At 42.8% G+C, this 144,179-nt stretch overlaps 4 protein-coding genes across 8 annotated transcripts; 2 read left to right on the top strand and 2 right to left on the bottom strand.

Moving 5' to 3' along the window:
* Positions 1 to 19,184: 19,184 nt before the first annotated feature.
* Positions 19,185 to 20,093, top strand: mc2r (melanocortin 2 receptor). The gene has a single exon (XM_061255968.1). It carries the CDS (start codon positions 19,185 to 19,187, stop codon positions 20,091 to 20,093), a length of 909 nt encoding a protein of 302 aa, XP_061111952.1.
* Positions 20,094 to 25,454: 5,361 nt separating this feature from the next.
* LOC133127709 (melanocortin receptor 5-like) lies at positions 25,455 to 26,974 on the bottom strand. The gene is given in 3 exon segments (XM_061240828.1): positions 25,455 to 26,334; positions 26,336 to 26,486; positions 26,926 to 26,974. Coding segments are annotated over 3 exon segments (1,080 nt in total).
* Positions 26,975 to 66,935: 39,961 nt separating this feature from the next.
* On the top strand, positions 66,936 to 75,336 carry fam210ab (family with sequence similarity 210 member Ab). The gene is made up of 5 exons (XM_061227308.1): positions 66,936 to 67,054; positions 67,538 to 67,571; positions 68,050 to 68,505; positions 69,709 to 69,820; positions 71,514 to 75,336. Exons 3-5 carry the CDS (start codon positions 68,075 to 68,077, stop codon positions 71,811 to 71,813), a joined length of 843 nt encoding a protein of 280 aa, XP_061083292.1. The 5' UTR covers positions 66,936 to 67,054; positions 67,538 to 67,571; positions 68,050 to 68,074; the 3' UTR covers positions 71,814 to 75,336.
* An 8,464-nt stretch (positions 75,337 to 83,800) lies between these two features.
* On the bottom strand, positions 83,801 to 143,148 carry ldlrad4b (low density lipoprotein receptor class A domain containing 4b). Of its 5 annotated transcripts, XM_061227133.1 has the most exons (5): positions 142,996 to 143,148; positions 133,023 to 133,163; positions 90,369 to 90,523; positions 86,195 to 86,242; positions 83,801 to 84,662 (listed from the first exon to the last, which is right to left on the bottom strand). In XM_061227133.1, exons 1-5 carry the CDS (start codon positions 143,033 to 143,035, stop codon positions 84,123 to 84,125), a joined length of 924 nt encoding a protein of 307 aa, XP_061083117.1. In that variant the 5' UTR covers positions 143,036 to 143,148; the 3' UTR covers positions 83,801 to 84,122. The 5 variants fall into 5 exon arrangements, with proteins under 5 accessions (XP_061083117.1, XP_061083204.1, XP_061083280.1 ...); XM_061227220.1 differs by lacking the exon at positions 86,195 to 86,242; XM_061227296.1 differs by lacking the exons at positions 133,023 to 133,163; positions 142,996 to 143,148 and adding an exon at positions 117,273 to 117,334.
* Between the last annotated feature and the right edge of the window lie 1,031 nt (positions 143,149 to 144,179).

The following is a 144,179-nucleotide window of genomic DNA, read 5'->3' as shown; positions in this document are numbered from 1 at the left end:
AGGAGTGGCCGGCCGACCAAAATTACCCCAAGAGCGCAGCGACGACTCATCCAAGAGGTCACAAAAGACCCCACAACAACATCCAAAGAACTGCAGGCCTCACTTGCCTCAGTTAAGGTCAGTGTTCATGACTCCACCATAAGAAAGAGACTGGGCAAAAATGGCCTGCATGGCAGAGTTCCAAGACGAAAACCACTGCTGAGCAAAAAGAACATTAAGGCTCGTCTCAATTTTGCCAGAAAACATCTTGATGATGCCCAAGACTTTTGGGAAAATACTCTGTAGTCTGACGAGACATAAGTTGAACTTTTTGGAAGGTGTGTGTCCCATTACATCTGGCGTAAAAGTAACACCGCATTTCAGAAAAAGAACATCATACCAGCAGTAAAATATGGTGGTGGTAGTGTGATGGTCTGGGGCTGTTTTGCTGCTTCAGGACCTGGAAGACTTGTTGTGATAAATGGAACCATGAATTCTGCTGTCTACCAAAAAATCCTGAAGGAGAATGTCCGGCCATCTGTTCGTGACCTCAAGCTGAAACGAACTTGGGTTCTGCAGCAGGACAATGATCCACACCAGCAAGTCCACCTCTGAATGGCTGAAGAAAAACAAAATGAAGAATTTGGAGTGGCCTAGTCAAAGTCCTGACCTGAATCCTATTGAGATGCTGTGGCATGACCTTAAAAAGGCGATTCATGCTCCAAAACCCTCCAATGTGGCTGACTTACAACAATTCAGCAACGATGAGTGGGCCAAAATTCCTCCACAGCGCTGTAAGAGACTCATTGCAAGTTATCGCAAACACTTGATTGCAGTTGTTGCTGCTAAGGGTGGCCCAACCAGTTATTAGGTTTAGGGGGCAATCACTTTTTCACACAGGGCCATGTAGGTTTGGATTTCTTTTCTCCCTTAATAATAAAAACCTTCATTTAAAAACTGCATTTTGTGTTTACTTGTGTTGTCTTTGACTAATATTTAAATTTGTTTGATCTGAAACATTTAAGTGTGACAAACATGCAAAAAAAATAAGAAATCAGGAAGGGGGCAAACACTTTTTCACACCACTGTAGCTGTTACCTGCCATGTGTCCCAATAATTTAATTGTTCAGAACGACCTTGTTATGCTGTGCACTTGATAAATAACACATCTATTTGAACATCTAACCTGATGTTCTCCCATTCATCTCATGCTGAACTCATCCCTGTTGACTAGATGTCCCCAGTTCCATGAGCAAACTTTTGTCACTCCCCCCCCCCCCCCCCCCCACCCCCAACCACCATTTAAGAAACCCACTCTTAACCTCTCTGTCATTGAAAACCACATCCTGTCTCATCTTCCATTTCACAATAAAATTGTTGAATGTCATTTTTTTTCAACTAACACAAAAAGGCTTTTTAACCCTTCCCGGGCTGGCCACTCAGCAGTGATGGCTGTCCTTGCAGTCAGCGAGACAGTGAGTCCTCTATACAAACACTGTTTTCTTTCCTCTGTTCTGACCCTCCTTGAGCTCTCTGCAATCTTTGACTCACTTTTGCAGCTCATGCTGCCATGGTCCTTTGTGCCTCAGATCTCTAAGGTACAGTACTCAATCTGAATTGGTTTACTCCCTACCACTACCATACAGTATCCGATTTGAATCTAATTGAAAATACGTTTTATATGCTAGAGAAACCCTTCTACATGGCAAAACAAAAATGTCTGTTAATAAAAGCTGTGAATTGTTTGATTGCAAATCTAAAATTGTGGCGTGGAGTATCCGAAAGTATTTAAACTATTCAGGACAGGTTGTCGAGGACCCGGCCCTAGGCCCCCCTGATGAGAGATTGACGGGGGATAGGTTAGGAAGGAATGCATTGTTAACCCCTCGCACACGCCATTGAGGTGGTAGCAAGAACGCCCGTAAGAGGAAAATTATGTGGTTCAGAGATAATGAGCAGCCCTACTTGTCAGCGGAGGAGTCTGAAGTCGGGGGACTTAGATTTAGAGTACTAAGGAGCAAGGTTAAAGTTCTGACTGAGGCCATGCATAGAATGAGTTCCAGCATAACCTTGGAGGAGATTCAACATGCTGAGCGAGCAGTCAGGGAATACCCCAACCCTACAGGGGAGGAGCACAATGCCTGGCTAAAGAAAAAAGATAAGGAAAACGGAAGGGATGTCAATACCGAAAGAATATTAAGAGGCTTTAAGGGCCTTCCTGATTATAATCTGATCATTTATTGGATAGATTCAAAGGACTGACTGTAGAGGAGTTGGGGGATGATTTACACTCAGCTATTGGCTGGATGTCCTTTGTAGATCCCTTAAGGCGCCGCGGAGAGGGGCACCTGAAGAGTGTGTTGAGATGGTGGAGGGCACTAACTTCTGGCTTGTATGAGATGGTGGAAACTCCCAACCGGAGGGGCACATGAGATAAAGTATTGGGGAAATTTCCTTTGAGGTATGAGAAAAAAGTTGCATAAGAGATAAATGTCTTTCCACTCGGTATATTGGGGACATTTCTTATCAAAAAAGGTACACTTTTATACGAGCTAAGGATATATAAGGAGTGAGCTTTTAGACGTTAAAAAAGCAGGAAAAAAGAAGGAGAAGAAAGAAAAAAAGCATCTTAGAATTTTGCTTCAGAAGATATCAATGGGCTGTTGAAGAGAGAGCAACGCAGGACAGCTGTAGTCAAGCTGGAGTGGCGCGCTCCCTCTGCGTGCCACTCCAGGATCTGGATATGGAGAACAGAGTGATGTACGCGGTGCGGACTTAGCCCAAGAGTTGTGGCAACAGGACTGATGTCGAAAGAGCAATGCAAAACAACTATAATCAAGCTTGAGTGGTAATTATAATCTATATTACTTGTAGAAGTAGGAAAAGTAATACATAGAAGTAATACATTATAAGTTTCCTTTTATTTTTATGTCTTTTATTTTTCATTAAGGTACTATATAAGGTAGAAAAATGGAGAGAAGTTTTTAGAGTTTAGATAAACATAATATTCTAGGAATAGTTTCTTTTAAACGTCCAGAAGGGGGAGCTATAGGATAAGGCTAAGGCCAAAGAGGATGGGTATTTGAGGGGTGTACCTTGAATTTTAACATCATGGTGGAAAGGTAAATTAGAAAGAGCTAAAGGGGTATATGTAACTTGCATATGATCAGCAAACTGAAAGATGATATATATCCTGTAAGCTGTATAACTCTATTCTTTTGATTGATTATAATAAAGTATATCTTACTATAATCATATGTGATAAAGGTTCTTTTAGAGGAATACAGTGAATACAGGACATTGTGTACCAGATTTGCATCACAACGAGACTGGGCTGGAAGTTTAGTAGAACTTACCAGGGCTCCAGGACGTTCGGAGTACTTAAAGAAAAAGAGAGTGTTCGTCCCCGAGACACCTCATGGTGAGGTACTGCTCGTGGGAACGTGAGGTCTGAGCTCGGCAAGGGGTCCGTGGCTCACGACAAGGTCTACCGTCTAAAATAATGCAATTGATTTGCCATTCATCCAGGGATTCAAACCCAGGACCTCCTTGCTGTGAGGCGTCTACAGCATCCCTATTCACGCCGCCCCCCAATTGAATTGCCACTTTACTAATTTACAATGAAAATATTGCAAGAACTTAATTGTACTTGTATGTCCTACCCAATTGGTGCTTTATTAATCCAAATTCTGTTATCTTTATTATTTTTATTATTGAAAAACCAAGTCCAGACTGCTGAATCAAAATCAGCCAAGAGACTGCACCGATCGAAGCTCTGACAATGTCAAAGGGGAAGCCCACTGCACAAAACAATGTTCACTTTATTAGCTGTGTAATCTGGTCATCACTATAAATCGTAGGAAACTCAATTTCAGTTTGCTGTAGAATTGTTTTTCCTTCTCTTAGGCCTTGGATAACACCAACAAAAATGAAGAGAACAGCCTAGCAACCTTGGGTAAACTGACATCCAAGGGTATAATAACAGTGCTGATTGAGACCACTTACCTAAATTTTGCACTCACTTGAAGCTGTGCATTGCCTTTCAGCTTACACAGGCAGTATACAGACAGAGTTTAAAAAGTAGAGGTACTCATTTCCAGTTGTTAAAACAAGGTAACAGGCTTGAGAAAACAAGACAAAGGTAAGACTAACAGCTTTACTGTGGCTTGGTTGGTTTTATAAACAAAAAGGTCAGACTGAGCAAGATTCACTGAATTGGTCACAGTGGCTTTGAGTCAGTTGAACTGGCTCAAACATGCATTTCAAATGGCTTCATGTCAGAATTCAGGGTAACTGAGTGTTGTTTAGAGAAAGCTTGAGTTCATTTCTACTGCATTGTCAGGTTGTTATATTGTGTGACTATTTCGCTTTGAACATTTCCATGCAGCATTATTGCTAGTTTTGCCATTGTAGGCAGAACTCAGTCTTTTTCACTGGGAACGTGTTAATTGAATGGCCACTTAATGTACTGATCAATTTCAGTTCATGCTCCTTAAGACCCTCGATAAAATGCATCTGTGAGCAAATGTCAAATAAATCTACAAGAAACATTTGATGATGCAAACCCTGAACACATTTTCAGTGCTGCTTTAAGATACCAGGTGGCAAGTACCATATTAAGGACGTCACATTCTGTAGTGGGTTGAAAACATGTGCATTCACCCCTGGTGCAATCTCAACTGACTGATGTTCGTGGTAAAGCATTTGCTGTACAATACCAGACATACCATCTACAATGCCAGGTTTGAGTGATCTGACTGACAAGGACTCAGCAAAGACACAAAGGACCTTATTTTCGGGTGGCTGTCTGTCATGTTACAAGCTGGCATGCTGTTGGTTTAGCATTTTTCAGACAATCCAGATGCCAAAGTGGGAGGAGAGCCACTGTTCAGGGTGTGTCAGTCAAGAGTGACCAGCTCATTGCCAATTTGGTGTGGCTTATTGCACTTTTCCCACATTTCACCCTGTTGCCACCCACTTGCTCAACCCAGGTCTAAGGCACAGGTTTTCGTTGGTAGTATGCTGTTGAGTTCGTCTTTGTTATTGCTAAATCCCAAATGGATCGTAAATGCATTGGTGACATCTATTTTTCACTTTTTTCTTCTTTAGAATTTTCATTCCTATATTTGTTTAATTGTTTGTCCCGATTTTGATTGTAGACTGATCGCCCGGGTACGGTATTTCAATCTTTTTCCTTACACCCATCTGTAATGAGATTGATGGGCATAACGCAATTTTTAGGAGTTCATTTGATTGGATATGAATGAATCCAGGTGCGGCACACTCACTGATAGTATACTGAGCATAATTCATCTTATTTTTCACCTGCCCACGCACCACAAATCAACTTCACACGGCACATTGGTGCACTCACCTGGTGACGTACGTCAGTGTGCCACAAACCTGCGCCAATGTTACATTACACTATTGGCATTTGGCAGACACTCTTATCCAGAGCGACGTACAATTGATTAGACTAAGCAGGAGGCAATCCTCCCCTGGAGCAATGCAGGGTTACGGGCCTTGCTCAAGGGCCCAACGGCTGTGCGGATCTTATTGTGGGGACCTTGCGTGTCCCAGTCATTTACCTTAACCACTACACTACAGGCCGTGTCCCAGTCATTTACTTAAACCACTACACTACAGGCTGCCCGTGTGAAGTTGATTCTGGAAAATATGGCCCTAGGTTACCTTGCTCACAAACCGAAGGATCAGAAAAGAGACCAGAATAAATATGTTAAGTGCTAAAGGACCCTGCAGCCATGTTATGAAATTTTGTGAGCATACTGTAACTGAAATTAAAAGCCTCTTATGAGCTTTGACTACTGCCGGAGTGTGAAAAGCTTCTACATCAAGATGGGTTACTTCTAAAAGACTAGATTAGTCATTTCACTTTCCATAATCCTTCATTCACTTCCATTAAGAGCATCAAGTAATTGCAAATATCAGCAAAAAACAGAAATCTTGGTGGTGGCCAGGTCTAAGCACACATACCAGAGACCCTCATAACTCATAATGGTTCACAGTACACCTGCTCTGGGTAATATAAGTAAAGGTCACGTAGTTATGACCCAACGAGAATGACCAACCTGTCAGCAGGACAGAGGACAGACTTAAGCTATGGATAGACAACATCCACGATTTTCCCAATCCATTTCCAAGTGCAAAGAATCCATGAGAAAAACCTTAAATTACAAACATGTAATCAATGGTAGGATAATTACCCCAGCAGCCTAATTAGAAGCATGTTTTACACATTTTATTTATTTCAAAGTAAAATCAGTTACATCAGTCGTGAAAGCAGTCGCTTATGAAACATGAAACAATAAGATTGAGCAGCTAAAAGAAAATAATTGGCATAATTGTTTTGAGACATTGACTCAACCACAAGGGGGCAAAGTGGATAGAGTTAAAGAGACAAAGGAAGGGTGTATTTCCAAGTTCTGAGCTGTAGAACCCTAGGCTGGTCACAGAGAATAATATATACACATACACATCTATTATCCATTGCTGCATTCCAGTAATTTAAATGTTCAGAATGTGCTCACATATTGTTGCACAATAATAATTTCCTCAAACCCAATTCTCAGCATTCACAATGCTGACAGGAACCAGCTTAATGCAGAGACAACTATTTTATTGATATACAGTAGTTGGAGTTAGTGAGTGGAGAATTATGCTCTGCTCAGCACTGTTGAATTGTATGGAAGATTTAAATATCCAGTGGAGGCTGACTTTCCAAAATGTAATCATGGGAACATATAGCAAAGGCAAATTCCACAGAGAGACTGTAGGAGTGAACAAGAGAGAGAAGACTTGTTTATAGTTAGACCACACATATCGATCGAAGCAATGAAAACAGGATAGCCTAAATGTCAGCAACCTTTTTTTCCATGGGCCCTCCACACTCAATCACATGTTTTGTTAGTCGTGAACTTTTTATCTGAGATTTCACAGTTAGTTCCCTCTGAAATTAGTCACACCCTTGACAAAACAAAGTTTGTATAATAAACAAAATATGGAATGAGCGACAGTGTATTGCATGCGCAAAAAAGGGAGAATTACCACATTTTCCACTTTGACAGTTGCTCATTTTAACAATTTTTAACTGTTTTCTAATAAAACAAATAAGCCACAATTATTCACACCGCTATATTCAGTACTTTTGCCGAATCATCTTGTATAGTGCTTTATGATATGTCAAAATAGTGGGTAACACAATTCATGTACAATAAGGTTACATGAAATCACATTGACTAATGTAGTTGTTAACCAAGTTAATTTAGTACAATGTTAATGCATTTGTACATGTAAACAACTACATTAGTTGATGGCAATTCCTAGGTTTTATCCTAGGGTTTGCTAATGTATACATATTAATGTACCTAGTAGATTAATACAGTGTACAAATACAGTGGACAACTAAAGAAACATTAATTTCATGCTTCATTAATGTATTCATATTTCATTCATTCATGATTAACAGCATCAGTTAATGCCAATTCATGAACCTAATTGTAAAGTGTGACCAAATGATTTTGAGGTATATCTGGGATCACGGTTTTGCTAAAAAACAGTTCACCACCATATTTTGCTGTAGGTACAATGTTCTTTTCAACATAACAATGTCATAAAAAAGCTCAACTGACCATACAGTAAATTGAAGTTCAGCATTGATGCTAACCATAAGCAGTAAAATGTTCATTGTTAATTAAAAACTCTGTTTTAACAGAGTAAATCTTGAGTCCAATTGGGATCATGAGCTGTAAGAGGTATCACGGATTTAAACATGGATATTTTGTCATTTAATAGTGATACTGTCACTGACATTTTTTTTTTTTTGGTAGCATACCATTAAGTTTACCAGCTTTTTACTTTCTGGTTGTTCCACATTACTTACACACCGCTTACCTTCAAATAGCAGGGTGGCAGTACAGCACAATGGTTAGGGAACTGGGTTTGGAACTCAAATGTTGTGGGTTTAAATCCCAGATTCTGCAGTTGTCTTGTTGAGCAAGGTATTTCAATTGCAACCCGAGTTTATTCCAATGAAACTATCCAGCTATATAACTGCATATATAAAGATGCAATATTTGTAAATCCCTCCATATACGAGTATCTGTTCAATGCCAGCTTTATAATATTCGAGAATGCACCAAATATTACAAACAGCATAACAGAAAGAAATGTGGCAAATTTAAATTGTGACCCCAGATGATAATAAAAATAGGTGGACATAAAGAAGTGTTTCAATTACTGTGCTTCAAATGTTGCAAAATAAATCTCCTTCAGATACCCCACAAGTATCTAATAGCTAACATATGAAATGAACGGGCATGTGTCAAGTTCTCATGTTTCATATTTTACTCATTAGGGACAATTTAATGAGTTAGACAAGATGCCGACCCTTGGTTGGTATCTGAACTTTGAAGGCACCCAATTACTATAATTCAGCTAAAATTCAGTTTTCAAGGCCGGTCCTCAGCAAGACCACTTATTTTCCCCAGAGTGTTAAAACCCTCACTTCTGCTCTTTCGCAGAAACAAACAGACCTGAAAGTCTCACACCTCAGATGTGATGGTAAGCCTCATTTTCATGCATTCAAAGCCTTTATCATTACATTGCAAAGGAACACATCTGCATAATGAGCATCTCACTTCAGGAGATGAAAGTCCCTTATTTCCATGGACTTGAGAACATAGAGTAGACTCCAGGGAGCTTTATAAAATAATATTCAAGTGCATCACCCATTTTTACTTACATTCAGCAAAAGGAATGCCCCTGCTCTCTGGAGCAGTAGGGCTTACGACCGCATTCCTCTGCTGGAGAGACAGGCTGTGTTTTTATTCAGAAGAGGAAAAGCAATTTCTCCACCGCCCCAAGGGCTTTAGCAGCCTGCACATCATACCAAGCAAGCATTGGTGTTTACCCTTTAGCCAGGTTTGACGCTCAATATCAGTAGTCTCTCAGACTAGAATTTAAAAATAACAAAACTGTCCTCCTATAGGCAGTGGTAGCAGATCGTCAAAGCTGGCTGAAATGCAGCCCAGGTAAAAATATAGGTCATAAAACATACCATTTATTTTACCAATATGGTGTTCCCAGCAGCTTAAGTAGATACTCTATTATACAGTTTGAATCATTTCAGTATCAGCATTATGAGGACTTGTCTTGGGTTGAAGTCAATATCTTTTCACTGAACTGGGTTGCATGTGATTGCAGTTTTGTTTACAAACAGTTTGGCAAGCTCAGCACTCAGCAAATCTTGTCACGTTTCAGGTCTGTCTTGCCTTGTTTTATGTTTTATCATTTTGTCTTAGTCACGTATTGTCTTATCATGTATTATGTTAGTCTAGGTTCGTCATGTTGTTTAGTTTATTTCTTGTTACGATTTATTTTCTTGTCATGTCTAGTTATGTTTTCGTTACGATTATTTTACCTTGTTATGTTGAGCGGTTATCGTCTTAGTTCGTTTAGTGTTATGTTTTGATTTATGTTTATTGTTACGTCAACTGGTTGTTTCGCGTACCCCAGGCGAGGGTCAAGTCCCCGACCAGAGTAGAAGCAAGCAGATGGACTGGAACCCATGGACCTTTCCCGTGCCGGTATGAAGATCTCTACTGAGGAATGGACACGTCGGAGAGCAACCGGTTCCTGCTTCTATTGTGGGACGCTGGGACACACCCAAGTTCGGTGCACCCTCCGGTCCAAGAGATCTGCCTCATCTGTTGAGGTAAGAGTGCTCAACAGATATGAGGGGTCTACCAGGAACGACCATCGCCCCACGCTTACTGTCATGTTGATGCTTCCCGACAGAGCAATCCAGATTAACGCGTTGGTGGATTCCGGAGCGGATGCGAACCTCATAGACGAGGTGATGGTCATGGAACTGAACATTCCCACCCTCCCACTACCCCACCCCGAGAATGCTCGGTCATGACCCACATCACCAAACCCATTCAGCTGATCATTTCTGGGAAACACCATGAGATGATTCAGTTCCGTGTCATCTGGTCCCCTAACGACCAGCTCATTTTGGGATTACCCTGGCTCCAGAGACACAACCCCACCATTGACTGGAGTTCATGCCAGATTCAAGCCTGGAGTCGTGAGTGTCACCAATCCTGCCTGCGATCCGCTCCTGCACCAGCTGAGGGTGTTCCCAACCCACCACAAGTCCCCAAGCCCTCTCTGGAGAAGGTGCCCACCCCTTACCACGACCTAGGCACAGTCTTCTCCAAGACACAAGCACAGACACTTCCTCCTCATCGACCTTACGACTGCGCCATCGAGCTGCTACCCGGATCCACACTCCCCTCAAGCCGTCTCTACAACGTCTCCAGACCTGAAAGGGAAGCCATGGAGAAATACATCCGGGACTGCCTAGCCAATGGACTGATTCGCCCATCCTCTTCACCCGTGGGCGCCGGATTCTTCTTTGTACAGAAGAAGGATGGTTCATTGCGTCCCTGCATCGACTTCAGGGAGCTTAACAACATCACTGTCAAGAACAGATACCCTTTGCCATTGATGGACTCCGCCTTTCATCCTCTACATGATGCCACTATCTTCACCAAGTTAGACCTACGCAATGCCTGCCACTTGGTTCGTATCCGAGAAGGTGATGAGTGGAAAACCGCCTTCAATACCTCCCTTGGACACTTTGAGTACCTGGTCATGCCATTCGGCCTCACTAACGCACCTGCCGTGTTCCAGCCGTTAGTTAACGATGTTCTTCGGGACTTACTGGGCCTCGACGATATCCTGATCTACTCCACCAATGCCAAGGAACATGAGATGCACGTCAGGCAAGTTCTCCAGAGACTATTGGAGAACAAACTGTTCGTCAAGGCAGAGAAATGTGTTTTCCATACTGACACTGTCGAGTTCCTAGGTTTCATTTTGGAAAAGGGACAGATCAGGGCGGATCCCAAGAAGGTTCAGGCGGTCACTAACTGGCCCACGCCTGTCTCTCGAAAACACCTCCAACGCTTCTTGGGATTCGCCAACTTTTACAGAAGATTTATCAGGTCCTACAGTCAGGTTGTCTCTCCCCTCACCAAGCTTACATCCACTGCCATGCCATTCCATTGGGGTCCCGAAGCGGAGGGCGCTTTTACCAAGATCAAGAGACTGTTCTCCTCCGCTCCCATCCTGGTGCACCCCGACCCCACCCGCCAGTTTGTTGTGGAGACGGATGCATCCGACACTGGGGTGGGAGCCGTGCTGTCACAAGTCTCTGCCTCCGACAACCGGTTACACCCATGCGCTTTCTTCTCCAAAAAGCTTTCACCAGCGGAGAGAAACTATGACGTGAGGAACCGAGAACTCCTCACGGTCAAACTGGCACTAGAGGAGTGGAGGCATTGGCTGGAGGGATCTGAAAAACCTTTTGTCATCTGGACTGACCACAAGAACTTGGCATACCTCCAAACAGCTAAAAGACTCAACTCACGCCAAGCTAGATGGGCACTATTCTTCGGAAGGTTCAACTTCGCACTCACCTATCGCCCAGGTTCCAAGAACGTTAAGCCTGATGCCCTGTCCCGACAATTTAACACCAGTCCCGAGCGTGAGGCACCGGAGAACATCCTCCCAAGTTCCTGCACTGTCGCGTCAGTCACTTGGAAGATTGAGGCGGTGATCCAGAGGGCTCTACGGGAGGAGTCCGATCCCAGGTCCAATCCCGGAACACGCCTGTACGTCCCCTCAGCTGCTCGGACACAGGTGCTTCAGTGGGCTCATTCATCTCCCCTATCCTGCCATTCCGGCTTTACCCGCACTTTGGCGGTGCTTAAACGAAAGTTCTGGTGGAGCTCCATGATCCCCGACACCAGACACTTCATCAAGGCATGCACCACCTGTGCCAGAAGCAAAGCCTCCCACCAAGCCCCTGCTGGTCTGCTCCAACCTCTGCCCGTGCCCAGCTGACCCTGGAGCCACATTGGGGTGGACTTTGTTACCGGACTTCCCCCTTCCGAGGGTAACACCACCTGATCCTCACCAAGGTGGATCGATTTAGTAAAGCAGCCCACTTCATCCCCCTACCTGGATTACCCACCTCCCAAGAGACTGCGGACGTTCTGATAAAGGAAGTGTTCCGCATCCACGGAATCCCCTCAGACATTGTATCCGACCGGGGTCCACAATTCATCTCTCAAGTGTGGAAAGCTTTCTGTCTGGCCCTCGGTGCCACGGCCAGCCTCTCATCCGGCTATCACCCCCAGTCCAATGGGCAAACCGAGAGGGCCAACCAGGATTTGGGAGCCGCACTTCGTTGTGTCTCAACCCAGAATCTGGCTTCTTGGAGCAAGATGCTCACCTGGGTTGAGTATGCGCACAACACCCTGCCCTGCGCTGCCACCGGAAAGTCTCCCTTCGAGATCTCTCTTGGCTACCAACCTCCACTGTTTCCTGACCAGGAAGCCGAGATCGCCGTTCCCTCCCTCGCCATCCACATGAAGCGCTGCCCTAAAATCTGGAGGGATGCCAAGGCTGCGCTTTTATGCACGGCAGATCGTAATCGGCGCTTCGCGGATCGACACCGCACACCAGCTCCAGCCTACAAACCAGGTGACTCCGTTTGGCTGTCCACTAAGGACATTCCCCTCCAAGCCACCTCTCACAAACTGCAACCCCGCTTCATTGGTCCCTTTAAGATCCACAGCATTATTAACCCATCCTCTGTTAAACTGTCAGTTCCTGCTTCACTTAAAATTCACCCGACATTCCACGTTTCATGTATTAAGCCTGTATCCTCTCACCCCCTTTGTCCCCCCGATCCCCCACCCCCTCCCCCCCGCATCATTGATAACCACCCTGCATTCACCGTGAAAAAGCTTTTGAACATTCGTAAGAGGGGCCGTGGTGTGCAATATCTGGTTGACTGGGAGGGCTATGGCCCTGAGGAGCGTTCCTGGGTAGCTCCCAGTCTCATCCTAGATAAAACATTGATCAAGGACTTCCATCGTGACCACCCTGATAAATTCCAAGGACCGCCAGGAGTCGGTCGTTAAGGGGGGGGTCCTGACGATTTACTAACGATTACTAATCACCTTGTTTAACTTTCCTTACTACGCTCTAACTAATTGTCTACACCTGTCTACACCCGCATTTATAGCCCAGTCGCGCAACTGTTCTTCGCGAAATTGTCTGCCTCTAGTCTTACTACGCAACTCTTGAGCATTATTTCTGATTGATTCACGTTAAGATCCAAGCCTGTTTTACCGACCATCGTTATTGATTTCTGTTTCGTTGACCATTGTTTGTTTTTTGACCACGTCTTCGCCTACCGTTTTGTACTTTTGCCTCGCTGATTGTTTTATGGTTTCGACTTCCGCATCGCCCTCGACTACGACTCTGCCTGCCGTCCGCCTGTACATCTGCCCCGCTGACAGCTCTCCTGCTACCGGAACTCCCTGCACGTTTACCGACTACGAGTTTGCCTCTTCCCTCGGCACCGTGCTTTTTGTTTGTTTATCGTTTGTTTGGCTGGATCTACGTGTATGGACTTTGCTTGTTGTGACTACGCTCCTGGGATTTGTCCCAAATAAAGCCCTTACGGGACTTTATTCCATTATTATTTCTGAGTCGTGCATTTTGGGTCCAACCCCCACGCACCCGTCTCAAATGTTTTAACATTGTACCTTTAAAATTTGCAGAAAGGTCTGTTTAACTCCATTTAGGTTTACTTTCAATCACATACAGATTCATTGTAACAGACATTTAAACCAGGATTGCCCAAATTTTTGCACCCCACTGTAATTTCAAAATTGTCATGTCATTTTGCCATTATATTTGCTAAAAGTGAGATTAATGGATTTGTTTCTCATGGTCAATTTTGGTTGGGACATATAATGGATACCCTTAAAGCTATCAACAGGCTCTCTTTGTAACTACAGAACATTTAGTTCTGTTTGTGATGGAACATTATCACACCAATGTGACTGCCTTCAGTGAGATGAAAGTGAATTCCTCTAGGTTATATTCCTAATAACAAACAGAGGTTTGTTCACTGATGTGTGCAATGACACCAGAGGGGGAGGGTGAGGAGTCCCTTGTTTTGCCTATAGTCAGGCTCTCTCAAAGTATCAAGACTGTTTATGACACAAGTATGTTATATAAAAACATGATTTTAAATGGAATCTTTAAAAACGTACAGACCTGGAGGCATTCAATCTATCTACATTTATCATTTTTCATGCAGTTTCCCATTTTTAAAAGTATAATGTTGTGAAAAACCTCTATCCAAATATCTGGGAGAACTAAATGAAGCCGCTCTATCCAATTCCAGAAACACATTCCTCACAAAGCTTACTCCATCTTGGATGACCTCTCCCATATTCTGTTCTCAGAGTTGGGAGTGCTTCCCAACATTTGCTGTTACAGGTATCCTAAGCTCAGAGTGGTTAGAGCATAAGGCTCCTTTGTAGCTAAAGCTATTGCTGCACCCAATGCCTATTCATTACAGTGAGTGCAGTGTTGTGTTGGTTGGCACTTCCATTGAAAATATCTCATTTGTAACCTCAATATCTCAACCGTTTCAAAACCAATCTAAATGCCATTTTGCAGGTCTACAACAGGTGCAGCAGGCTCATCAACTCCTGATTTTTGGTATTGCTACATTGCACTATTTCTGTGTTATGGATACCCATAAAAAATGATCATTAAAAAGTCTGACATTTAAATCCAATGGATCCCGACATAAGAGCACTCATTAGGTCTGTAATTAAGAAGCATGCATGTTTTTTTCAAAGTTCATGACTTACAATGCTCATTTTATTAAATTTGAATTAGACCTCATAATTCTAAATTTCTATCAAAAGTTTTTCGCTTTGGTTTGGGATTTAATTTACTTTTGGACAGTTTGATTCTATTGCTAGACTGATGGGCACTGAAATCTGGGGGGTATTTGATGGTTCACTGTTAAGTTTTATATAGTTGAAAAAGTGTCAGGATTTCCACCCGTCTGTGTATTGCAAGCCAAGGCAGCCGCTTTCATTCATTCATTGAATGTGCGCTGTGCTGTAAATACATGGAAACCTTATTGCGTAGCCAAGTAGCTTAAATTTAGTTAATTTTTAATTTTGCCTGATTTACTTTTTATTAAATTTGTAAACAATTGTGTTTAATTGTGTTTAAATGTATACTGCTTCAGCCTTTGGCAAGCTACTCAGAAGGGGGCGGCGAGCCCGATGGTGTAGGACAACGACTTTTCATTGGCAACAGTATTAAACCAACCAACAATATAAAATATTAAGAAGAGCTCTTTTATTTCATTGAGTTAAATCGAAACAATGTCTTCTTGTGCTCATGGACTGATAGCCCTACTGGTAGGCAATATTACCCCGGCTTGTATTTGGGGGCCGGCCTTTATTTGTCCGAATCGAAAACGCCCCCGGCTATTATCCGAGGCCCGGCTTCAAATAGAATCCCGGACACAATTTGAGGATTTACGGTAGTTAAAAACAGCAATAAAGTGAGTTCACTATGCCAGCCAGCCAGCTCTAGCCACACAGAAAAATGGCAGTGACAGTGTTATTATGCCAACTAGTTAACTAGCTAGCCTATAGTTAGGCTCTTAAAGGTATTGAGATAACATGCAATCTCGTTAGATAATAATATGCAAATACCGTGTTGATGGCAAACGACTGGCATCTCCTTAAGATTTGACTGAAGAAATGCTTTTCAGACTAACAAACTATTGTTGAAATTGAAAAATTGAAAACAATGGCGCTAAGTGTATACTTTTAAATCAAGCATCATTATGCATACTAGCTATGAAAACAAAACCTTTCGTTGAGAGAACTCAATTCAATCAAGAATGTATCATCAATGAATGGCAAAATACCAGTTTTACCAGTAGATGGCATCCGTGTATAAAAAATGGGGAGAATGAAATTAGCTTTACTTTAATTAGCTGGAAGGCCAAATTGATTCTCAGCCAAAGGTTTTATTTACAATAACCTATAAAGTATTAATGAACCTCCCAGTGTAAATACTAAGGATATTAATCACAAAAAGATATGTTTTAAGTGAAATGTTTGCATTTGCTGAACGCCTCAAAAGAAAAATTTGATCAGCCCTAACGCTAACATCAACCTGCATCTGCACAGATCTTTGAGAACATGCTACAGCCCTGTTTATATTCAGCTTGTGCAGAACAAGACTCATTTATACCCAATTATTTGCATAGCATTAACATGGCAGTATATTATTATTTTTAGAAATTCAGCAGATACAAAATTAATTGTATATATTATAACATTTATTCCTACAGTGATAATCAAAGTGATTTGTGGGTGACATTGAGTATCATTGAGTGACTGTGAATGCACAATAGTTCGCCATGACTTTGTTAATACTTTTGGACAAATGTTAATAATTATGTGTCAGCCCATATATGTTCATACTGTAGGCTATATATCTGCAGCTACACTTATCCAGAATGACATACAGTAGGCCGATATGAATGAGATCATAGCAATATACACTCTATACTCTGCAATATACACTGTACTGCAGGATCTGTCAATTAATCACACTAGTTTAAAAATGGTATGCTACGCACTGACAGTTACACAAGCTATCTTGAAAGAGTGATACAAGATATGTGGTCCCAAAAAGGACACTTTGGACATGTTGGAAATAAAGAATGCTTTAGAAAAGTGCTAAATAAGTACACTCACTGAGCACTTTATGAACAGAAAATCTGACCAGAGCTATAATGGTCAGGAAAAACAAAACAAGATTTTTTACCGGCAGTCTCGAACTGGCTAAACTTTATGCGCCAAACTCTGCCACTCGCTCCTCAAAACAGAAGCGGAACCCAGAAACAAAAATAGGGAAGGTTCTCAGGAACTAACCAACCCAAAGGGAAACAAACTAGGTCCCTAAACTTTCTAATTTCTAACTGAATGCTTCTCAAGATTAAAAGCAATTCAGTCTTCGAAACTCTCTGTCTACCTCAATACCTCAATACCTCAATACCTCAATACCTCAATACCTCAATACCTCAATACCTGCTCTGTGCATGTGTCAAACTGAAACACCAAAGCTCAGAGCAGTGCCAGGAAGACTTAAATAGCTCCCCAAGCAGCTGACTGCAATTCATGATTACACCTGCATTCCACATGCTGGAGGTAACTTCTCCTGCTGAACTAAGCCGGCAAGCCCTCTAGTGCGGTAAATGCTAGAATTTCCAGAAGTAGACAGTGAAAACCATGACAAGAGCATTCTATTCCTTATTCGATTACATAGTATATCATATGATAACAATATATGATGTAATGTAAGACAATTAGATGGATCAAGAATAAAAACAATATTTAAGGCCATTAAAGTCATGGACTGTGTTCTGCAGAACAAACTGGTGGAGAGCAATCCCTGTCATGGTACACCAACATAATACCAATATTTACAGGCTTGAACATGAAGTGACTGGATAAGTAACACATGCATCAGAGCTGCTGAGAATGTGATTTTGAACAAAGCAAGAACGTGTATTATCATCTTTTAGATATTTATTACAATAAATAATGCTCAGACCTGTAACTAAGCCTGTCAATAATTTGTGGTGATAGATCTATAACAAATTAACTTAATTCATCATTTTAATCATACTAATGAAAATTATGATAATACATTGTTGCTTTGTCCAAAATCACATTCTCACCAGCTCTGATGCATGTTACTTATCCAGTCACTTCATGTTAGTCGGCAGAGAACAAACTCAACAAGGACATAAGAAAAATGAGCTTCATTTAAATTAAATATTTTCAAATAAAGGGGTCAGACACAGGGATGTTGTTTGGCTCCACATAATTTTAATGTTCACAAACAAATGTAACATGCATTTTGTAATATTAATACTCCCTTTAAGACCTAATTTACAATATCAACATTACACATAGAACACTGGAATCCTGGAATTCCTTAATCGCGACGATTAATTAATTAATTAATTAATATAGATTTAGTTGACTAGTTAGTTAGCTGGTAGTACACAAGGGGGTCATATTATATTAAACAAAGTAATTTATTTATTGTTGACATTAACGGTCATTAGCTAACTAGCTAGCTAGTCACTAGTCTTCAATTTAGTCAGCTAACGCTAGCTAACATCAGCTAGCTAGCTAGTTTGATGTTATTTAATAATAATATTTCAACCATAACCTTAACATTCAAACATTAACATTCATATTTCAACCATAACATTCAAAATACTTAACCTGTCACCCTGACAAGAGCAAAATAAAACTTAAATGCTTACAAATTTCACTTAGAAGTAAATTCACTATACAAGCTGTCCTGTCACGATTTTTCCAGCACATTTTCCAGCCTTGCAAACGGGAAAAACGGTGCCTTTCTAAAAACAGATTGACTGGCAAATCAGCTAATGACGTGCCAATGGGGTGGTCAATCAGATTGGCGCTTCTCACAGGCGGGGTTTTGACGCACATTGGGAAACGTTTATACAGTGACAGCAAAACGGAAAAGACTGTCTTATTAAAAGCAGACTGACAACAATGCTGACAAACCGCCCATGCAGACAGGGTGGTTTGAATAACTCTCCTGGGATTTTCCTGCACAACAGTCTCTAGAGTTTGCAGAGAATGGTGTGAAAAAAAAAAACATCCAATGAGCAGCAGTTCTGCAGGCAAAACGGCTTGTTAATGAGAGAGGTCAGTTGAGAAGGGCCAGACTGGTCAAAGCTGACAGGAAGGTGACAATAACGCAAATTACCACACATTACAACAGTTGTATGCAGAAGAGAATCTCTGAACACACAACGTGTCAAACCTTTAAGTGGATAGGCTACAGCCGTAGAAGCCAATAAGTATTAAAAAAAATAAGTCTAATAAATACCTAATAAAGTTTAATATAATATACTTTAATATATAAAATGGAGAGCAGGCTGATGTTCGTGTTTGGGCTGAACAAATACATTTCCTGTTTTTTAGGCTTTCAGAAAATGCAAACATTTCAATTAAAACCTAGTATTAGCCAGTATCATTTATGGAACACCACAAAGCAAAACTAATCACTCATGTTTCCTTTTTCTAGGAATTTCCATCCATAAGTTTTTTTCATCATTCAACTTCACAAAAATAAATTCTCAAAGAGTGACAGATCTCCAAGAACATTGTGAAGGCCAACCAGACAAGCCAAAAAAAGTGCCCATCACACCCCTTTAGCTCCCCACCATGGCCAACACCACTATCCTGGCTGCCAACAAGACGGACTGCGAGGAAGTCCTTATCCCCAATGAGGTCTTTTTCGCCGTGGGCATGGTGAGCCTCTGTGAGAACCTTCTGGTGGTGGTGGCTGTGATCCGAAACAGGAATCTGCACTCCCCTATGTACTGTTTCATCTGCAGCTTGGCCCTCTTCAACACCATCTCCAGCCTCTCCAAGACCTGGGAAAACGTCATGCTGGTCTTCTCTGACGCCGGCCACCTGAACTCCCGGGGCTTCTCAGAACGGCAGGTGGACGACGTGATGGACACCCTGCTCTGCATGTCCTTCATGGGCTCCATCTTCAGCTTCCTGGCCATCGCCGTGGACCGCTACATCACTATATTCCACGCCCTGCGCTACCACAACATCATGACCATGAGGCGGGCGGGAACCACACTCGCCGCCATCTGGGGACTTTGCGGCGGCAGCAGCGCGGTGGCGATCGTCTTCTTCCAGGCAGCCGCCATCAAGACCTGCTTCATCGTGCTCTTCCTCACCTGCCTGATTCTCATCCTCTTCCTCTACGTCCACATGTTCCTTCTGGCCCGGCAACACGCCGGAAAGATCGCCTCGCTGCCCGGCAACTCGCCACGGCAACGGAGCAACATGAGGGGCGCCCTGACGCTCACCATCCTCTTTGGTGTCTTCATCGCCTGCTGGTCTCCATTTTTTCTCCACTTGCTGATTGTCACAGTGTGCCCTCAGAACCCGTATTGTGAGTGTTACCGGTCCCTGTTCCATGTCCATCTCATCTTATTGATGAGCCACGGGGTCATTGATCCGGCCATTTACGCGTTCCGCAGTGCTGAGCTCCGGAGTACCTTTCGGAAGATGTTCTGCTGTTCTGACTCAAGGATGTGCAGCTGCTTTGTTTGAATGCAGGCTTTTTAATCTTTAATTCAATTCAATCTCACTATGACCATCCATAATGACCATGTCTGAAAGAGAAAGTGGGACAGTTTGGCTTTGTGTTTTGTTTTTCTCAGAACTGAAACACCATTGTGCCAGTACTAATTAATAGGCTTTTTTTCGATAAAAGTCCCAGATTTTCAATCACATGTTTGTTCAAGTGGAACAAGTCTCATAAATTTTGCATTCTCACAAAGAGGACTTCAGAACACAAGATTTTCAGTTGTGGTTCATCTGTTGCTACTGTACTGTATGTACTGTATATATTTCAAGAATAACAGGCAATCCTATGGCTACCCAGATATTAATCCACTTTTGAATATCACTCAAAAAAGGCTTATTTTACAGAGATCATAAAGTCCCATTCTTCTTGCGGCCCACATTTAGTACTTGAAAAATGTAAGAATGGTAAAAATAGATATGGATTTTATTAGATGAGTAACTTCAAAGGAAAACACAAGATTTGAGCATATCTGCCAAAAATAATATGACACTTTGTTTCACTAAAATAACTGAAAGCAATACTTGGTCAGTCTTTTCCGAATGGTGGGGTAATGAACTTTAATATTTGCCATGTGGACAGAGGCCTGAAGATCCATAGATCTACTGTCTTGAATGTTCTCCATTGCAATGACCTTTCATACTGTGAAATGATGGACTTCATAGTATTTGGAAATTGATTTATAACCTTTCTCAGACTGATTATCAGCAACAATGACTTCACTGGATTAGGCAAGGATAACACAGGATGCCAAGGACAAAAGCTAACACAAAACTGAATGCTCCAGACCAAACACATTTATCAGATACTATTACAGTGTACACTTATTTTTTCTTCATGTTGGCTTATTTTCAGTTGTGTGTGTGTGTGTGTGTGTGTGAACAAATCACAGAAGTTTAGATCTGTCTACTGTTAGGACTTGGTGAAGACTAATTGAGGTTTAAATTTGAAAGAGGGTGTACTTTCTTTTTCATATCACTGTATATATATTCAATGAATACCGCCTATTACATACAGTATGATTAACCCTCCTATTATGTTTGCTGACTGCTTTTATGTCCGGGGTCTATATCCCACACAACACATTTGTTTGCAAACTTAGCATAGCAGTATGTTTATTGCATGTTTACCATTTAATCCCACCAATTTAGAAAATTAGAAAAATCATACAGTATCAGTGTGAAAACTGATTTTTAATTAATTTCAATCACTAAATGGGGTCAAATTCACCCCAAACATAATAGGAGCGTTAAAGCCCAGAATTGTTATAGCTACTGTGGTACGGTCTTGAAATTGTCATTATTATGATTTGAAAATGTACTGTATGTATGCCATTGTTGACATATGTCTATTTATAATTAATTTTTCAAGATGGAAAACACAATCAAAAATACATCCTGTATAATACAACTTTTATTGTCCAGCCAAGGCTGGAAAATTGTCTTCAGTCTCACCTTAGGCACAATAAAACACACAACCACAGTACAACCATCCAGTACAATACAAACAGATAAGAACATTGTGCTCACTTCAAACAGTTCACTTAGCCTGTTGATAGGAGGTTGGAGGTTGAATCATAGGGACAAAATAAGGTTTCTTTTAGCTATGGGAATTCTAAAAGGACATCCACTTGCTTCTGCTGTTTGCATCCCGCCAGCTGTATAAGAGGTCTCAGCCATTTTAGTTTTGCTTTTTGTGTTACAATCCACACTAATATTGACCTCCAGATGCTCTCAATGAGGCTGACATAAACCCTTTCTGAAACACCTTGCCTTACATCAAACCCATTCAACTTCCTAATTGAAAACAATCTCCATCTCAATCATCTGAAATGTACTACATTATATAGTCATATTATTAAACATTCAGTGCTGTCTGTGAAGCTCAGTTTGTCACCAATGTGTATCCCCAGATGCGGAAGACAATTTCAACAGGTTGGAACCTGATCAATGTATGTGGTCATTCACCACCGGATCTTAACGAAACAAACCAACAAAGGCATGTAAGAGTATATTTAAATACTGTCACATAACTACCCTGCACAAATGCGAAGTCACAGCCAGGTGCAAATGCATAGGGCTCGAAATGAAGATTTATTTTGAGGAGTATCTACTAGCCCACCCTGCATATTCCTTTAATGAATGTTTTCTTATTTTCTTATTATTTCTCCAATATCAGGGCAACTACGTCAGTCTTGCAAATGGGATTCTTAAATGCACTAGTAAACCATAAAATAACCCTCTGATGCAAGCATACTGAATCCAATCTACCCATTCATTTTACTGCCAGCACTACCAACATACGTTTTGATAAGTAGCTAAGCTAGAGCTAACATACAAACAAACCAACTAAAATAGCATGAATCAAATAGCAGGGATCTTAGGCAGGTATTGGGGTGAGCACCTCGTAGAGGTATCAAAACATCCAGAAACATTCCCTTGATACATACTAGGCAATGGTAAAAGGTCCTTAATCCACTATACCAGGCCCCAATCACATTCAATTCCAGCAGCGTGACTTAAGAATTAGAAGGTTATATTTGTGTTCTGACAGTTTTTTAGATATTAAGCTTCAAATATTTTAAAGTGAATGGGCTCCAAGCAGATATGACTTTTTTTCATACTTTTAAACAGTATTTTTGTATAAAACTTCACACATGTATTTAGTGCCCTATAAACAACATATTCTTTCAAAAATGTCAATTAAAACCTTATAATTCTCAGCTCATGCAGTGCAGAAGTATGTGGATTTACATTGTATTAACTTCTGAGCAAAAATAAATATAACAAAATCCTTACATCATATTTGAATTGTAAGTGGCTGGCATCAATGTTAACCGTGGTAAGAGTTGTGTCCTCAGTTCCCCTGTGTGCTTTGTAAACAGTCTGTAAGGTATCCAGTTTGGCTGCTGTTGACGAGGTAAGATGGCCGCTCATAGCTCTCCCCATGCACTTTGCCAGTGTGGAAGTTAGAGCAACAGAGTCATTCAGTGGTTGAGACACTAACGTTTTTTTCTACTAGAGTCAGGACATAAAAGATTGAGTCAAGACACATTTTAGCTGATTGGTGCACCCTTTGGTTCTGAACCCTGCCAAGTTAGCCATTAGGCCAAGGTGCTTTATGATGCTTAATGCATAAGAGGCAGTGACCCACCTCCCACTCAAATCAAACCAACAGAATCAAATCAAAGCACTCCATAAACAGAAATGTGTATTTACTGTATGTATACATGCATTTGGATTAAATTATATTTTAGCATATGTATCTTATTTTACCAACCCAACACAACAAACACTATAATTCATTATAGGTATTTCATAATTCCTTGTAAATTTAAATAATGTTTTCACACAAGGTCATAACACAAATATAAATAGAGATACATTAGACACATTAGATACTAATATTCTAATGGTTTCCTTATCACTTCCTGACAGTCCTCCTACAAAATAGAAAATAATTATCCTGTAATAAACACATATCACAATATCATTTGAACCTTTCCCAAGCCATTAAAAAAACCTTGAAAAAAATAGAGAACAAAAATAAGCAGTATACATGGATGAAAATTGAGACCGCTTTTTTTTTGTTTTAATGTTGACCTTTCAACTAATGCACTGTACATAATTCTGTCACTGCAGAAGACTTTTCTGTCTTCATAGAGGTATAGTATATAGTATATAGTATATAGTAGGTATAGTTTTCTTACAATAAAAAGGGTTTTGTTTCTCATTTCAAGATGAATCTCAGTAGAAGTGAACTAAACTAAAATGAAAAAGTTAATTTGGTAACTCCATGTTTGTTTTGCTGTAACTTGTATATCTTCTGTGGTGTGCAAACAGCGAAAAAGAATTTAATTCCTGTGAATGAAGACAATTTTTTTAACCAAGAAAAGTAGCCTAAGGAATGAATTTGAAAATGAAATGTTTGGTGGACGAAGCTGAAAAAGACAATCTCACATATTGACATGTGACCTACAATGTGCTCCATAATTTTTGGGACAAATACCCATCATTTCTTTATTTGCCTCTGTACTCCATAATTTTAGATTTGTAATAAAAAAATCACATGTGGTTAAAGTGCACATTCTGAGATTGTAATAAAGGGCTTGTTTTTTTTATACATTTTGGTTTCACCATGTAGAAATCTCAGCAGTGTTTATACATTGCCCCCCCCCCCCCCCCAAGGGAACTATAATGTGACTGCTTGAAGTCTGTGATTCATAGACATCACCAGTTGCTGCCAGGCCTGTATTAAAGCCATCTTTAGCTCATGCTTGTTATTGGGGCTAGTGCCCTTACATTTCACTTCAGCATATGAAAGGCATTCTGAATTGGGTTCAGATCGGGTGATTGACTTGGCCACTCAAGAATTGACCGTTTTTAGCTTTGAAACGCTCCTTTGTTGCTTTAGCAGTTTTGGATCATTATCTTGTTGCAGAATGAACCGGCCAATGAGTTTTGTGGCCTTTTCTTGACCTTGAGCAGATTGGATGTCTCTATACATCAGAATTCATTTTGCCATTACCATCAGCAGTTATATGAACAATGAAGATAAGTGAGCCAGTACCTTCAGCAGCCATACTGTACATGCCCAGGCTATAACGCCCCCAAACATTATGGTGACCTGAAATGGGGAGACCCTGAAATGTAGTTTCTACATTGTGTATTTCTATACATTTTCTACAAAATGTATAAAAATATCCTTTAATAAAATCTCAGAATGTGCACTTTAAGCACGTGTTAATTGTGTGATTCCAAATCTAAGAGGCAAATCAAGACATAATGGATCTTTGTCCCAAACATTATGGAGGGCACTGAACATGCTTTATTGTAAAGAATGACGTTTGCATTCGTGTTTCTTTTTCTTAAAAACCATCAATCAAAAAAGGAAATATTTTTTCCAGTGCTGTAATTATTTTGGGCTGTTGAATTTGATTAACTTATCATTAATCCAGGGACATCATTGCAATCAGCTAAATTAATAAAAGGGATATTTTATGGCAACAATAATTAGTTGTTTTTGAATGAATAATCATTGACATTAGAATTGTATCAAGAACACTAGTGTCCATTAACACACCCGTTGCTGACCCTGGGTCAAATTATGTATGTGAAATACTCATGAGATACAAATAAAACTTGATAACACCCAAGCAGATCCAAGAATCTTCAAGGAAACATGTTGCTTTTCGAAAAGAACAACTACAGTACATATATGAAAAAAGTTCTGAATATTATTTTTAAAAGTGAAAAGTAATCCACAGAAATTGTACTGATGTATAAATGGTAAAATACTTCAAATAAATATTTGGCAACGGTCAGGTCCTAATACTTGCTGGAGAGTCCGCAGACGTTACGCAGGCTGTAGCAGAAGATAATCTCCTTGAAGGTCTTCCTCATCTCCTGGCTGCGGAAGGCGTAGATGAGTGGGTCGATGACGGAGTTGCACATGATGAGGATGAGGTACATGTTAAAGTGGGACATGAAGCAGACGCAGTAGAGGTTGCGGGGGCAGGAGATCATGAGGATGAGGTGGAGGAAGAAGGGCGCCCAGCAGACGATGAAGATCCCCAGGAGGATGGTGAGGGTGATGGCGCCCTTCATGCTGGTGCGCTGGTGGATGGAGTTACAGCCGGGCATGGCGGCGATGCGCTTCACGTGGGAACGTGCCATCATAAACATGTGGCTGTAGAGCGAGGCCATGAGCACCAGCATGGCGAAGAACATGGACACCAGGCAGATGACCACCGCCGTGGTGTCCGAGTAGATGATAAAGACGATGCCGCAGCCTGTGCAGAAGGTCCAGATCCCGCCGATGATGAAGGCCGCCCGCCGCACCGTCATGATGTTGTGGTAGCGCAGGGCATAGAAGATAGTGACGTAGCGGTCCACTGCGATGGCCAGCAGGCTGCACATGGAGGCCACCACGGAGATGCAGATCATGGAGTCGAAGACGTTGTCCATCTGCCGGATGAAGTGCTCCTCCACCACCAACTGCTGGTTGTTGAGCAGGTAGATGACGATGGTCTCCCAGGCGTTGGAGACGCTCACCAGCATGTCTGCCACCGCCAAGCTGCAGACGAAGAAGTACATGGGCGAGTGCAGGTTCTTGTTCTTGATGATGGCTGAGATGACCAGGATGTTCTCCAGTAGGCTGATGATGCCCAGGATGAGGAAGACCTCGGTGGCAATATGGAGCTGCTCGCAGGCCTCGGGCTTCGCCTTGCCCGCCACCTCGGTCAGGTTGCGAGGCAGGAAGGTGCTGTTGCCGAACACGGCCTCTGCCGGTGGCGAAGGCCCCTCGGTCATGTTCATATTGGCGGGGGTAGCGGTGGGACTCTTCCACCTTGGGGTCACCTCCAGGTTTTTCATGTGTGGTACATCATCGCACTGTGCAAAATGAAAAATCAGAATTCAGCAATGAGCACTGTACACTGCGGAAGAAACTTTGTGCCAACATTTCCATTTTCAAATGCATGCAACTGAACTAATTTTGTTTAAAGCAACACAAATTATGGCGCAACAGCATTTTAGTCAGGGGACCCGGTTGAGCAATGGTTGAGCAATGTGTTGTACCTAAACAAACTCAGTTAAAGAACTTTCTGAGGATAGAAGTCATTTTCTTTCCTAGAAACATAACAAATAAGCATTGTCCATCAAGACATGACTAACTGAATAAAGACGCCTTTCTTTGATTCTGGAGTTGCATGCTGATTCCCTTCAATTTCTTTGAATCAGTGATGCTTTTGCCTGAGGGATACAGAAAGGATGTTCTTTGCGTTCCTGTAGCTAATACAGAACAACTTGTCTCCAATCTTCCTGAGCATGCTCATGTCACACCGCATCTCACTTCACTAGCCATCTGTTACAGTTCAATGAACCTCGAACCTATCAATGAGACTGCATCTCCCAGTCTCACCCCATAGTACTCTCCTTTTGCATTAATTCAGTTTAAGGTATAGTTTTATGATTGTTGATGATGACAATCAGTTCACCCAGAACCACTTTATATTTGTGCCCAAACTTGATGTCAACTTGTGTACAAAATGTGGTGAAGGTATCGACAGGCATTGAAATTCCACATTAGTTTTCCTAAATGTCTCCAAATATAAAACATCTGCATGTCTTTTTGTTCAGATGCATGAATGATTGGAAAAGTGTATTTGTCTATTAAAACAGACTTTTGATTCAAAATCGAAACATTTCATATGTTTTATTCACATACAGTACCCTCCAAACGTATTGGAACAGCAAGGCTAATTCCTTTGTTTTTGCAATACACTGAATACATTGGCGTTCAGATAAAAGGATAAACACAAGATGAGTTAAGAATTTCAGCTTTTATTTACTTACGTACTTACACATACAGTACTGTGCAAATATTTTAGGCAGGTGTGAAAAAATGCTGTAAAGTAAGAATGCTTTCAAAAATAGAAATGTTAATAGTTTATTATCAATTAACAAAATGTGAGTGAACAGGAGAAAATCAAAATCAAATCAATATTTGGTGTAACCACCCTTCAAACCAGTATCGATTCTTCTAGATACACTTGCACAAAGTCAGGGATTTTGTAGGCATATCGTCAGGTGTGTGATTAACCGATTAACCTCTGCTTCCAAGGTGAGGTTGCTGAAGACAGTTTAATGTCAGCAGTCATACACCATGGCAAGACTGAGCACAGCAGCAAGACACAAGGTAGTTATACTGCATCTGGGCAAAGTTGAGGATGCAGTGGTCGGCCAAGGAAACTTCATGCAGCAGATCAAAGACACATCATGCTTACTTCCCTTCGCAATCAGAAGATGTCCAGCAGTGCCATCAGCTCAGAATTGGCAGAAACCAGTGGGACCCAGGTACACCCATTTACTGTGGGGAGAAGTCTGGTCTGAAGTGGCCTTCATGGAAGAATTGCAGCCAAAAAGCTATACAACAGTGAAGCATAGTAGAGGTTTCTTGCAAGTGGGGCTACATTTCTGCAAATGGAGTTGGGGATTTGGTCAGAATTAATGGTCTCCTTCTCATGCTGAGAAATACAGGCAGATACTTATCCATCATGCAATACCATCAGGGAGGCATCTGATTGGCCCCAAATTTATTCTGCAGCAGGACAACAACCCCAAACATACAGTCATTGTCATTAAGAACTATCTTCAGTGTAAAGAAGAACAAGGAGTCCTGGAAGTGATGGTATGGCCCCCACAGAGCCCTGATCTCAACATCATCGATTACATGAAGAGACAGAAGAGTTCCTTCAAAAACTGTGTGAAAGTATACCTAGAAGAATTTATGCTGTTTTGAAGGCAAAACAAATCACCAAATATTGATTTGATTTAGATTTTTCTTCTGATCATTCACTTCCTCTATTTTTTTTTTGTTAATTCTATTTTTGAAAGCATTAACAGCCTTAAGCCTGCGACCAACCAAACTGTTGCATTCTTCTTTTGTGATGTTTTTCCAGGCTTTTACTGCAGCCTCTTTCAGTTGTTGTTTGTTTCTGGGGTTTTTTTCCTTTAAGTCCTTCCACTTTTTTTCCCGAATTAAGTCCTCCCTGTTGTGTTGGCAGTGTGTTCTCGGTCATTGTCTAGCTGCATGATGAAGTTCCTCACAATGAGTTTGGATACATTTCTCCGTAAGTTGGCAGACAGAATGTTTTTGTAGACTTCTGAATTCATCCTGCTGCTACCATCACAATTACATCGTCAATAAAGATTACTGAGCCCACTCCGGAAGCAGATATGCAAGCCAAAACCATGACACTTCCTCCACCCTGCTAGACAGATGAGCTTGTGTGTTCTTTCTCCACACTTTGGCCTTTCCATTACTTTGGTAGAGGTTGAAGTTGTTTAACAAATCTAGATAAAAATACCAGGAAGTAAAAGCTGAAATTCAGATTTATAATCTCATGTACATTATTGACCTCAAACTTAATTGTCTTCAGTGTATAGCGAAAACAAAGGAATTGACCTTGCTGTTCAAATACTTTGGGAGGGGACTGTAAATGAGAGTATGTTTTTATAAAGCATCCCCAAAGTGTCCAAAAAGCTCTCCAAAAAGGATTACTCACCGTCATGCTTTCTAACCAACCTGCATCACATTCATAATGGAACTTTATTTCAAAATTAGGTTAACCAGAGCCCTGTTAGCCCTTTTAGCCAGGTTAATCTATAGCCAAATCCAGCCAAGTCAAAATCCTGTCATTGTATCATACGATATGGACATGGAGTTGGATTTTAGGTGGCAAAATCCAAAATCGCTTAGATATAGTCCAGCCAAATGTATCGTTTTCTTGAAAATGGCTGAACGGATTACAAAATAATCATCAATGTTAGTCAGAAAACAGTCAAAGCTTTATAACCAGGGAGGATATTTGGTTCCATAAATTTGTCTGTATCAAATAATTTGAAAAACAAACTTTTACTTCTACCAAACCGGAAATATGTTGTCCAGACGTGCAATAAAAGTGAGAAAGAAAAGAAAACTATGTGTTTATTCATGCAACTTCTGAATTGTATATTTTTGTTCTCATATTGGAACATGACATGATTCTTTGACGCGGAGAAATGGTAGCCTACAGGCAGAGTTTATTGGAGTAATGAAATGCTGGACTCAATGTAACTGGCTTCTCTCTCTGGTGATGACTTTAAAAAGTAGTTCAGTTCTTTTTATGCAAGTCCTTTTTTATTTACCCACAATTCTGTATGAAAGCAGACAGGGAACATGTACATATAGAATGAAGAATATTCCAGAAATCATGAATTAAATCTCCAAAGTAACCAGTATAACTGGACAAGAGGGGTTGTACCCTGTCCCAATTCCACAGCTGGCGCCAGAACATCTCACCTACAGTTAATTAGTCCAGTACCTTTGCCTCACCAATATGAAACATATTTGAAATTCAGTCAGTATTGCTGATATCACATATTTCTTCAGAACTATAAATAACTGTATACTAAATTGCCAATTGCAGGTGGAATTAAAGTTAGAAGCTGTCGGTTGTAAAGTGAGAGAGCCCAGTGCAGCCATGTGATTTAGTTACATTTTGCAGCAATCTGTACGGTACATACATTTTTCACTCCAGTGCTTTTTACTCTTCCTTTCCTTATGTAACCGCGTACTATTAAATGCAATAAAACTCCATCTGCTGCTGATAATGAACTGTATTTATTATATGGAAAAAGCTTAGAGAAAGTCCTGCTAATAACTACTAATTTGATACAAGGAACAAGTTCATTTATGATAACTTTTCTGAAAGACAGTACCATTGGTGGTCTTTTTTGTTAGCCAGGCAGATATGAAATGCCACCTCGTCTGTTTCATTGTGAACAATCACAAAACCAATTAAGTGATGTATTTCATTTTATCAAAATGTTAAGCAAAACAACCTCCAGATTACATGCCATTATGAGAAAAAATTATGCAGGTGTCAGTTCCATTTAAATGTGCTTGACACTGCGGTTAGAAAATGGTACAAAATGTCATGAAAATATTTGCTTTCTCATTTGCAGCCGTGTATTGTTCAGGTTACCCTTCCCCATCACAATCTCTCTAATCGATGATGGCCTGTGACGTCATCTCCGCCAGTGAAAATTAGGCACCTGAACAGGAAGTCATAGAACAATGTGTGGAAAAGTGTAGGAAAACAAGTGAGTGTTCATTTAAAACCATAATAGAGAATGAAATCTGGCAGCAAGATTATTTATTTTGATTTAATTGCTTGCCAATTATTTTCAAGATGAAGGCTTGGATCATGAAAACACATGGTAACATTTTCATGCTCTGTCAGCCTCCATAGCCTGCCTGTGTTTGTGGAGGCTAAATCTAGATGTGCAAGTATCTAGATTAGTTCTCGGTGAAAATTGCCTTGGGGTGGTTGTAGTACGGTTCATATACTTGACAATGGGTATGTACTCCAACCAACCATTCACTAGCGTTTGACATTTTTGCATACTTCTTCAAAATTTAACTTGGATTCAAGTAAAATTTTAAATTGCGGGCGGCTATGAGCTGTGACAGTTTCCGAGGATGTATGCAAATCTGCAGCCCACAAAGTCAGCTGTCACTTCTTTCCATTCTGCCATCAACTAGCTGGGCTGTGGCGAATTGTGCCGGTGAACTATGTACCTGCAGGTTGAACAGGTGACTCACAGGAGCACGATGGACCAGAATGGACCCTCTGACTGATGACCTTAAGGAACACCATTCTGACAGAAACAACCCTCCTTGTGCAATGCTCATAGCCTAATATGTGGTTCTCCCCCACACTACTGGCCACTGTTGGCATTGGCATGGCCCAGGTTCTGAGCTGTAGGGGGCACATCACTACACTCCATTCAGCTCAGCAATGCTCGCCTTTTCCTACACTTAAGTGTACCTATGAATGCATCAGCTGAATATGCTACTCAAGAACCCGGCTATTTAACTACAGCTATACCTAAAGTTTTATTTACGGTACAATTCCTGGTACACTAGCAGCGACTGCATGATACATTCTACAGAATTGTCTTTTTCCGGATTTCAGAGCGATTAATAATTCAAGGAGGTAGAATGCCATTATCATGGCGGACAAGTGATGGACACAGATATACGTGAAGGCAAATGCCAAGACATTGTCTAGAAAAATATCATTTGATTACATAAACGATTTTTGATAAAATAGGTTATTCTGCAACTAGATTGTATATAAAAGGAATAAAAGGTTAACTGGTCTGGAGCATGACTCATCAGTCCAACTAAATGTCAAGGAGTACACCGTTTATTAACCCTTAGATCTCGAGTGTCTCCAGATGTGTGAATGTTGAAGCATCACAGCGCTGTTCCTCAAATCTTTCAGCTGTATTCAAGACATAATCGTGATGAATCAATCCTTATACTAAAATCAGAATGGCAGCATGTTATTACACATTTGCGCTGTTTTTACATCTGAAAAGCAGTCATAGTCCTTTAGGGCACTGTGTGTGTATGTGTGATTCATTTCCACCATGAAGACATACTGGTCAATATTCAAGATTCAACATTTTTGTCATGTGTAACTAGTACAATGGAATGCTTGTTGCCCTCTCCTACAGTATAAGCTTAAATAACATAAAGTCTTTACACTTTATTAGGAACACCTGTACACCTACTTATTCATGCAATTATCAGCCAATCATGTGGCAGTAGTGCAATGCCTAAAATTATGCAGATACTGGTCAGGAGCTTCATTACTGGTCATATCAACCATCAGGATGGGGAAAAAATGTGATCTAAGTATCTTTGACCTTGGAATGATTGTTGATGCCAGACAGGGTGGTTTGAGTATCTCAGAAACCGCTCAGAGACCCTGATTTTCACGCACAACAGTCTCTAGAGTTTGCAGGTAATTGTGTGCAAAAACCCCCCCACTGAACAGCAGTTCTGTGGGCAGAAATACGTTGTTAATATGAGCGAAGAATGGCCAGACTGGTCAAAACTGACAGGAAGGTGACAGTAACGCAAATAACCACACAATACTACGGTGGTATGCAGAAGAGCATCTCTGAACACACAATGCGTCAATGGATAGGTAAATATGGGACCCATAAGTGACCTGCTCTATCAAAATCAGTTGTATTGACCCCAAAATGTATTTTGAGTTTTAGAAACCAATAGAAAGAGGAGAATGTAAGCTTTCTAATGATACCATTGGTGTCTCTCTACTGCAGAGGGTTGTGTCCCCTTTCATTTTGAGTGAAAAAAAAAACGACTTCAAAGTTTTGTCACAAGAGTTACGTGAGGCTGGGAGACTGACTGAGGCTATAATTTGTCATCTCATGTATAAACCATCTCATGTTTAAAACTTTACTTTTACTCTGAACATTTACTCTTGACATTACAGTTTTTCTCAAACAATTTGGCCCATTTCCCACAATACTTTTAATGTTCTCTTATTTGCTAAAGCTTTTTATGCAGAGAGAAAAACATTACGGTTCACTTCCAAAAGCAGAAAATTGTGCATCTACTGCAATGCCCCAGGTTCTTAGTATTTTTTTAGATAATTGTGCTATGATTGACAAAGTGTTTTTATTGGAAGAAAATTAATGCTGTTGTTTTGTTGAATAATTGCATGTTTGTTTGTACTGTTTTGGTAGTACATTTTGCGCTTGAAATGTTGCGGCAAGCTGCATGTTGGTGCAGAGCGTTATCTGAGGTTTTGAAAAAGTGAACTCCTGAACTTGTCTGAGAGTAATGAAAAATGCTTGTTAGCAATTGTAAAAAAACTGTAAAGAATTAGAAGCCTGATGGCGCTCAACTTGGTTTTATTTGGTTTTATTTCACTACTCCAGGCCAAACCTGTTGCAGTTGGGCAACAATGTTTCCTCCAGAGGAATTTAATGTCTTGATGCTAAGTGAAATGATCATGTGAAAGCCCCTTTAGGCCATGGTTTACTACATGGCCAATGATAGTGGCTCGGATCTCATTTGAAATATTCACATGCCTTTGCCTTCCCCTCCCTCTTCTTCTGCCTTCCCGTCCTCTGTACGCCTATCCTCCCTGCCATATCATTACACATTGAGACACCTCTCCCCCCTGCCATACCACCTCATATTCACACACCTCTCCTCCCTGCCACATCATTACACATTCAGACACCTCTCCCCCCTGCCATGTCAATATGCATTCGGACACCTCTCCTCCCTGCCATACCATATCACATTAGGACACTTCTCCTCCCTGCCATAACATATCACATTAGGACACCTCTCCTCCCTGCCATACCATCTCACATTAGGACACCTCTCCTCCCTGCGATACCGTCTCACATTACGACACCTCTCCTCCCTGCCATACTGTCTCACATTAGGACACCTCTCCTCCCTGCCATACCATCTCACATTAGGACACTTCTCCTCCCTGCTATACCACCTCACATTCAGACACTTCTCCCCCCTGCCATACCATCTCACATTAGGACACTTCTCCTCCCTGCTATACCACCTCACATTCAGACACTTCTCCCCCCTGCTATACCACCTCACATTCAGACACCTCTCCTCTCTGCCATACCACCTCACATTCTAACACTTCTCCTCCCTGCCATACGGTCTCACATTCAGACACCTCTTGCAAGGCAGTGCTGTTGTCCCTGTCCCTGTCTGACAACACACACCTAATTTACTCCAATCCCAGCAACACCGTTCACTGGAACCAGTACCATTGTGCTTGTGAGTATGTCGTGTCCATTTGCAACTGCAAATGGCCCACTCCAATCACACATTATGCAATGCAATGAGTAAGACCAATCAACAACTGTGTCGTCGCGAATGGGAAATATACTTAGTGAACTGAGAAAAATACATGACTGGTATGTCGTATTTGAATAAGAATTGCATATATAGAATGAAAATTGTGTTTAGTGTTTTGCAAAATGCGCTTTTGCAATTTTCTTTTACAACATAATGAAAACTGAAATAGTGTTGTTGCCAATTGTGTTATTTTTTTTAGGGGTTTTGAGCCACTATTTAGAGAATGAGGTTACACATTTGGTGATTGTGTCTAAACGATGGAGAAAAACTGTAAACATGCATTTCATACGATGAAGAGAAGACAAAACAAACAGCAGAAGATGGCTGCACTACAGGTCTGGCATTGCATCACCAGAGAAGATACTCAGCACTTGCTGATGCCAATGGGTCACAGACTAAGCAGTCATTGCATGCAAAGGATATGCAATAAAGTTCGAAGCATTTCTACTTTCATTTCATAACATTAATGTGCACCACACATTATGCTGCCCTCAAATGGGGGAGGACTGTGCCATAATTTCTATGTGGTGAAACCAAAGTGGATTAAAATACCTTTTAATAAAAATTGTGGACCCCATGAGGATGTGGAGTACAGAACTCAATCAAGAAAAACTATGTCTTTGTCCCCAGACACATGGAGCTCACTGTACTTCCCTTCTCTTCAGATGAAAAGTGATTCTCAAAGGGTTTGTTCACTGAAGTGAAGACAAAATCTGATTACTGAGAGAGAGAGAGGGACTACTGAACAACTGGAGCTTGCCCTTTAGGGTCTACTTCATGCACTCCATTGTAAATTACAGGAACCAGTACATTGTAACATGTACTTTGTAATCCATTAGCTTTTAAATGTTATGTAATGGCATAGGATGTACAAGTGTACTCTCAGTCATAAGTACATACTGAACATATAAAAAATACAGGTGTATCCACAAGAACACCACGTGATTATATCTTCAGTCATAATTCTATGCATTCAATTCACAAAGTGCTCATCTAGCACTCTTACGGAAACAAAGCACACGCACACAATGCTGCAATGTTTCTCTGTACTGGCCTCACAGTAGTCAGGAAGGCAGGATTTCCTAAACAAACTGAAGACCCACCTCTTGGGACTCAGTTTCCCTTCACAACTTCACCCCCCTAGCAGAGCTACTTATTCAGGTTATGGCATAGGGTTTTACATTTTTATTCTCAGGGCTTGCTATAGATGCAATCTGAATGTCTTCAGAATTTGTACTCTGGTTCCTGGTCAGTTAAGCTGTATTCATGCTTCAGCAATGGTGCTGACTGCTGATCTGGGAATGGTACAGTAGTGTGCAAATCTAAATCTAAATGATATACAGTGGCTTCAGAAAGTATCCAGACCCCTTCACTTTTTGCACACTTTATTGTGTTGTTTGATTTAATTTTAAATGGATAAAATTGCCATTTTTGCCCAGCAATCTACACTCAATAACCCATACTGACAAAGTGTAAACATGCTTTTAGAAACTTTTCTAATTTACATGAGTATTCAGACTCTTTGTTGTGGCACTCAAAATTGGGGTCATGTGCATCCTGTTTGCTTTAATAATCCTTGAGATGTGTCAAGAACCTGATTGGACTCCACTGTGGCACATTGAATTGATTGAACATTGCTTAGAAAGGCATACATCTGTGGATAAGGTCCCACTATTCACACTGCATGTCAGGACAAAAACCAAGCCATGAAGTCCAAGGAACTCTCTGTAAAATGGATGTTTGGAACCACCAGAACTCTTCCTAGGAACTGAGTAACCGGGCAAGAGAGGTGACCAAGAACTCAATGGTCATTCTAACAGTGCTTCAGAAGTCCTCTGCAGAGATGGGAGAACCTTCCAGAAGGACGACCATTTCAGGAGCACTCAATCAATCAGGCCTTTAAATACCTAACCATGTCATTAAATAAGCAGTTGTATCTGGTTCGAATCCCTGTCGGCCGGGCCTCTCTGTGCGGAGTATGCATGTTCTCCCCTTGTCTGCGTGGGTTTCCTCCCACAGTCCAAGGACAGGCAGGTTAGGCTGATTGGAGAGTCTAAATTGCCCATAGGTATGAGTGTATGAGTGTGTGAGTGAATGGTGTGTGTGCCCTGTGATGGACTGGTGACCTGTCCAGCGTGTATTCCTGCCTTTCGTCCAATGAATGCTGGGATAGGCTCCAGCCCCCCTGCAACCCTGTTCAGGATAAGCAGGTTAAGATGATGGATGGATGGATCTGACTTCTTGCCATGGAAAGACTTTAATCAAGTCATACTTCCGGCAATTGTTCGAGAACGGACACGCTTCGTTCATATCTAGATGTTCAGGCAAATTTACCACAACTATTATTAGCATGTCTGGATAATATTGTCAGTTCCAATGAATACATCTATCCTAAGCGTCACCCAATTCTGAATTCCGTTTCCTTTCTTTTCAGAACTTTTTGAGTGGACAGCGCCCAAATTTGGGCTGGGCACCAAGAAGGCAATATCTGTATCCGTGTATGGCAAGCAAAACTAGAAGCAAATCAAGCCATTAATTAACTTGTGCCTACCGTCGCCACGATAATCCCACAGTATGACTCTAAATAATAAACTTATTTCTGTTTTGTATTCTTGTTAAACTCTGTGGTGGTGGTGGTAGAAATAAATCTAATACAGTGGGCTGTATTTACTAAAGTATAACATTTTAGATATGCATATATAACGTTAATTTGGCTGAAATATCAATTACTACGAGGGCAGCGGTGGTGGGCTGTGGGAATATAGGTGTCACAAGACAAGAACAACGACATCACTCATAAAATGTGGGCTATTCGTCAAACATTTTAGAAAACCTGAGGGGTTATCACAAATTGACCTTGTTGTGGATGAAACGAATAAATAATTTATAAATTAGCCTATAAATGCAAAATCATTATAGTGCAGCCACTATAACCTATTAATTCTGTTGGCTTCCGTAGGTTCGCTATTTTTAAAATTATATTTGGCTCAACCTATTTAATCGTGGACATTTTATAAAAAATGAACATACCTCTTGGTCCTCTTTTCTTCCAATGCGGACGGTTAGTCTTTGAAATCCTGTTACGAATAGATTTGGCTGCCGTCTATAGGAAATCCTGCGACTCCCAGCGGTTCTCTAAATAATGAAAAGACTGCTTGAGAAGCCGTGATGTCCGGAGCGGGCGGCGCGCTTCACTCTGCAGTTATATAGCCTTTGAGGAGGATAACTCCACCTCTCAACACTCCCGAGTCGACGCGACTTTGCTGTGCTACCGCATGCTGGGTTATTATTTCTCCTCGGCCAATTTGCTCATTTTCTCCATCGACAATTGTCAGTTGATGCTGTAGAACAATTTAAGTGCAGTGCACGAAACAGAAAGGTTGATTTTGATTTACAATACTTTAGATTTGGCCTGTGAAAGCTGCTAATTACGGCCGTTGTTATGAAATATTATTTGATAATGTGTGAAAGTGCTACAGAACATTTTTTAAAGTCGACATCTTTGATATGACACACCAGTTTATTGTGATTTTTTTTTTAAGTCGCTCAACGTTCATTTAAAGCAGTGTAGGCTATTTAGTGTTGTAGATGTAAATAGGCTACAATCTTCTTTGACAGGTGCAGTACATTTTTAGCAACAACAGTTCCTGGTAAAACAAGTGTGGGGGGACCTCATATTCTCTGCATTGGAAGTCCACATACTACAAGAAATAAGGTAGACTAACGTCAGTGTCATTTTCACAATTGTGCAGCATAATTGGACATGCATAATAGTTTCTCATTCTAAAAATGTGCGAAACGTTGATAGAATGTCCACTGATGTATTATAGCAACGCGCTTCTCATGTGTGAGTGGGCGATTTGAAAACCTCATCAAGAGTTATTAACAAATCTGTGTTTTAGCACCATGAAAGTAATGTTTTTTCACCAAAGTATTTTTCGAATAACTGATGATATGTGACCGGCACAGACTCAAAATATGCGTCGTTTAAATCACAGTTTTGTTGGTTGGTTAAGACTGCATAGATTCAACACTTGTAACGAGCAAGCGGAAACTATGAGCCTTGCTGGAGTACAACTAGCGCAGCCGGGGCACGTTGGAATGCTGTATTACAATATGTCCCCACCTCTTATAAATGGATCAGCCACAATAACTTTACATTTTATGTATTATATTACGTTGTATAATTCCATGTAGACCATGCATGTATTCAGTGCGATTTAGCACACGCTAAATAAAATCAATTTCTTCCGAGACACCAATTTCATAAATGGTGTCAAATGCGGTTTGTACAGACACATTACATTACATTACATTACATTATTGGCATTTGGCAGAGGCTCTTATCCAGAGCGACGTACAGTTGATTAGACTAAGCAGGAGACAATCCTCCCCTGGAGCAATGCAGGGTTAAGGGCCTTGCTCAAGGGCCCAACGGCTGTGCGGATCTTATTGTGGCTACACCGGGATTAGAACCACCAATTAGACACCATTCTACCAAGACAATTTTCAGATGAAAAATGTAAACTTTAAGAAATGTTGGATTCACAACACTTTTTCTAGCTGTTTAAACTTGCCACGGAACTGTTTCAACTTGGATCAATTGTAACTGAATTAATTGTAATTGCCAGGCATGTCATATAACTGCACCGATGGTCTATAGTCAGAGCAAAGACTTAAAGTGTTTGGTTGTGTTCCCCGGTCTCCCCTACTTCTACAAAACTAGTACTTGTAGCCTACATAGAAATGCTATTATCTACGTTTAGTATAGGCTCCCTCGAACAAGTACAAGTACAAGTACAACAGTCTCTGGAAGGTATTGGTAATTTAGTTGCAGAGAAAATGAGTTACCTCCATCCATGTGAAAGAGTGAAATTATTAAATGTGTTTGACTTATTGATGGGGGTTGGGTATTTGACAAAAACTTCAATCAATGGAACTCAATGAATATATTAGTATACAAGATGGTATTACTGTGATTATTGCACTTATTTTTTATGATCTTTTCGACCTGTTGCTGACTGAAGATAGTTGCAAGGAGAGGAGAGGGAGTTTGGGAAAGAGAGATAAAAAGTGTTGTATAGTTTAGCAAAATTCAGCATTTTACATAAGACCCATAATATAATTTAGTTTCCATGTGTACTTGGAGTCTCCAAATGTCCTTTTTGAAAACCTGCCTAGACATAGATTAGAAAAAACAATTTCTGGCGATACTGTCTTCAAATTTGAAAGGGGATTTGTCCAATGTTGGGACTTGCCTCCATTGTTTTTCTAAACACATAAGCCACAGCCAAGGCTGGATTATGGACCGGGCCAGTGCCCCGGGGCCTCGGGCGGCCAGGGGGCCCACAAACCTCAAGCCGTGCGTGCGTGGTGCGTGGCCCAAGACTTCTGAAGGAACTTGAATTTGAAGGCCAGGGCCCTCAATGCGCACAGCGCAAGCTGACCACTAGGACCCCCGACACGTCAGTGCTTACAATGTGAGGACCCCAGACCCCTTAGTGTTTAAAGAGTAACCTGATCACTAGAGCCCCAAGGCCCCCGTGGTTTAAAGTGTGAGCTGAGCACTAGGGCCCCCATCCTGCAATGCATACAATATGAGGCCCCTCTGTGCTTACAGTGTGAGTTGACCACTCCAGGCCCCTTGGTGCATACATTGAGTGTAAAACCTGGGCCCCTTGGTACATACAGTGCATGCTTAAAACGAAGAATATCTCTGACAGTACAGTGCTTCTGTACAACTGAGCCACTGGTTGGCATGCTACAATATGCTGTGATTGTCTGATACCGTTATGCTAGCAGACTGTGCTCAAGCACTTCCAACTCATACAAGAACAAACTTCAAAAACACAATTTGGTTTCCTTTTAGTAGATAATTTTATCTATCTCAATTTTATCTATCCTCCCAGTTTGTCAGTCTGTCAGTATGTCAGGCAGATGAAAAAAATATAAAGAGGGGCGATCTGGTTTAGCTGTAAGTGGCATAAAAATGGTGAGACTGAGGGCTCGTCGTTTGTTGAGAGCTTAGTTAGTCGTTGACAAGTCAATTGTTAAAAATACACAGCGGTTTTGTGAAAGCTATATTTTTGTGTACCTACTGCCTAATTTGGCTAAAAGCTAAATAGAATCTAAAGGCCCGGACACACCAAACCGACGGTCAGCACCCTGTCGGCCGAGTCTTTCCGGTGTGTCCCGGTGTCCCGGTGTCCCGGTGTGTTTTGGAGGGCTCCGAAGCCGATTCAACATGTTGAATCGGCGGTGGAGCCCCCGGAGCCGTCAATGAGAGAGAGCTCTCTGATTGGCTGTCCAGCTAGCGAATCAGTGCACGAGAAGAGAAACTGAAGCGACGAAAGCAAGCCATTCCAAAGTTACTATCACTACCAGACATAATTTTCGATTAGTATTACTAAATAGCGAGAGAACAAGGAAATTGCTGCAAACTGTTTGTTGTGAGCGAGACAATGGCTGCTTCTAGGTCCAACACAATGCAAGCGCATTCCCCGGTCTTCCGGTTTCCATTTTTTGAAAGACAAATACAGACTACCGCCACCTGCTGGTGTGGAGAGTTATTACCTCACACGCAGGCGCAGAACGTACGTGCAACTTGGCCGTCGGCGGACCGTCGTTGCGGTGTGTTCGGCACAGCCAACATTAACGGCGCGTATCGACGCGAGGCGATCTTTGTCGGCGCTCCGCGGCCGACCGTTGGTTTGGTGTGTCCGGGCCTTAACACCGTATCAAGCCTGGTCTTGAAAACCCCTAGTGTTTCTGCCTCCACTACATGCACTGGCAAGTTATTCCATTTTACATTTACATTTTAGTCATTTGGCAGACGCTTTTAATCCAAAGCGACTTACAAGTGCATAGGTTCTACCACAAGTCAAAGCATCACATCCAGAACTAGAAAAATACACCTGGACTGCTGTTCTAAACATATAGTCGTCATCATAAGTGCAATTTTTTTTTTTTTTTTTTTTTTTTTTTTTTTGGGGGGGGGGGGGGGGGGGTTAGACAGGGATAGGGGTATCAGAAGGGGGGGGCGGGGTAAATCAGGAGGGGGGACTAAGGTAGAGTTTGAAGAGGTGTGTTTTGAGTCTGCGTCGAAATAGGGGGAGGGATTCTGCTGTCCTGACAGTGGTAGGCAAGTCATTCCACCACTGAGGAACCAGAACGGAAAACAGGCGTGAACGTGCAGCTCGACCGCCAGGTGCCCGTAGAGAGGGAATCGTAAGGCGACCAGAGCTGGCAGACCGGAGTGGTCTAGCTGGGGAGTAGGGAGTGATCAGGGATTGTATGTAATGTGGGGCAGTCCCCTTAGCAGCCTGAAATGCCAACACTAGGGCCTTGAATCGGATGCGTGCGGCAATAGGAAGCCAGTGGAGGCCAATGAGAAGCGGGGTGACATGAGCCGACCTGGGCTGACTGGTGATCAAGCGGGCTGCAGCATTCTGGACCAGCTGGAGGGGCTTGATGGCGCACGCTGGGAGACCGGCTAGGAGGGAGTTGCAGTAGTCCAGGCGGGAAATGACGAGCGCCTGGACTAGGAGCTGGGTGGCTTTCTCCGTCAGGAGATGACGGATGCGGCGTATATTAAACAGAAAGAACCTGCAGGTTCTGGCAGTGGAGGATACTTGTGGAGCCAGGGAGAGGCAGTTATCAAGAGTCACCCCAAGATTCTTTGCCGTACGGGAGGAGGAAACTACAAAGTCCTCCACAGTCAGTGAGAGGTCGATTGACGGAGAGGACTTAGCAGGGATGTAGAGAAGCTCAGTTTTGGCAAGGTTGAGCTTCAGGTGATGGGAAGTCATCCATGCAGAGATATCAGCCAAGCAGGCAGAGATCTGTGTGGTGATTTGGGTGTCAGGGGGGAAGGAAATGAAGAGTTGGGTGTCATCAGCGTAGGAGTGATAAGAGAAGCCGTGGGAAGAGATAACAGAACCAAGAGACATGGTGTATAGCGAGAAGAGGAGAGGGCCAAGAACCGAGCCCTGCGGGACTCCAGTTCGTAGGGGTTGAGGGTCGGAGAGTGCGCCCCTCCAAGTCACCTGGCAGGAGCGACCAGAGAGGTAGGAGGAAAACCAAGCGAGTGCAGAACCTGTGACACCCATCCCAGACAGCGATGAGAGCAGAATCTCATGGTTGACTGTATCGAAGGCGGCCGACAGGTCGAGGAAGATGAGGACAGAGGAGAGGGATTTTGCTTTAGCAGAGTGGAGTGCCTCAGTGACCGCGAGCAGGGCGGTTTCAGTGGAGTGGCCACTCTTGAAGCCAGACTGGTTGGGGTCATGGAGATTGTTGTGGAGAAGATAAGTGGACAGTTGGGAGCAGACCGCCCGTTCCAGGGTTTTAGCAAGAAAGGGAAGAAGAGAGACAGGCCGGTAGTTGTTCAGGGCAGAGGGATCGAGAGTAGGTTTTTTGAGGAGGGGAGTGACTCTGGCCCTCTTCAGGGAAGAGGGCATGGTGCCGGAAGAGAGGGAGGTGTTGATTAGAGAGGAGAGAAAAGGGAGAATGTCCTCAGATATAGATTGTAGGAGGGGAGAGGGGATGGGGTCAAGAGGACAGGTGGACGGGCGGTGGGAAGTAAGGAGTTTCAGCGTGTCGGCGTCAGAGAGGGGAGAAAAGGAGGTTAGGGAGTTGGGGAGGGTAGGAGGGTCAGCAGGGGTGGAGGGTTGGGAGAAGGAATTGCGAATAGCATCGACCTTCTTTTCAAAGAAGGAGACAAAGTCATCAGGTGTGAGTGATGAGGGGGGTGGGGGGGGAGGGGGGGCCAGAAGAGAGGAGAAAGTTGAAAACAGTTTGCGGGGATTAGAGGCGGCCGCGTTAATTTTCGAGTGAAAGAAGGAAGATTTAGCTAGAGAGACAGAGGAATGGAAAGATGATAAGAGGGCATGGAAGGAAGCCATATCACTGGGGAGACAGGACCTTTTCCATTTTCTCTCCGCCGCCCGCAGTTCGGTTCAGACAGCTCATAGAGCATCAGAAAGCCAGGGACTGGGGGGGGAGGCCCGAGCTAGTTTGGTGGTGAGGGGACACAGAGAGTCAAAGGAAGATGTATTCCACACATTGACCACTCGCTGTGTTAAAAAATACTTCCTAAAACCGAACTCAACCTGAAGAATCCCCTATAATTCACTTTGTTAATCCCTTGAATGAATTTAAAAGCCTCAATAAAATCCCTCCTAAACCTCCTTTTTAGATTAATCTTAAAGAGATTAAGCATCCCAAATCTGTCCTTGTAACCCTTATCTTTCATACAAGGAATCAATCCGGTTGCCCTTCTCTGAACCTTTTCCAGTGCCTCTATGTCCTTCTTATAGTGCAGTCCCCAGAACTGCACACAGTACTCCAAGTGTGTACTAACAAGAGTATTGTATAAGGTGAGTATAACTTCCTTAGACTTGGATAATCGATACTCCTAGCTATGTATCCTAGCATCCTATTAGCCTTTTTTACTGCTACCGCACATTGACTAGAACCCGAAAGGCAAAAATCGATTGCCATCATGTAGGCTGACTGACATATTGTGTCAATTTATAACATCTAACGTCATTTATAACATCTAAAAATTCCTCTTCGCCTTTTCTCTGTCCAGTCACCAAATTCCAGTTGATATTTGGGTAATTGAAGTTTCCCATGACAATAGTCTTGCCTCCCTGGCAAGCTTGTTTTATATTTTTAAAGAGCATTGTATTCACAATACTACCTGGCAGTCAGTAACACACTCCAATGTAAGACCTTCATCATAAACAGCCACACCCTCACCTCTCTTACTGGATCTGTCCTTCTTAATAAGTTTATACCCCTCTATATTATATTCATCCCCATCTTCATCCCCAAGCCATGTCTCTGTAATACCTACAATGTCATAGCCCCCACTAATAATAATGGCCTTAAGTTCCAAAAACTTATGTTGTATGCTTCTAAGATTTAAACAAAGACATTTCAGGTTGTTGCTTTGACACATCCTCTCCCTGCAGTCCCAAGCCAACATTACTTGATTTTTGCCCTGTAAAGATTTTTTTATTGTTCTCACCATTATACATAGCCTTTGCTGTTTCCATCTATATAAAGACCAAATCCATACCCCATTTATTTTTTCATAGACCTTCTGTTTTTAGATACACGGAAGTAGATAACACTAACGTTGACATGCAAATTGTCGACAGCTCTTAAGAGCTCTTAAGACATCGATGGAGTGTGACCTATGTGCATAGTCTCCACCAAGTCATTTCACAGACTTTGTCAGTTGTTCAGCCAATGAAAAAAGTTTTATTTTGAATTTCAACCAACTTCTCTCTGTATCAGGCTGGTATATAAGGCATTAATTGGTAGGAACTTGGTAAGCCACAGTAATATATTCAATATTTTTCTAAAACAACAGCCTTTTTAAAATGTAAAGGCTATTTCAACAATCCCTCCTAAGGGCTATTTTATAACAGCCTTAGGGGTTAGGGTTATTTTATTTTTATGTGCTTTTCTATTTTTTTATTTTATCTACTCTGCCGTAGCTACCATTAGTTGTTATATATATATATATATATATGTAATATATATGAATTCAATTATTACTTAATAAGTATTGAGTTATGCAATAAATACATTCATATAAATAGTGTACTAGTTCTGAAATATGGACCACGAATGTCAGAATAGTGGTGCTTCCAACAGGAATGGCAAAAAAGAATTGGAGGCAAGAAAGGCAGTTTTGATGTGTTCAACTCATTGCCAACTTCTTTCAAAAACCCTCTGATAGTAATACTGATGTCAGCAGAAATATTGTTAGCTGTGAGGAAGGAACTAGCTCTAGTTCAGTTGCCAGTAATTTTGTCATTCCCCCAGAGCATCCTGAAGGTGAACCCTCAACAGCTAATTTTATACAGTAACCATCATTTCCACCTCAGGAGCAGGGCAGTCCACAAGAATCAAATCAACAACCAAGCCATTACTGGTGCTATGAGGTCACTGACCCTGCTTTATGGCAAAGCACTTCCAGTGACATTGTTAAGCCAGTGCTTATTGAAAGAGGAGCTGACAATACCACAGTGAAAAATGCCCAGCTTCAGTCTGAGATAAAGCGCTTGCTGGAAAGACTAGAAGTTTCAGCAATGAACTTCTGAACTGTATTTTGCCAAATGGGGAACTGATTTCTAGACTGGCTACTATACGCACCCTCAAAAGGTTGTGTGTAGTGTTTTGCATGCAGCTGTTTTCCAACAAGCTCGTGGGTTTAGTCAGTGGTTCAGAGACTGGAAGCAAGAATAGGGGAATGCAAAAAGAGTGCAGAACACAGATCGTGCATGCTTGCCTTGCACCAGTGGACAAAGGGCAGAGCTACAGATGCAGATCTCATGCAGCAATTTGATGGTGAACGAAAATATATTTTGAAAAGTGTTGTAGCAGTGATCAACTCTCTTTCTCTGTGGGCAAGGCAAGGTGGTTATGATTGACAAGCGGTTTTACAATCTTGCAACCAAAGGTTTCCTACTGCAGCTTTGAAGGTTGAAACTGAGCAGACATTGGCAGAAACAATCTTGAATGAATTGAAATTTTAATAATTGGTATAAAATGTAATAAATAAGGCTTATTTTTTTATCTCTCTCAAACAATGCTGCCTCCCTTGCCTTTTCTGACCAGTTGCAGCTTGAACTTTTACCAAATTACAGAACTCAGTTAACAGAGCCTATGTGCATGTCACCTATTGTATTTTTTGATAACTGACACACCCAATATTAAAAGTGAAAACTGCAATGCCCAGCCATCACATGAACAAACCCACTCACCCCGTCCAGGATAACTGAAACAGTACATCTCTTCCAGCATGCCACACAAGTAAAATTAAATTACAGGCATTTTATAGACGCTCTTATCAAGAGCGACTTACAAGAAAGTACATAACCATAACCAAGGACAAGTGCGGTGAAAGACCCTAGAGGGAAGTACAGTTTGTGCTGGGAAATGGCCACAGAAATAAAAACTTGGGCCATGTAGATTAATCTGATGACAAACAGGGGATTAAAAAATATTTTTGCAAACAACATTGGTAATAATAAAAGAAGTATACACTTCTGCAGGAGCAATAAACCACTTACATGGTCAAACGAAAGTAGCAATAAAACGATGATCCTCGTAATAATGAAACGAGTGTACACAATTGCGAGAACTACAACAGCAGCTAATATTCGATTAGAAATTAGGTGCGGGCCATGTAATTAAGTGCTGCTGGGAGAAATGTCCCAACTTGTTTGGGTAGAATACAAAGAGGGAAGGCAATTTACAGAAGACAACAGGAATTCACACAAAATGCTCTCTCTGGAGAGGATAAGAATAAATAAAATACACTGGCTGAACAATTCAGTCTTTCAGTCATTTTATTGAGTTGTAGCCATCACAAAACCACTTTCTCGGGAAGGAGGTCTATGCTTGGAAATCAATATGTCATTATGACTGCTTCACTGGAAGTCTGCACTGCTTTTCTCATCTGATTAGTGGAAGGTTTCTTCAGTGAAATAAGTATTTTACACTACATCCTTTCTCATTAGCTGTTCCTGAGCAGTAGTGGGCTTCTATACTTAGTTTGGGTATGCATTTATCCCTTGGTTCAGATATTCAGTTGTTACATTTTGCACTTTTTTTTAATGCAAAGGTTTTTCCATATCCAAGGCACTTATTACCATTCTATGAATGTTTTTTCAAACCAACTGTTATGCTTCACTGCTCTCACACAAAAGGAAAAGGCAAATAAAAATATAAAAGCGAAATGTGTGATATCCTTTATTTCATCAATGGGATAAAGTAAAATACAAAAAAAATAAAAATAAAAGACTATAGTCTGTCTAAAAGTGAAAAAGAACGTAAAAGAATGCATGAAACCACTTTATTCAACCATGCCCAGATGAAAATCTTTGAAGACATTTGATTAAACCTTATAAATGGTTCATGTCTCATTCAGTCCAAAAATATTTAATAGAAAACACTAAACTTTTCTTGAGAGACACTCAATATGAAACATAATATCTATACCTACTGTTCCTTCAATAAAATGTCCCTATTGGAATGGTGGCCATATTGAGCCATGTAGGACAGTTTTATAAGAATGAATTGATGCAGAAGGGTGGTGACAACAAATATTGATTTGAGTGAACCGTTTACTGTTTGTTATATTGCAGTACATTTTTGATATTAACAAACTTTTAATTTAATTATTGTTTAAAACATTTGGTTTCCAGAATTCTTTTAAACATGAGAGCACAAAACTGAATGGCTCAATCCAGAAGGCACCAGCAAAATAACGGAAACCCCAATGTTAATATCTAGATTAAACTGCCTTTCTCACACCTTTGATTTGTTTGCAGTCAACAGATTCAGCGTTGTTTGTTTCACCTTGAACCGCCAACCAAGTTATGCACCAAGAGCATGCACTTTTGGCCACAATTGCTCTTAGTTCATAATGTCTTCATCTCAGACTTCCATGCCATCACTTTAGCCAATGTTCCTCATGAAACTTCAGCAAGTTCAGCAGTGTGACCTGTAATTGCAGCTTCTGTCAGACATGTTCTAACAGCCACCCATCTAACGGGCAAATGGCTGCCCTCATTTTATACATGACTGTGAGCATGCTTGGATGTTAATTATTTAATTTATGGAATGGATGGAAGAATTTGCTTTCAATATAATTAATATCCCTTATTTAGCAAAGTGTTTCCTTAGTTTTTGGAGTTACTTGGAGTTACATGATCAACCTGAATTTCATAAATGTATCTGAATGCATCTTATAGCTTTTTCATAATTAAATATACATGAAGAAACTTAAAAGTAGAGTACCCAGAGGTTAAAATAAAAGCATTTTTATGACAAACAATATTCTAGGTTGCAATTCAAATGTAATTTATCAGTTTCAGTCAAAGCTGAACAGTGGGTTCACTGTGATGTGTGATGTGTGATGTTATATTAATCATGCATAGACTATCGTTTGATTCACTCGATTTTTTGATCCCATTTATTCCTGTCTTGGGCAGATATAGAATATCCAAAAGCATTTGAAGAAAGGAAATTTCCACAAACTTTGATGTCTTATTTTCATAATATGATATGCCTGTGTGACTATACAGAGAGGTAACTGTTTATGACTTGAATGAGCTCCTACATTCTGTGTGTATCTCTGACCTGCAACCATTCCAGTCTATATTTTAAATAATCTTGCCCCTAATATCTAAAATCTGCCAAAGTAGATCCGGTTTCATAATTTCTTATTCCTTCACTGGTTCTCAATATGACCATCACATTTCACCAAACACTCTGCTTAGTAGAGGGCCAGTGAAGTTTTATTTGTATTTAAAGGTACAATAGGTAATTTCAGACTTCTAATAGTCAAGAGAGGAATTGCAACAACACACAACCTCAGACTACAACACTGTTTAAGCTTTCCACAGTCTATGAATATAACGTGCAATATAAAGCGAACAGGTGACTTTAGCAATTTTTAAGCAATGAGCTTGAATTATTGTACAGCTATATGATGTACAGAGTGCAGGAAGGGATTTAGAATGGTTGTACCTTTGTACCTTTAAGTAAGAATGATCTGAATGCCAGGAGAAAACCCCTGCCCAGCACACCCTGCGGCTTTCTAGGACCAGGGTTGCGGATAATTCCAGTAGTTTCCAATAGTTGATTTAGATTTTTTAAAATCTAAATCTCCCAAAAAAAAACCTTATCTTATGTGTGAAGCTGTATGATTCTCAGGCTTGACAGAATATAATGTGTGCAGGTCTTGGACTAAAAACCCACAACATATGACAGATTGTTGCTAAATGAGTATCAGACTAGTCATCTAGAATTCTTCAAATATATGGGAAGCCTAGTTGCAGTATTACCAATGTGTGGTAAGGGAGACAGGGGCACAAACTAACACAGAGCATGTTGAAACTTGAGGATTCTGCATCTTGCATTTCAGCAAGAATGTGTTTTTTCACTCATGTATTTTTCCATTAAATGATGTGAACGCCACACAGTCCAAATTTAAGTTATTTAAACCACTGTCCTGTGAGTTATAAGACACTGGTTTGTCAAGTTTTGACATGACACTAGCAAGACGAAACTGTGAGCCATGCAGAAGTACAACTAGTACAACCAGGGCACATTGTTACAGTATGCTGTGTGGAATATTGTTACAGTATGCCCTTGCCTATTGTAAATGCATCAATAACTTTTTATGTAACATTGTATATTTTATGTTTACCATGCACTTGTGATCACTTTATTAGGTAGATCTATACACCAGCTTGTTAATGCAAATATTTAATCAGCCAATCATGTGGCAGCAACTAAATGCATAAAAGCATGCAGACGTGGTCAAGAGGTTCAACTGTTTTTCAGACCAAATGTCAGAATGGGGAAGAAATGTGATCTTTGTGACTTTGACCGTGGAATGATTGTTGGTGTCAGACAGGGTGGTTTGAGCATTACAGAATTGGCTGATCTCTTGGGATTTCCATGTGCAACAGTCTCTAAAGTTTGCAGAGAATGGTGAGAAAAACAGAAAACATCCAGTGAGAAGCAGTTCTGCATGCAGAAACATGTTTTTAATGAAAGAGGTCAGAGGAAAAGGGCCAAATCTCTAAGCGGATAGGCTACAGCAGCAGAAGACTTAATAAGGCAAAAAAATTAGTCTGACAAATACCTAATAAAGTGCTCACTGAGTGTGTCCTATATAGCACTTGCTCTTATCCATGTCTTCCAAAACATTCATCACATATTAATGGTGTCATATGCGGCTACTGAGACAAAATATAAATAATTTCTACAGGACAATTATCAGATGAAAAATGTAAACCATAAGAAATGGTGGATTCACCAACCTTTGACTTGTATTAAAACAAAGCTGTTACAATATGCCCCATAGTCTGAGCATGTTGTAACAATTTAAATTCTGTTACTTTCCACTGAACTGTAATCGCCAGGAATGTCCTTGAACTGTGTGCCTCTTTAATAATGAAGGAAACTGAAATATCCTCCCTTTCTCCTTTTGATTCTAAAATGTGAAGCAGGTGGCTGCCAGGTCAATCACCAGTATTTTCCCAACTGAACAAGCTGTTGTTCAAAATGACAGCATAACTGCTTAGCCCACCTTCTCCAGAATATTTTACAGGAATGGTAACTTTGTAATTACGTATCAATCTCATAGGCATCCAATTAGTTTTTTTCAGAAGATGCTGAACTATTGCAAATTTAAACTGAGAGAACGTACTGGTTAAAATAAGGTAATCAAAGCATACAGTTCCCAGAACGTCCATCAGACGCATGGAATAACAGCTGGAATAATTATCTGCAGACTTTGTGGATTATTTCATGTGAGGCACTCTCATAGAGATCTTCCCTCTGTTGATATGGGCTCAAAGTAATTTAACACTGCTGTGTTCCAGCATCTAGACCCTAGGCATCTACATGTAGCTGGGGAAAATCACGTGTACTGTATGACAAATGAATATAGTTGTTTCTAACCTCTTGATATCAGAAAACAAGTTTATGTTTATGTTTTTTTCAGTGAAACATGTTTTTGATGACAAGACCATGTTACATTTAAATATTTTAAACATATATACTCACCGAGCACTTTATTGGGTACATTTTTACTTTATTACACCTACTTATGTGATTATCTAATCAGCCAATTGTGTGGCAGCAGTGCAATGCATACAATCATGTAGATATGGGTCAGGAGCTTCCGTTAATGTTCACATGAACCATCAGAATGGGGAAAATATCTAATCTAAGTAACTTTGACCGGGGAATGATTGTTAGTTGCAGACAGGGTGGTTTGAGTATCTCAGAAACTGCTGATCTCCTTGGATTTTCACTAGTCTCTAGAGTTTCAAAAGAATGGTGCAAAAAAAACAAATAGATTGCTGGGTCTTAGGAGGTCATTACCTTTTATGTTAGGCAACCTTTTTTTCTGGCTTTCATTTTTTGCACATCACAGAAACAGCACTTCTTAAAGAGACCAATGACCATTTCAATTTACCACCTTAGATGTTGGGCAGGGGTGTCAGGCAACCTCACAATTTTCAGTTGCGAAAGATAATTTCATGTCTTATTCTGCTCAAATGAATTGAGGGTCAATATAGGCATTTATGCTTTTCTCTTATCAATATGCTTCTGCCTGGCAAAATTATTCAGAACCATAATGTCTCTTCATATTTACATTGACGATCACAGCTTTAGCTATCCATTCATTCTAGTGACCCGAGTAGGTTAGCTGTTCTCCACGACTGTCTCAGTGATATTAATAGTTGCATGAACCAAAGTCTTTCAGGTCAATAGAGATAAGAAACAAAGAGTTCATTTTTGGTCCAAAGCAGGCATCTCAGAATATTCTCATTCATCTCAACCAACTCTTCCCAACATGAAATATGCTGCTGTGGCCATTTCAGGTGGAATGCAAACACTGCAGGCAATACATGTTATTGCATTTCATGGTCAGCTTTCCACTATGCGGTATCTATATAAATATAAATAAAGCAACACATCATCATTAGGCTATTTTTCCTTTGGATTTTTAAAGCGAAAATACCCTGCTTTCAGTGAAAAATGGAGCACGTTAATCTAACCACCACAATTGTCCCATGCTGTATAAAATGCATTGGCAAAGTTTACCGTTACATAAAAATACTGTATAGAGTATAAATAATAATATTGTATAAAATTGTATAGAGATCTGTATTAGCATGGAAGTAAAAACATTAGACCAGTAGGCAGTATCGGTCACAGTTAACCATTTTAAAAATGGGATGGTAACTGTTTACAAAACTGACAATTTGTCACATCCCTAGCAACTACATTACAAATATTGGCCAGAGATGGTTGTACTTGGCCTCATCGTGTTTGAGAAAGCCTACACAAAACGTAGATAATACAATTAGAAGTACTTTTGTAGTATACAACAGTGAAACGGACAACAATGATAATTCCTCCAGAGAAATTATAAGTAAACAATGGCCATTCTATCAACATTTCTCTGAGTTTTTTTAAATGATTAACTATTATGCACTTGTATACCGTATATCCTGAAACTGTATATTTCTAACGGTATATATCCTGTTACAGGTGGCACGGATGGTGCAGTGGGTAGCACTGCCGCCTCACAGCAAGGAGGTCCTAGGTTCAAATCCCAGTTGGCTGGGGCCACTCTGTGCGGAGTTAGCATGTTCTCCCCGTGTCTGTATGGGGTTCCTCCCACAGTCCAAAGACATGCAGGTTAGACTGATTGGAGAGTCTAAATTGCCCGTGGGTATGAGTGTGTGAGTGAATGGTGTGTGTGCTCTGCGATGGACTGGCGACCTGTCCAGGGTGTATTCCTGCCCAATGTATGCTGGGATAGGCTCCAGCCCCCCTGTGACCCTAGTCAGGATAAGCGGGTTAGGATAATGAATGAATGAATGAATATCCTGTTACCATAGTGATTCACAACTGCACCCTGAAAAAAGGAATGAATGCAAAAAAGACTTAAGGGGTTAAGACACACAGACCATGAAAGCAAATACATTAACATGTAGCCACAAAGGCAGGTGATGTGGTTGTGACTAGTGAATGGTGACAAGCCGGCTAGCCTCCAAACAATGCACAACTCCGGTGTTACTTTCACCTTGACTTTCATCTTGCGTTCAAAAGCTTAAAAATAATACTTTCACTCAGAATTTGGCATTCAGAAGACATGTAGATTATGAAAGCCAAGATATTGTTCTACAAAATGAAGATGAAAGCTTCATTTCACCAAAAATGAAAATACATCAATTTATGTGAAATTGGCCGTCATGACTGATTATGATAGAACAGGTCACATTTATGAAAAATAAATAAACTTCCTCAAAAAGGGTTATTTTCCTGGAACTTTTCAACCAAAGTCTTGATTCTAGACTTTTGATTGCCTTCAGACTCCTTCAGGAGGATCAGAGTTCTGCCCCTGAATGTCAAGAAAGTTATGAGGCTGAAAAACTGAGGAAAAAAAGGTCATAATAGGCTTACTAAAATAAACGGTTTATAAAATTACTGGGCCTGGGCCCATAAGGGTATAGTGTAACATTGCACCTGCCACAAAACAAACAAGTTATTTATTTTCGCTTTCCACACATTGTAGTGCAACAAAAAAAGCTAAATGTGACAGGCTTATAAAATAAAGAAAGGTCAACTTTTAATATTTTGTACTGTAATTTCTTGGTGGTGCTTTTGTAATTCTTGGTGGTGCTATTGTCATACGCCTCACAGCAAGGAGGTCCTGGGTTCGAATCTCCGTCGGCCGGGGCCTCTCTGTGTGGAGTTTGCATGTTCTCCCCGTGCCTGCGTGGGTTTCCTCCGGGTACTCCGGTTTCCTCCCACAGTCCAAAGACATGCAGGTTAGGCTGATTGGAGAGTCAAAATTGCCCATAGGTATGAGTGTGTGCATGAATGGTGTGTGTGCCCTGCGATGGACTGGCGACCTGTCCAGGGTGTATTTCTGCCTTTCGCCCAATGTAGGCTGGGATAGGCTCCAGCCCCCCTGCGACCCTGTTCAGGATAAGCGGGTTAGGATAATGGATGGATGGATGGCTATTGTCATAGCCAGGCATGTCTTCAATTATCTTACTAAACCATAGAGTGCAACATCTAAGTACTCTAAATAAACAGAACAACAAGAAACAGGTGAAACATGACAAAATGACAGGAAAGGAAATACAAATAAGGAGTGGGAGGCAGACACTAGATGGAGGACAGATGAAACAAATGAATGGAGTGAATGAACTCACAGACTGACTACGGTGAGCACAGAGGGTAACAAGGAACGAAAACACAGATACAAAATCAGATACAGAAAAACACAGAACCTGACAATACCAGGTTTGCAAAGTTGTTTGTGAGCTTGCAGCATCTCTGAATCAGTGCTAGCATCAAAGATAAGGACCAAAATATGTGTATATAAAATGTTCTTATATCCAAATTAAATCTCCAGATTAAAGGGGATTCTCACAATATAATACTTTGTTTTTTTTTACAGTCCTCAAAGCTGATTGCAGAAGGCATGTGGACTGTTTCCAAGTATTCACGGGATCATCCACCAGTCTATACACTGAAAGTTAAACAGTTATAGAACTCGTCCTGGAGGGCTCTTTTTGGTTGTCTTAACTGTACAGTCTTGAAAGTGCTTAGAGGGACAAAGTTAAAGGATTAAACCGGTTTATTTTGGGATTCTATGTGAATTCCACAAGTTCAAAAAGCCCTTCTTTGTAAAGACAATAAAAGTATAAAATGTTCCTGGCTTGACATGAAAGACCCCCACATCAAGATGGAGGAACTACAATAATGGTAATTATGTCCCTCATATTAAATCCATATTTTATTTATTTATATGCATGTATTGTCTAGATCCATAATATTTTCCATAATATTTTAGTTCACTTTCAATTGCATCACTCACAACTTGGCATTCACAAAAATGTGAAAAATCCAGGATGGTTTTTAATTGTTGCAGAGCTAATTAAAGTATTGAGGATATATACATGGTCATACTTAGAGAGCCAGCTTGCCATTTTGACCAGGACACCCAAGTTAATTATTTTTTGTCAGTGGCATGGGATCATTACCAATTGCTGTGGCAGTTAGTTTGAAGAACAGCACTATTGTTGCAGGGCAGAAAGTGTACCCACTGGCCCAACACTGGTTTTCCAAAAAGGCCTTGCACCCAAGCACGAACCAAGCCCAACGTCAGCTGAGTGGCCTGGCTAAGCCCTTTTTCCAGAGCCTATTCAATTATATTTGTGATTCACCTTCAAAAATCACCCTGCATTGCATACAATTCTAGAAAATTGCACTGCCCGCCTATGAAATCAGAAGATTTTTTCTCCTTGTAGCAAATCTTAAGGCTAAATATGTAATATGAGGGAACATTCTATAAACTGACTCAATAACATAATTTTCCCTTGTGCTGAATTGACAAAAGGAGGTCACATGGAAGCCCCAGAGGGATGTACAGTGCAATCTTGTGCTCTTTCAGAAGGGCACTATACATCACAGGGCGGCCTGTAGCGTAATGGTTAAGGTACATGACTGGGACACGCAAGGTTGGTGGTTTGATCCCCGGTGAAGCTGCATAGCCGTTCACAACGTGAAGTATAATATATACTTTGTGTACAGAGAGTTTTTTTTATCAAAATAGTTATTCAGTACTTTGTAGCTGGCAATTTGCAGGGTTACCATTTTGGAATCGAGCAGATCTGAGATGCCAAATCTTCCATCCCGGAGTGTTTCACAAAAAGAAAACAAAATTGCAATTATATTTCACAAATGTACCTCACAAAACTCATGTTTGCTAAAGAATTCGGCCACTCAGAAGTCAATTAAAAAAAAAAATTTTTTTACTTTTACATTCTGGTGGCAACAACAAGCTGCAAAACAAGTGCAATATTTACCTATCGAGTGTCCTGGCATTCACAAGTTAGCAACAGAAGGAATCAACAATTGAGATTGAGATTAAAACAAATAAAATAGAGGTATTATTGTGATGCCATATTATAACGTTTCTATCTGAAAATCATCCTTTGGGAATGGAAATTAAATGTCTTATTGCTTTGAATTTATCAAGGCAGAATACATAATCTGAATAGATTTAATTTGAAATGACCCTGTCTGAGGAAAAGCTTTATTGAGCTGCATCTCAAATATTTTATGGTAATGTTGTGCAGCCTTACTGCTAATGGAGTATCAGAATAATAAAAAAAAATTTGAAAAACAACATTCTCCCCTGTCTAGTTTTGCTAATTGCACACTTGAAAGACATTAACTCAAATTGAACAAAGCACGGAAGCGGAGAGAAAGACGTGTGTGTCATCAGGTCCGGCTTTTCATATAAACATATAATGGAACAAATATATAATTTTCATGCAAGTACTCACCAACACCTGGGATGAGAATTGTAATTGCATTTCCAACAGGGATAGTTTTATGAGAAACAATAGCAGCAGAGTCTGCCATGTGCTGTTTAACATCTCTTAACATTTCATTCCTAATTTTTATTCCTTATTGTGGAATTTCAAATTGGGGTCCATGGACTCCCACAGCCTAATGTCAGGCTTCTCATAAAACATTCATGCATTTCCAAAACATGAACAGATAACTAAAAGTATCCTGTTAGTCTACTTGGTGGTGGTGGTGGTGGTGGGGGGGGCAGTAACAGGGTGTTGCTGCAAAAGAGCATGTGTGCTCAGTCATCTTACCCTTTATAAATAAAGGTAAAAAAATAATTAATAAATAAGACTGGGAGTCTCCCAAATTCGCAATGTTTTTGCCTTCCACACCACCCTGGGGGCAGAGGTTCGTGTTAAAGGGGTAATCTCGCATTGTGATTCCACGTCTGTATGTTTGCGAATCAATCAGCAAAACATGTTTTAAAAGAGAGCAGGCTGGTGTACAGAAAAGGCAGGCCTGGCTCCCAGCAAATTTGGTGTTGTGGTTACTGTGATTGTTTCTCACGCAGGAGACCAGGGTTAAAGGCTCTTTTTTTTCTTTGCTTTGCTCACTTTTAAAAAACTTTGCAATAACAACTCAGTCCAAGGGGTTTGGGGAAAGCCAATCTTAACTGAAATAGGTTATGATTGCAGCAAATCTCGGTTTAGAGGGTAGAATCGAGCTCACTTCAGAAGTCAAATCAGCCAAAAACGCAGTCTGCCCTCAGGGTGCTGTTGAGGGCAAAAGCCAGAAATTAACCCTGACTTACCCCTACAGTAAAAAACCCCACTGCAGCCTCACAAACATGTATTCCTGAAATGCAGGCCTTTCTCCAGGAAAGCAATTTAACCAGATATTAATATGAGAAATCCGATTAGCATTCTAACTATCTGGTACATGGTTACATACTAGTGATTATTGAACAATAAATTATACAAATACAACATCCCGCCCGCCTGCCGTCAAAAAGATTACTTGTTGTGTTTAAAGTCACTAATGAGGGGTAAGTGCCCTCATTAGTGACTTTAAACACAACAAGTAATCTTTTTGACGGCAGGCGGGTTGTGTATCATCTATTGCATTTTTTTTTTTTTACATTATTGGCATTTGGCAGACGCTCTTATCCAGAGCGACGTACAACAAAGTGCATACCCATAACCAGGGATAAGTTCGCTGAAAGACCCTAGAGGTAAGTACAATTTCAACTGCTACCTGTACAACAAAGATAAGGACAAGGGCCATTTTTTTTTTTTTTTTTTTTTTTTTTTTTTTGAACAAACAAACAAACAGAGCAAAAGTCACCAAAGTTAACTATCCAAACACTGCTTACCTAGCCAACTAAAATACTGATACACAAGTCACAGAGACAACAATTAAGGTTCACAGGGAGGTAGGGAGGGATGGGGAGAGGTGCTGTTTGAAGAGGTGTGTCTTCAGCTTGCGCTTGAAGGTGGGGAGGGATTCTATAGTTCTGACCTCAACGGGGAGTTCGTTCCACCACCGTGGAGCCAGAACAGACAGTAGTCGTGAGCGTGAGGTGGAGGTTCTGAGAGGGGGAGGTGCCAAGCGGCCTGTGGAGGCTGAACGAAGAGGTCTGGCAGGGGTGTAGGGTCTGATGATTTTTTGCAGATAAGCTGGGGAAGACCCTTTAACTGCTTGGAAGGCTAGCACCAATGTTTTGAATTTGATGCGAGCCATGACAGGCAGCCAGTGGAGGGAAGTAAGCAGGGGGGTGACGTGTGAGTATTTGGGAAGGTTGAAGACCAGACGAGCTGCTGCATTCTGGATGAGTTGGAGGGGTCTGATGGCAGACGCTGGGAGGCCAGCCAAGAGGGAATTGCAGTAGTCCAGGCGGGACAGAACCATCGCTTGGACCAGGAGCTGGGTCGAGTAGGGGGTGAGAAAGGGGCGGATTCTCCGTATGTTGTATAGGAAGAACCTGCAAGACCGGGTCACCGCCGCAATGTTCTCGGAAAGGGACAGTCTGCTGTCCATCACCACGCCGAGGTTCCTTGCACTGGGTGACGGCGTGAGTGTGGTATCCCCGAGGGAAATGGAGAGATCCAGATGGGGAGAGGTATTAGCAGGGATGAATATCATTTCAGTTTTACCTGGGTTGAGCTTTAGATGGTGGTTGTCCATCCAGCTCTGGATGTCCCTCAGGCAAGCAGAGATACGGGCTGAAACCTGCGTATCAGACGGCGGGAACGAGACGAAGAGTTGGGTATCGTCCGCATAGCAGTGGTAGGATAGCCCATGTGCAGTGATCACAGGGCCAAGGGAGCGAGTGTAGAGAGAAAAAAGAAGCGGGCCAAGGACTGAGCCCTGGGGAACTCCTGTGGCGAGGGGCCGAGGTGTCGATACCGAACCAGCCCAGGCAACCTGGAAGGAGCGACCAGAGAGGTAGGACTCAATCCAGTCCAGGGCTGTGCCACAGATGCCCGTTGCTGACAGGGCAGACAGGAGGATGGAGTGATCCACAGTGTCGAAGGCAGCAGAGAGATCTAGAAGAATGAGGACAGAGGAGAGGGAGGCTGCTCGTGCGGCATGAAGTGACTCACTGACGGAGAGGAGCGCAGTCTCTGTCGAGTGGCCCGATCTGAAGCCAGACTGATGGGGGTCTAGCAGGTTGTTGTTAGAAAAGAAGGAAGAAAGTTGAGTAGAAGCGGCTCGTTCTATAGTTTTAGAAAGGAAAGGAAGAAGAGATACCGGGCGGTAGTTCTGGATGATGGAGGGGTCCAGGGTAGGCTTTTTTAGCAGCGGAGTGATGTGGGCCCTCTTGGAGGATGCCGGAAAACAGCCGGAAGACAGGGAGGAGTTGACAAGGGAGGTGACAAATGGGAGAATGTCAGGTGTGATAGTTTGGAGAAGAGAAGAGGGGATAGGGTCAAGGGCACAGGTTGTAGGGCGGTGGCAGAGCAGGAGTTGAGAAACATCAGAGTCTGTAAGGGGGGAGAAAGTGGAAAAGGAAGGGATGGGCCTAGAGGGGGGGAAGGGCACAGTGAGGGGGGCGGCGGTTGTAAAGGATCTGCGGATGACTGCGACCTTCTCATCGAAGAAATCAGCAAAGTCATCAGCAGCGAAGGAGGACTGAGGAGGAGGAGGCGGTGCGTTGAGGAGAGAGGAGAAAATGGAGAACAGTTTCCGGGGGTTAGAAGCAGAGTTCTGAATTTGCGTTTGATAGTATTTTGCTTTGGCGGCAGTGACATCGGAAGAGAATGCCGCCAGGAGAGACTGGTAAGTCATGAGGTCGGAAGCGTCTCTGGATTTCCCCCACTTCCTCTCCGCTGCGCGGAGGCTGGCCCTGGAGGTACGGAGGGTGTCAGATATCCAAGGACTGGGAGGGGATGTGCGAGGTGGCTTTGAGACAGGGGGACAGAGAGAGTCAAAGGCGGAGGAGAGAGATGAAAGGAGGGTGGCAGATGCAGAGTCAGCGGGGAGTTTGGAGAAGGATTCGAGAGGGGGGAGTGAGGCGGTGACGGTGCTGGCACAGGAAGAGGGTGAGAGGGAGCGGAGGTTACGGCGGGCTGAGGAAGTGTGGGAGGGAGGAGGGAGAGGAGGATGGGGAGGAAGAGGGAGGGAGAATGAGATGAAGTGGTGATCAGATGTATGCAGAGGGGTAACCGTGAAATTGGAGCATGAGCAGTTCCTTACAAAGACAAGGTCTAGGACATTGCCCGCCTTGTGGGTCGGAGGAGAGTGTTGCAGGGAGAGGCCGAAGGAGTGGATTAGCGGTAGGAAGGCAGCAGACTGGGAGGCTTCTAGGTGGATGTTGAAGTCTCCAAGGAGAATCAGTGGGGTGCCATCCTCAGGGAAGGAGCTGAGAAGGGTGTCTAGCTCATCAAGGAAGTTTCCCAGGGGCCCTGGAGGACGGTAGATAACTGCAATGAAAAGGTTAGTAGGGTAGGATACTGCAACAGAATGGAATTCAAAAGTGGATATGGACAGGTCAGAGAGGGGGAGAACAGAGAATTTCCACGAGGGGGAAATTAAAAGACCAGTACCACCGCCACGGCCGGAAGGCCGGGGAGTGTGCGAGAAGGAGAAGGAGGATGAGAGGGCAGCGGGAGTGGCGGTGTTGTCAGGTGTGATCCAGGTCTCAGTTAGGGCAAGGAATTGTAGGGACTGGAGGGAGGCATACGCAGGGATGAAGTCAGCCTTCCGAGTGGCAGACTGGCAGTTCCATAGTCCCCCTGTGACAGCAAAGTCCTCACAGGGGGTCAGCGGGGGATAGCTGAGGTTTGAGGGGTTCCGACGCCGTGGAGGCCCACGTCGCAGGGGGGGTCTTCGAGGGAGAGAGCAGACTGGGATGGGGAGAAACATAACATCACAAACATTCAGTTGTAGATGTACAGAGCTGTGAGTAGTTTTCCCACAGAGCTTGATCCACACAGCCAACAGTCTCAGAATTGTATTTTTATCATGAAAGACACACTTAAAAAGAAACTTTTGACCATGTTTGGCCAATACGCTTCTTTTGTTGTTTGTATTAGCTAACTGAGCAATTACTGGAGTTAATCTCTTCCACTCAGAAATGAAGATTGCTCCAGGATTTTTTTTTTCCCACTGGATTCCAGCACACCATGAGTTGAATAAGGATATGGGGGGATTTGTGTGAGATAAAAATGGTTTTCTACTAGAATGATCAAACAGAAACAGCCATCGAGCTAATGAAATATACCATGGAACATATACTCTGCTGAGCAGAGCCCAGTAGGAATATTAATGAGAAGGTTACGCTCCGTGCTAATGAGGTGTCCCTGGTCAGATTTGTGATAGGGCATTATTGTGACCTCTATCACATCCTATGCAGATGCAGGGTTCATTATAACATAGCATCATTCATGAATGCTCAGTGCTTCTAACCAAAGATGTCCTCAATCCAGAAAGCAGTGTTCACTTAACAAGTTTTCTATATTTTAACAAGATATTGGTTAAATTAATTTATTTGCCTATGTCTATGCAGCGCCATTCCAATGTGACCAGACAGTTTGAATGAGGAGAAATACTATTAACTAACCCCAGAAAATGACTTATGGGCATCTGGCAGAGAATTTTAAAAATGTTTTTGCTGAGATGGGTGTCTATTGACAACAGCAATTAAAGGCCCACACTCAACAGTGTTCTCTTTCTGGTTTAGTATCGAAAACGCCTACAAAACGTTCACAAAGAGCAGCGATGTCGGTTTTGTTAAAAGTTCTAAAAAGTCCTTAACCCCGTCCCCAGCGTTCCCCTCCGCCTCCTGCGGTCAGCTCCTGTGCTATCGTTTAGCAACCTCATCTGATAATTAGGCAAAAACATATTGGAAAAATAGCAGTTAGACTGTAAAATATGCATACTTCTACCAAACTTGGTTTTACTTGGACCAGTATGGAACACAAATCGAAAGCTCCAGGATGATATGAAAAGCTCAAAAGCACTAAAAATATGCGTGTGGGCCTTTAAAAACCTTGAAGCAAATTTGAGTTATTTCAGGAAACACTGCAGCCTGAGCAACCTGTTTGGGATTCTGAAGCTGAAATGTGTTCACATGGTGCTTCTCTCCCACTGGTATCTCAACATCAACAGCAGCCTGCTGCACCAGTAGCTATAGCCTAACGTATTCAAACGTAGGCTAGTTTAAACTTAAATTCAGAGTCACGCCATAACTTAATTTTAGTTCCGACGTAGAGTTAAGGCACAACTTGAAATGTACACCTACTCCCTACTAGGTGTAAAGTCATGGAAATGGTTTTCTGCTGTGAACAAGTGATGTTATGATGTGGAGGTTTTCACTCATTGTTTTGAGAACTTTAATTGTCATTCGAAAATTGGGCCAAAGTCATTAAGAAAAACTTAATTGACAATGAGGTGGAAAAACTACAAGTAAACTTAAAGGCATCTATAATAGAAAACGGCCCGTAGCGTAGTGGTTAAAGTACATAACTGGGACCCGCAAGGTTGGTGGTTCAATCCCTGGTGTAGCCACAATAAGATCCGCACAGCCATTGGGCCCTTGACAACGCCCTTAACCCTGCATTGCTCCGGGGGAGGATTGTCTCCTGCTTAGTCTAATCAACTGTACGTTGCTCTGGATAAGAGTGTCATAAAATGCCATTAATGTAATGTAAAACTATTTTAAAACAGCCATGAATGTTGGAAGATTTTTGAAATGGCCCCCAAAAACAGTGGTGTGCAAAAATGACCCTGGTCAAAAAACCTTTTACAATTAATATCTAAGTGAACAGAAGCGAATCTGACCTCTAAATGGTTAAACGCTTCCTGCAGCCAGCTAAGAGTCTTTCAATTCTTGGTTTTGGAATGTGTCCCCAATCCTCCTGGCAGAACACCTCTAGCTCAGAAATATTCTTTGGCCTCCTTGCATGTACGGTATGTTTGAGATCTCTCCACAGATTTTAAATAATATTGAAGTCTGAGGACCATGGTGACTATTCCAAAACCTTCATGTCTTTCCAGGAGGTACTTCATGTTTGATATCGAGGTATGGTTTGCATCATTGTCTTGCTGGAATACCCAACCTCTCTTCAACTTCAATGTCTGGACTGAACTTCAAATGTTAGCCTCTAGAATGTGTTGATATTTGGTGGAATCCATTCTTCCTTCCACAAATCCAAAGCATAATGGATCCACCTCCATGCTTCACAGTTGGCAAGGTGTTCTTCTCTACAGAGGCTTCAACCTTTTTTCTCCAATCATCCCTTCTTTGGTGGTGGCCAAAAAGTTCAATTTTGGTTTTGTCAGTCCAAAGCACATTGTTCCAAAAGGCTTCAGGCTTTTTTTTTTGTTGCATACTTCAGATGCTTAAACTTTTAATGAGGTTGTTCTTTCTGGCAAATCTGCCAAGTCTTTGTTGTTTAAAGTATGTTGAATTGTTGTTCTGTGAACAGCTAGACCTGTGTCTGCAACTGTTTTTTGCACCTCTTTTGTAACGATGTGTGAGTTCTTCTGAGCATTTCTCACCAGGTCTTGGGCCATTCTATCTGAAATCTGTCTTGGTCTTCCAGAGCTTGCCTTGACTTCGATTGTTCCATTTATCTTCCATTTTCTAATGTTTCTGACAGTGTAAATAGGTAGTTTGAAACATTGAGAGAGTTTTTGTAGCTTTCTCCTTCTTGGTGGAAATGAACTTCATTCTGATATCCTTGGACTGTTTAGAGGAACCAATGACAGGCAGAAACACCAGACAGAATAGCCACCGTAGTTGGACAATTTAGAAGGCATGGAGTTACTTCACAATAAAAAGTTCAGCCCTGGAATTATACTGGTCATCATCTTTTTAAAAAGTAACAAAGAATAATCCAAAAGGGTGCACAGGGCTCTTTTCCTTTTTTATCATTTATAAACAGTACAAAATGAAAATAAAAAGCAATCTTGCTTTAGAATTTGCACAAAGGTTTCATGTTTAACTCTGTACCAGGTTTGCTTTCGATCACGTAGAGATTCATTGTAACAGACATTTAAACCAGGGGTGGCCAAATTTTTTCACCACACTGTATATTATGTGATTTAACAAGTATTGCAGTTCATTCAGTCGGTTTTAAGTCCTTCAGAAGAAAAAAATACAGTAATGTTAGGAATTCTGAGGATGTTTGATCCAATGATCGTCATAAACCAGACAGATCTATTTCTATATATGAACCCGTAATCTCCGATCATATGAGAGCCGTAAAAAAAGAACCGAGCGGCTTTCAAGTGTGTTCATGCTTGCAATACTAATCAAAGCCGCTGGCTATGTGATCTGTGGATTGTTAGTCATGCAAAACTGCTACCGAGCAGCTCTTCTTTCAGTAGGCGTTATGTTAGGATAATCAATGATGAGTTGTGCATTAAAGGGCTTTAACCTACAGCACGGAGGAGAAGAACCAACCAACAGGCCTGTTTCTAGTGGGGTGAAAGTTGTTGATAATTCTAGGGGCCGTAGCTTGTGGGCCCACATTATATTAAAAACAGGGGGCACAGAGCAATATTTTACTTCAGGGGTCCCAGAATTCTTAGCTACACTCCTGCCAACCCTGATGCAAAGACCATGGTATAATGCATTTTAACAGTTGGTTTGACATTTATTTATGATCAAAGATGGGAAACTGGGAAACAGTAAATTTTGTAAGTTCGAACCAGCAGATCTACGGTTATGCCAATCATTTTAATTTGAACATATATCCAGTTTCACATTCTGTTCCTTTTTGTTGCAATTTTCATATACACTCACTGAGCACTTTATTAGGAACATTTTAACGTTATTACACCTACTTATTCATTCGAGTATCTAATCAGACAATTGTGTGGCGGCAGTGCAATGCATACAATCATGTACATACGGATCAGGAGCTTCAGGTAATGTTCACATCACATCAATCAGAATGGGAAAAACATTTGATTTAAGTGACTTTGACCATGGAAAGATTGTTGGTGTCAGACAGGGTGGTTTCAGTATCTCAGAAACCACTGATCTCCTGGTATTTTCACACTAGTCTCTAGAGTTTGCAAAGAATGGTGCAAAAATTTATTCTGTGCCTGATTTGGGGAATATACCAACCCGAGAGTAATGTCACCACTTTGTCTACATTTCATTTCATTACACTAGTGTTTCTGGTCATTTAGGACAGGGTGACAATGTGTGATAACTTCTGGAGCGAAATTTAGCCTGGCAAAACTTACTGGCTAGACTCATTTGAGACATACATCCATTATTGTGCTTAGGCATTTAGCCCTTTTTTTGGTCGGTCTAGGGGGGGGGGGGGGATACAAGTAATTCTTTGTTTAATTTCCTGCAGTAAGTTATGAAATGTACCCATCCCTGCAGATCTGATGATCTATGCCATCATTGGACAAAGTGTTTGCATAAATAGATCTCTTATTTATTCCATACTTGATCTGTATGTCAAAATCAGCACGCCAGTGGGTGGGTGTTTCATCAATTGAATTAATTGTTTACTTTCATGGCTAAAAGGGAATAACTTCTCGCAACACTCTCCTTGCTGTCTTGCGCGTGACTATGCATTCCCATTTATCTTTTAGCACATCAACGGTGTGAGGCGATTTCTCATATAAAATCTCATGAAATCAGAAGTAAATAAGACCAAAACACCATGTCCGATGGAGGATGTATATACACACTGGCATTATTGAAAACAACACGTTGTCATTCATGGTGCATTTGCCAGACTGCATCCAAAACAAAACTTGGAGTTCATTCTGATTCAAATTTCCGATGTATTCCGTTTCAACTGACAATCACATGTTTTGTCATGTCAATCTGCTGAAGATAAAACGGATTAGGCTTGATCAGGAAAACTGGGAAAACGATGTTGTTGCTGGAAGAAATGGTTGTGGGCACCTAAGGACAATTTTACCTCTAAACCATATCAAACCAAATAGTTCTAATGGGGTGCATTAGTGATAGGATGCATTAGTGTGCTGCTACATTTTTCAACTTAGGAGCTCATGTGCTCCTTAAAAAAAAAGTTAGCATAGAGCACTGAGCAGGCTTTTCATTATTCATTGTTTCATTTCTTAATTACTTAATTACTTACTTGCGCAGCAAGTAATCGGTTACTTCAAGAGGGAGAACTCGAGAATATGCAGAATCGGGGCCAAGATCATTTTTTCATTTTTTAATTGCTTACAGGCCCCTCGGCGGACAGGCACCATATTATCGCTGTCATACACATTGCTGAACATAGATTACGAAAAGCATCCCACTGAAGTATTTGCACAAATTACATTTCTTAACACTGGTTCAGTTCCGCTGCCTCAAGGCATTTAGAAACAGACCGTGTTTTATCAGATAGATGCCTTCAATGCCTGAGACTGTACTATCACATGAATATATCAGATGTGTTAAAACAAATAATTAAAAAACACCAAAATAATTTTTAATTAAAATCGTATTGTGTTTTATGTTATTTCTCCCTCATGCTTACCTTGTTATCCATTCAACGTAACCTATGGAAATATCCAATCAGATGGCGCCATCTGCTGGCACATACATAACATATCAGAAAAAGGCAAACGCGGGACAGTGGATTTTGTGAAGATCAAAAGCTCGAAAACTAAAAAAAGAAAAACTATTAAAAACAGCCACGACGCCATATTTTCAAAGGAGGTGGCTGCAAACTCTGTGAAAACGCATGCACACACGAACATGTGATAACTTGTTTTTACGAGTCTATATAAGAATAAGTATTATTTAAAGATAAATAAAAAATGTATAGAGCCCACAGCAATAAATCCAGGAATAGGAATGATTTACTGTGTAGGCTACATTCACAATATATATCCTATGTATGTAAAAAGTGGCAGTGAGATCTCATCTGATGCGCCACTCGGCACTAAGCCAAACAAATTACAGTACGAAGCTATTTTCTTCCGTCTCTGAAGAATAGCCCTGTGCAATGCTCTCATAACTACAGTACTTCCTGTTCCATCCGTTTTTCAGAAAGCATTAAAAAAAACACTTCTAGGTAAGCACTGGGAAGTGGAGTTAAATGGTGAGTACTTCGCGTTAGCTTTAAAGGCGCGTGCACTGTGTGAACTACATTTCCCAGACTACTGTAGGCATCCAAATGCCATGTGGGTGAATTCATTTTAGCCATACAGTTATCTGAATGACAGAAGGGACACGCATGGTGACCCTACAAGTGGAGTTGAAATGTTTCATCATCGTACAAGACCAAGCTTCTTACAAGTGAATGTATGCTTTTTTTTTGTGTGTTTTGGGATATGCTAATGCGATATGGACTACAAATGTTAATTTACTGAAAATCAGATTAGTTGGCTAGCTCGCTAACTGGCTAGCTAGGTAAATTGGCAAGTGTTCAGGATCGGGCCTGAACTGCTGTAAACCTGGAAACAATGTTGTTGCTAATGTAGCTAGCTAGTCTATTTATGCACTTGTCTTCCGAAGTATCCAGCTAACTAGCGGTTTGCGACCTCCACGATAGTTAGCTGGAACTAGTGACCTCACTAGCTAATTTGATGTGTCGTGTTGAATGGTTTATTTTTGTCGTAGCTAACATTTATAGACAATTTCTTTGAAGGTTAACGTTTGCAAATGTATTGTCATGCACATTGTTTCTACATATCTGTATTAGAACTTAGCTGACGTTAGCTATGTATCTACATTGTTCAATTAAATAACATCTCATATGAATTAAAATGTGAATGTTTTTTTCAGCTTGTGCGTCTATGGGTTTGAGCAGTTCTTTCAGGTGAGGTTACTGTCTTAACTTTTTTCTTTTTAAATATATAACTGACGAATCTTGTTTTATGTTTAATTTTTTTCTAGTGCGAACCGATCCCGCGCCTTTACATGTTAGTATTTGGTAGTTTCCAGCGCTACAAACGTTAGAATATGCACTTGAAGTGAATAGCTGTACATTCAGAATTGTATCATTAGTTTATTTCTGTCCAGCTTAGTCATGGCATTCGTCTTTAAACATTCTAAATGCTTCAAACCTATTTTAGTTTGAAGCACTGTTTTTGTTGTTGTAGTAAAATATAGGTGTTTTTCTATTTTCATCTTCCTAGTATTCAGCCTCCGTGCACCTGCATTAAATATTAGAATGTGTTTTGTGAATTACAATCTCTCCCCAGTGATGGAATCGTCTTTGATTAAATAAACTCCCGAAGTATGAAGCTTACTTTTCTGATGTCCTTACTTACTTGTGGCGTTGATGCTGCTTACAGTGACTGCTGGTCAAAGTGACGGGAGATGCTACGTCTCCTGTCCCAGAGGGCCGTGAGGCAGATCGGCACATTGCACCATGTGCTCCAGGGCCCTGGTGTAAAATGCCTGCCCGCGGCAGTCCGGTGCACTGGGGAGACAGCTCCCCACTCTCGCTGGGTGAGTACCTCGGTGGCAGTGAGGGCTTTCACACCGCACAAGTCGAAGGCTGAGGAGGAACCTCAACCCGTCCCACCCCAGAACCAGGCCAGCACAGGCCCACAGCACACAGCAGAGCCGGCACAGGCCCACGCAGCGCCGCCAGAGGACTCTGCGGAGGTGGATCCCCTCCAGGACAAGTCCATTGGCCTTGTCCAGAGGTTCAAGAAGACTTTCAAACAGTATGGAAAAGTGATGATCCCAGTGCATTTTCTGACTTCTTCCATGTGGTTTGGAGCATTCTATTACAGTGCCATGAAGTGAGTAATATCACTCCTTTCTCGCAATCTGCCACCTCTTTACCTAATTTGTGAATGAGAGAGACAAAATTGCTGCCAGAACATGGGTCTATACGGCAAATGAGCTTTTTCACAAATTCATTTTTTATTGATTGAAGTGCCTCTTAATTGAAGAACTGTTTTGCTGTGTGCTGCTTCACATAGAGCATTCATATTTAGCTGCAAGGTGTGCAGGCTTTATGTTGCTAATTAGCTGTTAACTTATGAAGTAAGGCAGCTGAGTGCAGTTAACACACCTCACCTTCAGTATGACTTTAATGGGTACACAACAAGGGCCCACTCTGCAGCTCTCCAATGGACAAGAGTGAATACCACTTCTGTAGACATGTCTTTATTGCGAGTCAAAATGCCTTAAGTTATTGATCATGTCTGTGTAGTTTTATTACTCCTTTACTTGAACCATTTGTTCCACTCTTGTGTGGATAGAAGAGTAGCAAATTGGTTTCTTCACCCTAGAACCCCTGTAAAACTGGCGTGTTCAGGTAATAGTTTCAGCATGGAAAATTGGCCAAACAGTCTAGACCAATGGTATCTAAAAATATACAGTGTAGCTTTTGTTTTAGCCCACTACTACAACATCTGATTCAACAAATTAACTAATCATGGTCTTCAAGTAGAATCAAGTGTCTTGGTGCTGGGCTAAAACAAAAATGTGTGCCCACAACAAGCCCATTTCCAGTGGTGGTCAAACTACAAAAATGCTGTACTTGAGTAGCCTAGGCTACTCTATATAAATTTATACTTGAGTATAAGTACAAAAGTACTTGCTTTTAAATGTACTCAGTTCTTTTACTTCCGATACTTAAGTACATTTAAAAGCAGGTACAAGTATCAAGGTATCAAGTAGATATTTTACATAGAGTAGCCTTGGCTACTTCTACTTTTACCCTTGGTAACATCTTACTTGGCTATTTCTACTTTTACTCAAGTACAGCATTTTTGTACTTTGTCCACCACTGCCGTTTTTAGATAGGATTGGACACCCCCTGCTGTAGGCTACTGTAGACAGGTTCTTTGAATACATACAGCTTTTATTTGTTCTAAAAGTCTCAAATTACTCAAAATGTGCTGCTGCTCACTTTACCTGCAAGTTCCGATTGTATGTGCCAATTGTGCGTGCTTTCTTTGTTTAACAAGGTTTTTTATTTTGTTTTTTCTTGCAAGGGGTGTGAATGTGGTTCCATTTCTGGAGTTTATTGGTTTGCCTGAAACAGTTGTTGGCATGCTGAGGGACTCTCAGAGTGGCTATGCGCTGACTGCCTATGCCATGTATAAGGTAAGCGCAGTGGCTGAAATGTATCAGATTTCCTCACACAAATGTCTTTCAAATATAACCTCATTTATTACAACATTAAAAGGTGCTAACATGGCATTTGGCAGACGTCTCCAATGAAGGTCTGCCAACTAAAACTTTAGCTTTTTCAGTGTGTTAATAAGCAAATTTGCGGTATTTATCCTCCCCATGCACTTGTGGGTGAATTTAAAAGTTGTGCAACCATCGTCACGTTAGTATTTAAAAAGTCTAAGGGAATAAATCTGCGTAGACAATGGCCCGAAATGGCACCCTTGCCCACTATTGAGTATACAACTTGTTTCAGACATGGCCATTGTCTTTCTGAAACAGGAAGGCGTGGATTTGATCCCGGCTTCATTTATCAGCTGTGTGTATGCACAGGTTCACTCACAGACTATACATTCACTAAGCTTTGTGCTTTATTGCATTTAAAATTGAAAGTGGGTTACCTGTAATTTGCATTGCAAGCCACAAACAGGAACCAGCCCTGGCACTTTTGTTGCCCGAGTTTTTATTTTAGCCTTTTTTATTTTTTACATTTTAATTGCTTAGTAACAGCAAATGATTGCATTCAATAAAAACAACTATTTACAATAAGTTAAGGCAGGTGAGACCAACACCAATACCAAAACCAGTTTTAGTTTTACATGACTATAACAACAAAAATAAATGGTATAAATATAAATAGTACACGCAGTACAGCTTTACCTATTGTTTAGCCAATGATATTTTTTTTTATTACTCAGCCTCACAATAGCTCCCTTGACTGTCATTGGCACAACTATGGGCCTCATGTTGACAAATGCCAATAACTGACTCCAAAGAGCGTAGAATCAAGAGCATATACTAAGAGCTTTCATATATCTGCACCAAGCAAGCGATTGAATATACCTTACTATTCAGAAGCAGCCGAGAATGACAGACACTGCTGTCTTCCTCATGTTGTCATACCCCAACAACAATCTTCAAAGACAATTGCAAAGACTAGAACGTCTACAGCTCTCTTCTGCATTCACTAACAACACAAATTAATCCACCTGCCTAACGAAACACATCTGTGAAGCCAATTCACAAATACTCTTAGCACCTTTAAAATGGGGGGATCATGTACAAACAGTTCTGTCATTTCTAAATGGTTCATCCAATATGGATGAAAATACTCTCAAATTAAAGCTGACAATCTGCACTTAAACCACATCATGGTTTCCTTCCAAGCTCAGTGCTAGAGTACAGAATCAAAATAACCAAAAATGCGTCACTGTCCAATTAATTATGGTTCTCACTGCAAGTATGATTTATGCTTTATGATTTCTCAACAAAACATGCAATAGATGTGTATGTAACTTTTATAGCACCATGTCTATGCAGGATTATGGATTTGAGTGTATGCTCAACTTTACGATGGATCTCATGACAAATTTGATAAATTGAGCCCCTGGTTTTATGCTGCCATTTAGTAATACATTTATTTGACAAAATATTTTTTATTCACTTTGGGGATGGATTAACTATGAATTGTTTTATAAAGAAAACACTTTCGATTGTGGTTGTTGTAATCTAAATTGAATACAGAGATAGGTCAATGAAAAGCCCTCCTATTGCTATTTTGTTAATATTATTGATTTAAATGAGTATTTTTATTTCGGATAAGTAATGTGTGCCTGTGTTTGTGAAGATTGCCACCCCAGCCAGGTACACCGTGACATTGGGCGGAACATCGCTCACGGTGAAATACCTCCGTAAGCACGGTTACTTCTCTACTCCGCCCCCGGTCAAAGAGTACTTCCAGGACAAAATGGAGGAGACCAGAGAACGCTTTTCAGAGAGGATGGAAGAAACTAAGGGGAGGTTCTCTGAGAGGATGGAGGAGACCAAAGAACGCTTTTCAGAGAGGATGGAGGAAACCAAGGACAAGCTGTCAGAGAAACTGCAGGAAACCAAAGACAAAGTGTCTTTCCGAAAAAAATCAGACTAACTTCAGTTGTAGTTGGAAGAGCAGACTCTCCATATCTGTTAATCAGCATTCTCAGTTTAATTGTGTAATATGCATGTGATTCCTGTTTTAATCCCAGCAAATATCCTCCTTATGTGCTGGCTGGCACAACGATCCTGTGCACAAATAATTATCTTAAGGTGACTGCAGGGAAATGAGCTTACATATTTCTTGAACAATTCCGACTGGTAATGCAAAAAACCCAGTCCCGGAGATGATGTATTGAATGTCAAATTTCAGTGTCCTCTCTCTGGCATCGGTATTGCTTCACCATTTTGGGATTTTGCTGACAGTTTCACAACTGAAAAAAGCTGAAAGATTACTGGGTATGCTGTATGAATGCTTGTTTTCCATGTGTACTTACCCTCACAACTGTAATTGACAGCTTCAAAGGGAGTAATTGTCATCTAAAACATCTATCTAGAAAATAAAAGGTAGTTCACTACCAACTTTAAAATGAATCTTTGCTAAGACAACTGAAGCCTATTCTAAGGCCTGAATTTACATACAGTCCCCTCCAAAGGTATTTGAACAGCAAGGCTAATTCCTTTGTTTTTGCAATACACTGAATACATTAGGGGTTGCGATAAATATATGAACAGGGACAAGGCTTCTGCATTTTTTTATTTCCTGATATTTAGATGTGTCAAATTACTTGGAGCATAGCACCTTTCATATCAGACCACCCAAATCTTTAGGTGAGCAAAAGTATTGGAACAGCGAGTAAGTAAATGAAAGTAAATAACACTTAATATTTGGTAGCATATCTGTGGCTTGAAATAACTGCATCAAGCCTGCCACCCATTGACATCACCAAACTGTTGGATTCTTCTTTTGTGATGCTTTTCCAGGCTTTTACTGCAGCCTCTTTCAGTTTCTGGGTTTTTTTCCCTTTAATCTCCTCTTCAGGAGGTGAAATGCATGCTCAATTGGGTCTAGTGATTTGACTTGGCCAGTCTAAAACCTTCCACTTTTTTGTTGTGTTGGCAGTGTGTTTTGAGTCATTGCCTTGCTGCATGATGAAGTTCCACCCAATTGAATTGGATTTTTGCATTTCTCCGTAAACTGGCGGACAGAATGTTTTTGTAGATCTCTGAATTCATCCTGCTGCTACCATCATAAGTTACATCATGACACTTCCTCCGCTGTGTTTCACAGATGAGCCTTTTCATCGCTTTGGTAGAGGTTAATCTAGGTCTCATCAGTCAGTTTGCAAATTGGAATCTTGCCTAATTACTCTTACTACTGAGGAGTGGTTTACATCTTGTGGTATAGCCTCTATATTGCTGCTCTCTAGGCCTTCTTCAAACAGTTAATGGTTGGCATTTATATAGCGCCTTTATCCAAAGCTCTGTACAATTGATGCTTCTCATTTGATTGAGATACCTTCACCCCTGCCCTCTGGAGATGTTTGTGATGTCACTGACTGATGTTTTCAGGTTTTTCTACACAGCTCTCAACATTCACAATGTTTCTGTCATTTTCCTTGGTCGACCTGTTCAATGTAAATGGTAATGGTAAATGGTTGGCATTTATATAGCGCTGTACAATTGATGCTTCTCATTCACTCATTCATACACACACTCACACACCGATGGCGATTGGTTGCCATGCAAGGCGCCGACCAGCTCTTCAGGAGCATTTGGGGGTTAGGTGTCTTGCTCAGGGACACTTCGACACAGCCCGGGCGGGGGATCTAACCGGCAACCCTCCGACTGCCAGACAACTGCTCTTACTGCCTGAGCCATGTCGCCCCTCTAATGTCTCTAATGTCTTTCTTTTTCAGGACATTCCAAGTTGTTGTACAAGCTATTCCCAATGCTTGTGCAATGGATTTCCCCTTTTTTCTAAGCTTCAAAATGGTGTGCTTTTCACCCAAAGACAGTTCTGGTCCTCATGTTGGTTTATCTTTTCTAACACAAATGCAGTCTTCACAGGCAAAACACAAGGCTAAAACCAACAGTAGACATTCAGTACTATTTATTGTTTAACCAATCAATCTAACAGGACACATCTGGGCAACAAGAGAACTGTCAGTCACATGTTCCAATACTTTTGCTGACGTAATAAATTGGTGGTCTGACACAAAAGGTGATATGTTCTAAGTTGTTTAACAAATCTTGACGAAAATACCAGGAAATAAAATCTGAAGTTCGGATCTCTCGTACACCTTTTGGCCTCAAATTCAATGTCTTCAGTGTATAGCTGAAACAAAGTAATTAACCTTGCTGTTCTAATACTTTTGGAGGGGATTGTATTTGTCCACTTTAAAACAGATTTGCCTTTTCCCAGATTTATTCTGGATTGTTCTGTAGAATAGAATGTTATTGAAAGTGATTATATTTTGCTTTACTTCAGAGCTATGGAATGCCCACTTCATTATATAATCTAAACAAAGTATCAAATGATGGCTGTGCTTGATCTGTGGAAATTCAAGTAATTGCACTATACTGAACAGATCTGAACTGTTTTTTAATACTCCAAGAATTTGTTAAAGGGGAATTCCACACAAAAATTAAAAAACAGAAAATGCATAAGAATAGCTTAAGAATAGTTGGTCCAATTTAATGTGACACATCCAGCTGTGTATTGCAGAAACTAGGATGATGATCATGACAATTTCTATGGGCTGATCATTTGAGGTGGGATTATGCTTTAAATATGGATATTTAACAGAAAGCTCATTTAGGGTGCTGATTAAAAGCTTGTGGCAAGGTATTTGGTTGAACTAACTAAAGAAATGTCTTGTTCATTCCGGATTGTCTATTGCCAGTGAGAGTAATTGTTTTTGTAACAGTGTGACACGCTTCTTTATTGTTCACTGGCGGCCAATACATGTAAATGTCACTCTTTGTTGATATACATTTAAGAAACTAAAGCATATCTACTCATTGACTGATTTGGAATAGTGTACTGTAAGACCTGTTAAATTAAATGTAGCCTGATGCGCAGTTTAATGCTAATTAACCTCATTTTAATATTTCATAATATACATTTCTGGCATTGTACAGTGCACTTGGGCAGGACAATATGGATACAAGATCCTTAATGGTTCAATTAACGTAGGTTTGAAATGATACCGATATTGATGCCTATTCAGACATGGGTTTCAATCATTGATTATTGCTCAGTGTCAGTCATATCAGATCTAGTAGATTGTAGCTACAGTCTACCAGTGGCAGTAATTTAAGGAACGGCTTTAAATACACAGGGTTCCTCATGAAAATACGGTAACATTTTGCTGAGGAGCCTGAGGTGACTGAAGGGTGGTTTTGAGCAACTATACCCTGTCAAAGACCCTCTGGGTTGGCTGTATTAAGGAGATCCCGTAGAAAGGCCTTTTTTAAGTGTTTCACATTTCATTTGGGAACACAGCACTAGCTTTGTCTCAGGTTTTGTATCCATCCCATTTCTCCCAGCGGCTGTGGTTTAAAAAGTTTAAGAACTTTTAATACAGCTACAAGTGTTATTGGGATTCTACCCAAGGAATAAAAAGTACAAGAAATGTGGTTTTATTTTGGTTTTATTCATTGTAAGCAGTGATGCTGTACGAGAGAAAGTGTTTGCTGTGCTGACAAAATGGTGGCCACAACAGTCCCGGCTTCTTCCTCCACAGTCTCCAATACGCTCTTGCTTTGATCTTGTTCAGCATCGCAAATTATTTACATTACAATTTAGTCATTTAGCAGACACCTTTAATCCAAAACGACTTAGTAAGTGCATAAGTTCCTCAAAAAGTGAAAAGAATCAATTCCATAAACTCGCATGTAGTGCGGTCAGTAACAAATGATAAATAGTCATAGTAAGTGTAGATAAATAAAATAAAAAATGTAATTAGAGTTTATAAAATGAATATTGGATTGGGGAAGTTCAGGAAGGAGGAATAAGGTACAGTCTGAAAAGGTGCGTTTTCAGTCTGCATGAAAATATGGGGGGGGAGGGACTCTTCCACTAGGCATGTCATTCAACCGAATGAAATGACTCATTGGAGCTCCCAAAAGGCTCAGCTGGTAGACACAAGAACATAAGCTGGATCCCGAGGCAAGGGGCCAGCTTTTGGTTCTCAACCTCAGCTCCGGAAATAATAGCACCCTCTGGCTTTTCGAGCGGAATTATAGATATCCCCATAGGGTTCCATTCATTTTTCACCGCAAAATAAAAATACTTCCACTCATATATTGATGTTACTCCTGGGCATTATATTAAAAAGGAAAATCAGTCAAATCTTTTTTTCATACCACACAGAAAAATATATGATTTTAAATCTATTGATAAAAGGAGTAAATGTTGTGGATAAAAAGTATACCAATGAATAGTTTGGGAAAACTGGAATTGGAAACAATTCTTCAAGCAAAACAAAAATGTAATACTGAATCAGTATTACATTTTTCTTTTAGGTGAGCAGAAGAACATGTGACTGACAGGTGTTTCTTGTTGCCCAGATCTGTCCTGTTAGATTGATTGGTTAAACAATAAATAGTTCTGAATGTCTACTCTTGGTTTTAGCCTTCGGTATTGCCTGTGAAGACTGCATTTGTGTTTTAAAAGATGGAAGACCAAAGAGCTATTTGGAGAAAAGCAGGCCATTTTGAAGCTTAGAAAAGAGGAGAAATCAATCAAAGCCATTGCACAGGCATAGGTGGTAGCTTGTACAACAACTTGGAATGTCCTGAAAAAGAAAGAAACCGTTTGCGTACTGAACAACAGCAGTTTGCTCAGAAACAATGTCAGAGCCGTGAAGAAAAACTCAAAAACATCAGTGACATCACAAACAATCTCAATCAACCGTTTGACTTAGAGAGCAGCAATATAGAGGCTATGCCACAAGATGCAAACCACTCATCAGTAAGAATCAGAATGCGAGATGACAATTTGCAAAGCAGTACAGAGATGAGCCAAAAAAGTTCTAGAACAAATGAGATTGGACTGATGAGACCAAGATTAACCTTTACCAAAGTAATGGAAAGGCCAAAGTGTGGAGAAAGAAGGGATCTGCTCATGATCCAAAACACACAAGCTCATCTGTGAAGCATGGCGGACAAAGTGTCATGGCCTGGACTTACATGGCTGCTTCTGGAGTGGGCTCACTAATCTTTATTGATGATGTAACTCATGATGGTAGCAGCAGGATGAATTCTGTCATTCTGTCTGCCAACTTACTGAGAAATTTGTCCAAACTAATTGGGAGGATATTTGTCATACAGCAAGACAATGGCCGAAAACACACTTGATTTAATTATCAAGGTATTTGCTACCAAATATTAAGTGTTATTTATTTAATTTACTTAAATACTCTGTTCCAATACTTTTGCTCACCTAAAAATTGGGTGGTCTGATATCAAAGGTGCTATATTTTAAGTAGTTTAACACATCTAGGTGTAAATACCAGGAAATAAAAGCTGAAATTCTGAACGCTTGTCTTGTGTTCATCTTTTTATCTCAACCCCAAATGTTTTCAGTGTATTACAAAAACAGAGGAATTGGCCTTGCTGTTCCAATACTTTTGGAGGGGACTGTATATCGTAGGGTAGCCCTTTACAGTACAATGGTATTCTTGCAGGGTATTAGCTTTGTAAATACCATATAATGTAATATATTTATTTATTTTGGTACACATTGTCACTGTGTATTAACCATGGCTTTATAAAGTTAATAGACTGAAAAAAGGTTAATGTAAAGTTTTTAATTTGCATTCTGATAGCATAGCATGAAAGGGGCAACAGTATATATACAGTGGGGGAAATAAGTATTAGACACTTAGACAATTATTCTATTAAACATATTTCCAATGCAGCTATTCACATGAAATGTATACCAGACATTTGTATTAACTCACTAAAACTACACAGCTAAATCAATTGTAACATTCCAAACCATAAAAAAGGTTTTGTGCAATAAAGTGGAATAAAACAGGAAAATAGTATTGAACACAGCCGATTCCACTAATTAGTTCTACTCGTACTAATGAGAATCAGCTGGGGTAGTGCTTGCAGGTGGAGCAAGTACATGGGTAGTACTTCCACTCTTTGAAACAGGAGTTACCTACCTCTGATTGCAAGTAAACAGATCATTTATCACCAAGCTGTCATGAAAGAAACATCTCGTGATGGGGAGAGGCAAAGAGCTTCCCCAAGACCTTTGCAACAAGATTGTTGAGCAGCATAGTAATGGAACTGGTTACCAACAGATTTATCGACACCTAAATGCTCCTATAAGTACCATTGGGGCCATTATCTGCAAGTGGAAGGAACATCACTCGACCATCAACTAGCCACGTACAGGAGCTCCTCGCAAGGTTTCTGCCCGGGCAGTCAGAAAGTTAGTCAGAAGTGTAGCCCAAGAGTCAAGGACCACTCGAATAGAACTCCAGAAAGACCTGGAATTAGCAAGTACAGTCATCGCAAAGAAAACAATAAGCAATGCACTATTGAAGAATGGGCCAAAATTCCACCTGATCGCTGTGACAGATTAGTTTCTTTGTATAGGAAGCGTCTTCGAGCGGTGATTGCAAACAAAGGCTTCTCCACAAAGTATTAAATAAATTTCAGTTAGCATGCCATACTTTTTTCCTCTGTCATTCCACTTTGGATTGGAAGGTTCAAATTTCGTTAGCTGTGTAGTTTCATTGAGTTAACATGTGTGGTCTAAATTTCATGTGAATAGCACTGGAAATATGTTTAATAAAATTATTGTTGTCATGTTGAATACTTACTTTCACCCCACTGTATTTAATACTTCAGTATCTCATACATGCATGCAAAAAGCTAATTTCCCCAATTCAAAACTATGACTACCCTGGAAAATGTATACCATTCTGGACAGTAATTCTAAATTCTAACTATTACTTTCCAGGGACCAATTTATTTTCTGAGCTGCAGAGAATATATTTTCATTCCTATACACGCCTTCCCATGTAGGCACCCAGAGTGACTATGTGGCTTTTTGGCACCAGAGCATGCAAACATCGCAGCCTCAATCAATTGGCTTCTTGAACCATTGAGCAGCTCCTGTAGGAATCACAAAAGGCACATCACCACGTTTCTTTTTAAAGTTTTAATAATTCTGCTGCAGTTTGACCACAGCATAAGTACAAGCATAAAATCTTTGACTACAACAGCACTTAGAGCAACATTTTTTGATTTTTTTTTCTTTTCTGTAAAAGTATTGCAATAACAGACCTTAGGCCTAAAACCTATTACATCACAATTGCTTAAATAAAAAAAGAGGCAAAATACACAAGTTTTAATTTATGTATATATACATACATATGTAAGGACAAACCACATGTGTAGGTATATATGCATGTATACATGTGTATGCAATGTTTGTATGAACTTATTTTGTAAATAAAGCAAAACAAATGTTAAAGTCCATGATGGAAGTAGTCCTGTGATAACTGTCAAGACCAAAGATATAGAACTGGTGTGACATTTTAAGAACGGACATTTAAAAACAGCTACCGTCAGCAGTTGTGTACAAACTTCTGATAACTGGAGAGAGGAACGCACTGAAGATATCAGTCTTAGCCCAAGTTAGTTCTTCAAGCTAGTGCAGGTAAAAACAAAGAGTACAGCCTGTGGCTTGAACAAGAATTACAATAGATCTCTCAAAACTACACAATTGCCACTTGCTTAATGCTTTGAAAAACAAAAAAGAATGGCATTGCTATGTACATTACCTAGAGATTAGAATGAACATGCTCAACGGCTATTGTACAGTGGAGTCCTTAGTATATAAATAAATGACTGCAATTAAAATGCTTTTTTTTTTCCTATATACCACATACACTGAATATGTATAAAATATAAAGAAAGAACATATGACAATTTGCTTAACTGCATTATCCTCCCACTTTGTTTTTGGTTGGTTGATTTCACTGCAGTGGAAAGCTTAGCTCTTCACCTCTTCTACTCTAAAGGTGAGACGTCTTGGGTGTGCTTCTCAATAAAAAAAGAAAAGAAATGGTGCTTGTTCAATGATTAACCGTGACTGAAGAACAAAGTGGAATCTCCCTCAAGTCATTGATTTTTCCTAAGTGGTCACATATAACTTTAATCCGTTCATAAAACATGGATAAACTGAAAGTTGTTTCCAAGTGCCCTTTGCAGAAATTAACTCTGAAATGCATGCCACGTATTCTGTAATGTAAAGGCCCATCCCAATTTCATTCAAATTGTTTGGACTGGCAATCCCCCGGAAAGCATACTAATCCATATGGTTGCATGTGCACACATAGCAAGTTCCACTCTGGTGCCTTCTGAACAGGAAATGACCAACGGCCAACAAATCACACACCCAGCGGCTGCGAAGACTGCAAGCCTGTCCACACTTCACACAACATGACTGACAGCCCACATTTCAGCACAAACCCTCCAGTTAACAAACATCCGTGAGACTAAGGTTAAAATGTTCAGTGTTAATGCCCATGGATGTTCGGTACATGTTCTCCATGTTATTTTGGCATTAAGAGTGTGTTCATGGGAGCAATTTATTAAGAGTCTGAGCAGAAAGATCCTCTGAAGCTAGGTAAGTGAACTGGTCTGTTATATGATTTACAAACCAGATAAATTCTTAACTTTGTGTGTCTTTTTTCAGCGGATGAGGGTTGATATAATAATCATAATCATCATAATAATAATAATAATAATAATAATAATAGCAACAACAACAACATTGCTCTGGTTAAATGTGTGTAATACTGGTCCAACCAAATAAGTGTCACTTGAACATATAGCAAGCGTTATGGTGCAGATAATCATTTCCTGAAAAAAAGCAACTAATTTTAACTTCCTAAATTCAGAACATTTGTTTCAGCCTCACTGTAACAGATTATTATTTATAGGAAAATAATATACGTAGTAATTTGTATTCCTTTTATTGTACTCATATTTAAGCGTTACTTTGCAAACCTTTTTCCATGTTTACAAAAGACAAAGCACATTTGTAGGCATTCACAAATTCGATGCCGGCGTGTTAAATTGTTTTTCTCTTTTTATATCTATACATTATATTACATTATTAACAATGTCTTTTTTTGTGGTTTCTACCCATTGGGTAGGATATGTGCATAATATATTCAAGTTATATACAGCACCTTACAAATAAACATAAAGAGAGACAGACTACTGAAAAAAGCACCGTTGGAAGTGAGGCACAAGGAAGGTGGGAGCTTTTTGAGTGCAAGTGGGTTCCTATGTCTGCTCATACATGAACATTAGGCACCTTAATTGCTCACATAATAGTAACATGCAAACCTCCTCGTAGAAAACAAAAACCAAACTTTTTTTCCTCCTTGTTAGGTAGCTAGCTACGACAGCAGACATAACAAACAAGCAAAAACAAAAACAATAAAAAAAATAAAACAAAATAAAACAAATACGAGGGAAAAAACCAAAGGGAACAGCCGCTTCTAACAGTAAAATAATTGTCTATCACATAACAGGTTATATGGGGGTAAGCGGACAGGGGAGGAACTGACGGACGACAGCAGCAGCAGCAGCGGCGGGTAGCAGCAGCGATATATAAACGACAAACGAAACTGCTCTCTGGAGCCGATCAGAATGCGAGAGAGGGAGTAGCCTACGTCAGTGTCAAAGCAACGAAAGGCTGTTATCTCAATGTATGGGACCCAGGTAAAAAAAAATCCAGGTAAACAAAATCAGGAACCAAGACCAAGAAAACAGGTTTTCTTCAGTTTCTTAAAACTTGTAAAAGTATAGAATGGGGAAACTCGTTATGTTTCCTATCGCTTCCCACTTGAGTAGCTATGTGCGACTGTTCTTAACAGCAATAAAAGGAGATCCCTTCAAAAAACAAAGTCCAATTATATCCAGGGAATATCACTGTAAAATGTTTGTCATCACGCACCAGTGCTGCAATGCACTTGGACCTTGCGAGGCTGACTTGACCAATGGTGCTGGATAAGTGAACTAATACTCATGACCTTTGCGTAGCGATACTATCTGCCGATAAATAGGAGGCATTTCCGTTTTTACACTAATTTCCTTCAAATAAGCCACATACATTCATTCGTAGCCAGATGACACTGCAAGCATTAACTAAAAGCAACACGTACAGGCATAGTGAGGTGAAAGGCCTACAGCATGATGCAAGTGGTTACTTAATGTCGGGATAGTCGGAGAAAACATTTTAATCCATGCAATTATTTCAACATTTATGAAATATACTTTTGGCTTAAATTGGTTGAAGTGTGTTCTGCTGCATATAGATTTAGAAAAATGCAATCTGCAGTGCACCTTGGCCCCACCCGAATCGTGACATATAGCCTATAGATGTCTAGCTGGAAAATTGTTGAGGCCCACAAATTTGTCCGTTGAATTTAACGGCTTGTTTTCAAAATCGGCAAGCCCGACGTGTTAAACCTACTCTACCCACCTCAGAAAGCATTTTCCTTTTTTCAAAATTGTGTAGAAGGCAGAGCCAGGCTGAAAGAGCGAGTGCAATTACTGTTTTAATACTGTTTGAGTGACAGAGAAATAGCGGAGTCGAAGGCAACGATGCGCAAGGGAAAGGCTAGGTACGAAGGTCATCGAAGGACTCTCAAGCAGCCCTTTTATCACCACAGTTCAAGAAAACCTGATAACACTGACACTGACAGGAAAAATCCTCACACATGACTGCTGAGGGTGAAAATTAATTTTAGCTAGTTTTGCTTTTTCCCCATTTCTCTTCTTCATCTTCTGCCCATTCTGTAATCGAGGAGCGAGAAGACGTTGGCCGAGTGTACCGCATGTGTAGGCGTTTATGGAGGGAGACAGGAGTCAGGCGTGGATAACGTGGAAGTGACTGGAGGAAAAAAAACAAAACGTCTGCCTGGTGAGAGCTGTAGGGCGGAAAGGGAATCTGATTGGCAGACGCAAAGCAGTGCTGGTCTGGCAACTACCTGTACCTTGCATGTTTTATTTTTAGATATGGGCAAAGGTTGGGGAGGTATTTCATGAAATGTAACAAGGGAGTCAAACTATTCTACTCCACTCATTCCCTACCTTCTGCGGCAAAAAAGGAAAATAATCATAAGAAAATAAAATAAAAGAAAAAACCTGTTATTTATCAGATATAATCTGTTGGTTCAGGGTTATCAATACTCCCGCATCAAATTAATAAAAAACTAATTTTAAATGGTTGTATTTTATGTTCTCAATCTAGCTTTCAAAATGTCCATGGTTAAAAGGCAATCTGACAAGAGGTTTTACAAGTGTTTAAAAAGAAAAGAAAAACTGCTAATTTGCATGGACGACCCTCTTGGACTTACTGATTGGCAAATGGACTATGCAAATGTAAAATGACAAAGTCACCCTTGACACAGCTCACTCCGAACATCTGATTGGACAGTGTTCCCCCCTCCACACACACGCATACATATATAGATGTTTAAATTACTATTTTAAATGCCTCTCATCTAGCACACCAAGGACAGATTTTTATAACTGCCTCCAAGTGAATGTGAACAGAACAAAGACTTTCCTCTAAGTGTCCCTGTAGTGGTAGTTTGAATCGTAAGGATTTAGGCTGGATCTGAGTTTATCCTGCGTTTCCAATGGGAAGGACATTCCCCCTATTGCTCCCACTGTAAAATACCTTTGGAGCCGATGACAAATCCACAATCGAAAGGACAACACAGACAAATAAAAATTACATCGAGCATTTCCCTCTTCTCTTTTAAAACAATAAGATAGTGCAACTTTAGATAACGTTTCTTTTGAATGTTAAAGGAGTCAAATCTCCACATTAACTTCTGTGTGAATCTTGGCACTCGGATTTGGATTTCAATTGGTTTTTAAAATCTTGGTTGTGCACAGATTCCGGTCTTAAAAAAAAAGAAAAAAAAAGGAGAAAAAAAGAAAAAGAAAAAGGAACATCCTCTATCCCATTAGCAGTGCTGTCTTTGGGGAGAGGCGGGGGGAGGGGGCAGAGGGTGGGAATTCTTTTTAAGAATCTGTGCTAATAATCCTTTTTCTCTTATGAAGGAAAAAACAAACAGACAAACAAAAAAAAAACTACGAAGCCAAAAACACCACGCAGTGCCTACACCCCCCCCACCCACCCCTCCCCCCCACTCAAGTTCCATCGATACGCATTCAAAAAGAACGACAGACTGTTTTTGTTTTAGCTTTCCCCCTCTCTTCTCTCAACGCGTCCTTGTCGAAGGTCAATGTTCGCTTGTGCATGGGAGTGTCGAGAAAGAGGCCACGCCCCGTCGCGCCTAGGGAGGAACGTGGGGCGCGTAGTCAGCAAGCGCGCCCAAACCCGCTCCTCCCCCCCGCCCCTCCGTCACACCAGCTCGTCCCGGTGGCCCTCCTTGGCGGGAACCGTTGTGCTTTCGGGGTCACCCTGCGGGGGGTGGATCACCGTTCTGCTTCCGGCCCTCGGTGCGGAAGGATTATTGCTGTGCTGGTGGAGAAAGAAGGCCGAGCCCGGGTAGTGGCCCATGACCTCGCTGTAGGCGGGCGGCGGGCCCTCCATGCGGCCGTGGCTGCTGGAGTTGGCGGCGCTGACCCCCGAGTTGCTGCTGGGCGGGCGTGGCCCCCCGCCGCTGTGCATGTCGATCAGGTCGCTGTCGAAGATGGTCCGGTTGGGCGGGGCGCGCACCGATTCGCGGTTCAGCTCCATCTGCTGCTCGGGGTCCCTCAGCTGCAGCGTGCAGGGGCCCTGGTAGGGCGGCGGCTCCTCGCCGTCCGACAGGGAGATGGTGGGGGGCAGGTCGATCTCGTGCTGCATGTAGGGGTAGGTGGGCTGGAAGCGGCTGAATCGGTCCCGTTGCATAAACGAGGGGGCGGTGAACCTCTCCCTGGACTGCGGGGCGTACATTATCTGCACAGGGAAGAAAGTAGGGAAAAAATTATTTTTAATAATATTGTTATTAATACTTTCAAAACTTGATTCAACAACTACATCGCAGTGGACCAATTTGTACAGCAGTTGTTTCATCAGAAGACATGCAAGCAGACCTGGGTGAAACATATTATCGTTTTGGATTCAAATATGTTTCTACATTTTACTGATATAAGTCTGCATACAAGTAACCTGTGATTTATAATATTTTCCTTCTTTTATTTTTTCATTTGTGAAACACATCCCTGACCTAAATGACAACACATCAACTAAGTAAGATATTAATGCAACGTTTGCATGACATTTCTTATTTCCCTTTCTCCAAAAGCTATACCTAAATTGTTTATTTTTATAATGCCTAAGCTAATCTCACTTCTTTGGCAATGAATGTTGTTCAATATGAAGCCTGGAACTTCACATAAATCTGTACATTGTCTGTTACAAAAAGAGCAAATACAAATTTTTTACAATGGTGTCAAGGGGCCATTCACAGCTACAATATGGTGCATGCTCACTTTTTTGTGCATGAGTTTTGTGAACTTACAGCCACCTTTAAAATCAAATAATAAAATGCAATTCTGCAAACCAGGTTGGAGAATTCACAGCAATATAACAGATCCCACATATTTTATGCAGCAATTGGCTACTTCAAAGCAATGTGCCTTTTTCCATTATATGTTTACAAAAAACATACATTTACAAAGCACAATGGAAAAAGTGCAAGTGACACCTAAGGTGTAGAATATGCAGATTCATAACACAATAACAATGATCTCTTAACTGGTAGCACTGTAGCACAATATGCAAAAACAATTGCTTCTGCAATTTCATAGCGCTTAGATTCCTTGACACGGTTATTCTTGTGAATCAATTTATAACAAGCCAGTTCTTCAACACCAATTACGTTAAACCTATCCTCAAGAGTAACTATAAACCTTACAAAAGGACGTCAAATTGTTCCGCTAAAGCATAACCATTACTGGCAGTCTGTACTCAGGTATTTCAAATATCCTCTGATATACGGTCTTGTTTTTTTCTAATATAAAAATGAATAAGCTACATGTAACAATCAATTTAACAGCGTGAAAACTGTCAAACTCCATTGGAGTAAATCTGGGTTGCAGTCGCCCAAGCAGGGCCTTAATCACCATGAACGCACAAAGCACTACAAACGGCTCCGCTGCTCTGTACGCTGTGTCAAAGCGTCCTGCTGCACTTCTCCGTCTAGTAATTTACACATCTGAACGCTTCAAATTGGTTAAATCGTCAAATGGCCAGACCCCTGTCTAGACGCTGTCAGGTAAAGTATTAGTGATTAATGACGCACCGACAGGCCTGGCTCCTCATGCATAAAGCCCTTCCCTCATACACACTGGAGTCCTCCATGGGCAGCGCAGCCCACGGCAACACACTCCTGTGTGGTAATGGCCCTGAGGGGTGTGTGTGTGTGTGTGCGTGTGCGTGTGTGTGCGTGTACACAAGTGAATGTGTGCGTCCATCTCCATGCTTACCTCTGACGTTCCCTGTCGAGAAACATCCGATGGCCACAGACACCCATCCTGGGAAAGGAAAGAGTGAGATGGATAAAGTGGCAAAGCGGATATCAGAGAAAGGGAGGGAAAAAGAGAGGAAGGTAAAGAGTATGGACAAAGAAAGAGAGTGGGGGCAGAGAACAAAGAGAGAGTGGGCAGACAGGCAATGTGGAGCCAGAAACGAGGTGAATATGAGGATAAGAATGTGAGGATAAGAAACCAAAAGAGAGAGAAAGAGAGAACAGGTGAGTGAGTGCAGTCCTGCTTGCTGAAGACTTTAAACGCCTTACGTTCCCAAGCAGCCTAACTTGTGAGGTTACCAGCACTGTGTGGGTCTGCCCAGAGGAGCCAGCTGTGCTTGGCACTGAAGGAAAGCCCCAACAATCTTTATCCAGGCTGTGTTCATCTTATAACACCAGCTGCCAGGAAACACAACACGGGTAATGGCGAAGACCTATACAGAGATAAGAACTATTTCTCTATGAACTACAGTAATGGAGATGGGGCAAAGTCATGGAGTCACGCAAATTGTTAGCCCATATTCCACAGATTAATAATCCGAGACGAGTGTACTTTTGGTTCCAGGGGTTGAGGCCAAACCAGCACGCTAAATCTCATTAAAATCTGTGACGATACAGTCCAAGTGTGCCGAGTTGACATGTAATTACCCACCAGAGCAATGTGATTTGAGCCTCACATATTGTACAACGGAGTGGTTTTTGCCCATAAGAGCAAGTGTACGGAATAATGCAGAGGGACACCCTTGTGGAAAGCCAGGGTAACAAGCTGTCCTCAATTAAACAGATCCCTGTAGAACAGGGGCTCATTCCAATTCTTTCTTTTTCCTGTCCTTTTCTTGCCCCTAGCTCCACCAATTGGGAGAGGATAGGAGAAGATGAAAAAAAAGGGGAAGACCAGAAATGGTGAATTAGGCCAATGGAATGTCCTTGCTCCTTCAAACGTCAGTTCAAAGCCACGTCAGTTACAGACGTGGCAGATGGGGAGAGCTGGATCCACAGGTAGATCGTTTATACTTCAGGCTTTCCAAAAAAAAAAATACTTCTGTAAAGGATGCGCTGATGTTTTCTTGCTCAAAGGAAAGATGGGGAGTTCCTAACTTCTAGTTCTAGCTCCTCGAAGGAACATTTAAAGGGGTGGAATGTCCTAATTGATGGTGGACCTCGATAATTTTCTGGGTCAGGAGCAAGTAAACAAAAAATGTGGATAAGCGATTCGAATGAGCCCCAGGACTGCCCAACCCAGTTCCTGGAGATCTGCAGTCCTGTAGGTTTTCACTCCAACCCTAACACTGGACTCATTCAACAGCTCGAGATCTACAGTTGCCGACTAACAACTGCCGACTAACAGCATCTCCTTGAGCTCCGAGTTAGCAGCATCAGGTTTGCCAAAATAGGGTTGGAGTGAAAATCTACAGGATGGTATAAATCTCTGGGAACAAAGTTGGGCAGCCCTGCTCAAGACCTTTGCTTAGACGGCTAACAGCTAATTAGCGCACGGTCCATATGGGAGCCAAGCCTGTGTGAATATGACCAGCTTTGAGCACGATACAAACGGGGAAAGGTGGGAGATGGCGTATCGATACGCTCGGCACAAGGGCTTCCGAACAGGAATTTGTAAGCTTGCCGGCTATTTCGGTCCTGCATTGCGCTGAGGATAAACCGACATTAAAATATTGGCGGTCAGAGCCAGGGGCACACCATTGTTCGCCCCAAGGAGGGAAGTGACACCTAGTCGGAGCTCACTACATGGCAACCGAGATTATAGGAAAAGAGGGAAAATACGCCAGGGAAGGAGGAATAAACATGCATAATTTCCAGCACTTAATTATGCCCCGATCCCCACCAGAGATGACATTAGCTCCGATTTTACACTTTTTACAAGTAATGAGGCTGAAGAGACCTGTAATCTCTCCCTAATTCTCCAGGCGCGAGACTGCCTGCGCCAACATTGATTGTTCATGAATAAAAATGAACGCCTTTTACACATTTCTCTCCATTTCTGAGAGAGGCTGATCCCCCCCCCCCCCCCCCCCAGCTGGCTGAGTGAGCACTCGTGGGATGGGTGGAAACGGGCTCAGTCTAGACAGAGGTGAAATAAACATGTGCATCTGCACACCGGGGGTGTCTGGAGAGGGGGGCGCCGTTTAACGGGGCTGAGTATGTACACACGCGCGCGCTTTGACACACAGACGAGACCCACACACCACACACACCAAGATTAGGGGTGTGAACGGTTTCACTTTTAAATGGCTAACTGAAACTGATTGTACACGTTTACTAAAAATTGCTAACCGATTCTTATTTTTCCTTTTTTTTTTAAATGGTAAGCTTAGTTTAATTAAATAAATGCGCTTTCACCACCAGTGACAAAACACACAAATTGGTTGGACAATTGAAAGAAAGATTCTGCATAATAACTTCCGTTAGGCTAGTCCTAGCAAGCAGTCTTTGGCTATTTAAGGGGATTAAGAATGCAAACTCCACAGGGAATTGAATGCTGCAATATTGTAATTATCAAAGAATTTCTGTGTGTTTTAAATCTGTAGCTGTTGCTTCACTTATGGCGTACTGTATGGCGTTTCTTAAGGTTCACAGTGGACTCTCTATTCATTGACACAGGAATTCAAACTACCTGCAAACTGAGTAGGTAAGCAGCTTTACACTATGGCGTATATAAAAACAAACAAAGCAATACATCGTTGGACAAATGTTGCACGCAAGTAGGAAAGTTTAAAAATAAAGGCTATACTTACATGTAACCACTGTTCAAAATTGAATAAAATCCGACTATTTATTTTTTTGATTAACTAACGAATAGTGCAATCAGTATCCAACATTTTTTTAAAATGGTTGTGTTCTATATATCTAATGTTGGCTAGAGATAGCTTACCTCAGGGGTGTCCAATCTTTTCCAGAAAGGGCTGGTGTGTGTGCAGGTTGTTGTTTTAGCACAGGACTAAGACAGCGGATTCTACTCATCAAGGTCTTGATTAAATTAGTTCATTAGTATAATCAGGTGTGTTACTGCTGGGTTAAAACAAAAACCTGCACCCACGCCGGCCCTTTTAGGATAAGTTTGGACACCTCTGGCTTACCTACATTTTCCAGGGCCATATAGTTTAACTATTTCTAAAAATCAAGTAGAATTGTTGGCATAAAAGAATATCATATCCATCGGATATTGAAGGTGAAAATTCCCTGCTTTAAAAGGACCACATGAATTCTGTCGCCATATAAAATCAAATGCATTTACTTTTACATAAAAATATAAGGCAAATTGTATAGAAACCATTGGCATAAAAGTTAAATGTACAGACTATGGTGTCTGTACAAAATCCCATTTTTATATTTCCGTCCGATTCCCTGCCTTAAATAGACCAGATTTATTGCGTGACCACCACAACATGGTGTTATCATATTACTGTATATCACGCAAATGTTTGACATTAACGTGCCGACGGAATTTTGAGAGCACAACCCTGTCTGTAACAAAGTTCTCAATAGCAGCAGATTGGGCACATTTCAAGCCAATCATGCAGAATCCATAGGGAAGAGGGATGAAAGTATGAAGAATGATAATTTTAACTGATGTATTTTTATTTTTTTAGAGACACTCGATCGACCAACATGCCTGAACGTGTTGATGTAAATGCAAATCCTTAATTCGGCAATGAGGTCATTATCTGACTTATAATGTTGACATTTAAATGAAACTACTTTAAGATGGCTCAAAATAAAGTTTGAAAATGCAATTAAAGTTGTCAGAAGGATATATATATATATATATTTTTTTTTTTCATAAATAAGATACGACCTCTAGCTGTCATGAGCAGTATGAGTTACACGGCTAACCGTTTTAAAAATGGGATGGTAACCATTTACAAACTTATTTGTCACAATCCCGAATGTAGATGCACTGATACAACCACACACACATACACACACAGTCTCTCTCTCACATACAGACAGACAGTATCTCTCTCACACGCAGACAGACACAGTGAGGTGTTGTTTGGCTCTCACGGTGATTCTCTCCTTCTGTAAGTGGATTGGCCCAGACACTTGGCCCAGACACCATCAGGCAGCATACTTAAAAGCTAGGGCCCCTGACCCCTGACCCCACATGGACTCACCGGCTGCAGCGCCTCTTCCTGTCTGCGACCCTGACTCTGCCGGGTGATGAAGGACCAGGTGGAGAGCTTGTAGTGGTTCAGCAGACAGATGATCACGACTACCATCACGGTCATCACCACAATTATAATGATAATCTGAACAAACTCCAGTTCAGCTGAAAGACAGAAAAGAGGGGAAAGCACAAGTCAGTCACGCAAGGAATTTGCACAAACGTGGAAATCTAATTTCCAAACAGCTGAGGTTTTCTGCACAAAAATCAGCTAGGCTAATTTTGACCACAGGGGGGAAGCAGATTCTTCATTAAAGCAGGCCTGTCTCCAAGTTCTCTACCCAAAGCTGCAGACGAACGCCTTCTAAAAATATGTAAGAACTGCAGAGAAAAATCAGGAGTGACTGAAGCCGGTTGCCATACAGTGCCTCTGCAAGTCAGGCGCAATGAGGAAGAACATTCTTTCAGGGGTAGCTTCGGCAGACAACACTGGCACCCCATTCACTACTGCTAGACAGTAACAGTGTAGCATTGTCTCTACGAGACTTTGTTATAAATCTCACCCCCCAAAAGCCACAGCAGTTTCACTTGGAGGATTGAAGAAGGGTCTCATTTCTTATTAATATTAATATTACCGCTCAAAGCTGGTGTGTGCGTGTATGTGGGGGGGGCGGGTGTATCAACAGAACTTATTTGTTCTCCACCCCTCCCGTCCATTAGTCATTTCTCACTTTGATAAAAAAGGCTTTTGTTGAAAAGTGCTCTGCGTTGCCATGGGGACCGATGACGACCGTGGGTCGCGCCCCGGTCTTAACCGCCGGGCTGCGTCCTGCGTGGCGGTATAGTCGAGTCACGGTCAAAGGAGGAACTTGTTCCCTCATGCCCCCTCCCCCCTCACTCCAGCCCGCCCCACCAGGAAGGCTTGGCACGTTAAGAGAGGGAGAACAATGGCCGCGGCGTTACGTTTCGTGCCGCCCAGTACAGACACGTCTCGTCAGGCCGGCGAGGAGGACGCGGACGCAAAGAATCCACACCGCTTTGACTGAGGACCCAATGGGCATCTGTGTGTACCCTAAAAGCATTCTCCTGCCTTTTGCACTGTTCTTAAACCACATGAACAGAGGAAAAACACTACAAAGAGCTTGAGTTACAGTGAAGTCACCCACCGCCACAAACTCAGGACAGCACGGGCTTTCTATAGATTACCCACCAGCTGTTTACTAAAATATTAGTAGTGTAGACTTTACTTATAATTGTAGAAAGCAAGCATATTCGAGAGCCTAATAAACACTGAGGCAAACCAAGGGATAGTGTTCAGTTGGCCATGTAATGGGAATGGGCCATGTAATGGGAATGGGCCATGTAATGGGAATGGGCCTGAGAAGTTTAGTGTGGCTGTTTGTTGCTTAGTTTTGGTACTGGCGGTTGGGAGGGTCCGTGGCAGAGCTTAACTGGGATGTTAAATCCCAAGCCCATAACCACATTAGGTGAAGGGAGTGCTCACAGTCCTGGGCAGGGAGGGGGGTGTATGTCTGAGGGGGCAGCCGAGAACATTTTCCACAAGGACTGCACCGAGTTCGACACCGTTCTTCTCCGAGGAGAGGAAGTGAGACAGAGAGAGAGTAAGAGAGAAAAGGAGGGAGGGAGTGACAGAGACAGGAAGAGAGAAGGGAGAGTGTGTGTGTGTGAGAGAGAGAGACAGAGAGGGATTGAGTGAAAGAAGGAGGGAGGGAGAAAGAGACAGAGAGGGAGGGAGGGAGAGAAGGAGAGAGAGCGATAGTCTCTCTCTGTGCCCAGCTGACTCTCAGAACAGTGTGTACCCACACGGCGGGAGAGGCTGGCGCAGTGGTAGTTGAGGCAGTGCGGCTCTGCCCATGCCCGCTCTGGGCACTAAACGGGGCCCAACAGGAAACGCACAGCAGCCTTCGCTGAAACGGGGGAAGAGACTCCACTGGCCACTGTTATACATCCGCCAGCTGGATTTACAGTCTGCTGTAATTACTCATTCCTTAAAACCGACTTTCAGGGAAAGAGAGAGGGAAGATGGCTGAGCAGACATCTCACTCCCTTAAAATCTTCTTAAAGAGGAGAAAGAGCAAGCAAGGGAAAAAAAGAAAAGGAGGACCAAATTATTGCTTAAATTTTCAAAAAGGTAGAGAACAGTGATTAAAGATAAATATTTAAATGAAATACCAAGATGGGAGGAAAGATAGGTGTGAGATACTAGCATCTCTCAGAAAAGAGGCAGACCCTCAGCTCGACGCAGACAGTTCCTTATCACAGCCGCACGCACATGACAAACGATGATATCACAAATTGGCAAACGGCAAAACTCAGAAGTGCCTATTCTTATGCAAATTCAACGACAAGCAGTATGAGACGGCAGTAACAGAAACACCAGCGCTTCGCAAAGCCCCGTTTGCCTCCCTTTGACCTTTGTCCTTCCCCAACATTTCCTTTTGCTCTTTGGATTCAATTCCTGCGTAAATCACACACTTTGGGGATAATGCACCTTTCTTCTCGCAATAATCCCCATTAGTACCAGTCTCACTGCATGGTCAAATGTGGTCGGTTTAGACGTCATTTTCTCTTCAACAAATTCTTCTACAGTCATTTTACACATAATGTATAGCTACTAAAATCATTGAAGTGGTCAAAGATCAAGACAGGCATAAAGATGACAAAATTGAGCTTGGTACTAAACTTTGAGAAGACCAATGGTGAAAATCAGTCATTCAGTGAAAATGTGTAAATTGGCACAACCCTTTATGTGCAGCTGTGCCACTAACCTCTCTAAAACCAAACTACCTCACAGATTTAAGTGATTTAAAATAAACGGTACTGGCTAGTCAGAAAAGGTGTCCAAAAATGAACGTAATGTCCTTTTGAATGCACCATCACAAATCTGCGTACCGAGACAGTATGTATCATTACAACCACCACAAGCTTCCATCTAACTTATTTTTTTGGATCGCAAGTTTATTTAAACTATTTAAATAAACACTTTAACAAACCATTTTTTTCTAAGACTCATCCCCCACCCCCCCCCTGGCCACAGAACACAACACACACACAGTCAGACACAACGGAGATTCAACACTGTTAGCTGCTGCATGCCAGGCTTCCAATTTTCTGCGACTCACTCCATGAATCCGAGTGACCGACACCTCCATATGAATAATTTGCAGTAAGCTATTCAACCAATGAGACCAGGACAAAGATGTGCAAGCATCTTTAGCTGCAGTGAAGCAAGTCCACCATACACATTTTTGAGCTCGAAATTACTTCTAAATTACTTTAGGCAGATTAATAAAAGTACTATGATTTTGGGGTGTCTCGGTGGCGCAGCCTGTAGAGCACTGACCATATGCTCATTGCGAGCCGCGACGTCGGCGGTTCGAATCCGACCGTCTGACATTTGTCGCATGTCTTCCCCTCTCTCTTGCTCCCATTCTTCCTGTCTCTCTATACTATACTGTCCAATAAAGCTGAAAAAAAGGCCTAAAAAATATCTTTAAAAAAAAAAAGTACTATGATTTATTGTTGTGTTGTCATCACGACACTTTGGCAATATATATTTAGCAATATGCTACGCCAATTAAGCATTCAAATTAGATTAATCAAGTTTCGAATTGTCATTCAAAATTAGTACTCCGGGACAGCATGGAATATCTCTTAACAATATTGGATAAAGTGGCGGCCAGTTGGTTAAAAAACTGAATTTGCAGAGGGGCAATCCCAAAACGTATGCATGAAGGCGACGACAGACCGGAGGATGAGTGAGCTTCATGATGTGTGTTTTGGTGTTATGTACAGTAAGTGTTATGAACCGTTGACATTCTGTGAAGAAAGAATATGAGCTGATGGTCAGGATTTTGGCTTCCATCTGTTGACATTCAGGTCCAATGCTCAGTGCAATGCGCTGTTATACAGCAGCATTGGTTTTTGTCCATTTCTCTCACACAGCAAAACAGACCTGGGTCAAATAATTGTTTTGGACTCAAAAACTTTTCTCCACTTTACTGAACTTGTCTGGTGTATTGGAACCTATAAAATACTTGCAAAACCTGCCTTCCGGTCCTCTTGGTTCGCTCAATTGCACCATGGAAGCTTAAGAGTATAGAACAGTATTTGAATAGAAAACAATTACATATTTGCTGCAGCAAAGCTGACCTGTAAAATACACATCTCATAGCGTTTCGCCATAAGAGACCATGCATAATATTCTTATATTGCTTAGATAACACAAACCGCAATGCACACCAGTGCTTGACAAAGGCTCACGCTAAACAAAATAAACTCACAAAATAAACCTCTAAATCATGACTCTCTGCTAATTCTAGGGGTCAACCGCACAGCAAGCTACATGCTTTACCTAATTTAGCACTCCTGTCATAGGTCTGCGGGAAAAAGACAAGCAATCTTTCAACAGCAATACTTCAACTCCAGCGCAATGTGACCGGCACCTAACGGCATTCCATAATGCCAAGTATTCTTTCGCCAAAAGCGTATCACGAAGCAGGATTACCGAGTTAGCTGGATAAGTTCACAGAGTAAAACCGAGAACCCCTGCAAAACTTGACCGTGGACTGATGTGAAAACAGCTGTTCTGGCTTTTCGTTACCAGCTAGCTCGGTAATCCATCTTCGTGACATACCCCCCCAGGACAGGAAATTAAAAAACAAAACGCTAACTAAACGTGAAACAAAAAAGGTGGGGACTACAACGACAAACCAAGCCACCGGCCAAATTTGAGTGGCCTTGTGCCACGCAGATCAGACGAGTCAATCGGCTTACTGCTCTGAAAGTGGGGTCACTCCGGGATAGAACCACCGTGACCCAGCCAGACACAAACATTCAGCACAAACAGGAAGAGAAAGACAAACAAGCACGCACAACCCCCCCTTCTCTATTAGACACGGGAGTCAAACACAACCTAGAGAAAAAGACATGCACATAAACTCTCTGCAGTCAAAACTGCGCTGGTGGGTGGGGGCAGGGGGTGACAGAACTCAATTCAACTGAAGTTCTACATGTGCGTGCAAGTAGCTAGAGGAGGGCTATTTTTGCAAAACCATTTCCTGTTTCCTGCAGCTCTTCCTCAGAGGCCAGACCGGCAACGCGTGCTCCCAATGTGAAGATTTGGGAAAGAATAAAAGTTTTGAAATGGCAACTGCTCTCAGCGGCTCAGTTGTCTGATTCATTAACGGTGGAAAGCCGAAGCCGTTGCCCACAAATCGGTGAGTTGCAAATTTTAACACGACCCATTCTGTCAACATGCATGCACACACAAACAAAACAAACACACACACACACACACACACACCATATGTTCAAAAGCCGTCCCTTTTGTAAAAACAAAAACTCTGCAACAGTCGAGGAGCCACCAATGCCTGCCAGCCCACCGAACACATGGGCGCTGGGGAAAGGGGGCGGCCGTACTCGGTACCTTTCTCCAGTGGAGCGTGGCTGCGCGGGGCCCCCTTTCCGGCTGTGACATTGCCCCGATCTCTCAGCGACATGTTCAGTGCAGCGGCGTTCTGGACAGCCGTGCAGAGTCTCCTTCCCAGATAGCGCCAGACCCCCCCCCTCCCTCCCCGTCCTTCTCCCAGACCAGCCTGCTGAGCTCACACCGGCCCCGCCAGGCAGCGCTGCAGCCGTCGCCATGGCAACGGACGGCTCGGCCCGGGCAAGGGCCCCGGAGTGGCGGGGCCTCCTAAAACAGCGACCTGGCAGAGAGGCCGCTGAGAGAGAGAGAGAGAGAGAGAGAGAGAGAGAGAGAGAGAGAGAGAGAGAGAGAGAGAGAGAGAGAGAGAGAGAGAGAGAGAGAGAGAGAGAGAGAGAGAGAGAGAGAGAGAGAGAGAGAGAGAGAGAGAGAGAGAGAGAGAGAGAGAGAGAGAGAGAGAGAGAGAGAGAGAGAGAGAGAGAGATGGGCCAAGAACAGACAAACGACCTCACGCACGCACGCAGACTCCAGTCTGGATTATTTATCCACACATGAGAACAGGGAAGGGGCACACAGGAATCAGGACATTAATGATTCCAACGCAATTAATTACTTTCAAGGATACCATCTCCCAAGTGTCACTACTAAGTGTGACTTCCAAACTTCTTAGACTAGTAGATATTTTGGTTAGGAACAAGCACAAGGAAAATGTGGCATTGTATCATTTTTAAATAAGTTGGGTCCGACCAAAAAAGGTAAGGTAAAAAGATTCCAATCAAAATGATAACATAGTAATACTGTATTACTGACAGCTAGGGCCATTAACAAATCACAAAAAGTTTTGGTAGAAAAAAATGTAGGTTTAATTTTTTAGCTATCAGCAGCTTGAGGCCTTCCCCTGAAATGCCAGAAATTAATGGCAGTTTTAAAGAACAGGAAATACAATACTCTCATTCTAACTGCAGAGGTGGATAAATTATACATACTTGCGGTTGTCCTCTGGGCAACCCACCTCCTAAATCTGGTAGCCCAGATTTGTAACAGCACAAATATGTGCTTGGGTTGATCTGTGCTTTTAAGTGCACTTGCAAAGAGATTATTAGTGTAAAGACAAAACAACAACAGCAAGTGCATTAGCCAATCAGGCAAGAGAATTTGGTCAAATTCATGAAACACACATCTCACTCATTACGTATAGGCATGGGGCAGTATGAGATTATGAAGACATGGTAAACAGTAATATTTTTGCCGAAGGTTACCAAAGTATAACTAATGTGCACCTCTAAAATGTGTAATTGAAAAAACTGTGGGTAAAATATATATATATATTAAATTAGATAAATATGTATATAAAAATATACAAAATATATATATATTTTTTTTTTTAAATAATACAAGGCATTAATGCCATTAATGCTTCAACAGGAAGCAACTTCACCCCAAGCCATTTTATATTCTGTAAGTTGACAACTCCCGGTGCTTTTTTTTTTTTTACTTCAACAATCGACTTTCTTTATACCATGGCACTGAAAAATAACCAACCACCTTGGGCAAATACAACATTCTGATTGGCCGAGATGTGTCACTTTTTTCCACAGCCAAAATATCAATGCGCACAATATCATGCACAATGCATTTATAAATCATGCAAGTAGTCCGGTTATAGCCCACCTGTTGCATGAGGATAACAAATCCTAGCTTTGCGACCGCTTTAATTGGCTATCATTCAGAAAAAACTAAATAGCTTACTGGTAGTGCGTGCTTTCTAATATTCCTGGCCTTGTTTGTTTTACTGCGAAGAATGTGAACAACACAAAACCATTTATCAACAAACATTTCATAGCTTATGAAATATGTAGTTATATATGTCTATGTATAGCCTACAGCTTGATCTCTCCCAATTTTGTAGTTCTCTGCATAATGTCATCTTTAGCCATCTTAATTTTTATTGGAATATTAATTGGAGTATAGAAAATATTTAAACGTTGTAGACTTCATTGAACAGTTATTGCCTACCCGCAAACTCCTTACCCCCACATTGCTCCAGGGGGGATTGTACCCTGGTTAGTCTAATCTAATCTGAATACTTCAGAACTTTCTATAAATTGCTTACAATTATTTTGTGAGCTCACATTAGTTAATAGCCTATAAAGTTTTATTTCCTTTCGGTGATGGTGAGCGAGTGAACTTTTCTTCAGCGATGATGCAGTTAGCTTTTAGTTGCAGCAGGTAATTTTAGGTTGCTTGAAGAATTATTATCTTGGCAACAGGGACTGTTATTTTCTCCCATTCCTGTTGCTTTGGCAAGTTAGCTGTGGTATTGGTACAATAATAACCTATTAACAAATCAGTTACGAAGAAATAACTGCCCTTCAGGGTGGTAAGGCCTGACGCAAAACACCCTGTCAGGCAATTATTTCCTCATAACTGACTCGTTCATAGGGTATTATCCCTTACAAATCCTATTCCATCTTTCTCAAGACGCGTTTACTTTGTGTTGTGATTGGCAATTGGTTTTCGTGAAGCCAAGGTGACGATACCATTCCTTTATTTGGGCTATGCATGTAAATGGATACCCAGGCATGTAATGTAGACTCACCATGTTCCCAACACCAAGTTAGCTCACGATGTTCCGAACAGTGCAACTTCCATGATGAATTAATAAGAAATTACTTCCAGATCAGCATAATTCAATTTAACCACAGCTTTATAATTATATTGACATAAGATAGCTACAAATTTGCCATCTAGTTTAATAATGTTATAGGTCGCATGGCAACATTAACATCCAGAAAATATAGAAAATTAAATTAAATTAAAATTAAAATTAACCGAACAAATAGTACGTCAGATTTCGTTCTTTTGACCAAGGTTATTCATTTCCAACTAATTAGCTGCATGTTTGGGGAAAAAAGAAAAGGCAAAAATGATCTGCCTGTCCGCTGGGCTTTGCCTTGCTGAGGTTTGGTTGCCCAAGACTAAAATCTGGTTTGTGCCAATTTGTCCAGCCCTGAACCTGACCACAAGCACTCGGCCGGTGTCCTGACTTCAGATAAACTGGTCAGGAAATGGTCCTCTGAACTTGTTTTGTTGCTTTAACAGTGAAAGGGTTGGTATTTTTGTAGGCATTAAATCATTTGCAGACATAAATGTAAAAAGTTTGTGGGAGGGCAACGTCTGAAATCAAGATATTGTGGCTGGATTCCAAAACCAATTTCAATGAGAAATTACCATAGCTTCAACTTTCAACCACAACGTAAACATAAATCATCCACCATTTCAGACGCTGTATACTGTATGATGCTACTGAACCACCAGAGTAAAATTCTGTGTAGACAGTGCAGACAGCACACAATAAAGTAAGGATGAATGCAGGTTTGGCAAACACAGAGACAATACTTTTTCAAGCCAGGAAGCAGCTTCCAGACCATCAAGAAGGAACAACAGTTAAATTTATAACAGGCATAAACAACTGAGGCCGCTGAAGTGTAATTAGGAGCCAGCTGATCTAATACAAGGACACAGGAGAGTAGCAGGGCCACATCTGTCACCTTAAGTGTCTGGTTGAAGTTAGCACTGTCCTCAAAAAAAGCACACCAGTCCAAGATTCAGGGCCTCTCTTGAGCTCAGACGGGAGATTAAACCGACTTCATAGGCAACTCCCCACACATGTAGACACATACACACACACACTGATGGGGAACGTGCATGCACCACAGAGCGTCAATTTTCCTATGGTTATGGTGCGTGCAAAGTACCCTAATCATATTACCAGCCCGGGTTGAGACAGTAGCATTGGCTTATTTTAGAACAAAGCCACAGTGGAGATCTGTGCGAGAGACTTGCACCCCCCCCCCCCCCCCCCTATCTGCACCGTTTCACCAAGCCAACGAACAAAGGCACAGGCACAACCTGACAAGCTACGTGGGCAGGAGACTGGGAGCCAAGCAGGTTTCACAGAGAGAATGTGCCAGACGGGGGGAGCTGTGGCAGAGGAGAACAATAAGCTGCCTGATTTTGAAATACTCCTGACAGCCTGGAGTGAGTCACAGAAGTAACAGAGGAGCACCCGTGCTCTCATCCCCACTGTCTGCACACCCTAGCATGCGTGCATGCACGCACACACACACCTCCCACATACACCCAACCCCTCACACACACACACACACACACACACACACACACACAACCCCACATACACATACAAATTTACCAATCCATCACACACACACACACACACACACACACACACACACACACAACCCTGAATACACACACAAATTTACCAATCCATCACACACACACACACCCACCAATCCCCCACACACATACGCCCACCAACCTCTCGTTCTCTCTCTCAAACACACACACATACCTCCCACATACACCCACCAATCGCTCACACACACCTCCCACATACAACCACCAACCTCTCTCACACACACACACACACACACACACACACACACACACACACACACACACAAACCACTCACGCACACGGCACACACTCTGAACAGCATGTGCCATACCACACAGACTTGACAGGAAGGTCCAGCTTCCTCATACCCACATTTCCCATGCAAGGTAATACAAATGCAGAAATAGACAGTACTGCACTGCAATTTACAAACTGCATTATGTTGCAAATTAAAAATTCAGCCCACTATAAATGTCAAATGGGGATCTGATGTAACACTTACTTTTCGCTCTAACAGACAGAATGATTATGAAATAAACCTTACCTCTAATGACTAGAAATGAACATGAGAAAAACATGAATACTAAAACAGAAAATGATAATTTATAATTTAATCAAGTTATCTTCATAGCTGACAAATAAAATATAGGCTATGCCCTAACATTGCTTTCAGAAAAAGACACCATGTAAGATCAGCAATAGGTTCAGATATTCTCTTAAAATAATGCAATAGTACAACTGCAAATAATGAAAGTAATTAAACTAAATTAGCACTTCACAGCAACAACATTTGGAGTGCTTAGTATGAAAACGTAGGTTATTAGAGGCTATTCACAATATAATTTGCATTTATTTCACGTCTTTGTACCAACTAGGATTGTGTATTCCAATATGGATTCAATTTAAATATTTCAAAAACGGCTGAGGGAAACTATTCTTTTAAACCGAAGAGTCTTTAAACTCACAGATTTAGCAAATTAATTGAACAGATTAGCCTATTCATTGGGATAGCCAAAGGTGAGACCAGGGTGCATGTGAGTAAGTAGGCTCACAATTAGGAAATGCTTAATTGGGTTAGTCAAAGTAATTTAATACCTACAAATATTTTGGAGGCATACTTGTAAAAGTATACCAAATGTGCAAGATGTTCTTTCCCTGCTCCTTTGGGCCAGATAAAACCTATCCAGGTGACTGTACCTGGCCTACTTTGGGCCACATTCAGGTGGAGGGGGTAACTCAAACTGAGCCTGCCAGCCCAGGGCCAGCTGAAGAGCAAGCTGGGGTCACCACGGTCATTTGGCACTTGGGAGACAAATAAAATCCCAACAAAACAAAGAAAACAAAAACAAAGCAAAAAAAGCTAGACAAAACACCGTCGGGGGAAAACAAATGTTTCCCTTTTATGACCCGGACAAAAAATACCCCTAGCAGTACACTCTCTGAAGGTAAAAATGGAAGAAGAAAAAAACAAAAACGAAAATAAACACGAACCTGCCTTCTTGGGGGCAAGAAAACATGAGAGAAATGCAGCAGTGGAGGGTGTGGGGGTAGGGTGAAAGGACCTGAGTTTAATCATGTTTGTTGTGGGACAGGGCAATCCCATTGTGCCGCGTTTTCCCGCCTCACCGTAGCCCTCCCTGCTGACCTCAGTTTCTAATCTCAGATAAAGCGCCCGTATTAAAGACCTCTCGATACGGGCTCCAGACATGTCTAGACACTCTGTGTCATAACACAGACTTCCCTTGAATTATTTAGCCTCCATAGACTGTGGCGAGGCTCAGACTGCCTGATCCTAGACACCACCTGCTGAAGTCACAGCTACCTTTCCTCAAAGAAAGGCCCATCTCCCGCTGCTGCATGTACTGCCCCAAAACACTGCTGTAGGCCATGGCTGGGGCTCATTTAGTTCAGATATTTTTTTAATACATGCAAATATTATTTTTTAACAGTTGAGCTTTACATTTAAGCCACTGGTAGACTGCAGCCAGATACCGCAATAAAAAATAATTATAAACTCAGTGATCACGTTATTAGGCATTTATTCAATTTTTTTTGTAGACTTATTGGTCTCTTGCTGCTGTAGCTTATCCATTTCAAGGTTCCATGTGTTGGATATTCAGAGATGCTCTTCAGCATACCACTGTTGGAACATTGAGTCATTTGATTTTCTGTCAGCTGCCTGTCAGCTTGAACCAGTCTGGCCATCTCCCCTGATGTCTCACATTAACAAGGCGTTTTCGCCCACTGCCGCTCCCCAGATATTTATGTGCACCATTCTTTGTAAACTGTAGACTGTGGCAGTGAAAATCCCAGAAGATCAGCATTTTCTGGGATACTAAATCCACCCCGTCTGGCACCAACAATCATTTCACGGTTGAAGTTGTTCAACTTAGATTACATTTCTTCCCAATTCTGTTTGGCCTGGACGACAAAAGCACCATGTCTGCATGCTTTTATGCAATGAGGTGCTGCCACGATTGGCCATTTATACATTTGCATTAACAATTTGGTGTAAAGGTCTACCTAAGAAAGTGGTCAATATAAAAATAAACCTGTTCTGTTCATGCTTTTGCGGTTATGATTTTTATCGATAACCCACGCAGTGGAAATGCCCCAGTGTCCGTGGCCTGCTGCGGAGAGTTCTGGAAGTTAGTGGGGCCACCGATGAGTCTGGGCAGGCCCACTGCTGAGCTCCAGCATGTGAGCCAGCTTGGCAGAGACGCAGCTGAGGATCGCAGTGAGTCAGCGCTAGGACCTCCGGTTTTCTCACCGTTTATCACACAAGTAACCGAGGGTCTCGTATGATTCAACACCTCCTTACCACAACGGAGGCTGATTAATCCTTTTGTTTTTTTTTTGTTTTGTTTTTTTCTCATGCCACGGCCCTATATTGTTACTACATTAAAGAGAATACTCAGGAGTACAGGACAAGACAGGCATTGCAGTCTTCGGTGGATTTCAAGGGCTGTCATAAAAATTCCATCAAGCCGGGGGTTAATCTCAGTCTACAGCAGATGCTTTTTTTTTTAGGGTTATTCCTACAGGTTGCCTTTCTGGAATCAAAGGCGTCGAGCGAAGTGCGCACGGCAAAAGAAAATGGTGCTCTGCCAGGCGGCTACCCTGCTGTGCCAGTGTGGAACAAGCAGGCGAATCTAGGTCTGGAAAACAAAAAAAACCCTGAAATAAAAAAATAAAAGAAACAAGACATGGCAGACGGGCTTTTTTTTTCTCTTTTTTTTTTTACAAAGCTCTGTACAGCAACAGTCTGATCTCAAGGCGAAGGAAGAGAGGAGGAATGCGGCTTCACAAATTCATCCGACTGAACGCGGAACGGCGCAGCCCAAAGAAAAACCTGTTCACGGCTTTCATTAATGCTGACGACAGGTGCGCTCAAGTACAGAGACGGACGTTATACAGAGCGGACGCACATTTATTATATCGCGATAAACACAACGCTATTTTCACCACCGTTATATTATCGGTAAATCGCATGTTGGTTTTCTTAACATGCACTGTGGGTCGGCTGTCTTCTACTTTTGGCAGGAGCTCATTTGTCAAATACGCTGTCATTGTACTGAACTTGAACTGTGACTTGAGAACTGCTTCGATAGGTAGTGTTACACACAGACTACGCACAATTTTATCATCCCCAGCCCCACAGAGAAAAGCTGCATGCTTAACTTTTGGAATAAGCCCGGCAAGCTTTTAGCGTCAAATGCAACAGTGATAAAGGGAAGTGTCAAAGCAAGGATTAGAAATAAAAAGCACCTTGGTAATGTTTAAATAAATGCACCACTCTCCTAAATCCTCCACAGAGCCAGACTGCTGCACCTACATTTCTATTGAGTGAAGGAATGGTCCTTTAAGACACAAAGAAAGAAAGAGAAAAAAGAAAAAAAAAACATCTTTGTAAAGAACACATTAAGTGTGACATTTTCAAACCACAAACACTTAAACCAATCTCATGGCACCAGCTGTGGAGGAACAGGCAGATGTGGAGGGAGAAGGGTGTGGAGGTTACAGCACGCACTTTTCTTTCCCCCATATAAAAGCGTGAGCCGGGCCGATCCGTCCACCAGCACCGCTCCCAACTTCAATACATAAACGGCGTCAGTGGTGGCGGGGTGGGGGTTGCGACGCTATTTCCTGTCTCCACCCTTTACTGTGGAGCTGCAGTCTGGGAGCCAGCTGCACTTCCAGAGGCTCGTGGGACCGGTGCAGGAGAAAGGCAGGCCTCGTCTTGCCTCCTGCCGTTCACAGGGCTGTGAAGAGGACGGTTCTCACAATGACTGGACACAAACGGCTACGTGTTCAACAGGACGAGGTTCAAAAGAAAGGCATACAAGGACATCAGTGGCAAAGCTGCTGAACTGAGGAGAAAGAAGGAGTTTGTGTCCCCACCCCTGCCCATCTTTTATTTTCCCCTCAAGCCTCGGCTAATTGTTGCCGTACGCCTGTCCTGCCACCACAACGCCCTTTGCTAATTTGTGAGAACGCAGTGTAGAGCACCTGTCCTCCAAACTGAGCAGCCAGCCAATGTCTACTTTTCACCAGATGACATGTTGTCATCAGACCTGGGTCAAATACGTAATCGTTTTGGATTTAAATACTGCTCGATAAATCTTGCCAGGTGCAATTGAGCCAACGGAGAGGACCAGAAGCCAGGGTTTGCACTTTTCCAGAGTATTTAATATGTTCCAATACACCAGTACACTCAGTAAAATGTAGAAAATAGTTTGAATCCAAAAATAATTATGCGCTTGACCAGGTCTGGTGGTCACTTTACTGTACTGTACAGTTACTGTACGGGGGAAACCCTACTGACCAGAACCCTCCCTCGCTGGGAAATGATATTCCAAATGATGCATCAAACCCATGGGGGGCTGCTTGCCACAGTCAGCACTACAAACTTCAGGATTTATTACAAGAAAGAAGGGTGCGTCCTTTAATCATGGGTCCAAGGGCTAGTGTTTTGGACAGACATAGCTCCTTCTGCCCAAGTCGAAAGAACCAAGAGAGAATGGCTACAAATGGGCTTCATAAGAAAACACTCGAGAATGTTACACTGCAATAACGGCAAGTTGTCACTTGTGACAAAGGCGGCCATTATTCAGAACAGAAATAAAACTGAGATAAGCGATACCATCACAGGCGTCGTGGATTGAAGGAATCCTTTTGTGTGCCAGAAAGCATGCGGAGGAACAGCATTCACGAGCTCAGCCCTCAAACAGCTGGGAGAGGCGGAGGTTGACAGCCGAGAGCCGTAACACAGATCCGTATCAATTATTCACAGAGGTGCTTTGAACGGTTTATCAAAACTCAATCAGCGGCGTCGTGCGGCTGCTGCCGGAGACGTGGAATTACTGCCGCACGGTGAGGGCCCGAGATCCTCGCTCTCGTCCAGACGTGGATCTGTTCCAAAGAAACCGTCTACCAGACGGCGAAAGCCACGTTGCACATCTGTAGCAGGGTGCTCTGAGCCCCTACACCCCCAGAGTGGTGACACGGTGACGCAGGTGACGGCTGCTCGAATCTGCTACTTAAGCGTTTTGAGTGAATGCCAACAGTCCCCTTCCCCTCCCGGAACAGAGAATCTCTACAAGCCACCTTTGAACCAATTAGATTTGATGTAATGCGCTCACTCAGAGGTCAACTCCTATAGCAGACCCAGTGACCTTCTCATAAAAGGAAGCAATACTTCAAACATACCGCATGCATGCATCATCCCAAGTTATTGCATGCCAGGATAGCACAAGAACGTGACACAGCATAGTTTTAAAAAATGGAATAGTGCAGGCCAACATTAAAGGTAAAATGGATCATTTCGGACTTCTAACGGTCCGTAGACTGTATATTTTGAAACCCAAATTTAAGGACTATAAACACGGGCAGAGGGTAAGTCAACATGTCAGTGAGCCTTTTTCAATGATAGGAAGGGATTTACAATGGTCTTGTAACAATGCTTTAACGCATAAATCTTACCTATTGTACCTTTACGTATTTAAAATATTTACTTAAAAAACAAGCAGAAATCAAAATTCACTTTTTCCTAAATAAAGTGAATTCTTCCATCTGAACAAGCCAAGGTACAGTATACACTCAGTGAGAAATTTACTAGGTAGACCCATAAACCAGCTTGTTGATGCAAATATTTAATCAACCAATCATGTGGCAGCAACTAAATGTATAAAAGCATGCATACGTGGTCAAGAGGCTCAGCTGTTTTTCAGACCAAATGTCAGGAAGGGGAAGAAATGTGATGCAAGTGACTTTGACCGTGGTATGATTATTGGTGCCAGACAGGGTGATCTCTGCTGATTGCCAGTGATTTTCACACACAACAGTTTCTTGTCTTTGCAGAGAAAGGTGCAAACAACTAAAAACATCCAGTGAGCAGCAGTTCTGCAGACAGAAACGCCTCGTTAATGAGACGTCAGAGGAGAAGGGCTAGACTGGCCAAAGCTGACAGGAATGTGACAGTAACACAAATAATCATACATAACAGGGAGCAGAAGAGCATCTCTGAACACAAAACGCATCAAAAATTCCCCTGAAAAATGAGTTTCACTCATGTATACCCCATGTCATGGAAGCTAGTAGACCAAGCCTCCATTTCAGCCTGTCTTTAAATTGCAGTACAATTGCTTGTACAGTTACTGCAGATATACACAGGTTTTTATCTAGTCTATGCAAGACCACGGATGTTTATTGAACAAGTCAATCAATAAGCAAATTTTGATAATCCTATAGACAACATTATATATTAGTCAGATAGCTGGCTACACACTTGATATTTTCTGCCATCTTTGCAGTTCTTAAAATTTAGAACACGTGACAAATGGTTTCATAAAGGAGAAACCGTCCGCTCAATATCTGGCTTTGTTAATTAAGAAAATGAATCTGCATCAATCTAGTACATAATGAACTGTGATGTATAATTTCAAACTGTATAATTTGCTTTGAGATAAAGCATTTGCGCTATAGAAGATATCATGATACACTGACAACCAATATTTTTGGGAATGCCAAACTGACACAATTAGTGAACAAGTTCAGAGACAATGGTCACAGCATGGACACAATTAATTAATTAAAAGACATTACCATGTAAACACTGTACTAACAATAGACAGTTAAGGCAGAGCTTTTTGTCACACAGGTCAAAAATCTATGAAATGGAAATAACAACCTTTAAAATTACAAAGCAGAAAATGTGAGCAGGAAAAAAAGCCTTCATTCTCTTATTATTGAGCCCTATCGACTCAAACTAAACAGCTTGGCCAATAGGATGTCTTGCAAATGTTGGAGGCTACCCTGGAATAAGTGTTGCTAGACTGGCACAGAGCAACAGCAAACTAACACTATAGCGAAAAGTTCCTGCTAAATTTTCAAAGGCACCATTTCTTGAAGTGGCAGGCTAATGTTTTGGACAGCTTGTAATGTCCCTATAGATTAAAATAGAAAAGTACATTGCAAGAAACATCTTTTTGTTAAGAAAAAGTACATTTTCTTAATATTTCCAACTGAGTAAAACATTTTAGTGATGCTACTGACAAACTGGAATAGGTTAGGGTCATGCCCCGTAATTTGGAATGCTCTATCAAAGCTGTAGGAATTTCTGCAACATGCTTATGAATTCATACGTACATACTTACCCTGGAAATAGGCACAACCATCTTGGAATTTATTTTCAACTATGTGGGGTGGCAGTGTAGGATATTATTAGGAAACTGGACTTGCAACTCCAAGGTTATCCGTTCAGGCTCGGCCAATGTACCCTAGCGGAAGGTTCTCAACCTGCACTGCTTTAGTAAAATATCCAACTGTATTGTAGGTATGCCTGTGTGTATTTCTTCATTAGTTCATGCATAAAAGAGCTAGCAGAAGGTCTAGAGTTGATTCTAGAGTGCCATCGGCATTTGGAATCTGTTGTCCCTCAACATGAGGAGCAAAGACGTGTCAATGCCAGTAAAGCAGGTCACATCATTAGGCTGAAAAATCAGAGCAAATCAATCAGCAATGGCAAATTACCTGGTAGACTACAGAAGACCAATGTAGTGGAATCCTTCTAATGGTGAAGAAATAGCTATAGCTTTGTAACTGTTCAACAGATCAAGAACACTCTCCAGGATGTCAAACACGACCATCAAGAGAAGACTATGCCAGCATAAACACAAAGGGTTCACCACAAGATGCAACCCCCAGGCAAGCCTCAAGAACAGATTCGCCAGGTCACAGTAGACTTCTGGAAACATCCGGTCTGCTCAGAACCAAGCAAATGCATCAAAACTGATTGGACAATGCTTCACCATTCAGCAGGACAATGATCCAAAACACACATACAAAGCAACTAATTCGTTTTTTCAGGCCAAAAAGTGCAATGTTATTGCCTGGACAAGTCAATCACCTGACCTCATTCCAACTGAGCATGCATTTAACTTAGCTGAAGCATTTAACTTAGCTGAAGACCAGACTCAAGGCAAAAAGCCCTCAAAACTAGCAGCCGCGGATGCAGTACAGACCTGGCAGAGCATCACCAGGGAAGATTCCCAGCATCTGGTGATGTCTATGGGACACAGACTTCAGGCAGTCATTGGTTGCCAAGGATTCCCAACAAAATATTGAACTTGATTACTTTATTTCAGTTTGTTTTAATTTGTCCAATTACTTTTGGTCCCATAGTCTTGGGGGGGGACTATGTCTAAAAAGGGCTGTAATTCCTATATGGTTCACCCAATGTGGATGGAGAAGCCCTCAAATTAAAGCTGAAAGTTTTTCATTTTATTTCAACTGTACAGAGCAAAAACTAAAAAATGTGTCACTGTCCAAATAGTTAGACCGCACCGTATGTATGCATGTATGTATGTATGTGTGGATGCAGTGTAACTTAAGAATTACTAAAGAATTTTAGCTGTGTAAGTTGTTCAGGAGAGTTTCACACTGGCATTTTTTGTTTATACACTTAAATTAAAGATCATGTCGTCAAAAAGGAAGGGAGAGGTTGGTACAATCAGGACACAGTCCTCTTTCAGGAAAAAAACTCAGAGAACATAGAAAATATGCCCATTTCAAAAGAGTGCTTTTTGCATCACGGTTCAAAAATGATATTTGGACTTAATGTGATTTTAGTGAATGCAGGCCTGTTCATTTTTCCATTGTTAAATGAGTGTAGATACCCTTGACATGAGGGGGCAGTCACATTCCGCAAACCTTAGAATTTACATTCAATATAGAGAGAATAAAGCAATCAGAAGGTGCCACAGGCAACCAAATTGATCCCCCTTGCACAATGTTTTCTCCAGGGGACCATGCTCCCAACCCCCTCCCAGGCCAGCTTTCTCATTTAACAGGCTACTCAGATGTAGGTTTCCTGCAAACCGAAGTGATCTCTAAGCTCGCCTTCCTCGTCAGGCTCATAACTAAGATACTATAAGCTTAACCAGCTTGACACAGTGATGCAAGAAAAATCTGCTATTTCGGTCAATTACTTCACCCAACGAATGACGATATTGGGTAGGTGGGCCTCCAATGGAAGCTGACAATCCAACTCCACAAATGATCGATCACATCACTTGGTAGAACTGCTCAGTTGGAAGGCAGCTCAAGCTGAGATAAACGACCCTAACCCAGATACCGTATCTTTCCTTGCCAGATGTTTGGGATGGACACTAGGGTGACGTGTGTCACCCACAGCACTTGTAGCCACAGAGGGCACTTCCAGCATTCATATTTGATCCAAGCTATTGGATGGCCACTGCACTACAGACATTATATTCAATTTCACATGCATCTCAGCAACATACAGAAGTCTGAAGTCCTGTAGCCAGGTTTATAAAAGCCTGCAGCCTGTTTGATCCTAATCCCCTTTCCTTTGGAACCGGGCTGTGACTGAATGCATCCTGTTTGAACCTCCTCGTAATTTCTCTCAAGTATTCACTGGTGCCAGCGAATTGTCCACATCTTTTCATGCTGCTACCAAGGTCGTGATGAATCCAAAAGGATAGAAAAATGTGGAATTGTACTCTCCAACATGCTTTTTCTTAACAGGGAAAGCTATAGCTAACCTCAGGACATTTCAAATGAAATAAACCATAACAGCCAGAGTTTTTGTGGCATGGATGCATATATTTTGCGTGTGCAGATTCTCAAATTAAACAACCCACATATAGGAAACATAAATGTTACTACCCAGCGAACACAAAATGATCTCACAATGTTGCTGCCATGTAGTGGCAATGTTACAACATTAACCAAACATTCCCAAAACATTGGGAGAACATTTCACGTTCGCTGGATAGACAACTCCAGACAGTGAGACTTTCTAAAGCATCCTTAATGCTTGGTTACTTACTGCAGTTCCGAAAACAAGCATCCTGCTAACACAGCAAGTACATGTCTGTGGATAAACAGTGCCGACATCCAGAAGTCCTCAATTTCCATAAAGAGGACGGGACAAAAGGGACAAGAGCTTCCAGTCTGCAGCTCTGCCCCCTCAGACAATAAGCTGGGCCTATCCCACTCATTAGGATCAGCTGGGGAAACGAGACCCAAGGTGGACTGCCACACGTCAGACAACCAGATCCTCCCGTCTGGAATGCTAATGAGGGCAAAAGTCTCCACCCAAAGTACCGACTGCTATTGCCGCCTGTAATTGTGTTAAAATCTAAAATCATAGTATTGGTATAATTATTTTGAGTGGAGAACGCAATCTTCGGAGATCTAAGGAGTCTCTTATCTCCCTTGTTCGCCCCTGGTATCCCTTCCCAATTTCCTGTAATCACCAGGCACCCCGAACAAGCTCATGATGGAAATAGGTAGTGGGAATGAATTCAGCCCGGGAGTGTAAGAGGGGGTATTATGGAGACCATTTGGGAGAAGAGTGGGTAGGTGGTAAAATGGGAACAAATGGAAACCCTTACAAAAGGATATCCTGACAGTAATCTGCAACTAACTTTCCTGGCAGTCACTAGGTTCTTTATGCAAAAAGCAATAAATTTACAATACACATGCAGACCGGTGTACTACCTTCACAAATACAGTCAACCCTACATAGTATACTTAAGTATGAGGACATACATCTATTCAATATTCCCATACAAGTCTTTTGCGTTTTTCACAATTTTGTGTTGAAATCTACTGCCAAGCAAATAATCAAGCAGATATTTGTCAAATCTACTTAAATTCCAAGCGCACACAAGGCAACTGTAGTGGACTAGGGGCACGGTTCATGATGAGACCAGACTGTGAGAGGCATTCATTTGGGAATCCCAACATGCCAAACAGCGTGAGTAAATAGAACGCAGACAGAGACAACCCCCACCCTCCTCCCCCAACAGACGTCTGATTGAGGGGCCATTCCTGACGCACTGGGACGACGAAATCTGGTCCGCCGGTCCCACAGGCGGTGTGAGGGATGATTTGTGGGGGTGGGGTGGATACAGACACAAAGGGGATCTATGCCCAATGTCAAGGCTGGCTGACTCTAGCTCCCCCGGGCCCTCCAGTGTGCGTCTCAGCTGGGGTGTCGAGGGTTCGAGGACGTCAACAACCGGAGTTGACCTTTCCCCCACAGTCAGACCCCCCAACGTGGGCGTCTGGTCTCAGCACCATTGCCCTCCCATGAACGCTCAACTGCAACCCTGTTCGCAGGTTTTGCTGGGGAAACGACTCAACCCTTGGATGCGGCTCCACCCACACAGATATTCCCTTTGAAACTAATTACGGAAAAATAAGAAAACAAAAGATTAAAAAAGCGCTTTTAGATTCGAGACCTTCGCTTTTTTTTTTTCATGTTTTGTTTGGGTCTGAATAAACTGCATAAAAGCACAACAGCGGGAGCAATGAACAGTGCACAGTTCACTGCTGGGAGCCCCCAAACCTCTGATTTTGGGGAATGGGAAAAACAATTTTACCTCAAACGATGGATTTACATTTTTGTTTTACATCAATTTTCCCCCTTTCTATTTTCTATCCTCCCCAGCTGAGCTTCTCAAGTCACTGCAGTGGCACCCTCACCCACACAAGGAGCACTTCAGCTGAAGCGCCTACACTCCTCCTGTGTTAGTACATCACACAGACAGAACTACTGCAGTGCTAGCCCTAATTGCAGATGACTAACCTCTCACTGATGACAGCTGGTCACCACTTTCATTTGGGAAGGCTGTTCAGGAGCTAATGCAGTTGTGTTAGCCAAAGTGGCCAACTTAACCCCCCAAAATTCACCTAGAACTCCCACTTGCTGTCAGCCAATGATACACCAAAGATTTCAAACTGCAAGACTAGGCGATAGGGTCGAATCGGTTTTTGAGAGGAGCGCCGTTAGACTGAGCCACAAAGGAACCCATTTATTTTTTATCTTAAAATTAGCTCATTCACAGGCTCAAATCATGTTCCGCTCCTTCATTGGAAGCGAGACTGTTGACTCAGGTGGTAAGAGCAATCGTCTGGCAGTTGGAGGGTTACCGGTTCGATTCCGCCCTGGGTGTGTTGAAGCGTCCCTGACAAGACACTTAACCCCCAAATGCTCCTGACGAGCTGGTCGGGGCCTTGCATGGCAGCCAATCGCCGTCAGTGTGTGAGTGTGTGTATGAATGGCCGAATGAGAAGCATCAATTGTACAGTGCTTTGGATGAAGGCCCTATATAAATTCCAACCATTTACCATTTGGTAAAAGCCAGTCTAATTTCAGGATGAACTGCAAACTGTAATATGAATACAGTACATGAGGCACTGTACCCCTTTGTGTACAATGGCATATCGCCTAGTTAATCCCCACCAGTTTCATTTGACTCAATAGCACTGAGAAAACATTTTTGCATTTTCAAATGGCACGAAGAAATGCGTTTATGGGCTGTGAATAGGAAAACATTGGGGTACAAGGCACAGATTCATTAAGCACCTCAATCAGGGAGTTGTGATGAGTTAAAGAACCAGTTTTGAGCATAAATTTTATACGTGAGCATACACTTGATGAAAGCCTACTTTATGAAAAATATTTATAAATAAAATTCATAGATATTTAGAAAAAATAAATAAATCTTAGCAGATCTTAACCTAATTGGTAACCATAACATTGTAACTGAGCAACAGAAAGCTCAAATGATTACTTGTTCGCAGCACACGCAACACTTTCAAATATCTTCAAATATTGGAATGGCTTCACAAAATGTACCTTCACTGTAGACCAACGTTTTTAAGTCCCCAATTTTTTTCTACATTGATTATGGAAAATATTTGTTCTTGAGACATTTATAAAACCAGAAGCGGCCCAGGCTAATTTAATCTAGCAGCTCAACACTAGCCTATATGCTCGACTAAAGCTAGACTCCAAATGTGGGGGAAAAGGGACAGATGTCACAATACCATGATCAGATATGAGTGGATATGTGGTGTTTTGGTTAAAAGGCCGCTTCAGTTAATCCAGCCACATCTGCCAACCTTAATATTCAGTATCTGGTTACTACCGTGTGTGGCCTGAATCGACCCTGGGCCCCACAGGAAATGAAAGGGGATGCACACATCTACCTATACTAGTCTTCCTGTCATGAGCGTATAGTTTGAAAGACGATTAGCAATGACATCACATGACACCGTTTACTACTTTGACCACACAAGAATAAATTGGCCATGTTTTGATGACAGAATGAAAGCTTTATCTTCAAGTCTTAATATTCTACATGGTCCCCCATGCCAATCAATTAAAACTCAGTGGTCTTTAAAAATATATTTTTTTTTTTGTCCAATTTACTTACTAATTTTGCCTGCTTGCACGCTAATGCAATGTTTAAAAGCACTGCGATTATTCAAATCACGAGTTACAAAAGGGGGCAATTCTGCTACTAATGAATATTGATAGGGCATAAATGGTTCTACACATGGCCAGGTGGGTGGTTCTTGTTCCATTTAATGGTTGCAACCTCGATTCACCCAGAGACCAGGCCTATAAAGGCCTAAATTTCTCCTTAGAAAGAGGCACATTGGCTTGTCTCATTTACAGCTAATTCTGAGACTACAATAAGGCAAGCTACAAACTAGAATTGCACCCATGATCCCAGCACTCCCTTCACATGGGATAGAGGAAAACAAGTCTCATGAATGTTAATGTAAGGAGGCAAAAATCACATTCCAGAACTGCAACCCCCACAGCAAAACAAAACGACACAATTTGGATGACTATTCGTGAAAATAAATTGTGCTAGACTAACCTTCAACCAATTTAACAGCTACTGGCTGCACAATCCTAGCAGTCAACAATTTACAAAGTGTGTCTCCAAGATGCTTAGTCTAAAAAAGATACTGCGCTGTATTTTACAGTCTTACAATCACCTTTATGAAAGTTACAATTTTATGCCAGGTAGCCCAATTCTGAATAAAGCAACTTTCTGTGCCGAATACGTCATGAAAATCGTTTGCCTTTTATACTGAGATTCAACTTCAACCAAACTACTGTAAAATAGATTTAAAATGTACAAAATTCATTGTTGTGAAAATCTCAATGGAAACTGGTGAAGTAGCCCTGTCACCAGAAACAACCACATCTGAAATGATGCACTGGGAAACACCAAAACATTATTTCATTCATCCTTTAAAAAAAAAAAAAATGTATCATGGGTGCAGAAAATAATAATAAATGTGTAGGCCCTGTATGTGTTTTGAAAAACCATGTAAAATAAGAAACTAAAATGCGATGCGGTCCAAGTTTCCTTCTTTAATTAGTTATTTACGACAACCTGTTAAGACACATTTTGTGTAAACTGGTGCACATTACTCTCTCCACATCAATCGACTATGCACATTTTTGTTGCAGCAGAAAAACGAGAAAGAAAAAAAGACAACACCATTACGCGAGCAAACGGGCCCGCGCCTACCGGTATCTCAGTGAGCGAGAACAAAAGTCTATTTTTGTAATTCCAACTCCGATTAGCAAACATTTTGGCCATTTATCATAACTGCTAGTTTCATAAGGCCCCAGACCCTGCCAGTCTTTTTACCTCCCACTAGCATATTCTTACAGGGCCTTTGTCCTCGATGTTATGCAGACAGTCCGGCAATCTTGTCCAGTCTCATAGCATGAAAGAGTCTGGGGAAAGGAGGGGGGAGGGGGGGGGTAGTCTGATTTTCTATCGAATCTATTTAGATTTCAAAACAACACCAACAATAACGTTGGCAATCACTATAAAAATACGCGAGCTTCAAGAAAACATTTGCCTTAGAAACCGTATGGACTCGCAATTTTTTTTAAACGTAGTAAGTCAGCCCCATTGCAGGAGTTTGGCGACTATTTTTCGGGTTCTTTACCTCCACATTGACTGTCCAGAACCGGCTACTTTCTGTTATGGTCATGCGAATCACATTTCATAGACATGGAGGAGCACATCTGATACCACAACTAAGCCGGACCACACGCTATCCTTTATTCGTATAAACAATTATGCTAGTTAATGTAACCTATAATCTTAAAACACTGCAATTATTTCAGTGACATTGATGTAAAGAAACCCGAACAATCACTTGAAATTGTCTAGTTCAGTGGGATTCTACTTCAGGCGATCACAACCATTCGAGTAGACGAAAACGCAAAATAACAATATCATTAGAACAGGGCTATAGCCTACCCAAATACAAAGTTTTACACTTGAAAATGCAATCGACAGCGGCTCAGAAAACAACATATTATGCCGTCTAAATACACGGCCTGCAACCCAGACCGGTTTTCCAGTATCCCTATTCAGAAAAATGCATGGCTGTATTTAGATGACGCTGGGGGTTCACCGAACACAAACTGCTAACCATCTGCCGCTGACACAATGTAGCACTCCCAGTTAAACCATTTCTTTTGTAAATCCGCTCGCGTTATAAAACATTTAAACATCCATACACATGCATTAGAAGCTTCCGTTTCGACCACAACTACTTACATATCTCCATCCCCTGGGGCTGGGATCCGGTGCAGTTGCAAGAGCAAATGACATTGGAGTTGGAGTTGATGGGGCTGCCCAGAACCGTTAGGTTTTGCATGAGGATCGAAAGAACAGTGAAACCGAGAGGAGCCACTGGCAGCGGCCCTGAGGACGGGAGGACAACTTTCTAGCAGCCCGCTGTCAGTCTGCCTCTCCGACCCCGCATTATTTCACGCCATTCTCGCCGCAACCGACTTGACTACCTCCGCGCTATGGCAATTTAGCGTCCAACATATTGTCGTCTAGTCTTTCTCCAACCCTTCCTCTCGACTTCATTCAAAAGAATGGTTCGCTGTTACGTGATCATGTGGGCAGGCTTAGCTACACACCACCCCCTCCCCCCCAAAAAAGGCAGCGGTTCAGGCCAGACATGGGGGTGTTCGGAGCAGACTCGAAGAAGAGACTGGTGGTGACAATGGCGATGAAATAGGGGGTGTTTTTCGCCGGTGGGGGTGGGGGCGGGTAGAATTACACACACTCATTAGTGCCAGCCACGACCAATCAAGGCAGCCATTGAAGAAGCTAACCTTGAGGTGACCCCGTAGTCTAGCAGCTCTTCAGCACATGAGTCGGACCCCTCCTGCCCGAGCCGTCTACAGTCTATAAATAACATAGTTTAAAAAAATAATAAAAAATGCACCGGGGCAGGCAAGATAGCTGCCAGGACATCTGCGTCGAAATCCTAAATTCGCTCTGAACATGGTGCAGTATCTGTAATAGACTAATTGACAGCAGTAGGCTTCTTATGGATTTGTATATTTATCATGCGCTTACATTTCGGTCAATTAAAGGATACAAAACAGTAGAGTTTTAATCTTGCACAATTTTGAGCACAATATGCACGTACTAATGCGTAGGCTACAGGGCACATGCCATTATATGAGGAATACACAGCGTAATCGAGCACCCGCCCCCCACACTAACTGCCAGACAATTTAAATCGCTTCTCCACAAGGGACCCTGGGACCTCTGGGCCAACAATTTAGCACACATGGGAGCAGAACGACGTGACTTCCAGAGCAGACAGTAGACTGATAACACTAGGCGCTGAATACCAAACGCCACCTCTACCCTCCCCCAGTCTGGGTGGCTGTCTGCTTTCATAAATAGAGAGATGCATTCATTAAGAAAGGCTTCATTATCTCCACATCATAAGCACGAAAAACAAGCCGATAGATGCTAGAGCGAAGCAAAATCTTACTTTATATAGTTAATAGCAACTAACACAAAACCGTCACTGAGTTAGTATGTCAGCTAAATTATTGTTAACAATATACATCTCAATTATACACATATTAGTGACTTTACCACAAAAGTAGATCCCTCCTATAATTGAATGTTTTATTTGTCCGTTGCTGCTGTATCCAAGAGCTTATCTGCAGCTGACAAAAATAGTGCAAAGCTTCCTGTTTTTTGTAGTTCTTTTTGGTAGCTCCACCTAGCGTTCACACTAAGGCGGTACACGTACCAGAGGCAAGCCAGCAATGAATCAGATGAATTAAAGTCTTGTATTAAGTTCAAAATCAACAATGGAGCAAACAGATTTTTTTGCAACATTGTCCAATAATATGCACTAAAAAGCAGCGCATAAGACCTTTCTTACAAATGTAATGAACTCAAACACCACTTCAGCATTATCTCTTGAGATAATGGAATTAGTTCATTTCCATCTCCCAAAATACAACCTTTCATCAATTAATCGTCACGTTACATTAAGGAAGGTAAACAGATTTACAGCATTGTCCCAAAGCTGTCCTTTGCACACTCACTCTCACACACCTGCACACACACCTGAATACAGTAGGGAAATAATACCAGTGAAGTTTCAGACAGGTAAGGCAACAATTTCAAGAAAACTCTCCAATTAAATCATTAAAATGACATGACAAGTAGTTACAGCGCAAGGGGGAAAAAAATGACATGACCTTATTCATTGAGTCGTTTACATAATGCTGGAACAAGGCCATATACAGTCACAAATTAAGACAAACGAAGGGACAAAGTATTTACCCCTGTACTGTTTATCGTGACACTACTGTGTATACTAACAGTCTAGAATAAGAGCACTTGTACTGCTAGCTCCCGAGTGTTCAGATGGCATTTCCTGTATCGAGGCATGTGCAGTGCAGAGTTGACAGCCCATATTTACAGCGAGCAGGCATTTCCCTTCATTCTGAGCTGTCTGTTCTGGATGAGGAAAACGAATGTCTCGGACCCGCCTCTCAAACTGCAGTGCTCCCACAGTCCCGGATATGGGGAGCAGGGAGCTTCCTCTTACTGCGAGTCACAGAGTAATCCTCCCTCATCCCGCAGGTGCCAGCTGCAGTCCACCTGTTTCCTAACCACCCACCCCTCCTCGCTCGTGTCTGCCCTCACAGAGACAGGCTCCGCAGGGCGGCACACCTTACAGGCTGGGACAGAGAGACTGGCGGAGGGACGGAGGGGGGATGTTTGGGCGCCCGCAGGCCACCGCCGCAGCGCAGTGTACATAATCACCAGGTATTGGGTTTTTTGCTCCTGCAGGCTTGTTGAGCGTCGTAATGGGCCGTCTGCCCAGGAGGATGAGGTAATGTCTAGGTTTAATGCCAATCTCCTGAACTGGCAAGGCACAGTGGGTAAACAGGCTCGGGGGAGGACGGGAAGGGCAGCTCAAGCGCCGGTATAAAACTAATATTAATGACAAAGACGACGATGTCGCCTCACAGCGGTAACAACCGCGACAACGCAAACGAGAAAGGCGACAATGAAGCCGTCGATGCTAGCCGGCGTCACCGTCGCAAGGACGCTGGAGTTATTAGCGCTGGGCTAAAAATAAGCAGCACAATCTTCATGCATTTGGCAGCACGTTCCAGCTGATGCGTGTGAAAGTGACTCGTGCTCCAGACATGGAGGGAACATGACGTCGTGCTCCAGACATGGAGGGGTTCAGAAGAGAGCCTGGTTGTGGAGGAAAAGCTTCAGTCAGTGTCCCAAGGCTGTGACACTAGTTCAGGTTTCTTCAACAGAGGGCACAACAGCAGGCACAAAACTTTAGTGTATCGGCACAATAACTTTATCTGTGGTCAGTTGACAAGTGGAACAGATGCCCCCTGGCCATTCTGTCCACCACGAGATTCACTGCAGTAAGCCAGCACCTCCTACAGTCAAATCCTGCTGGTGCTCAACAGTCACCCTGTGTACAGGATTTCACTGTGTAGCTCTTTTCAGCAACAGGTGTCTGTCCAGTCAATAGAAAAACTGCAACATGCCTTTGGGTGGCCACTTCCATAACCACAAAAAGGAAGACACTTTATAGGATACACTGGAGGCAGAATAAAAACTAAAAATTACCCCCAGACCTACAAGTGCAGCCTACTACTACATAGCCGAATATCTGTACGCAATACTTTTGCCCTTTTCTGGCTGCTTTCAATATCTTTTTGTTTGCAAGGAATGTCTTGTCGGCTACATGTCTGTGCATGCGTTAATGTGAAGGAGTTATGTAAACAAATTCGTTTCAAATTTATTTAACCAAATACCATATTTTTATTCGACACCACTTTCAGCCAATAATTTATAAGACTGTTTTAAGAGAATGTAGATGCAGTATAAAATATGGATATATGGACATATCTGCAGGGATTTCAAATTGAGAGGAAACAAAAAAAAGAAAAAAAAGAAGAGGACAGCCAGTTTCTGTTCTTGTTTTTAATATACAAGATAGTGTAAGTATGTAAACAATGAGTACCACAATCTGAACCTCTGCAAGGAAAGGGTCTGCACATGCACTGCTCTTATATACAGTAACTAGAGCAATATGTACACATTATTACATTTTAAAAATCAAAGATTTAGCCAACTACACATTTCCCATTGCAATGATGACGGACTATTCGACTTCTTTTTAATTTGTCAACATCCTGTAATCAGAACTGGTAACTCTTTCTCTCTTTCTTGTAATCACTCCGCACAAACATTGCGAGACGGAAGTATCCACCAATACAAACCAAAGAAGAAGAGATGGAAGTTAGATAATGTTAGTTTGTTCGTAGTAAGGATGCAGCAAGGTGCAGCATAGACAGCATTCTACGCCACAGGGAAGTTGATCTGCCGTGGAAGAACAATATTTTGGACAACTGTTGACTTCTCCATACATCATTGCAGCATGGTAAAATTTATACTACAGTTGAGTGGATTTAGGCAGTTATTTTAAAGAAGGCTAGCTGGGGGGACAGGCTACCCAATGGCAATACGCTAATTGTTAGCATTGGTCCAATACAGTACAGCTAGCATAGTGATGCGAAGATCCCATCACAACATTCCTACATACCACTTTTGGGGGTAAGTGAAATAAAATCAAATTTGGAATGCACTATCCCTTTAAAGGCTTCAGCTGGATCATGGCTAAAATGATGGAAAACATCACATTAATGTGTTAAACTGGGAGGCCTTCAATTACTTTCAAGATGGGATAATTCAACATTTCATACTTGGGACTTAATTTATGTCCATCTAAATGTTTAACAACTTTTACCAGGAATCTGGAATGACCACTTGTCACTGTCCGCCCATCCCTTCTATTGCCGTGACATCCTCTGTCAATTTGGGAGGGTGCAGAAAGGAACTTGGACAGGCAGAAGGATGGAGGGAAGGGCCCATGAGGAAGCACTGCCCAGCAACAGGAAAAACAAGCAGCCTCACGCCCTTAGGCAGACGTGAGACCCAGAGATAGAGATGTGGATGATCTTTGGGCACATTAATTACCAAAGCAGTGGGGGTTCAATGCAGCAGCCAGGACCAGCCATTTGCTGTGCTCACGGCATGGTATTTAATAAACCTGCACCACCAAGAAGAGTGGGCAGAAATGCCTAAATGGTAACAATCTGTACATCCAGGCTCCAAATAATCTTATTCTCACTGCAGAGATTCCACACAAACACAATCTCTCCCTGCAGAGGTTTCACACAAACCCAGTCTCTCACTGCAGAGGTTCCACACAAACACAATATCTCCCTGCAGAGGTTCCACACAAACACAGTCTCTCACTGCAGAGGTTCCACACAAACATAATATCTCCCTGCAGAGGTTCCACACAAACACAGTCTCTCCCTGAAGAGGATCCACACAAACACAGTCTCTCCCTGCAGAGGATCCACACAAACACAGTCTCTCCCTGCAGAGGATCCACACAAACAGTCTCTCCCTGCAGAGGTTCCAAACAAACATAATATCTCCCTGCAGAGCTTCCACACAAACACAGTCTCTCCCTGCAGAGCTTCCACACAAACACAGTCTCTCCCTGCAGAGGATCCACACAAACACAGTCTCTCCCTGCAGAGGTTCCACACAAACAGTCTCTCCCTGCAGAGGTTCCACACAAACACAGTCTCTCCCTGCAGAGGATCCACACAAACACAGCTTTTTGCAGTGGAGCTGAAAGTCTAAGGGCAAAGAGCTACTGCTGGAGGAAAAAAACAGGCGGCTTTGAATAGTCCCCAAAACTGAATTTTACAGGGCTGCGACTGACAGTCTGGGAGTTTGGCTCTTTCACACACAGGATCTGCCAACCAGTGAAGGCTTTTTCACGGCAATATGATGGCCGCTTGTAAAATGGTCGTTTGCATCTCTGCTTCAGAGGGTCTGCTAATTCAACAACCAAATTGCAAAGGGTGACTGTGACCTTTACTTGTTGTTTTGGATATTATTTTTTTGCTTTGAATGAATTACTTTCACGATCTTGACACTTAAATAAGAGTCAACTGATAACCTTGCAAGCTTGTTACTTTCATGAAAAGAAATGGCATCTGGGACATAACTGTGCAAGGGGGTTATTTATTACTTATTTTGTTTTCATGAAAATAAAAGGATTAAGGTTGCGCTTGCACTACAGCTTGTACAGAAAATTAAAAGCGCGCTTTAACTGTGGCGGTGATCCCGGGGGAGCACGCAGTCGTGAGAACTGGTAGTTCTCTTATTTGCAAGTTTGTAGCAGAAGCAAACGTCTCCTTTAAAATGCCACCGGCATGTCTCCTTCAGAAGTTTTCCCTTCCGTCACCTTTTGCCAGTCTGCCGTGCAAATCGCTCCGCTTCCCCCTTTTTGTGCTGTGACGGATTAGCCGCATCTCAGATTTACCTCCGTAATCCCTGCAGAGTCAACAGCCACCCCCGCCCCGCTCCTCCTGCCCGGGGTGGGAGGGAGGGAAGTCAATAGCCACAGTCTGTAACTCAGGCTAATGAATACCGCCCCCACAGGAGCATCCCATCATGTAAGCAGTTCATCATCGCGGTGGAGGCAGAGGCACTGCGCCGGGCTGGAAAAAGGGTTATTCCCCACTGAAGAGCTCAGAGGCTGTCAATAGCAGAATTCCTGAGTCATCTTCCCTCTCCCTGGAGCTCAGACCAACTTCCTCATGATGGCGCATTACAGCGGCCCTGACTTCTGCCTTCCTCCCTATCCCTGAACCACATTTCATACAGACTGCAGCACAGACCTGAACCAGACTGAGACTGCAGCACACACCTGAACCAGACTGACTGCAGCACACACCTGAACCAGACTGAGACTGCAGCACACACCTGAAAGACTGACTGCACCATAGACCTCAGCGAGACTGCAGCAGATCCACACAGCAACACAGACCCGAGCCAGACAGAGACTGCAGCACAGACCCGAACCAGACTGACTGCAGTACAGACCTGAACCAGACAGACTGCAGTACAGACCTGAACCAGACAGAGACTGCAGCACAGACCCGAACCAGACAGAGACTGCAGCACAGACCCGAACCAGACTGACTGCAGCACAGACCAGACTGCAGCAGAGATCTGAACCAGAATGCAGCACAGAACCACAGTCATTGTCACTGCAAAACGCAGATCTGCGTTTTTGTCACGCTGCTGCCTCAAAGCACACAGAGGGGAGCAGCTGCCTCCTTTTCTGCACTGATAAATATGACTTCTAATTTTGCCAAAAGGAGAGGCTGCATTCCTGCCTTGACCTGCAAATGCGGCAAAAATGTTCCGTCTGAATCCGGGTTCAGCCAGAAAGGCAGAGCGAGTATGAATCTTTAAACCTTCCAGTACAAACTGATGCATTTTTAAGAGAAGCAGGGAGGTGAAAATGACATTCAAAAAATGCCTGTGTAAAACCCTCTCTTCTACCATCTACTGGTAACACTAATTCCATACAGCTCATTTAAAATTCTCTCCAGAGAAGAGCTTAGTTTAAGAAACTGAACACTGTCTGAGTGGGAGTCACAATGACCTACTTTTTTTTCTTCCTCTAACCCTCCCCCCCAAATGGGGTGCACCATGCAGTGAAGCCACCAAACAGAATCCTTCCTGTCCCACTTATGTGGTGGTGGGGGGCGGGTAAAGTGCTGGAGGAATCAAAGATCCTGCACAATTAGAGGGAAGGCAGGTCCATCAGAGTCTTCACTCGGGAGAATCGATGCTACTCCACGGCCGTCTAGACTGGCCTCACTGAAAAGATTCACCTGGTGTGGCAGTATTTGCAGCCCTTGACATTTATCTGACACCCAAACAGTAGCTTCTAGAATCGCCATTATTTTTCTTGAACTTGCCACAATCTAATTTGGATAACTGATGAAATCAATTAAGAATTGTATACTGTTGTGTATGGACTGCTGCTGGTCACTACCATTCTTATGGTAATGCTTCACTGTTGCCGAGTACATTGCCTATTCTTTACTCATGCCCTTGTTCCTGCAGCTCGACAAATGCACCATGCATCATACATGCACTGATGCTCCTTCCTCAGGACAAGAGTCTCTGCCTAATTGATGAATAATAATGCAACCAAAATGCCCCACTTGTGGAGGAAGAACCAGACAAATGGTGGCACAAAAACTTCACAAATCCACTTAGAGTGAAGAGAAGGGGCAGCTTGCCTTTGCTCGTTTCCCCTGAAAACTCATGATAACTGTAGTTTTATCTTGGGTTGTTGTAGATTTTAGTTAGCTAGGAGCTAGAGAAAGGGCTGTTGTAATTGTTCATCTGAACTGTTGTCAGTAAGCAACATTGAACCTATGTTATTATATAGATGTCAGAGCAACATTACAGACCTAGCTAGCTAATGATAGTCTAACCATTTTAGGATATTGAAACTGCACAGCTTAACCTTCTAGCATCTAGCTAGCTATTTCACCAGTCCTATTTACACTTTCTTTTTCGTAGTTCTTACTAAAGTAGCTAGGTTCTCTCTGCATACACACTTGCCGGCTAACGTTTCATTGCCAACTGTCCGTCTGCTGTATTGGTAACTGTGCATTTCACAAATTAACTTGATGTGATTTCATTATTTTGCTAAACCCAGCTAATAGACTAGACGTAGGCTATTCTGCCTATTAATAACAGATAACATATCGTACCTTTGAGCAAATGTGCTGCATCTAACGTCACGTATCGATGTTAAACTGCGATTGTGGTCGTCCTGAAAGACTTATCCTCAACAGATAGTTCACAGTTTGTCTCCGGCTTGGGGAATGGAATAAAACAACACATCCCCTCTACAGAAATTCAGGATAACAAGTCTTCAAGTACCCCAAAAACACATTTTAACCACCTACAACAGAACCTTTGTAACATCTCGCTAAAGTGTTTTTCTTCAATAACGTTAGACGGAATCAGAGCTGGATGTCCGCGGAAGTCCACTTAGCAACCATTTCTAAGCGGTGGTTGTTGGACTGTGATGCCAATCATACATTTGGTGAAGGTAAATTATGTCTCAGAGCTCAACAGTGCCCCCTCTGGTGGACTGGCTGCCTGGTCATGTGGGAAAACGTGTAGCAGTGGTTGTTACCCCATATAAAAAGAAAAGGATGCCACAGTGGTGGGGTGGGCTGACAATTATGACCGATTGAGCATTCCAAACTGGAAAAACACGGAAAAAAGATCTTACACAAGCCAAGCCTGAGAACTGAACCCTTTTTAAAACTTTATAGTAGACAAATTATTCCTTCCAACCTTCCGTGTGGTGATTCGAAGTTGCCGTATGGCAGATGTAACAAATGAGGTGGGAAACCGGAGGGTCGGTGGGATTATAGAGCGACACATAACGTGGTGTCGGCAACGTTGCTGCCAGCATCACAAACCAAGCGCCTATTTATAGGCCAAGAGAGCGGCGGTCCAATTTGCATAACAGGCAGACATTTTTAGAATCTTGAGTGTTTACTCCCTGTCCCTCCGCGAGTGTGTGTGTGTGTGTGTGTTTGTCACGATGATGTGACAGGAGACAATGTGGATCGGAGGCGCTTTGCAGTGGCCCCCGTCTTCTGCCACGCGGCGCGGCGCAAGGAAGTGCCAGACTGTTATAATTATCGCTCTTCCTCCGCGAGAGGAGCGTGGCAGACCTGCGGCGACGATGACAGAGTGGATTTAAGGAGGGGTGCGCGATTCGCCCCGCCGCCTCTTCAGCCTGCCAGCAGTCTCCAACTGGAACGCAAAGACGTTAGCGTCCTTGAGCGTCGCATCCTTCTGGAAATCACCCACCCCCACCCCCACATCACGGTACCCACCCCCACAACACGGGACCCACCCCCACCCTTCCACCCCTACCCCTCCCCACTTCCATTACACAGTTCCCATCGCAGCCCCCGTTCTCTCGCCTCTAATGACTGAAGGCTGCCCGTCGTTAGCGTGCTCCCGTCTCCCCGTATGGAGGAACAGCCGGGGGGTCGGGAGGGCACGCCGTGTCTCGTATCACAGGCCTCCCATCGCGGGCCACACGTGGCACAAAGAATCTGAACAGCGACTGGACTCCAGGCTGGCGTAATCAGCAGCGTTTCCCCAGGGTCCGGACCAAAGCCTGCTGGCCCCAGCGCCGACTGCCACCACTCTTCTTCGCATTGTGCGTTCTCACTTTATGTTGCGGCCTGGAAGTAGGTTGTGCAATGAATTGCCATCAGGGACAATGAGGATTCACTCGCTGCCTGACGGCTTATGTGACTGCTTAACAATGTGGGTGGAAAGTCTTGAGGAGTGATGCATAGACGGTGCATCACACAGGGAAGGACGGTTGAGAGACCGCAGGATGTTTCTAACCTCTTTAGCTCGATAGCACCCCCTCTGACTTGTCTGGTGCCTGCAATCATCGTGTGGCAGTCTTCCTGGCACTATGAAGTTCTCCGGCACAGAAACTGAAGCTACTCCAGCGGATGTCTGCACATGCCGACTGGCTAGACACGCGGGCTTATACGCGCTCTCACGGGCGGACAGTCGACGTACTTCGCCCACAGTTACAATTTTCAAAACCGGGTGAGAAAGGAAAAATAAAGGGGAGGGGGGGGGATAAGGAGGAAGGAGAAATTTAAATAACTGAATGAGAATGAAAAGTGTGACAGTTCCTCTCCCCTGAATAATGCATTTTGAAGGAATTAACTTGGATTCGCTGAATCCACCGCTGCACCGCAGCCCCCTACTTAATTTTCAAGTGCGAAAGTACAAAGCCTCGACCGCCGCGGCTCGACGAGGGGGCGGTCCCGCGACAGAAGATCTAAGCCGGCCCGAAGGCTGGCGGCGCGGGGGTAGTGATTAAGCGCCCTCAACCAGATGGTTGCATGATCAAACCCCCAGGTCGGCCGCCGCCGTTGTGCCTTTGAGCGAGGCACTCAAAGCGCTTCTGTAAACATCCAGCCGTACAGTTGATTAAAATGTAAAACATTAGTTAAGTAAGTGGAGCGCTGGGTGAGGGCATCCGCTAAACAAATGCGAGAGGGGACCTGAAAACCCCATTAAGGATTCGCCCTCAATTTTACCTTTGTTTAAGCTCTCGCCATTCATTTTTAATCCACAACATTAAAGTGGGGATGAAAGACAAAGGGCCAAACTTCAAAGGGAACGCTGTCCGGAGCTCATCGCGTTTCGCCAATGCCGGCCGAGAGGCCTGCTTCTCAGTCCGCTGTTCTGTCGCCTTTTCTTCCTCCTTGTGTCGGCACAGGTTTGAACAAACCCCGATTGTGTTTTGAGTGAATGCAGTCGAACATAACTCTTGTTAAATTGTTTATTCCTCCTGTCTCTTCTTCTTCTACTTCTTTGTTGAATGAGAGGAATGGACGAGAGCAGTCGATGGCTCTGGCTGCATCATTACCATGCACATGGACTGTGGGGGAAGTTATTTAGCAAAAACAGTAAAAAATAAAGAGGAGAGAGAGACAATAGGTAGAGCTGGGCGATATAGCCATCATGGTATAACACTTTTTTTGTAAGCGCTGCGGTGTTAGATTTCTTTCAGTTTTTTAAATTTTATTTTATTTTATCATACCTGATGCGGTAGCACACCTCCAATTTCCTGAGCCAAAGTGAAATGCTTCCGGGGGTAAAAAACATAACTCGTATCTTTTCAATGTTGATATGACAGCAACAGGACCATGCTGTTTCCATGTGGTAGATAAAAACATAACTACAAAGATAAAGAGCGAAAATGTAAGCAATCTGTTTATCAAAACTAATAGGTAAGTTAACCAACATTAAAGAGATAGAAGCAATGTTTTTTCTCCCCTGGAAGCATTTCACTGAAGTTTGGAGATGTGTTACTGTATCGAGTACGATTAAAGACGAAAAGAAAGAACGAAACCTATCACCACCTGCCAGAGACAGTTCTTATTGCGCTCAAAACTATTCTATGTACTGCGATAGACTTAGGGCTGCGCGATACAGCCAAGTACCACATACAAGGTGCCTCCAAGCACAAAAAGAGAAAAGCTGGACCAAAATAAGGCCTGTCTGCTTCTGTCCCCTTTGGCAAAGCTGAGATTTCGGCAAGGCTCGGGAGCCCTCGCCCCGGGCCCCTTACAGTGGCCCCCGACACTGCGCCAGCGGTTAATGTTTCCGTGACAGGAAGCCGATCGGCGACGACAAGGCACTCGTTCGGTGATGTGTTGGTGGGGACGTGGCATTGGGAGACGGATTAAACATGCCTCGGGCGCACCACTCCGAGGGAGAGAAAGGATGACCGATGACGTTTCATTAAACTGATAACATCCCCGATGACTCCTAGCGGAAATGTATGGTTTCCGGACGTAAATTTGTTGAATCCTACCGCCTGGATCCTGCAGCTGTTTGTTTCTGAAATAAGGCTCCGGGGATAAGCTGGTTTCAAAGACATAATAACAGAAGTGATCTCGGTGAACTCACCTGACAGGGAGCAGACCACACAATAAGGTAAAATTACATCAATAACAATGAAGGCGTAATTCTGTAATCAAAAAAAGCTTTATAATCCCCTACTTACACCGTTTTGGAATACATTTTCCAGCATACACATGAAACGACATGAAGCATGGAAGTAAACATGCACAGAGAAAAGCTCCCAAACACTATAGAATATTCTTGAGGGAATTTTTAAGTCTCACAGTTGATCAAGCCTTTGAGATAAGCGTACTCACATGACGTCAGCTTGGAGAACAGGGTCATTAAAACATTAAAAGCCGTTAAGCCGCCGCCAACACTCGGCAAACTTGTTTAAGAGGGGAAAAAGGGGTGCTGATGAAAATTCATTATGCAAATTCCAGGCTTGAACAAATTAACATCAGAGCGCGGCGCCCAAAAAAGCCTGATCAAAGGCAGCCCGCCGATTCTGCCGTCGCCCTTCCGCCCCGACCTCTGACCCCTGGGAGCCACAGGTGAGCGCGGAGGTGCTTTCCCCGCCGCCGGCCCCCGGAACGACACAGAGCGCGATTGTGGGGGAAGGAAATAAAGAGCCGGGCGCAAATTGAGATGCGCTACACAAAATGGGCTCCAGCTGCCGTCAGCTTTAATTGCCCTGCTCTGGGGTTTTTCTCTCCCCCCCCCCCCCCCTTTACAAGGACGGGATGCTGGGGTCTGACCCGAGCGCTGATAGAAAGCTATTAAACGTGCTTCAAAGAGGCGGCTGGTCTCAGAACCGCGGCTGGAGTGGGGGAGAGCGAGAGGGAGAGAGACCAAAAAAGAGAGTGAGGGGGAAAAAAAGAAGCCAAAAAAAAAAAAAAATCATCATGTTTATTCAGTCTCTCTCAGATTGTCTACTTAAAATAATCCCTTAAACACATGGAAATGAGAGGGCCCTGAAAAGTGGTGCGAGGACGGACAACAGGCAGCCAGATCTGCATATCAATGGCGGACCCCGCTCTCCGGTAGGGGTAGCACAACTCCCACAGCCAGGGGGCCCCCAGCCCTCTCTCCCCGTCCCGGGATGTGTAAAACCACGGCCCCCCCGTTTCAGACGGCAGGGTGGGGGGAGGGGCGCGCGTCACCTAAAGGATGGCGCTAACCCCACGCCGCGGTTTAGCCGGACCATTCCGCGAGCTGGTTTTCTGCCTAATTGACCTCAGAGTCGCGCTGGAGAACATTCCTACCGGCTGCAGCCAGGGACCATATTTCATCTCCGACATTGGAGGCTAATTACCTCTCGGTGACCAAACACCAGTTCCAATCCAAAGCAAACCGGTTAATCCATCCTTAGAAAGTTAGCAGAGTTTGAGCTGTGATGAGATTAAGTAATGGGAAGATGGACTCCCAGGGGAAAAGAAATGTACACATTTAGATTTACAGCCGTGTAGTCTCCATTAAGGAGAGTGGTGAGGGTTTGGGGGGGGGGGGAGCCTTCTGTAAACATTTTTACAAGATTAAAAGGTTTTAAAAGAAAATAATAAAAACATAAAAAGGTGTCAGTCCCAAACAAGTGACCCTCCTAATCTCCTAATAAAATAAACATTTGTATTAAAATCTTAATATTGAAAATCATATTGATATCACTGGACAACAAAACAAGAATTTAGCAACAGCAAGTTTACATTAAAGGCCTCAATGAAATGAAGGTTTTTTTCCTGACTAATATAATAATATAATTTACTTATACTGCAATAAAAATATTATGACTGATTATGACTACAACTTCAATAGCAAAACAACATGTCAAAGGAGAGACTAAGTCTGACATTGACCTCATGTCAAAAAACACTTAAGAGGGATACACATCTTTTTCCCCCTGTATGGAACATGTCGCAGGTGATCAAAAAAACCATTAAACTGAAATCAATTACTGTTTCAAACTGTATAGGGGCAGGTGGACTAAAGCTGTTAGTAGCTGTTGCCACAGCTGCGAATGAACCAGCGGATTGCAGTCAATTACTTTCCATATCAATAGAACAGAGAGAGGAAGGCAGTAATGTGGGAGGTGGAGGGGGGGGGGGGGGGGGAGTTTCAGATTCGGGGGCTGGGGGAACAAAGTGAAAGCCCCTCTCTGGCTGTCTGTTTAGTTAGCCACCCGGGAGAGACAGCGAACTGGTGGCCTCCAATGACACCGGGGATCTGCTGTTGCATTGTAACCATTGACCTGCTCTCCATTAGTTTCCTTATTTGCCTGGGTGATCTCGGGTCAGTGTACCGCGCGTCCCTGGCACTCAGGCACACTCGCCTACGGGAGGCCATGTGGAAAAACTCCATTCAGCTTACGAGACGCGGGGGAACTCATTTCACCCAACCTTGACATGACTGGAGCTCAAGCCAAAATGGCAAGGTCAACCTTAACCCTCCTATTATGCTGAGATTTTATGACAACTTTTATGTTTGGGGTCTAATTGAGCCCAACAGTTTAAATAAACACACAAATATTTGGACACTTTGGTTTGCTTCTTATTGTTTCCAAAATGACTAGCCCTTTTTCCATAAATATGAAAAATCTAACATCTCATTTTAGAGCCTAAGGTACAGTAAGTGAAAGTTTGGCACCTGTATGGTAAGTGTCACCAAAATCATATGCAAAGAAATCGGTGATAAAAATAAAAACGATTGCACATTTTCTTACATTTCATACAGTTTCAGAGGGCCCAAAGAACCCCAAATAACAAATTTGCATGCACAGTTAGTACAGGACTTAGCATAGCAGTATGTTTATTGCATGTTTACCATTTAATCCCACCAAATGATAAAATTAGAAACAAGGTAAACTGATTTTTCAGAGATGTCAAACACGAAATGGGGTGACATTGACCCCAAACATAATATGAGGGTTAAGATGGCCGCCTCAACCACACTGCAGAACTCAAAGTGGCCCGGTAGTCACAACGATGAAAAACTCAACCCATCATGCTAGACATTACAATAAAAACCTGTTTGATATGACCATGCAAAAGTGAACTCAGACTGCTAGACACGATGGCAGAAAACAGCATGTACGATCTGCCAGGGATATCTAACCCACCAACAGGAACTTTCAGCAGCCTCCAGTGAGGCTCCACTCTGAATGCACTGGTGAAGGAGGTTTAGGAACACATTTTAGGAGATTACAGAAACAAAACATTAACACCTAGTTCTGAACATCCTTCTTAAAAGACGGGGAAAATGAAGGCATTTCATGCGTGTGTGACATCACACCAGACTTAAACCATTTCCACGTCTATATGAAAAGTCAGTTTCGGTTTTGGATTTAAAAAGAAGTTTCTCGTCGCTGGGGAAGTCGTCAATTCCCGGCCACTCTAACGCACACCCCCCATAAAAAAACAACTGCTCTTAAGTGTGCTGAAGCGTATCTAAGAAAGCCATGTCCAGGGTATCGATTACCATTTGATCGGGGGGAGGGGGGGTGGTGTGAGGGGGGTACGGCCAGGGGGAAGGTCCCCGTTACTTAAGTCAGCCGCCTCATTGTTTGTCCTGGGAGACGGCCTCTCCGCTCTGCCATGCAGCGTCTAGACAGTATTCATGATCCATCTGTCTGGCTCAGGCACAGCCGGGAAGATGGCAAACTCGATTAGGATTGAAATATTTCTCTGCCTCTTGCCTCTCCCTCCATCTCCCCGCACGCCTCTCTGCCTCTTTCTCTCTCTCGGTCGCTCTCTCTCTCTCTCTCTCTCTCTCTCCCCGCGACGACAAATCAGTATTCCGGCTCTGCGGACGGCAATCATCGCGCAGGTTTTCCGCCTCGTAATGGCAGCGGGCAGACACTTTCATTAACATTCGCTCGAGACGGCTAAATATTTCAAGTGGCGGCGCCGGACGTGCTCCCATTGGCCCTTCCGATGTGCGGCTCGCAGGAGAGCGAGAGGGCAGAAACCGAAAACGGTCCGAAACTGCCGATGAGCCGAAGGGTGGCGGGAGGGGGGGGGGGGGGGGTAGACGGTGGTTCAAGCACTGAGGTGTTGCTGTAAAGCCCCCCCCAGTCCTAAAACTAAACCCTGAAAACAAAAGGCCGGCAAACATCAAAGCCCCCTGGCAGCTGGCCACCCCATCCGATTGCAACCCTCCACCGTCCCCACTGATTGTATTACGGCCGGAAAAACACTTCCTTTTCTCCTGCAACCCCTCTCCCCGCACCCTCATTTACATTTCAGAGAGCTGCGCTTTCTTCTTCCACCGCATTTGAAGACGCCCGGTGTCAGGGCCAGGGACCAAACCATCGGACCACACTCACTGTACGCTGCAAACAACTTCAGATATGCTCTGAGGAGCCCTGCAAACGCAGGCACAGACTTGAGCTAGCTTTGGGACCGGGAGTCTGCGAACATCAGTACGGGAACTGCACCCAACCACTATGCAGCTGCTCAAACAGACTGCCAGTACGAATATAATCGCCTATTAATAGGCACAAGTTTCTGTCACCCAGAATAATTCATTATTCATAGCACTATAGCAATCTTATGATGGCAACCATTTGTTGACTGTATAGTGTATAAGAGTGATGCTCAGAAAATATGCCGACTGCAGATTAAGGGTGTCAAATCTTATCCGAAAGGGCCCGTCAGGGTGCAGTGTTTTTGCTTTAGTTGAATTAGTTAGTTGAGTTGAATCAGGTGCCTTAGTGCTGGGCTAAAACCTGCACAAACACTGGGCCTTTTTGGATCATATTGGAAACCCCTGCTGTAGACAGAGGGGTTTCCAATATATCATATCAGTCATATCAGACGCATTAGTAAGGATCACCTGACAATCGCAGACAGCAGGAGGTGATTTTGTCACCAAGACCAGTGAGTCGAGAAGTCAAGAGATGGAGAGATAGAGATAGAGGTGAGAACAGGCCTGTTTTATCAGAAAGGGGCGGGGGGCGGAAAGGGAGGCGGAAAAGGCGAACCCCCGTAGGGTACTCACAGTTGAAAATGGCGGGCGGAGGGTGTTGCGTCACCACCGGGCAGTTCTCCTCATCGCTGTTGTCCCCGCAGTTATTCAACTGATTGCAGATTAATGAGCCGAAACGCAAGCAATTGCCATTGGTGCAGTGGAACTTGCACTCTGGAAAAGAGGGGGGAAAAAAGAGGGAGAGAGAGAGAGGGAGAGAGAGAATGGCTTTCGTGAGTATCTTTATACCACCCACAGATATAGAGATAGGCGCGGTGTCAAACGGCCTATTCTTAAATCGCTTTCGTCACCGATGTGTAATATTCCATTAAAAATGGAGGGAAATGCTGTTAACCAGTCTAATGGCAAATGCTGTACAGCGATAAAACATTTTTTTGGGAGGCTTCAAAAACATCAGAGTGGCTCTCTTTGGGTGAACGTACACAGCATTTACTGGATAAATTAGAGAAATATAACAAGATCAAGCGCTGGTGCTGTTTCGGATAACAGCTCTAAGTGCTCTTTAAGAGAAGCTCCTTTCACACCGACGGGTCCACTCTCGGCAGTCAGCGCGAGACAGAGAGGCTAAGAAACAAATATATCATATTAAATATAGTATCAGAAACCCTGTCCTAGAGTATCAGGACAGCCAGCGACAGTGATGAAACACATCCTGGCCTCGGCGATGTGCCCGGGAAACAGCCGACGTCGAACGCGCGTCTCCGCGGTCGTCTCCCGCAGCCAGACAAAAGCACGGTCGCCGCACGGTCAGCCACAGACCGCTCGGCCCTAACTGTTGGGTCTGGATGGCAGAACACCTGCTTCCCTGCACCTGGGGGGATACACTCCAGAACATTCTGTTGTCCTCCTCGGTTACCTAGGCTACAACCGACCGCTGCGGCAACAACTCAGAAAGAGGGCAATTTGTACCCGACCGAAAGAAAAAAAAGAAAAAAGAAATAAATAGGAAAGTTTGAAATGCCTGCGGCTGTGGAACGGACTCGGGGTTGGTTCTGGGGCAGGGTGGTAGGAGGACACGTGGAAGGCTATGGGTTTCATTTTGGCAGTAGACGGTAATGTTGTAGTACACAGTTACAGGGCCACTTTATCTGTAATGATTTTTATATGTTCCCTGCTCTACCTGCCATGCCATGGCAATACAAATGCTGAATTTAATCATGCCAATAAGGCGCATGGAATTTAATTGAAATGTGGTTCCTTTAGCTTCCTGTGCTCCGGCCAGGGTAGATGTTCCACCAAAGCGTGAAAATATAAAGCAATGTCAGATGAACAGAAACAGGGAGCAGCCATAGGACCACAGGGTTAAAGAGACAAAAGGACCACCGCTAACAAGGCTGCCAACAGCCTCAGAAATGCATAGTACACAAAACTGTAAGTATGCGGCGCAAGTTAACCTGGAGAGCTGCACCGGCTAAAGCAGTAAATAAAAAGTGTGTGAAAAATAGATGACTCAGCCTTGTCGAGACATCTGAACTGGGCCAGAGAGTCTACAGAAAGTCTGACGTAAAACGTGACTAAGCACGACCGGTTGACGCATAATAACAACATTAAACCCGATTCTAAGTTAACTTTAATAAATGTCTTTGGAGCACAACAGCAATGCGCTAGTACTCTCTCCTCCTGCAGTATTCTCCACTGCCAGTAAATCACAGCAAATCAAGGATGTGTGAAACGGCGTTTTGTTATGGATGTAAAACACACTTATGAGCCCGACTGCCTTCGGTGTTGGGCTGGCGTATGAGCCAAGGTCGGCGAGGGAGCGGGCTCGCGTCGGACGAGACGAGGCTGGAGGGCGCGCAGTAATAACCGATAATAAGAACGGCCGCTAGCGGTCCTGACGCGCCGTGGCCCCGCGTCACGCCGCCGTGTGTTTACAGCCGGAGAGCTGCCCCTCCCCGCTCGCGCTGAGCCCGACTTCTACCCACCAGACCTACCTAATGACACAGCAGACTTCTCTTCCCCCACTACCCTCCCCTCCCCGCCCTTCCCGACGGCTGCTGTAGCTTCTGCTTCGCTCGTCTAGACAGCGCTGAGGGGTGGGGGAAGGGGGGGGGGACGAACAGGGATCTGATTCAACGAACAACCCAGCGTGACCATTCTCTGCAAACCGCCGCTCTCCCTCACTCCCTCCCTCCCTCGCTCTCGCTCTCCTCCTCCCCCCGTCTGTAGTGAGTGGCAATTAGTGCTGCCTGAGTGCTCAAGTTGCAGACTCTCCGTCTCTCTCTCGACAGAGCTACAGGCCGCAGAGCTGCGAAAGAGCCTGTTCTCTCAAGCGTGCCACGGACCACTCCTCGCCGAGGAGGAAGGAAGGCACAGATGTAGTCGTGGGTGGAACTTCCTGTGACGCGTTTACAGCAAATGCTGCAGAGTAACGGTGGAGTGGCGGTGCCGCTGGTGGGTGGGCGGAGAGGCAAAGATGATTTCTGGAAATTGTCCGATGAATTATATGAGACTCCTTACCCGGAAAACTCCACAGGGACTGGCCCGGAATAAGAGATGGTGGAACACACCGCAGGGTATTTATATACCTTTGGGTGCAGCACACATGTCTGTTTTTGTCCGAAACGTCAGTCTCACCTGTCCATTAAACAGAGTGCCCAGTGTGCTCCACCGTCTCCCATTTCGTGCTAGTTTCTACGAAGTCGTTCAGGTAAGGCGTCTCATAAAATCGATCTGCCCTTGTTGGAGAGCATCTATTCAATCCTCCTTTTTATCTGGCTTGTAGCGTTGGGCATTTCCCTTTCTGAATTGTCACATGAAGTCTGGGAAGGTAGGCGGTGTCTGGTAAGCCATGCAATAGCGGAGTAATTCTAGCATACCCTGGGTGTTCACTAAGCATGTTTCGCCATAGAGTGACAACAAATCATTGAAAGCCTGTGTCATCAGATGTTGTCGCCATTGCGCCTATTAATATGCTGGTGAGATCAGGGAGTCTGATGGGTGTTATCGGGACATTGGGAGGAGAGGGGGACAGCCGCTGCCCTATTCGGTTAAAGCTTTGATTTTTAATGCCGTTACGCGTAATTAATTGCTCCTGGACCGCGAGCCTTGCTGCCGCCTCCAGGCAGAAAAATGAAGAGCATTATGGGAGATGTGGCGGAACTGTACACCGGGGGGGGTCACTTGGCCCTGGTCCCCAAGGACTGCTCTGTCTGCACGGCTCTCTGTCCCAGACAGGCAATTAGCCACCTGATTCGGCAAGTCATCATCTGGCCAGGCTAGACTCCCTCGCCAGTGTGGGCTAGACTAGCAGCTCGGGTTAAGGCTTCCATATGCTTCAAAGGAACTGGTCCGTACAACGTCTGACCATATCAGGCAGTGATGTTGCTCATACCTTTTCCGAAATTGCTAAACATGAAGGTGGGGTGAGAAGCTATTACATATGTTAGCGGTCCTCAATTGGTTGGAGAAAAGTGGTTGGTCCTTCATGGATGAGTTCACGCTCTTTAGGCGAATGTTAGAAGCCTACACGCACAGCTTAACCATTTTTTTGTACATGATAAACGATTCTCCAAAGACTTCAAGAATAACATCATAACCGAATAAACGGTACCATTAAAATAAGATAATTATACTGCCCAGTAATGGTTATATGTTTACATTTATATGTGCTAAACTCCATTATACTTCAGCTAATGTGGCTAGCTACTATTAGCTAATAAGGCTTGGGGCTTTACAGTATATAATAGACAGCAATGCCAATAGGAACCTATGGGGAAAGACTCCACCACACAGGGAACCAGGAACTGTAGGAGCTTGGCTCACAGCTCATGCTCGTGTGTCTCTGGTCACATGCACAAAGTAGAAAACGCAGGGTAATTACGTGCTCCGGCGGATGAACAAATGAAACATGCTTTGGCAGTTGCCAAACAAGGGTACAAAGGTTTTACATCGGAGCATTTTGGGGAAAATGCATATCAATTCATTTGTCTGAGTGATTATCAATATATGAGCAGAAACTTTTAATTAGCTTTTTAAATTTTTTGGTGAAAATATAGGCATGTACGATGTTGTCTCAAAGAAATAAGTGTCTGTTATCATTAGCTTTTTTAAACTTTTTTATTATATACACCATACATACGTATACATTTTATATAGGTATGTATGGTGTTGTCTCAAAGAAATAAGTGTCTGTTATCATTAGCTTTTTTTAACTTTTTTATTATATACACCATACATACGTATACATTTTATATAGGTATGTATGGTGTCGTCTCAAAGAAATAACTGAAGAAGAGAGAAAAACGTGGCCAGTTTAGTTCTGAGTTGAATGCAGCAGTTTTGCACATTGCTATTGCAGGACCAATAGCCTAGTGGTGTTGTTATTGGTGAGCTGAGCCAAACGATCAGACTCATTAAAAGGAGCCGCAATGCCCATCACTACAAACATTTGCGAAATAGCAGGCAACCTGAAACTCTGCCCATTACACACCTGCCCAGTCGCCCTTATCTGGAACATTCTCCGGTGTTATGAACAGCAGTAGCAAAGAACAGTGCATACGGTCCCACATTATACTCATAATCACATGACGCTGTGTGAATTCGGAGTTGCTGTAAGGTGTATTTCTTCACTTTGAAGGAGGTATGCTACGGACTCCTATAGGCCTCAAGTCTTTATGCAAAGCTAACACGTTTTGCTAGCATGGAAACAGAGCTAAAGAATGCAGAATAATGAAAATGAAATCGAACATCTTGTGTAAGTCTGGGCAAATCGGAAAAAAGGTATGTTTCCCAAAATGTCTGTGTATTCCTTTAAGTACTTGACTTGACCGTTAGCTGGTAAGCTGTCACGCCGTGTGGGGTAAGTTGTCACATTGGATTTTTCAACAAATAAGAACACAACCGACTCCCTGCCTCTCTCTCTCGCCCTGTCACTCTGTCTCTCCCTCTGTACCCTCAGCTCTCCGGCACAGAGAGCCGCAGAACCACATGGCAGGGCAGTAAATTTGCTGCAGATGCATTTGTGAAGCCTGATGGATTGGGCATCTTCCTGGCTCCAGTCCGCCTATGGTCAACCAGGATAATTAAGCATGTCTGAGTTGTGCTGAGGTGGCAGACTTGACACATTGAGAGGGGGAGGAGAGAGAGAGAGAGAGAGAGAGAGAGAGAGAGAGAGAGAGAGAGAGAGAGAGAGAGAGAGAGAGAGAGAGAGAGAGAGAGAGAGAGAGAGAGAGAGAGAGAGAGAGAGAGAGAGAGAGAGAGAGAGAGAGAGAGAGAGAGAGAGAGAGAGAGAGAGAGAGAGAGAGAGAGAGAAACCCTTCAGGCCATGTCTCCACTGGGAGCTGTCGCGCCGAAAGCCACACTCTATTGCATGCTGGTCAGGCGGGGGATGACTTGTGAGCCAGAGCAGTGTATGTATACATACGACAGTTTGTGTGTGTGTGTGTGTGTGTGTGTGTGTGTGTGTGTGTGTGTGTGTGTGTGTGTGTGTGTGCGCGCATTACATAATGTGTCAATTACATAACCAGAGACTCTTTCAAAAGTGGATAAAAAAAAATATTATATATATATATATATATATATATTGCGCTAAACACAAACTTATTCTGTAGAGAATTGGGTTGCTGCCTCAGTGCTTTGACCAGGTTTACGGGGTAAAGGGTCTGCAGTCCAGCTGTGGATGGCAGAAGAGCCGTGTTGGGCGCCGCCCTGCTGGAGGAGCGGCGGCGGACCAGACCGAGCGCCCCGGCGGACAGACGCTCGCTCTGCGGTCAGCGCACTGCGCCGTTGCTCTTTTTTTGGCAGGGCTCCCGGGTAGACTTGTAATGCAAGCCGCAAGCTTCCACCGCCCAACCGCTGCTCTGTAACCCCGTGGAGACGGGCTTTACTACGGTGCAAACAAACCCCACGCTCCGGTTTCACCCAGTACCCAACCCCCCCGCCTGCCGCCAGAGCCACTCCCATTAATTACTCACACCGCTGTCCCCATTAAGCAGATGCTCCTAATTCTGCCCATCATCCGTAGCCCAATCCGCTAAGAGGGGTGCCATTTTAATGCCCTGAACTCAGACCATTCCCTCTCAGAGTTTTCTATGCAAGTTTGAGCCCAGTTGAACCCCAATGAAACGGCAACAACTGATCAGGGAAGGAAAAAAAAAAAAAAAAGTTAATTTAAAATAAATAAATAAATTAAAGAGTTATATAAACAGTTGTATCAAGGGCCTTCTGAAACTAATGCATTTGTGGATATGCATACGAATTGCATGAATCTGAAGTGCATTACTACATTTGAAATTGAAAACGTGTTCGTTTGGCCACATTTGTCCAATTACTTCTGGTCCCCAAAGGGGGGTACGTACACTCAGTGAGCACTTTATTAGGAATTCATTAGACTTGTTTTGTTAGACTTCTACTGCTGTAGCCTGTCCACTTACAGGTATGATGTGTTTTGTGTTCAGAGATGGGCTTTTGCTGTTGTAACGCGTGGTTATTTGCGTAACTGTCACCTTCCTGTGAGCTTTGACCAGTCTGGCCATTCTCCTCTGACGTCTCTCATTAACAAGGCGTTTCTGTCTACAGAACTTCTGCTCACTGGATAGTTTTTGTTTTTTGCACCATTCTTTGCAAAATCCCAGGAGATCAGTAGTTTCTGAGATACTCAAACAACCCTGTATGCCACTAACAATCATTCCACAGTCAAAGTCACTTAGATCACATCTTTCCCCCATTCTGATGGTTCTAATGATCCTGACCCATATCTACATGATTGTATGCATTGCACTGCTGCCACACAATTGGCTGATTAGATAATCCCATGCATAATAAAGTAAAAATGTTCGTAATAAAGTGCTGGGTGAGTGTATAAGAAGGGAAGTCATTCCTACACGGGCCACACGATAGAGATTAGTGTGCTTGAAAATCCCAGGACATCAGCAGTTTTTGAGATACTCAAACCACCCTCAAATTAAAACTCAGTCCGCACTTTGGCCTCAGTCATCGTTTCATTTCAAATCCAATGTGCTGGAGTACAGAGCCAAAAGAACAGAAAATGTACCACTGTCCAAATACTTAGACAGCACTGTAGGCAACTGAACTTGTAGTTCTATGTTTGGGTGCCTGGCTCGCACACTTACTGAACATTAAGCAAGAAAATAAATCAGACGGAAGTATAAAGTAAAATATCACCCTCTCCCACATATATTACTTTGTAAAACATGAGAAATGGCCATTATTACACTAACATGAATGTACACACACAGAATAGAAATTTTGAATTTCAACAGCAAGGCTGCATGGACTGTCCAATTCACTTCCAATAGTAAGCCATGGTGAGAACGGTCACAATATGTGTTATGTTCTGTACCTTCTTAGATATTTATTCATCTAGTGAAAGGTCATTCTTGCCTGACACTTCCAGCTGACGACCATGTACACTTAGATGGTAATAATAATAATGCCTACTGTGCATTAACTTTATAAAATTGCATTTGGCTGTGATATTATCTACACTTTTGTACTGTACGAGTTGGTACCTGAATGCACGCATTGGTTCTTGACCCCTATATTGGCTGCTTAAACCTATGTATAGCACTCATAAGTGAACACTGCTTCCTGTGATCACCTATGACCACCGATGGTGATGGGGAGAGTAAGAGAGATGGAGAGAGGAGTGAGAGAGAGCGAGTTGCAATAACAACACACAGAGCTCTAGTTTAGTATGCAAACCTTTCCCTCCCTCCCGTTTCACTGCATTCCATTCCAGGCAGGGGATCAGAGAGCAGGGTACAGAACTGTAGCGAGAGACAGAGGGAGGGGGGAGGACAGAGAGGAAGGGAGAAGAGGAGAGAATGAGAGGTAGAGGAAGAGAAAGATGGCGAGGGGGGGGATGAAGAGGAAGGTGGACGGATACCCTTCTAAAGTAAACGAGCGAGAAGGATTGCAACGCCTCTGCAGGTGTGTGTGTGTGCGCGCGCGTGTGTGTATGTGCATGTGTGTGTGCATGTGTATGTGTGCGTGTGTGCGTGTGTATGTGCGTGTGTGTGTGTGTGTGTGTGTGTGTGTGTGTGGGTGTGTGTGTGTGTGTGTGTGTGTGTGTGTGTTTGGTGGTGGTGTGTGGTGTATGTGTGCGTGCATGTGTGCGTGTGCGTGTGTATGTGTATGTGTGCGTGTGCATGTGCATGTGTGCATGTGCGTGTGCGTGTGCGTGTGCGTGTGTATGTGTGTGTGTATGTGTGCATGTGTATGTGTGCATGTGTATGTGTATGTGTATGTGTATGTGTATGTGTGCGTGTGTATGTGTATGTGTGCGTGTGTGTGTGTGTGTATGTGTGCGTGTGTATGTGTGCGTATGTATGTGTATGTGTGCGTGTGTGGAAAACGGAAGGATATGGAGTCAGGAGAAGGAAACCGATCATGGCGGCCGAGGCGGAGGGGGGGGGGACAGGAAGAAGAAAATGAGGGCTGGGAGTCGGAGTCGGAGAGAGAGATGCCAAGAGAGAAGAAGATGGGAAACTGCCAGCGGCGGGAGAGCTTGGCTGAGGAGGCCTCTTCCGTCCCCCGAGTGAGAGCCACAGCTCCATCCAAGCCTGTCATCCCAGCCCCCAGCCCCCAGCCCCCCTCTCCCACCCAGACGAGGGGAGCAGTCTACCCTCTCCCACCCAGACTAGGGGAGCAGTCTACCCTCTCCCACCCAGGCTAGGGGAGCAGTCTACCCTCTCCCGCCCAGACTAGGGGAGCAGTCTACCCTCTCCCACCCAGACTAGGGGAGCAGTCTTCCCTCTCTCGCCCAGACTAGGGGAGCAGTCTACCCTCTCCCACCCAGACTAGGGGAGCAGTCTTCCCTCTCTCTCCCAGACTAGGGGAGCAGTCTACCCTTTCCCACCCAGACTAGGGGAGCAGTCTACCCTCTCCCACCCAGACTAGGGGAGCAGTCTACCCTCTCCCACCCAGACTAGGGGAGCAGTCTACCCTCTCCCACCCAGACTAGGGGAGCAGTCTACCCCACCCACCCCACCTGCCTGCAGACCCGGCCAACTGCTCACCTGAAACTGGCAGTATGTCGACAACAAGCGCCCTCAAAGTAAACAACTTGCCGGCCCCCAGAAGTCATGAAAAGTAGCGTAGCGCAGCGAGGAGCGAATTCATCCCCCCCCTCCTCAACGGCAGCGGCCGCGGAAGTTTTCGAGTTTTATCTACTATCTGTTTTCCAGCGCGGTTTCGGCCAATCTGCAATAAATTTGTTCCGCGCGGAACAAGGTTAACAGGGCCGCTCGCCGAACTCTGATGGATTAATCAATGCGGGCGGCGTGTAGGACATAACTCCTGCGCCGAATGAGCTGGGTGGCGAGGAGGCCCCGGGTCGGGGGAGGTTCGGAAGGTGAGCGCGGGTCGCCCGACATGAACCCTGGGCAGTAAACAAAACCATACTTTAACCTCGCCTGTATCGATCGGCTGCTCCGGTTTGTTTATTCCTTCACAACTACTTTCCCTAGCTCCAGCCCTGGGCCGACCACTGCTTTCTCATTCAATTTCCCGAAGCGCAACACAGCTTTTTGTAAAGGTCTGCTGAGCTGCATTCGGGGTACAAGGAGAATCATTCTGAACCATCAGCAACCTTGCATTCACCTGGGGGAGAATGAGGCATAAAACATACGGGGAGGGGATAATCCCAAGCAGGCTGTTCAGATGTCAACACGACCGACTGCAGGCAGGGTGACACAGACCGGCTAATCGTGCTTTCACCCAGTTTATCAAAATTAAAAGCGCAACAAAGCTCTTTGTAAATGCAGTTTCGTCAAAACCATTCCGTAGGCGTGTTCTGTGACCAACGGTAATATTAACACAGGTCACAGCAAACAACCCCACCCCCACTCCCCCCGAGCCAATCCTTTGATTATGCTTTGCCCATTGACCAATCAGGCAGTGATGAGAATACAAGATGCATTGACGTCATATCCTTCTCTCACACACACACACACACACACACACACACACACACACACACACACACCCCGTGTTGGACCCCCCCCCCCCCCCCCCCGCTCACCTGTGAAAGCATTGGTGGCCGGAAAGCCAGCTTCCTGCATACTGTTCCCCCCGGCACTGCCTGAGATCCCAACGTTAACCAGTCCGAGTGGGTGCGGGCAGCTCAGAGCGGGGCGGCCGTCTCCTTTCCATTTTAAACTCCTCCAGAGTCCATGTCACGCAGTCCCTCCCGAAAGCCTCAGGCTGCTCTTCCAACGAGCTGCTAGGGACAGGGTCCAGGACGGGGGCGTGCGGGCGGGGGGGGAGGCACACGGACCGGGAGGGGCGGGGGGCGGGGAAAGGGACGTCGAGGGAGAGGGGCGGGGTCGGGGGAGGGGGCAGGGGGTAGCGGCGTCAAGGTTTCTCGCGCTCCGAAGGTGTGGGCGAGGCGGTTCCGGTTATCCGCCCAGCCAGAGACATCCGGCCATGGCCGAACTTGGAGATTCCCAGCGGCTGAGTTCCCCCCCGGCGGGCGTCCGCTCGCTCAAGCGCGCTCTTCGTCCTCCTCCCGTGCGGGTCCGACGGACATGCTCGCCTGGCCCCCCTTAGCGGCGCTCTCTCCTCTGACCCCCCGCTTCTGCAGCGACTCGCTCCGGGCGCGGGCAGCTGGAACAAACTGAAAAGGGAGGAGGGAGAGAATGAACGAATGAACTCAAGATTAAAAAAAGAAAAAGAAGAAACTGGGTGAAAGGGTGAGGTCTCCCGATATTCCCCCGGACCTTCGGCCCTCGTCGGGAAATCAGGAAAACGTCTCGCAGGCTGAGGGTGGGCGGGACACCCAGCTCCTCACCCCGACAGACTGCATTAAAGGGAACTTTCCAAAGCCAAACGCTGCAACCCTTTTTCTTTTTCTTTTTTTTTGTCGGGATGCAAAAACATGACAAGGAAGCACTTTGAAGTCTAAAGATATACAGAGCTGGAGGTGGCATGTATCAAGAAACAAAAAAACCATTTACATTTCAAAAGTGCCTTTTTGTCTGGGAATTTAAAAAAAGGTCTGTTCAGCAGAGGAGAAGACAGCACAGCGCTAGTTAAAAATACTATTGCAAAAAAAAAACAAAAAAAAAAAACAGAATAACACAGAAGGAATTCTTTGGCAAGAATGCAGACAAAGCAAACAGTCCCCATCTCCACCCGAGACTCTAATGACAGGACAGATTTTATTTGCTATTCTTTCCTGGCCCTTAGACACTGGGGAAAAAACAT

This window comes from Conger conger, chromosome 1 (genome assembly GCF_963514075.1).
Source record: "Conger conger chromosome 1, fConCon1.1, whole genome shotgun sequence".
In the NCBI taxonomy this organism is placed as follows: domain Eukaryota; kingdom Metazoa; phylum Chordata; class Actinopteri; order Anguilliformes; family Congridae; genus Conger; species Conger conger.
The sequence above is the reverse complement of the archived record's forward strand: the minus strand, read 5'-3'. Positions and strand labels throughout refer to the sequence as shown.

What these genes read in the sequence shown, in the direction of transcription:
- mc2r (XM_061255968.1), top strand. Translation starts at nt 19,185, where the DNA reads ATGGCCAACACCACTATCCTGGCTGCCAACAAGACGGACTGCGAGGAA.
- fam210ab (XM_061227308.1), top strand. Translation starts at nt 68,075, where the DNA reads ATGCTACGTCTCCTGTCCCAGAGGGCCGTGAGGCAGATCGGCACATTG. An exon ending in TTCTATTACAGTGCCATGAA is followed by an intron (nt 68,506 to 69,708) that starts GTGAGTAATATC and finishes TTTTCTTGCAAG; the next exon opens with GGGTGTGAATGTGGTTCCAT. An exon ending in CTGCCTATGCCATGTATAAG is followed by an intron (nt 69,821 to 71,513) that starts GTAAGCGCAGTG and finishes GTGTTTGTGAAG; the next exon opens with ATTGCCACCCCAGCCAGGTA.
- ldlrad4b (XM_061227133.1), bottom strand. Translation starts at nt 143,035, where the DNA reads ATGCAGGAAGCTGGCTTTCCGGCCACCAATGCTTTCACAG. An exon ending in AGGAAGAGGCGCTGCAGCCG is followed by an intron (nt 86,243 to 90,368) that starts GTGAGTCCATGT and finishes TTCCTTTCCCAG; the next exon opens with GATGGGTGTCTGTGGCCATC. An exon ending in CTCGACAGGGAACGTCAGAG is followed by an intron (nt 84,663 to 86,194) that starts GTAAGCATGGAG and finishes TTCCCTGTGCAG; the next exon opens with ATAATGTACGCCCCGCAGTC.